This window comes from Coffea arabica, chromosome 2c (assembly GCF_036785885.1).
Source record: "Coffea arabica cultivar ET-39 chromosome 2c, Coffea Arabica ET-39 HiFi, whole genome shotgun sequence".
NCBI lineage: Eukaryota > Viridiplantae > Streptophyta > Magnoliopsida > Gentianales > Rubiaceae > Coffea > Coffea arabica.
In genome coordinates this window covers 20,499,834-20,639,474 of record NC_092312.1, presented here as the reverse complement: position 1 = coordinate 20,639,474, position 139,641 = coordinate 20,499,834, and the positions used below count along the sequence as shown (strand labels likewise).

General features: G+C 36.8%; 15 protein-coding genes across 29 annotated transcripts in view; 5 read left to right on the top strand and 10 right to left on the bottom strand.

The window, feature by feature from the left end:
• Positions 1-1,467, bottom strand: part of LOC113731883 (thiamine biosynthetic bifunctional enzyme TH1, chloroplastic) — a 5,948-nt gene extending 4,481 nt beyond the window's left edge. Inside the window, exons 1-5 of the mRNA XM_027257379.2 lie at positions 1,326-1,467; positions 984-1,235; positions 773-847; positions 504-579; positions 280-355 (exon numbers count right to left, since the gene is read on the bottom strand). Of these exons, the coding sequence (XP_027113180.2) occupies positions 280-355; positions 504-579; positions 773-847; positions 984-1,235; positions 1,326-1,370 (524 nt within the window). The 5' untranslated portion in view covers positions 1,371-1,467. The remainder of the gene's footprint in view (positions 1-279; positions 356-503; positions 580-772; positions 848-983; positions 1,236-1,325) is intronic.
• A 1,160-nt stretch (positions 1,468-2,627) lies between these two features.
• On the top strand, positions 2,628-13,277 carry LOC113731882 (ATP-dependent DNA helicase Q-like 4A). The gene is made up of 26 exons (XM_027257378.2): positions 2,628-2,839; positions 3,668-3,758; positions 3,861-4,034; positions 4,647-4,701; positions 5,187-5,600; positions 5,783-5,956; positions 6,046-6,176; positions 6,418-6,796; positions 6,879-7,010; positions 7,543-7,629; positions 7,730-7,857; positions 9,218-9,338; positions 9,422-9,573; positions 9,641-9,776; positions 10,183-10,306; positions 10,386-10,456; positions 10,577-10,645; positions 10,833-10,961; positions 11,041-11,199; positions 11,305-11,385; positions 11,463-11,624; positions 11,773-11,828; positions 12,004-12,133; positions 12,229-12,323; positions 12,615-12,692; positions 12,770-13,277. Exons 2-26 carry the CDS (start codon positions 3,736-3,738, stop codon positions 13,179-13,181), a joined length of 3,672 nt encoding a protein of 1,223 aa, XP_027113179.2. The 5' UTR covers positions 2,628-2,839; positions 3,668-3,735; the 3' UTR covers positions 13,182-13,277.
• A 13,614-nt stretch (positions 13,278-26,891) lies between these two features.
• Positions 26,892-30,356, top strand: LOC113731881 (uncharacterized). The gene is made up of 5 exons (XM_027257376.2): positions 26,892-27,478; positions 27,953-28,149; positions 29,027-29,125; positions 29,469-29,520; positions 29,997-30,356. Exons 1-5 carry the CDS (start codon positions 27,127-27,129, stop codon positions 30,137-30,139), a joined length of 843 nt encoding a protein of 280 aa, XP_027113177.2. The 5' UTR covers positions 26,892-27,126; the 3' UTR covers positions 30,140-30,356.
• A 2,212-nt stretch (positions 30,357-32,568) lies between these two features.
• LOC140035190 (uncharacterized) lies at positions 32,569-35,930 on the top strand. 2 transcript variants are annotated; one of them, XM_072075139.1, is made up of 5 exons: positions 32,569-33,252; positions 33,951-34,147; positions 34,798-34,896; positions 35,244-35,295; positions 35,394-35,930. In XM_072075139.1, exons 1-5 carry the CDS (start codon positions 32,706-32,708, stop codon positions 35,522-35,524), a joined length of 1,026 nt encoding a protein of 341 aa, XP_071931240.1. In that variant the 5' UTR covers positions 32,569-32,705; the 3' UTR covers positions 35,525-35,930. The 2 variants fall into 2 exon arrangements, with proteins under 2 accessions (XP_071931240.1, XP_071931241.1); XM_072075140.1 differs by lacking the exon at positions 35,244-35,295.
• A 528-nt stretch (positions 35,931-36,458) lies between these two features.
• LOC113731879 (uncharacterized) lies at positions 36,459-44,134 on the bottom strand. Its single transcript, XM_027257374.2, has 11 exons — positions 43,525-44,134; positions 42,845-42,969; positions 41,465-41,909; positions 41,209-41,324; positions 40,019-40,799; positions 39,333-39,773; positions 38,866-39,054; positions 38,534-38,761; positions 37,820-38,165; positions 37,512-37,686; positions 36,459-37,417 (listed from the first exon to the last, which is right to left on the bottom strand). Exons 1-11 carry the CDS (start codon positions 43,729-43,731, stop codon positions 36,937-36,939), a joined length of 3,534 nt encoding a protein of 1,177 aa, XP_027113175.2. The 5' UTR covers positions 43,732-44,134; the 3' UTR covers positions 36,459-36,936.
• Positions 44,135-52,809: 8,675 nt separating this feature from the next.
• LOC140003670 (serine hydroxymethyltransferase 7-like) lies at positions 52,810-58,022 on the top strand. 2 transcript variants are annotated; one of them, XM_072075138.1, is made up of 4 exons: positions 52,813-54,442; positions 55,066-55,471; positions 57,044-57,145; positions 57,241-58,022. In XM_072075138.1, the coding sequence occupies exons 1-4, from the start codon at positions 53,387-53,389 to the stop codon at positions 57,462-57,464; spliced, it is 1,788 nt and encodes a 595-aa protein (XP_071931239.1). In that variant the 5' UTR covers positions 52,813-53,386; the 3' UTR covers positions 57,465-58,022. The 2 variants fall into 2 exon arrangements, with proteins under 2 accessions (XP_027113174.2, XP_071931239.1); XM_027257373.2 differs by lacking the exon at positions 57,241-58,022 and having other exon boundaries at positions 52,810-54,442; positions 55,810-57,113.
• Positions 58,023-64,337: 6,315 nt separating this feature from the next.
• Positions 64,338-65,823, bottom strand: LOC113731876 (uncharacterized). The gene is made up of 2 exons (XM_027257371.2): positions 65,329-65,823; positions 64,338-65,192 (listed from the first exon to the last, which is right to left on the bottom strand). Exons 1-2 carry the CDS (start codon positions 65,689-65,691, stop codon positions 64,599-64,601), a joined length of 957 nt encoding a protein of 318 aa, XP_027113172.2. The 5' UTR covers positions 65,692-65,823; the 3' UTR covers positions 64,338-64,598.
• A 3,908-nt stretch (positions 65,824-69,731) lies between these two features.
• Positions 69,732-76,921, bottom strand: LOC113731873 (potassium channel AKT2/3). The gene is made up of 11 exons (XM_027257367.2): positions 76,515-76,921; positions 75,796-76,014; positions 74,715-74,873; positions 74,481-74,538; positions 73,073-73,390; positions 72,701-72,940; positions 72,202-72,519; positions 71,498-71,686; positions 71,106-71,181; positions 70,432-71,007; positions 69,732-70,043 (listed from the first exon to the last, which is right to left on the bottom strand). Exons 1-11 carry the CDS (start codon positions 76,769-76,771, stop codon positions 69,907-69,909), a joined length of 2,547 nt encoding a protein of 848 aa, XP_027113168.2. The 5' UTR covers positions 76,772-76,921; the 3' UTR covers positions 69,732-69,906.
• A 2,460-nt stretch (positions 76,922-79,381) lies between these two features.
• LOC140035188 (UDP-glucose:glycoprotein glucosyltransferase-like) lies at positions 79,382-108,785 on the bottom strand. Of its 2 annotated transcripts, XR_011839182.1 has the most exons (38): positions 108,379-108,724; positions 107,103-107,549; positions 106,835-106,988; positions 106,171-106,342; positions 104,617-104,690; positions 102,887-102,983; positions 102,687-102,799; positions 102,449-102,564; positions 99,843-99,900; positions 98,669-98,821; positions 98,471-98,569; positions 98,236-98,397; positions 96,916-96,984; positions 96,008-96,090; positions 95,687-95,849; positions 89,854-89,988; positions 89,642-89,747; positions 89,432-89,526; positions 89,248-89,360; positions 88,887-89,097; positions 88,357-88,425; positions 87,509-87,651; positions 87,003-87,104; positions 85,820-85,967; positions 85,117-85,173; positions 84,906-85,036; positions 84,682-84,770; positions 84,202-84,557; positions 83,983-84,078; positions 83,740-83,804; positions 83,353-83,455; positions 83,076-83,234; positions 82,779-82,919; positions 82,582-82,625; positions 82,381-82,495; positions 80,423-81,182; positions 80,163-80,315; positions 79,636-80,062 (listed from the first exon to the last, which is right to left on the bottom strand). XR_011839182.1 is itself a non-coding variant. In XM_072075134.1 (37 exons), the coding sequence occupies exons 1-37, from the start codon at positions 108,537-108,539 to the stop codon at positions 79,886-79,888; spliced, it is 4,929 nt and encodes a 1,642-aa protein (XP_071931235.1). In that variant the 5' UTR covers positions 108,540-108,785; the 3' UTR covers positions 79,382-79,885. The 2 variants fall into 2 exon arrangements, 1 of the variants encoding a protein (XP_071931235.1); XM_072075134.1 differs by lacking the exon at positions 80,423-81,182 and having other exon boundaries at positions 79,382-80,062; positions 108,379-108,785.
• Positions 108,786-108,910: 125 nt separating this feature from the next.
• On the top strand, positions 108,911-114,556 carry LOC140035189 (tRNA-specific adenosine deaminase TAD3-like). Of its 3 annotated transcripts, XM_072075136.1 has the most exons (10): positions 108,911-109,256; positions 109,383-109,434; positions 109,583-109,656; positions 110,198-110,319; positions 111,027-111,109; positions 111,200-111,299; positions 112,063-112,512; positions 112,988-113,100; positions 113,534-113,746; positions 114,273-114,369. In XM_072075136.1, coding segments are annotated over exons 1-10 (1,539 nt in total). In that variant the 5' UTR covers positions 108,911-108,925; the 3' UTR covers positions 114,274-114,369. The 3 variants fall into 3 exon arrangements, with proteins under 3 accessions (XP_071931237.1, XP_071931238.1, XP_071931236.1); XM_072075137.1 differs by lacking the exon at positions 113,534-113,746 and having other exon boundaries at positions 114,273-114,556; XM_072075135.1 differs by lacking the exon at positions 114,273-114,369 and having other exon boundaries at positions 113,534-113,870.
• A 767-nt stretch (positions 114,557-115,323) lies between these two features.
• Positions 115,324-117,010, bottom strand: LOC113726747 (probable receptor-like protein kinase At1g11050). The gene has a single exon (XM_027250619.2). It carries the CDS (start codon positions 116,872-116,874, stop codon positions 115,774-115,776), a length of 1,101 nt encoding a protein of 366 aa, XP_027106420.2. The 5' UTR covers positions 116,875-117,010; the 3' UTR covers positions 115,324-115,773.
• Positions 117,011-117,173: 163 nt separating this feature from the next.
• Positions 117,174-118,749, bottom strand: LOC140035187 (uncharacterized). Of its 3 annotated transcripts, none has more exons than XM_072075131.1 (4): positions 118,393-118,749; positions 118,225-118,301; positions 117,660-118,151; positions 117,174-117,550 (listed from the first exon to the last, which is right to left on the bottom strand). In XM_072075131.1, exons 1-4 carry the CDS (start codon positions 118,670-118,672, stop codon positions 117,287-117,289), a joined length of 1,113 nt encoding a protein of 370 aa, XP_071931232.1. In that variant the 5' UTR covers positions 118,673-118,749; the 3' UTR covers positions 117,174-117,286. The 3 variants fall into 3 exon arrangements, with proteins under 3 accessions (XP_071931232.1, XP_071931233.1, XP_071931234.1); XM_072075132.1 differs by having other exon boundaries at positions 117,174-117,547; XM_072075133.1 differs by having other exon boundaries at positions 118,225-118,295.
• A 3,328-nt stretch (positions 118,750-122,077) lies between these two features.
• Positions 122,078-127,485, bottom strand: LOC140035548 (uncharacterized). The gene is made up of 6 exons (XM_072076814.1): positions 126,951-127,485; positions 126,662-126,778; positions 125,863-126,551; positions 125,637-125,796; positions 122,902-125,527; positions 122,078-122,789 (listed from the first exon to the last, which is right to left on the bottom strand). The coding sequence occupies exons 1-6, from the start codon at positions 127,483-127,485 to the stop codon at positions 122,078-122,080; spliced, it is 4,839 nt and encodes a 1,612-aa protein (XP_071932915.1).
• Positions 127,486-129,311: 1,826 nt separating this feature from the next.
• On the bottom strand, positions 129,312-133,479 carry LOC140035186 (replication protein A 70 kDa DNA-binding subunit B-like). Of its 8 annotated transcripts, none has more exons than XM_072075127.1 (14): positions 133,165-133,479; positions 132,858-133,002; positions 132,549-132,689; positions 132,220-132,380; positions 131,686-131,769; positions 131,441-131,601; positions 131,083-131,353; positions 130,896-130,992; positions 130,678-130,802; positions 130,481-130,559; positions 130,255-130,390; positions 130,007-130,167; positions 129,801-129,924; positions 129,312-129,699 (listed from the first exon to the last, which is right to left on the bottom strand). In XM_072075127.1, exons 1-14 carry the CDS (start codon positions 133,262-133,264, stop codon positions 129,652-129,654), a joined length of 1,833 nt encoding a protein of 610 aa, XP_071931228.1. In that variant the 5' UTR covers positions 133,265-133,479; the 3' UTR covers positions 129,312-129,651. The 8 variants fall into 8 exon arrangements, with proteins under 8 accessions (XP_071931228.1, XP_071931223.1, XP_071931224.1 ...); XM_072075122.1 differs by having other exon boundaries at positions 129,312-129,689; positions 133,165-133,474; XM_072075123.1 differs by having other exon boundaries at positions 129,312-129,689; positions 131,710-131,769; positions 133,165-133,473.
• Positions 133,480-134,679: 1,200 nt separating this feature from the next.
• On the bottom strand, positions 134,680-137,061 carry LOC140035864 (bax inhibitor 1-like). Its single transcript, XM_072077249.1, has 4 exons — positions 136,792-137,061; positions 136,127-136,274; positions 135,661-135,816; positions 134,680-135,566 (listed from the first exon to the last, which is right to left on the bottom strand). Exons 1-4 carry the CDS (start codon positions 137,001-137,003, stop codon positions 135,498-135,500), a joined length of 585 nt encoding a protein of 194 aa, XP_071933350.1. The 5' UTR covers positions 137,004-137,061; the 3' UTR covers positions 134,680-135,497.
• Positions 137,062-139,641: the final 2,580 nt, after the last annotated feature.

Genomic DNA, 139,641 nt, shown 5'->3' with positions numbered 1-139,641 from the left:
CGAACAGGTTGGCAGATGTTTTCTTAACCAAAAAGTCATAAAGGGGGTTCAGAGGTAACCCATGGTAGAGAGGTAAATAGAAGTATCTCTACTGGTTATAGAGCCCGGCATAGCTACTCAGACAGAGAAAGTTAAAAAGCATGAAGAGCCTAGGTACCTTTTTAGAAATGAGGCCACTGAGCACAACCAGGCACCACTTATTTGGGGCATACAAAAGGAAGAAGGGGAGAAGAAAATAAACTAACTTCTGTATCGATGGAGATTTAATGCTTAACATACCTAAAGCTAGAAAGAATAGAGGGACCAGCCAGTGTGTCACCACTTGTAGATACCATAACAGGATCAACCACTAAAGCTGCCTTCAGAATAATGATGACAGTCCATTAAAGTCCAATTAATAGTACTTGAATGTATATTAGAAGATAAGCATATAGTTATCTGAGCAGTACCTTTTATTGGATTGAAATTCATAGAAATAATTAAATCATCTAATTCTGCATTACCTCGAACTGGAAATTCCTGAAGATATCTACAGAGGACTTTGACTATACCAGTTGAAGGAAGCATTCCTGTTTTCACCTAAAATTAGGTCAGCACTCTTACATGTCAACTCAAATGAATCAAAATGCATTCCACTTCAAATAGAAGAAATAATACAAAGTTTTAAACAAAAGCCAAGAACTTGTTCAAAAACATGTTTACGGAAAAAAAAATAAAGAGGCTAAACTAACGGCAATTAAACTGGCGTATACATGATTAAGCATTCACTTACAACATCAGGACGCATGTCCGATAGCACGGAGTGCAGCTGCTCCAGGACAAAATCCTCCGGCAGAACATTCACACCCTAAGATCACACAAGCCAACAATTAACTATTACTCATAAATGCAACAACTAAACAGCGATTAAGCCGGTGGCAGAAACCAATTAATATACTAACTCGGCTCAGATAAAAGCAATAATACAGGTTATAAGAACTGACCTGAACTCCAACGGTATTCTGCGCAGTGACAGCCGTGATAACAGTGGAACAGTAGACTCCTCTAGCAGCACATGCCTTGAGGTCCGCTTGAATTCCAGCGCCGGCGCCGGAATCGGAACCGGCAACGGTGAGAACATGCGGAATTCTTACCTGATCCTCTGGTGGCATTGCTGCCTTAACTTCGAAACCCCTCACTTTGTTAAGTTGATGAACTTTTGTAGAAATTAAATCCGGTTTTAACAGGGAAAGGCTCTGAAAGTTGAGAAAATAAAAGAGAAATTTAAGTTGAGTGGGCAATTAGTAAATTAGCCAAAATTGGTACTGGTTCTATTGAAAAATTACCGGGGCCTTAGGAGTTGAGACGACGCGAGTGCAATGGAATCCCATGCGACTGAGCCAAAAGTTATCTTCCTATTTTTAGCGCTTGCATTGCATTTGGTGGGATGACTTTTCTTCTTGTATTTACGGCGTGATGATCGATGACTGACATATATATGTGACATATATATTTCCTTTTTCTTTTTTTTTTTACCTCGTTATCTTTTCTGTGGCATTTTTTCCCTCTTTATACAATTCTCTTTAGGCAGGAGTATGAATAATAAATTTTGGACTGATATTAGCATTTCTTTTCGTGCCCTCTTTTTTTTTTTTTTTTTCTAAAGACTATTTTCGATATTCTTTTTTCCCTTTTATTTTCTTAAATTCAGAATTTATATTATAGCTTTTTAACCAAAGTTAGCACTACTCAATCTTCATTCATGCCTAACTTTTGATCTCAAAGAAAAGTAGTTGTACATGTATTTTAATAATGGTAGTACATAATTTTAAATCCTACTGAAGGTACATTCAGATTGAGATTATTTGGAAAAATGTAAATAATACTGTAATATTTTTAAAATAAAAAAATAATTAAAAAACATATTTATAATACAATAATAATATATACACGAGTGTGTTTTTTTTTTCTCTTTCAGTAAAAGAGTGGCTATTCGAATAGCCATATATGTCAAATAATGCAATGATGCACTATAAGTGCTTTTATTTAACAACATGAATAACAAAAATCTACACAAGGTTTAAAGTGATTTTTTGCCACTAAAAAATTTTAGCCAACAAAAGGTCAAGAAGGTGTATTTTTAAAACATTGATTGTGTTTTACTTTAGCTTTTGTGATTTTAGTACTACAAGAAAAGTATATTAACAATATCAAGTATATTTTATTTGCGTAACTAAGGATTTGATGAGGAAGCTTGATTAATTATGGAAAAAGATAAAAAGAGTTAGTAGGAGCATAATGCATTCACTTTTTTGCACTTTTCCTCCATTCCAATATTTATTTAAAAAATGAAATTGGTTTTCTGAGCTATCGTTTTCTTGTCAGAATAACCAGCAACCAAAATTAAATAAAAAAAATTAAAACTTGAAAGTAAGTTAAGAATTTATCCATTAAAGTTTAAGAATTTATAAATTTAAAGCTTTAACAATTCAAAGTTTAACTCAAAATCAGAAAAAAAATGTTTAACTCAAAATATGTATACATTACGTTCAGAATATGAAAATGGATTAAAGAAGGAAATACATGGAGTAGAGAAAGAGCACCTGGAAGCGAGTAATGGGCCGGGTCGCGGCCCACATATTCAGCCCTAAAATTACCTTGAAATTATCCCGCCAGGCGCCAACGCTCAATAATTTAAAGCTTCCCAAACATTTCACACAGTCACACAGTCGGTCTGCATTTCTACACCTCTCCGATACCCACCGCACGAATTCAACGGAGCAGACGAAGATAATAGACGCACCGGCGAGCTTCCTATTTAACAAAACTTCCAACCGGAGACCAACCTGAGTTGTCAACGGTACATTTTTATGCTTGACGTCTACTTTTTATCTCCTCCCGTTTCATGTCTAAAATTGAAAAATTACTCACGGTTTACATAAAAAAAATCTGAAAATGTCATTGTGAAGGGTTATTTGAGGTTTAGAATTGGTTAACAAAACACGAACATTTGGATTATGCGGTCGGTTACGAGATAATTACTGTTCTTAGGTTTATAATCTGACCATAGAATAAGCATTTGTGGGGTTTATCAAAAAAATTAGAGAAATTTGTTTATCCCTAATATTCTTAACAGTTTGACTTTTTAGAAAATTTGGAATTATAATTAATTGAAATTATTATAATTGTCATTAGTTTTATATTGTTCTAATTTCAGTGTTCACTTTTAGTATTATAATGACACGGTGTTATATTATATTGTTCACTTTTAGATAAGTCAATGCACGTTTTTGCTCGAATTGTTAGCTTTTCGAGCCAAGAGTGTCTAATTTCTTGTGGCAATGATGGTAATTTAGTTGATTTGTATTTAGTCTGCATTATTCATTTAAACTTCTGTGGACCAGAAGCAATGGTTGTTTGCAATTAGCCTCTTAATGTTCCAACTTTTGGGACTTGTACCATATGGAAAGAACACGTCTGTTTTGCAATTTCAAGAAAAGAAGCATGACTAACTCTTGTTAACTTATCAACATGCAGTAAAATCAGCCTTTTCCAACTTTTTCTGCTCGTTCTATATATTCATTGCAGCATAATTTTTTGCCCTTTGTTCTAGAAACCACATATTCCTTTTGTCTGTAGCTTATCTTCAACTATTACTTTGCTGAAATGGGTATATTACATCTTGTAGCTTATTCTACGTGGTCCTGGCATTCAAGCAAGAGCATCACCTATAAATGTAGGTTAATATGTTAACCAATGTCCGAAGTTAAGAAAAGGAGGCAAGTACAGCGAACTGTGCTTTCTGTTTTTTTTTTCTCTTGAATTTAGTGATTGTGTTAATTTAACTTTCTGATATTTGTCTTCTCATTTGTGACATGTAGTCAAAAGTATCCAAGTGAAGGTTCCGAGGCTGATAATGGGCTACCAAGGAATAATTGGTCTCATCATGCCAATGCATTTAACAACTCTTCAAGCCAAGATAAGCTATTGACTTCAAATTTCCTTTTCTCCCTGCCAATACAAAAGCCTCGTGTTGAAGAAGCAATGGTTGCAAGGTACTGTATTGTGAAAACTTTCATGGCTCACTAACTTACTAAGTTTCTGCTTTCTTTTGCTCTAATGAAGCATCTGAGGTTTCAATCTTTAGCTGTGGAAAATTGTACCGGTCTTCAGCAGTTGTTGATGCATGGCATATTTACGAGAACTCAGCAATTAATTGTCTTGGTTCATATTTACACTTTTGCCTGTCTTCTAGAGTATATTATGTGCCGTAAATTGGTATTAAAAATTTTGGCAATAAGAATTCTTTCTTATTCCATAAAGCAAGTCTAGCTTTAATTTAGTCGAGTGTTTTGAAAAGAATAAAAGAATCACTTGTATCCTCATTGGAAATTTGGCATGCTAAATTTTATTTATTGGTTATCAAGTTTTTTTCTACCCCGTGAACTTTCTCACTTTGCGCATTTCCTTAAATTTTGACAATAATAATTCTTTCTTATTCCATAAAGCAAGCCTAGCTTTAATTTAGTTGAGTGTTTTGAAAAGAATAAAAGAATCACTTGTATCCTAATTGGAATTTGGCATGCTTAGTTTTATTTATTGGTTATTAAGTTTTTTTCTAACCTGTGAACTTTCTCACTTTGTGCATTTCCTTTTCATTTTTCTAGGTCCATGGTTTTTAACATCCAGAATGTAAGAATGTACAGTCAGGAAGTTGAAAAGGTGAATTGCTCTTTGACATTGCTAACAAGGATTTATGGCATAATAATGAGTTTCCTCTACTTCACAGGGTCATTTGCTGTAGCACATTGCTGTAATATTTTTGCTAAAGATTACATAGGTTTTTTTACAGCTACTTTCTCTACTACCTTGCATCCTCTGCCCTAAAGAGGACTCTTGATTTTTGCATATTATGTATTCTTTTCCATTTCTACTTCTGCACTCGTACTTGGCTGTCATCTATCAAGAAAGATGGAAGGTGTTGCTAGCCATTTTTAGTAATTGAGAAGCAAGTTAAAATTTTGGCACATTTTGATAAAACAACTACTTGTCCTGTAAAACTAAAGGCTTGCTGACCTTTATTTTGTGCATCTGTATGACTGTGTTCAATGCTTATCAGTTGATTAGATAGCAATTTTGGTCAGGTAAGGAAATTTTATATGGATCCTTCATACATATTTTTTCCTTGAATATTGACATTTTGGCAGGTTTGGCAAGCTCTTTCAACTCTCGAGCTTTCTTCCAGGAATTATGTAAAACCTGGAAAAATTGTGCCACTAAATAAAGGTTTTAGCACTTCCGTATCTCGAGCTTCTAGGCAACCTATCCACCAGTCCGTATCTGATATAAAAAGCACATTTCAAGCAAATGTGGAATCACATCAAGCAGTCAGACAAAGTAGCATCAGAGGTGGTGAATCAGGAAGTTACAAAGCAACTTCAGTTACAACATCTGGCTATGGCGTAGCTGAAGTAAGGAGGACTGGTACACACATATCACTCAGTAGCAGCTTTCATCCGCAAGCTGTAAATCCACCTAGCAATCATTCAATTCATATCAGTGACATGGCAAGATCTGGAAATACTTATCCTGAGGGCGTTGATGATGATAATATACTTGAGGTACCAGATTTTCATTGCTTACTGTGATGATATCCAAATCACTACCACACTTTCCCGTACCTTATGAATTAAATCATGAGAAATTCATCGTTTTCTATTTGCTTGTTGGGTCATGTAATTATCAGAAATTAATGCTTTCTGTGCATTAAATCTTGGTTTTATTTCTCAACACTCTGTTTCAGAATATTGACGTGGACCAAATAGTCATGGAACACTACCAGTCAACTTGCACACCTCAACCATCAATATCCAAATTTCCTCCAATTAATCCAGTTGTAAATAAAGATAACTTAGTAGAACCCGAGGCAACAAGTTTGCCACCAGAGTTGTGCATGAAATGCAGTCATGGGTTCCAGGTACCCGCTTGTAGTACCTTCCACTTATATTTTACCCATTTGGAATCACTATGGAAGTACTTATGGATGACCAGCTGATATTGGTACAGTTAGGATTTTGTCCAGAAGCTTCAGTTCATTTACAAGAGCTGAAGGATATGCTTATTGGGATATCTAATGAACTTATTGACAATATTACTGATTTGGAGTCAGATCAGATAGAGAAGCTTCGACAAGAAAGGTTCGGGCAATTGCATTCTTTCTTTCATACAATCTACAAAATTTAAGATTAAATACCTTAAAGAACATGGTGCTTACAGAAAACAAGAAAGAACAATTTACTGGATCAGTTTCCTAACACCAAGAAAATGCAATGGAGAACACTATGGTTTCTCTATGCCTCCTATACTGCGTCTCTGTTCTTCTTTTGGTAGGTTGTGGACAGCATCTAAAATTATGCTTGTTTGCCTGTCTGATGGCAGGATGCAGCTGAACATGCAAATTCAACAACTAGATAAATACCTTCGTGCTAACTTAGTTAATGATGAGCGAAGAACGTCGCATTTCTCTGCATCCACAGCAACTCCTTCGGCTTCCCAATATGAAACTCCTCCAGCAGTTCCATTTAAGATGGATCCCACTAGGCTGGATCCTCAATTTTATGCACATAGTGAGCCAAATGGTTTTGATAGATGGGATTCATCGTCAGTCTCATTCACTTCCACAGACTGGTATGGAGCTTCAGCAGCTCCTTTGGAGAGAGAACCATATGTTCCTAAGTATGTTGAAGTCAATTATATTGAAGGTTCCAATGACAAAAAATGGAGTAGCCGTGATTTTCCATGGACAAAGAAGCTAGAGGTGTGCAAACCAGTGTATTCTGGCTTCTAAAGTTTTAGATATGCGTGTAATTGTATCTGCTTTGTCAATGTTCTTCTATCAGGCAAATAACAAGAGAGTATTTGGCAATCATTCCTTTCGCCCCAACCAAAGAGAAGTGATCAATGCAACTATGTGTGGACATGATGTTTTCGTGTTAATGCCAACTGGAGGAGGAAAAAGTCTCACATATCAGGTGAAAGAGAGTTTATTATTTTCTTAATCAATCCTCTCTTTTCTTATCTTGTAATAACATGAAGCTAGAAGCTGGGAAGGATTGTGTCTGTCTAAAATCTTAGTTCACGCCAGAATAAGTTCATCCATTCAATTTCTGCACTATTTGTGCTTTCAGTGGGATGGCGTGTAAAACTTAACCATTCTCATTCTTGTGCATAATACATCCTATATTTATGTGAAACTATTCATGTTACTGCTAATTCTATATCCTGAATTTTGGCATACAAAGGTGACAAACTACCTTCAAATGTTTTCCTAGGAATGTTTAAAGCTTTTTGGAGTTGTATTGTTAGGCATGGGATTCTTAAGGAAGGAAATCTAATTGTGGTCCTCTTTTTTGACATCTGTAGCTCATCTTATGTTTCCTTCTATCAAACTTGTGATCACATTGCATGTACAGTATAATCAGATGCTATTGTCTTTGGACTAGGAGAGAGGGGTTTTGCTGTCTTCTTTGTATCCTGAGTGGAGTGTTATTGTTTTTCTCTCAGCTTCCTGCTCTTATATGCCCTGGGATAACTTTGGTTGTTTCCCCGCTTGTTTCACTTATCCAAGATCAGATAATGCATCTACTACAGGTACTGCTACAAGGTTTATTAACTTTTTTTTTATTCCATTTTCACTTTATATGTTACAGCCCCTTCATGATCTCTTATATTATATCTCTTATTACCATAGGCAAACATTCCTGCTGCTTATCTAAGTGCCAGCATAGAGTGGAGTGAGCAACAGGAGATTTTGAGGGAGCTGAATTCAGATTATTGTAAATACAAGCTGCTATATGTCACCCCTGAGAAAGTAGCTAAGTGCGTGGTTGTATTTCTTTTTAACTTCACATGCTTCACTTCCGTTCACTCTGAAGGGGTGAAAATGCTGGAAGCTGGATTCATACTTATCTTGTATTCTGTTGGATATCTAGAGTTTCTATTTCATTTGGATAGGTTATTTAAAATCTACATATGCTGATGGACAAGTAACTTGTTGGTTTGTGAATAGAATGAATAAAAGTTTCTATTGACTGGTAGATCTACTCATTGTTGGAGAAAACAGGAAGTTGGCTTATTATCTAAAGTATCAGCCTTTGCTGAATTAAATTAACTTGCTACTAGGTAAGCAAGTTACCAATCTGAGCACTGAGCTTCTTCATAGGATATGCTGTAATGTTTGCCGAAAGAAAAGACCTAGAACACCTGTGAAATATGCAAATGATGGAGTCTTTTATGTTGTGTCTTGCAAATCCAATTCCTTGTCAAAAAGTATCTTGCCCAAGAATTATGAAAATCTTTCTTTTTATCTTCTGTTTGTTTTTAGTGTTTATGTAAAGCTTTTGTTGTCTTAGTCTTCCTGTTTGGATAGAAAATTTATCCCAAATATTATTCTGCTTACATCACAAACACAATTTCCAATCAACTTTATATCTTCCCAACCACCTTTTTATTTCACATACATTACATCACAAAATGTGCTACAGTGATTGTTTCAAATAGTCTCCTATCACAAAATGTGTGTTTGTGGTTCTTTCCCCCCTCTTTTTTGCTGTAGTCTTCCTCTTTAAAGCTCTTTTCCCCCTTTGCAGCAGTTGTATTCTTCCTATTCCATTTACTTGTGCCCAAAAGTTGAGGAATGTTTCTGGATAAACACACCTAGAGTCTTGGTATGTACAAGTTTCTGTAGATAATATCCCTCTCCACTGTTCAAAAATATGTGATTTAAACATTTTACGTATTTGTTTTAATGCCAGCACAATGAAGACGTTTTCCTTTTTCCCATTACCCGTGAATAACGATGCTGTTTTTGAAAAGAAGATAAAGTTAGTGCATGCTATAGTGCAACCTTAAGGTTTGCTTGTGGGCCAAACATTTTAAGACCAAAGGTCCCTTGAGTATGACCTGTTGTTTTGATTATTTGTCTTGTAATGTATTGGAAGTCCTATGATGTAATAATCTGGTTTGTGTACTGATGTCGTGCAAGTTAATATGATGCATTGAATAAATATGTCAAACTCAGTTCATTTTTCAATTCCTATTGCCACTGTTCAAACTTGTTAAAGTTGACTTCAACAAAATTTGGCATTTTAATCTTACTTGGAGTGGAATTGGAATGTCCTGTGATGCAACTTCTAGCTAGGGTGTGAAATTTTGTAATGCAAGTCATCTTTAAGTGCAGAAGTGACGTGCTGCTGCGACAACTGGATGGTCTGAATGGTCGTGGATTGCTTGCTAGGATTGTAATTGATGAAGCTCATTGTGTAAGCCAGTGGGGACATGATTTTCGACCAGATTATCAGGTTGCCTACCACAATGTTTTCAATTCTGTTACATAGTTTAACTGTTTTTTAGTTGACTCTTAACTCTTCTGAAACCCATCCAGGGTCTTGGTGTCTTGAAACAGAAGTTTCCAAGTGTACCTGTTCTAGCCTTGACTGCTACTGCCACAATCAGTGTCAAAGAAGATGTTGTTCAGGCTCTGGGCCTTGTAAACTGCATTGTGTTTAAACAAAGTTTTAACCGCCCAAACTTACGGTAAATGTTCAATTAAGTACACTGTTTACTGAAATTTTATAGAGTCTTAATTATGCCTGTATTGCAGATACTCAGTTATCCCAAAGACAAAGAAATGCGTGGATGATATTGACAACTTCATAAGGCAAAATCATTTTGATGAATGTGGAATTGTTTATTGTCTTTCAAGAATGGATTGTGAAAAAGTTGCAGAAAAGTTACAGGTTAATCTCTGGCTAATTTTATTCAATTTTCTATATTTATTTATCTACATTTAAATGAACATGGTTCAATTTTTTAAAGTAATCCAGTCATTTGTGGATCCACAAACTGATAGAAAGAGGAATTCTTAAGAAGCATCCAGAAATTTGGTGTAACCTGTTCAATTCAGTAGATGAATCTGTAATGTCATCTCTATTTAACCTTGGAACTCAATGAGATTGCAGTTATATCATTTTATGCAGCTTAAGCAATTATTTCACAACCTAGAAGAAAGCCTTTGGTTGTCAATCATGAAATTCAATAAGGATCAACTTGGTTGAAGAATTACCTCATGATGTATGAAATACATATACGCTTCCAGGAAAATTGTTCTTTTCTGATGGTTTGATGGAGTGATTGTGTGTTCAGGAATGTGGGCATAAAGCAGCTTTTTACCATGGAAGTATGGATGCTGCACAGCGTGCTTTTATACAGAAACAATGGAGCAAGGATGAGATAAATATAATATGTGCAACTGTCGCATTTGGAATGGGTATGATTGCCTACTGATGGAACCTTCTCTAAGACTTTTAATTTCATACTTAAACTCGTGCTAACAGGAGGTCATTCAGGTATTAACAAGCCAGATGTTCGCTTTGTCATTCATCACTCACTTCCAAAATCTATTGAAGGTTACCATCAGGTCATATATGCAGCCCTGCTCTTTAAACTGTTCTTTCTTACCAAAATAACTTCTGACAACTATTGAATGAGGTGTTGCACATATCTAATTCGTAGGACATTGACTTTTTTCATGTTTTAGGAGTGTGGTCGTGCTGGTAGAGATGGCCAGCCTTCATCTTGTGTGTTGTACTACAGTTATAGTGACTATGTAAGTTGCCGATGCTATTTTTGTATTTTTGGTCTATTATTCTTTGTTTTTCTGTCTTGTATATGTATCTCTGTGGCATGCCAATTATAATTCTGCAGTCTGGTCTCTTCCTTGTTTATTTGATCCGTTTGTTCTTTTTGTTCATTTGGTCGTTACACATGTATGTTACTCCACTTTTTCTGTGTAGATTCGACTAAAGCATATGATTAGTCAAGCAACTGTAGAGCAGAGTTTTGGGGTATCTGGATACAATCGTGCTAGTGCTAAACCTTCAGGAAGAATATTGGAAACGAATACTGAAAATCTTCTCAGAATGGTACTCTCCTAGGCCTAGTCTCACTGTTGATGTCATTGGAATGACAGAGTCACTTAATTCCCAATTAAACTGTTTTCAGGTCAGTTACTGTGAAAATAATGTTGATTGCCGGCGTCTCCTACAGCTTATTCATTTTGGGGAGAAATTTGATTCTCTCAATTGTCAAAAAACATGTGACAACTGTACCAAGACTCAAAGCTGTATCGAGAAGGATGTCACAAATATAGCAAAACAATTGGTCAGAGAGTAATTTTATCTGTCCTTAATTAGACTATCTCACTGTGAGTAGTTTGACTATCTCACTGTTTTGTCTAAGATTTATGTTATTCTATGTGTGAATCAGGTGGAATTGGTAAAGATGACTGGACAACAGTTTGCATCAGCTCATATCTTGGAAGTCTACAGGGGATCCTTAAACCAATTTGTATGTCCTAAAGATTGACTTGTCCATTAATCCTTTTCTTAGTGTTTCTGACGTTATTTTCTCGTGTAAAATTCTAGGTGAAGAAACACAGGCATGAGACCTTGAGCCTGCACGGAGCTGGAAAACATCTTCTCAAGGGTGAAGCATCCCGTGTGCTGCGTCATCTTGTTATTGAGGATATTCTTGTGGAGGATGTAAAAAAGAGCGATGTTTTTGGATCAACATCTTCTGTGTTGAAGGTATAACGAGGGTTGCCTAGGGTTTAACTGTTGTTCAACAATCATGTTTGGGTCCAATGAACTGAGTGAAAATTTTATTTTCTTATTTTCTATTTCCATTTCGCCGGCATGGACTCTGGATTTACAATTGTTTCTGTTTTTTTTTCAGGTGAATGAGTCTAAGGTTCAACATCTTTTGTACAGAGGCCAGCCTATTAAACTAAGGTTTGGTTGCTCTGACTCGCATAGACTTGAACCTTAGATCTGTTTGGCTGACTGACAAGTGTAACAGTAGCCATTGCTTATTTTAATTGCCTTGAGATGGAGGAATATTTAAGGGATATTTGAAAAATATTTTGGGTTTTGCTTTTTTTTATATTTAAGTTGCTGTTCGATGCAGATTTCCCTCCACCCAGCCATCTAAAGGGGGTACGTCTGCAGCAACTCCAGCCAAAGGCTCACTGACCTTTGGAAAGCAGGGTTCTCCAGAAATGATCTCTCCTGGCCAACCTCAAGCGGAAGTTGACTTGGTCTGCTGTATATGCATATACATGGCTTTTTTCCTTCGTATACCTGAAGCACAAAAATATTATTTTGACTTTGTATATGGGGATTGCATTTGCAGAACCTTTCAGCCAAACTTTATACTGCATTGCGGATGCTTAGAACTATTCTCGTTAAGGAAGCTGGAGACGGCGTCATGGCTTATCATATATTCAGGTATGCTTCCGTAGACTTCTTAATTTGAAAAAAACCAGTAACTTGGTTCCCTAATACCCTAAGGTTACATTCTTTGAGACCTCATCTAAGTTGGAGACAGAAGATGAGCAAATTATACATGAATAGAACGATTCATACTCATTCTTCTGGATTGTGATCTAGAGTTCAGAATCATTTTCAGCTTCCATTTCCTCACCTCCTTGCCCACCCATGTTCTTTTTAGTTTCTTGAGTGAGGGTGCTGGAAGTTTTGACGATGGAAGTCTTACTGTGGTTTGTGTTCTGTGGCTAGAAATGACACATTGCAGCAGATCAGCAAGAAAATACCTAGAACAAAGGATGAGCTTCTGGAGATAAACGGAATCGGCAAGTAAGTTTCACACGCACTTTGGTTGGAATTCTTGATTATCTAGTAGTTGTTTTATGTAATGTTATGTATATATACAGGGCCAAAGTAAGCAAGTATGGGGATAGGGTATTGGAAACAATTGAGGCTACCATCAAGGAACACAAGATAGACAAAACCAGTGGCAGCAGTAGTAACGATAGTGCTGATTCCATGAAAAGGAGAAGAGACACTGCCAAAGAACGTGCTGGGAAGTCAGGAGATGATGAAGACTTCAACGAGAGCACAGGTCGGTCTAGGAAAAGGACTTTGAAAAAGCAAAATTCTAGTGTTGAAGCTACTGATAGTGGAGATCTGGTTGCCTACAACGACTGCATATTTGATGATGATATGGATTTCGATGAATTGAACTGTGATGTTCAATCTAACAGCACAAACTCAAAGGCTGATGTGAATAATGGGGGGAGAGTCCTGCCTTCATGGTCATCCCCAGCGACCAAGGTTTCTGCTTAGGTCCTATAAAATACGGGTCCGTTTTCAAAGAATAACTAAATTATGATTACATTCCCGTTTCCAAATTTTGAAGGAGAAATTTATGCATTGGAAGGATGGGAAATGTTGTGGTTAAAGAACCGTGAAGAAAATGTACAAGTTCCTAGACTTCCACAAGTTGTAAAAATCAACTTAAAAAATAATAAATAAGGCCAAAAGTAATAGACAACTCCAAATAATAAAGTCTAGTATTTTACTAAAATATTAGGGTAAAATACCAAAAAACTCCTTGTGGTTGACTAAATGTTTAATTTACCTCCCTCTAGTTTAAAAATCTACACTATAACTCCCTGTGGTTTCAACTAATTTGAAAATTGGACGGAAAGCATCCAATCTAACTGTTATACATGAAATATCAATATTGCCCTTATATAAATGAACCCTTGTCAAATGTTCAATTTAACTCTCTCTAGTTTAAAAAATTACACTATAGCTCTCTGTGATTTTTACTAAATTAAAAATTGAATGGAAAGCATCTTACATATAGTATGGGCAATATTGACATTTCACACACAACCATTAGATTGGATGCTTTTTGTCCAATTTTCAATTTAGTCAACACCATGGGGAGTTATAGTGTAGGTTTCTAAACTAGAGGGAGTTAAATTGAACATTTACAAAATCACTGGGAGTTTTTTGATATTTTACCCAAAATATTACTAAATAATTCATATTCACACAACATTTTTAAAATCATTTCTATTACGAATTTTCTCTATTATTAGTTAACAATAATTTAAGACTAATTAAATAGTAGAGAAAACTAATTAAATTGAGGAGACAAATTAGAGAAAGCTATAATACATAAAGGAAGAATTTCCTGGATAGTAAATTATTTGTCAAATTTTATTTATTTACTATGTCACATTAAAAAAATTAAAATTTTTTCAAATAATTAGCCCAAATAATCTATTATTCAAACACAATCGAATTCGTCTTACAGGATATTTGTACTAGGTGTGCTATCGAGCTAAGTCGAGCTCGAGTAGTACCATACTCGAGCTCAAATTCAATCACAATCAGTGTTACTCGAGTTCGAGCTCGAACGAGTATATAAATTTGGACTCGAGCTCGACTCGATAAAATAAAATTAAACTCAAGCTCGACTCGTTTGAAATATCAAACCTGATCTACTCGAGCTCGAGTTCGAGTTTTGAACTAAACCTATAATATTTTTTCAAAATATATAATATAAATATAATATGAAAACTCAATTAAGCTCGTCGAGTGCTCGAATATTTATTTTTAGAGTTCGACCTCGACTCGTTGAATGTAATGAGTAGCTCAAGCTCGAGCCAAGCTTTTGTAGCTTGCGAGCACTTGATTGCACCCCTAATTTGTACAATAAGAATAGAGCGGAGTGACAGAAAACTTTTCTTCAATCGCCAATATCCATTTGCCAAAAATCCTTGCTTTCAAATTTGGACCGGACTGATCGGTTGAATCGATAAAATCGAGAAGGGTTTGGCATCCTGTCCGAGCTGTCTTTAAAACGTGATTGGCCAAAATCCGGTCAAAACCGGAGTTCAACCGGCAAACCAAGAGCTAAAGTCGGGTTTATTCCATTTTTCCTTTTCTGCTAACCATTTTTTCCCCTCGCCTGTGAGTTCACTTCTCTGCAACATAAACTTGTTCCCGCTTTCTTCTTGTTCTTCTCACATGTTGATCTTGATCCCTATCTTTTGATGTTTACAAAACAAATGGATGATACTAATATTTCTTCAAGATATATTTTCAGTTATGAAATTATTTGATTCCATGAACAAGTGCAATTGGAAGAAGACAAAGTATGCTGAAGCTGTCGGACGCTCAAAAAGACTGCATCGGACGTCCGACAACCATTGAGTATCTTCGGACGCAGAAAACCAGCCTATCGGACGTCCGAAAGAATTGAAGAAAATTTCTCAAACTCACTGCCTGCTGTCGGACGCATAAAACAGTGCTATCGGACGTCCGACACTACCAACGGCTAGTTGACTGTTCAGCTACTTTCTATCCGTTGGAAGCTTTAATGAGGCTCTTTCTTGGTCCTATATAAATAGTGGTTGGTCAGATACTTCAAACAACTTTGGCACACTGAAGATACAAAAGATCTAGAGAGATTTTAGTGAGAAAATACTCCAAAAAGAATATTTGTAGTTTTAGTGGTGTGAGGTTCATTGTAAGCTTTTCATTTGTGAGTGAATCTTTCATGAGTGTAGCTCTGTGAGGGTTGTCCTGAGGGATAGTAAAACGTCCTGGCTTGACCGAGTGCTGCTTGGGGCAAGGAGGAGGTGAACCTTCCTTTGTACACAAGAGTGATTGTAATTCATCAACTTGAAGTAGCTTGTTTCAATTAATCTACAAGCTCAAGAGGAGTTGGGTAGTTAATTGGTTTGCAATCTTTTCCTTTTTATTTACTTATTGTTTCGTTTATGATCTTTGCATTGGTTGTTTTTGGGCCTTACAATTGGTATCAGAGCTTGGTCTCCTAGAGATTAAGCTCAATTGGCTTTGGAGTAAAGATGACAACCAATAATGCTATGTTTTTTGAAGGACATTCTGTTATTAGACCACCTGTGTTTAATGGGTCAAATTATATGAGTTGGAAAGAAAGAATGATTATCTTTTTGCAATCTATTGATATCGAATTGTGGTTTATTATTAGTGAAGGTCCATATGATGCCTCTCTTATAGATGAAAATACTCATGCATCTAGACCGAAAACAAGAAGTGAACTGACTGCTGTGGATAGAGTTCATCTCACCTTAAATGCAAAAGCCATGAATGTGTTATATTGTGCATTAGACTCAAATGAATCTATTAGAGTCAAGGGTTGCAAGTCAGCTAAAGAAATTTGGGACAAACTGAAAGAAATTCATGAAGGTAGTGAGAATGTTAGAGAACAAAAGAAGTCCATTCTAGTTACAAAGTATGAATCTTTCAAGATGGAACCTCATGAAAATGTTGATCAAATGTATTGTAGATTCAATGATCTCATTAAAGATTTAGAGGCGCTGGAAAAAGAATATTCTCTTGGTGAGAAAAATAGAAAAATCCTGAATGCCTTGTCCAATGATTGGGAAAATAAAGTGACTGCTATTGAGGAGGCTAGAGATTTGAATACTATACCTATTGAATCTCTTATTAATTCTCTTATCTCTTATGAGCTGAAACTTAAGACTAAGGTGCAAGAGGAAGAGGATGCAAAAGTACGAAAGAATATTGCTCTAAAAGTCTCACAAGATGAAGATGATTATGCCTCCCTAGATGAAGAAGATGTGGAAGGTGATGACAATGATATCGCTCTCATCACAAAAAGTTTCAAACGAATACTCAACAAGAGGAGATTCAGAAATGGTGGACCAAGCAATTCATTCCCAAATCAGTTCAACAACTCGAGAAACAAAGGGAAGCTAGAGTTCAACAAAAAGCAAACTGATCAGTGCTTTGAATGCGGCCAACCTGGACACTATGCAAGTGACTGTCCAGTGATGAAGAAGAAAGAAGGAAGAAAACCAAGAATAAACAAATTTCAATTCACATGGAATGAATGCAATTCCGATGGTGAAATTGAAGAGGAAGATCAATCTGCTCAATTGGCTTTCATGGCCATTGGAGATGATGAGGTAACATCTTCTAGCTCTCAATTTGAAAGTGATGATGAAAATGATGATGATCTTGAATCTTTCATTATAAAATTGCATGATAGTTTGAAAGAATCTTATATTAGAAACAATGAGTTAAAACAGAAAATTAGTTTTTTGCTTCGAGATAATGCAAATCTTTTTCAACAAAACAAAAAGTTGAAAATTGAAAATGATTACTTCAGAAAAAATGAGACTGCTTTACACTTGGATCTTGATAGAAAAACAAGTGTTTGTGAAATGTTCAAAAGGGAACAAGATGATTTGAAAAGAAGAATGGATGATTTAAATGAGTTGCTTCAACATAAAAAACAGGACTGTTTTCAAAGTAATAAATCTAAACTTCATTTTAAGATAAATTCTACTGCAAATGAGTTTGTTATCCATAGAAGAAGACAAGTAAGATTTATTAAACCTGTTCATATAAATAATTCCCTGATTATGTGTAATTTCTGTTGTCAAAAAGGTCACATGAAAAGTGATTGCTATGTGAGAAAGAATATAAAAAAAGGCATGAAATACATGTGGATAGTTAGACATGATGCTAACTTTAACAAGTAGGAGATTTTGTTAATCACTGCAGTGATTCTTGTTCACAATATTCTTCTTTTGATATTTCTGATATTTTGATTTGAGTTTTCGCTGATATTTTTGAATACTACTGAATCTATATGATGTCAAAAAGGGAGAGAAAAGAACTATTCTGATCTAACGATGATTTGCTAATTTCTCTGTAATAAGTTGGTATGTTGGTATTGCTGAATTCTGCTATCATTTCTCTGTTTTTGTTTGAAATATTGGATTTTCTGTTATTGTTGTTGGATTATGGTTGCTGGTTATTACTCTCATCTTATGATGACAAAAAGGGGGAGAGATGGATGCAATGTGTAAGGGGGAGTTATTATGAGATTATGAGTTTGGCTCTTAAAAGTTTTGATTGCAATGATTGAGGGGGAGCTTATACTTATTTTTGTTTCTTTCCATCCATTGTTTTGTCATCATCAAAAAGGGGGAGATTGTTGATCTTGATCCCTATCTTTTGATGTTTACAAAACAAATGGATGATACTAATATTTCTTCAAGATATATTTTCAGTTATGAAATTATTTGATTCCATGAACAAGTGCAATTGGAAGAAGACAAAGTATGCTGAAGCTGTCGGACGCTCAAAAAGACTGCATCGGACGTCCGACAACCATTGAGTATCTTCGGACGCAGAAAACCAGCCTATCGGACGTCCGAAAGAATTGAAGAAAATTTCTCAAACTCACTGCCTGCTGTCGGACGCATAAAACAGTGCTATCGGACGTCCGACACTACCAACGGCTAGTTGACTGTTCAGCTACTTTCTATCCGTTGGAAGCTTTAATGAGGCTCTTTCTTGGTCCTATATAAATAGTGGTTGGTCAGATACTTCAAACAACTTTGGCACACTGAAGATACAAAAGATCTAGAGAGATTTTAGTGAGAAAATACTCCAAAAAGAATATTTGTAGTCTTAGTGGTGTGAGGTTCATTGTAAGCTTTTCATTTGTGAGTGAATCTTTCATGAGTGTAGCTCTGTGAGGGTTGTCCTGAGGGATAGTAAAACGTCCTGGCTTGACCGAGTGCTGCTTGGGGCAAGGAGGAGGTGAACCTTCCTTTGTACACAAGAGTGATTGTAATTCATCAACTTGAAGTAGCTTGTTTCAATTAATCTACAAGCTCAAGAGGAGTTGGGTAGTTAATTGGTTTGCAATCTTTTCCTTTTTATTTACTTATTGTTTCGTTTATGATCTTTGCATTGGTTGTTTTTGGGCCTTACAATTGGTATCAGAGCTTGGTCTCCTAGAGATTAAGCTCAATTGGCTTTGGAGTAAAGATGACAACCAATAATGCTATGTTTTTTGAAGGACATTCTGTTATTAGACCACCTGTGTTTAATGGGTCAAATTATATGAGTTGGAAAGAAAGAATGATTATCTTTTTGCAATCTATTGATATCGAATTGTGGTTTATTATTAGTGAAGGTCCATATGATGCCTCTCTTATAGATGAAAATACTCATGCATCTAGACCGAAAACAAGAAGTGAACTGACTGCTGTGGATAGAGTTCATCTCACCTTAAATGCAAAAGCCATGAATGTGTTATATTGTGCATTAGACTCAAATGAATCTATTAGAGTCAAGGGTTGCAAGTCAGCTAAAGAAATTTGGGACAAACTGAAAGAAATTCATGAAGGTAGTGAGAATGTTAGAGAACAAAAGAAGTCCATTCTAGTTACAAAGTATGAATCTTTCAAGATGGAACCTCATGAAAATGTTGATCAAATGTATTGTAGATTCAATGATCTCATTAAAGATTTAGAGGCGCTGGAAAAAGAATATTCTCTTGGTGAGAAAAATAGAAAAATCCTGAATGCCTTGTCCAATGATTGGGAAAATAAAGTGACTGCTATTGAGGAGGCTAGAGATTTGAATACTATACCTATTGAATCTCTTATTAATTCTCTTATCTCTTATGAGCTGAAACTTAAGACTAAGGTGCAAGAGGAAGAGGATGCAAAAGTACGAAAGAATATTGCTCTAAAAGCCTCACAAGATGAAGATGATTATGCCTCCCTAGATGAAGAAGATGTGGAAGGTGATGACAATGATATCGCTCTCATCACAAAAAGTTTCAAACGAATACTCAACAAGAGGAGATTCAGAAATGGTGGACCAAGCAATTCATTCCCAAATCAGTTCAACAACTCGAGAAACAAAGGGAAGCTAGAGTTCAACAAAAAGCAAACTGATCAGTGCTTTGAATGCGGCCAACCTGGACACTATGCAAGTGACTGTCCAGTGATGAAGAAGAAAGAAGGAAGAAAACCAAGAATAAACAAATTTCAATTCACATGGAATGAATGCAATTCCGATGGTGAAATTGAAGAGGAAGATCAATCTGCTCAATTGGCTTTCATGGCCATTGGAGATGATGAGGTAACATCTTCTAGCTCTCAATTTGAAAGTGATGATGAAAATGATGATGATCTTGAATCTTTCATTATAAAATTGCATGATAGTTTGAAAGAATCTTATATTAGAAACAATGAGTTAAAACAGAAAATTAGTTTTTTGCTTCGAGATAATGCAAATCTTTTTCAACAAAACAAAAAGTTGAAAATTGAAAATGATTACTTCAGAAAAAATGAGACTGCTTTACACTTGGATCTTGATAGAAAAACAAGTGTTTGTGAAATGTTCAAAAGGGAACAAGATGATTTGAAAAGAAGAATGGATGATTTAAATGAGTTGCTTCAACATAAAAAACAGGACTGTTTTCAAAGTAATAAATCTAAACTTCATTTTAAGATAAATTCTACTGCAAATGAGTTTGTTATCCATAGAAGAAGACAAGTAAGATTTATTAAACCTGTTCATATAAATAATTCCCTGATTATGTGTAATTTCTGTTGTCAAAAAGGTCACATGAAAAGTGATTGCTATGTGAGAAAGAATATAAAAAAAGGCATGAAATACATGTGGATAGTTAGACATGATGCTAACTTTAACAAGTAGGAGATTTTGTTAATCACTGCAGTGATTCTTGTTCACAATATTCTTCTTTTGATATTTCTGATATTTTGATTTGAGTTTTCGCTGATATTTTTGAATACTACTGAATCTATATGATGTCAAAAAGGGAGAGAAAAGAACTATTCTGATCTAACGATGATTTGCTAATTTCTCTGTAATAAGTTGGTATGTTGGTATTGCTGAATTCTGCTATCATTTCTCTGTTTTTGTTTGAAATATTGGATTTTCTGTTATTGTTGTTGGATTATGGTTGCTGGTTATTACTCTCATCTTATGATGACAAAAAGGGGGAGAGATGGATGCAATGTGTAAGGGGGAGTTATTATGAGATTATGAGTTTGGCTCTTAAAAGTTTTGATTGCAATGATTGAGGGGGAGCTTATACTTATTTTTGTTTCTTTCCATCCATTGTTTTGTCATCATCAAAAAGGGGGAGATTGTTGATCTTGATCCCTATCTTTTGATGTTTACAAAACAAATGGATGATACTAATATTTCTTCAAGATATATTTTCAGTTATGAAATTATTTGATTCCATGAACAAGTGCAATTGGAAGAAGACAAAGTATGCTGAAGCTGTCGGACGCTCAAAAAGACTGCATCGGACGTCCGACAACCATTGAGTATCTTCGGACGCAGAAAACCAGCCTATCGGACGTCCGAAAGAATTGAAGAAAATTTCTCAAACTCACTGCCTGCTGTCGGACGCATAAAACAGTGCTATCGGACGTCCGACACTACCAACGGCTAGTTGACTGTTCAGCTACTTTCTATCCGTTGGAAGCTTTAATGAGGCTCTTTCTTGGTCCTATATAAATAGTGGTTGGTCAGATACTTCAAACAACTTTGGCACACTGAAGATACAAAAGATCTAGAGAGATTTTAGTGAGAAAATACTCCAAAAAGAATATTTGTAGTCTTAGTGGTGTGAGGTTCATTGTAAGCTTTTCATTTGTGAGTGAATCTTTCATGAGTGTAGCTCTGTGAGGGTTGTCCTGAGGGATAGTAAAACGTCCTGGCTTGACCGAGTGCTGCTTGGGGCAAGGAGGAGGTGAACCTTCCTTTGTACACAAGAGTGATTGTAATTCATCAACTTGAAGTAGCTTGTTTCAATTAATCTACAAGCTCAAGAGGAGTTGGGTAGTTAATTGGTTTGCAATCTTTTCCTTTTTATTTACTTATTGTTTCGTTTATGATCTTTGCATTGGTTGTTTTTGGGCCTTACAATTGGTATCAGAGCTTGGTCTCCTAGAGATTAAGCTCAATTGGCTTTGGAGTAAAGATGACAACCAATAATGCTATGTTTTTTGAAGGACATTCTGTTATTAGACCACCTGTGTTTAATGGGTCAAATTATATGAGTTGGAAAGAAAGAATGATTATCTTTTTGCAATCTATTGATATCGAATTGTGGTTTATTATTAGTGAAGGTCCATATGATGCCTCTCTTATAGATGAAAATACTCATGCATCTAGACCGAAAACAAGAAGTGAACTGACTGCTGTGGATAGAGTTCATCTCACCTTAAATGCAAAAGCCATGAATGTGTTATATTGTGCATTAGACTCAAATGAATCTATTAGAGTCAAGGGTTGCAAGTCAGCTAAAGAAATTTGGGACAAACTGAAAGAAATTCATGAAGGTAGTGAGAATGTTAGAGAACAAAAGAAGTCCATTCTAGTTACAAAGTATGAATCTTTCAAGATGGAACCTCATGAAAATGTTGATCAAATGTATTGTAGATTCAATGATCTCATTAAAGATTTAGAGGCGCTGGAAAAAGAATATTCTCTTGGTGAGAAAAATAGAAAATTCCTGAATGCCTTGTCCAATGATTGGGAAAATAAAGTGACTGCTATTGAGGAGGCTAGAGATTTGAATACTATACCTATTGAATCTCTTATTAATTCTCTTATCTCTTATGAGCTGAAACTTAAGACTAAGGTGCAAGAGGAAGAGGATGCAAAAGTACGAAAGAATATTGCTCTAAAAGCCTCACAAGATGAAGATGATTATGCCTCCCTAGATGAAGAAGATGTGGAAGGTGATGACAATGATATCGCTCTCATCACAAAAAGTTTCAAACGAATACTCAACAAGAGGAGATTCAGAAATGGTGGACCAAGCAATTCATTCCCAAATCAGTTCAACAACTCGAGAAACAAAGGGAAGCTAGAGTTCAACAAAAAGCAAACTGATCAGTGCTTTGAATGCGGCCAACCTGGACACTATGCAAGTGACTGTCCAGTGATGAAGAAGAAAGAAGGAAGAAAACCAAGAATAAACAAATTTCAATTCACATGGAATGAATGCAATTCCGATGGTGAAATTGAAGAGGAAGATCAATCTGCTCAATTGGCTTTCATGGCCATTGGAGATGATGAGGTAACATCTTCTAGCTCTCAATTTGAAAGTGATGATGAAAATGATGATGATCTTGAATCTTTCATTATAAAATTGCATGATAGTTTGAAAGAATCTTATATTAGAAACAATGAGTTAAAACAGAAAATTAGTTTTTTGCTTCGAGATAATGCAAATCTTTTTCAACAAAACAAAAAGTTGAAAATTGAAAATGATTACTTCAGAAAAAATGAGACTGCTTTACACTTGGATCTTGATAGAAAAACAAGTGTTTGTGAAATGTTCAAAAGGGAACAAGATGATTTGAAAAGAAGAATGGATGATTTAAATGAGTTGCTTCAACATAAAAAACAGGACTGTTTTCAAAGTAATAAATCTAAACTTCATTTTAAGATAAATTCTACTGCAAATGAGTTTGTTATCCATAGAAGAAGACAAGTAAGATTTATTAAACCTGTTCATATAAATAATTCCCTGATTATGTGTAATTTCTGTTGTCAAAAAGGTCACATGAAAAGTGATTGCTATGTGAGAAAGAATATAAAAAAAGGCATGAAATACATGTGGATAGTTAGACATGATGCTAACTTTAACAAGTAGGAGATTTTGTTAATCACTGCAGTGATTCTTGTTCACAATATTCTTCTTTTGATATTTCTGATATTTTGATTTGAGTTTTCGCTGATATTTTTGAATACTACTGAATCTATATGATGTCAAAAAGGGAGAGAAAAGAACTATTCTGATCTAACGATGATTTGCTAATTTCTCTGTAATAAGTTGGTATGTTGGTATTGCTGAATTCTGCTATCATTTCTCTGTTTTTGTTTGAAATATTGGATTTTCTGTTATTGTTGTTGGATTATGGTTGCTGGTTATTACTCTCATCTTATGATGACAAAAAGGGGGAGAGATGGATGCAATGTGTAAGGGGGAGTTATTATGAGATTATGAGTTTGGCTCTTAAAAGTTTTGATTGCAATGATTGAGGGGGAGCTTATACTTATTTTTGTTTCTTTCCATCCATTGTTTTGTCATCATCAAAAAGGGGGAGATTGTTGATCTTGATCCCTATCTTTTGATGTTTACAAAACAAATGGATGATACTAATATTTCTTCAAGATATATTTTCAGTTATGAAATTATTTGATTCCATGAACAAGTGCAATTGGAAGAAGACAAAGTATGCTGAAGCTGTCGGACGCTCAAAAAGACTGCATCGGACGTCCGACAACCATTGAGTATCTTCGGACGCAGAAAACCAGCCTATCGGACGTCCGAAAGAATTGAAGAAAATTTCTCAAACTCACTGCCTGCTGTCGGACGCATAAAACAGTGCTATCGGACGTCCGACACTACCAACGGCTAGTTGACTGTTCAGCTACTTTCTATCCGTTGGAAGCTTTAATGAGGCTCTTTCTTGGTCCTATATAAATAGTGGTTGGTCAGATACTTCAAACAACTTTGGCACACTGAAGATACAAAAGATCTAGAGAGATTTTAGTGAGAAAATACTCCAAAAAGAATATTTGTAGTCTTAGTGGTGTGAGGTTCATTGTAAGCTTTTCATTTGTGAGTGAATCTTTCATGAGTGTAGCTCTGTGAGGGTTGTCCTGAGGGATAGTAAAACGTCCTGGCTTGACCGAGTGCTGCTTGGGGCAAGGAGGAGGTGAACCTTCCTTTGTACACAAGAGTGATTGTAATTCATCAACTTGAAGTAGCTTGTTTCAATTAATCTACAAGCTCAAGAGGAGTTGGGTAGTTAATTGGTTTGCAATCCTTTCCTTTTTATTTACTTATTGTTTCGTTTATGATCTTTGCATTGGTTGTTTTTGGGCCTTACATCACATAACATCAGCCGGCATCAACTCAAACAAAACCACCTCTTCCAATTAATTTTTAAACAAGACCTCATGGATCTCATGTCAATTAATGAAAAAAAGACAAAGAAAATTGTAGAAAGGAGAAAATTTTAAAAAAAAAAGATTAAAAAAAGAAAAGATGAAAAGTTTGATATTTTTTGAGTTTGAAAAGAAAAAACTAACAAAATTAAAATTGCAAAGGCAAGCAAAAAAAAATCAAGAAAACAAAAAAGAAGATAAGACGGTAAGACTGGGCAATTGCCAAGGAAAGGAAGATAAGATGAATGAAGAGGCGGCTGCGTGGCGATGCGAGGAAAACACAAAGAAATAGGAAGAAAATTACTGTGGAGTTCAAAGCTTTTCCAATTTTATGTTTCGACCCCAAGAGTTTTATAAAACTATTAATACACCTAAAAATACTTTATAATCTGCAAGGATAGTGCTAAATTCTGATAATATTTTTCAAATGAACCCCTAAATTTTATTTGAAACTTGTAGACTATGCCTTAAGTTATAGAGATGGAAATTTTTCTATTTTTTTCATAGATGGAAACTTAATCATTTTATTTTATTCATACTGCCTTATTACATAATTTTGAAACATCAAACATATATATATATATATATATATATATTGTTTTCTGACATGAGGGATATCCGAACCTTCAATTTGATTAATCCCCCTGCAGTCTGAAAGAGGGCGTCCCAACCCACCTCGAGCACGTTAAGTACGAGATTCGAACACCAATCAATGCCTGAAAGAAGAACTACATGATCGGCCGAACTATCCTGCGGGGACGAAACATCATACATATATGAATGTGACTTTTTTATATTAACATGCTATTAGCATTTTACATAATATTCTTATTTTTAATTATATTATAGAGAAAATTGCAAAAACCTCCCTTGAGGTTTCTGACATTTGCACTCACCTTCCCTATGGTTTGAGAAATAGCACTGACCTCCCTTGAACTTACTGGTTCTTTGCATATTCAGTCTAGGCGATTAAAAATATTGTTGTAGGGAGTCAAATAAGATATTTGTGTCAAATTTGCCCTTTATGCTATACGCTAAGTAGTATTAGCAAATGAATGACAAAATATTACAAATCAATTAACAATTAATAAATTTTAAGGGGAGTAGTTTATGGACAAATAGACATTACCTATTCAAAATACCAGCTCTTTATGGGCATTTTACTCTTAAATATTTAATTTATGATAAATGCATCAATGTTTATAAGTAAAATTCAAAAAATGTTACAGTAATATTCTTACAAAATGAAACCAGTAGGTTATATATTTTATATAAATTAAATATTTTAAAAAAAAGAAATGACCCATAAAGTATTAATTTTTTATGGCTTTCCTCTATTACATGAACAAAGAATTGACTCTTTATGGGTATTTTATTCTGAATCATTTAATTTATGTTCAATACATGAATGTTTGCAACTAAAATTGAAAAAGTGTTATACTAATATTATCACGAAAGGAAAACTAGTAGGTTTTGTATTTAACAAATATTAAATATATGAAAGTAAATACAAATTTAAATTTGATACTTCTACAAGCAATTTAAATTAAAAAAAAAAAGATTTGTATTTTATCTCAGAATAAAATACTCATAAAGAACCAATACTTTGTCATGTAATAGAGGAAAGTCATAAAGAATTAATACTTTATGGACCATTTCTTTTTTTTAAATATATAATTTATATTAAATAGATAATCTATTGTTTCTTTTTTATAAGAATATTACTGTAATATTTTTTGAATTTTACTTACAAACATTGATGTATTTATTATAAATTAAATGTTTAAGAGTAAAATATCCATAAAGAGTTGGTACTTTGAATAGGTAACGCTTATTTGCCTATAAACTACACTCCTTAAAATTTAATAATTATTAATTGATTTATAGTATTTTGTCATTCTTTTTCTAATACTACTTGGCATGTAGTACAAAGGGCAAATCTGGCATAAATTTCTCATTTCACTTTCTAAAACAATATTTTAATCGCTTATATGAATATGCAAAGAATCAGTAAATTCAAGGGAGGTCAGTGCTATTTCTCAAACCATAGGGGAGGTGAGTGCAAGTGTTAGATACCTCAGGGAGGTTTCTACAATTTTCCCTATATTATATTAATATGCTGATGTAATCGCCACGTGTCCTCTCGGTCTTAATCCACAGCGTACTCAACAGTATAGAAAAGACCAGTACGGCTAGCTTTGTCTCTCTCTCTCACTCACACAGACACACACTGTGGAAGAGAGAGAGAGAGAGGGGGAGGGGTGGTTAGTGATTTCTTTTATTTTTGGCGGCTGCCTGATGCAGCAGCACCTCATTCATTTTTTGAAGATCATCAATCCGCTATCCTCTCTCTTCTTTCTCCTACCTTCTTTCCTACTCTGCATTACTGCGCCGAAAGGAGCGTGTGTGTGACTGTGTGTTTCCCTCATCTTAAGCTTGGCACTTTGAAACTATGGAACGTCAACCAGGCCAGGAGGACGTGGAGATGAAAGACGTTGACGGAGTCAGAGATTTGACGGGAATTTACCCTAGGGTTCATGACGGCGTTCAGAAACTAGTGGAAATCACGGAAATGAGGACGGCAGTAGTGGAAGCTCGAGAAGGAGAAGAGGTGAAGAAGCATGATCGTTCTGAAAATGATCATGATAATAGCAGAGAGGGTCCCGGAGCTGCCATTGTTTTATCTTCATCTCAAGTGGCGACGGCCAAAAAGAACGAACGGCCGCCGGTGGACGATTGCTGCGCTATTTGTTTCGGTGATTTCGTTCTGCCTTGCAAGACTAACTGCGGCCACTGGTTTTGTGGTATTGCATTATCTTGGCTCCCTTTTGTTTCTTGAATTTTATGCGTGCGTGTGTGCGTGTTTTTTTTTTTTTTTTTTTTCTGTTTTTGAATAGTTCTCCACAACTCAAAGTTGCTTTTAGAGTGGTTGTTGTTTGTCGTTTACTGCTACATCTTCTGCCCTATTTTCAATGTCTAAAGTGTGAAAGTATGTTCCTTTGAAGTTGAATTTTAAGTAAACTTGTATGAATGTTGTCCTTTAAGGAAATGCAGATATAAAAACAGTTGCTTGTTGTCAAGGAAAATTTTCCTCAAGTTTTGCTCTGTCGACGTATACTATTTGTGTGTCAACTGTCCAGTATACTAGAATCATGTGGGATGATTTTGTAGTGAATTAGACTGGAAGAGAACTAAAATTTGAGAAGTTAATAATTTAAAAAAAAAAGCTATAACTTTTTTTAACCTCAATTGTATTCTTCTTTCCCTTGTCCCTTCAGCCAGGTGCATTTTGCAGTTATGGCACTATAAACCAGCACTTCAACTATGCAATTGCCCCATTTGCTGTTGCGTTATCACTAAGTTGTCACCGGAGGCATCATCACTGGCTAGTCGGGATGGGGATGTTGCTCAGGTGTTGAAAGATATTCAGCGATATAATCACCTTAGTGTGCATGGTTGGGAGGGCGTTTTCTTGGTATGCTGGGACTGATATGCTGCTGATTGTCTGAAAATCTTTGATTTTTTATTATTCTTGTGGATTTTGCAATACTTAACTTTACTCTTCCAACCGTTTCTAAACCAACAAAAGAGAGATCAGGAAAAAGCTTTTGTCTGTCTATTGCTTGCATTTACTGGTAATTGCCTGTAAATGTGATAGTATTCGAGTTAATAACAGAAGCTTTTGGTTGCTAATATGATTTTCAGCACCAAATGCAGATGAATCATGCTCTGTCTCATGATTTTCATGTGATGTATTGAAGTTAGAAAGTTCCAGCCTAAGATTGCTTATCTTGACATCTCAATCATGTGGTTTTCTCAAGCATTGAAGGAATATTCCACTACTTAGACACTTGGAAGTTTGATTAACTGAACATTTTGAAGGACTCGTTTAAATCTACACGCACTAATAACAACTACATGCTACATTATAGGAATAACAACTATATGCTACATCTCAATCAAGTGGTTTCCTCAAGCATTGAAGGAATATTTCACTGCTTATACACTTGGAAGTTTGATTAACTGAACATTTTGAAGGACTCGTTTGAATCTACACGTACCAATAACAACTACATGCTACATTATAGGGACACATCGAGTATTTACCATGCATTTAGATATCTTCCTTCATTAAAAGGATTTAGAATCAGTGGAGTATCTGATTTGATCCTGCATAAGAAAATGTACAATGTAAGCCAGTATGTAAATGCTGCTTTTCTGGAAATTTCAACTGCTACTTGCTGACCCAAATTCTGTCAAGTTTCACTATTTTGTACATCAAGTTAGCTGCCTGTGACCTTGGTGTGATCAATTGTCTGTTTCATTTCCTTCCTTTGCCTTTCTACTTGCAGAAAATTCGTGCTTTGCCTCTCCTCATCCAGCGAATGTTCCGTGATTTAATACAACCTGGGATGCTTGGTCTTATCATTGACATACTGCGTGGTGTTGGAGTAAGTATATTATAGCAGGGTGTTGCAGGTCAACTTCTTTACACATCATTTCTTTTGCCTAAGAGCTGATTTTCGTTTTCAAATTGAACTAACAATGTCCTCAAATTAACATCTACTCTGAACAGTCATTAGTACATTAGATCAAAAGCTCATATGCATGATACACCCAGTCAAATACTGGATAGAAGCATTTAGCCAAGGATCCTTGCAGTACATGTAGAGAAGGTTTATTGCCTCTGCAAATAGTCAGCATTCATGGCATGCTACTGACTGTAACATAATTTTTTCTGGTCTTTTTTGCATGATTTGCTTTTTTCTGAGCGGGTTTTCTTTCTTTTTGCAGTCGTTGCTGGGATTACTTTGCTGGATCTGCAACTTAGGGCCTGATCCAATGGGTAAGTTTGTTTTTATGTTATTTAAAGAAAATGGTTGCATTAGTGAATTATGCCTTTCCAGGATGTAGAATCTTATATGCACCACAATCACTAAAAAGTTTTTGTTGTTCCTCAAATAGATTATTTAAACTTATAGTCGGTTGAACCAATCACATGCAAAAGTTTTTGAGTAGCTGAATGAATGGTTTCTGTAGACAGTAAATGAGAGAGCAAGCTCATTGTTAATTCTTGTTAGAACATCACTGTCTCACAAAATTGTTCTGTTATGACTGTTAGATGTATTGGGTGTATGGAGAAATATTCTGCAGTTAAAAAATTCTCAATTTAATTGCTGTTGAGGTTGAAGTTTTTATTCCACCAGAAATGGGATAATTTCTGCATTTGTGCCTATCTGGTGCTTGACTTGTGAAACCGAGGTACAACTTTCTTGTCATTGTTTCTGTTGAGATGTATAAGCCAAGTAATATGATCTGCAGATTGGCTGATATATTTTCCACGAATGGCTGGTCGCTGGGCTACTGCTATAGTCATCATCTTCTTTTTGGTTTACATCTGCCAAATATTGATGCGCAGGATTCAGGCAAGACGCTTGGTTGGTGTACAGTTAGAGCAGATGTAAACAAACTCTGCCTAATTTGGAAATATAACCTTGCTCCCTCTAAGAATATTAGCTGATAGGATTTTGTCTAAAGTGGTATCTTTATTCATCCCCTTCCAAATATCTGATGACTGCGAACCGAAATTGTAGTTCAGTGCACTTAGATGCTTGCGAAAAGTTTGATGGGCTTGTAAGTATATTGAAGCTCCAAATTCACCAGCTGCTGAAGCAGCGCATACACCTCCTTGTTCTTGTTTTCATCTAGAATAGTTTCGTACTCTTCCTTTGGATGCATGGCGTTAGAAACTTGGAAGCGGCAGATATACAGTATAGACTTCAAAAGCAGAAAGATTATGCATGTCTATTGGCGTCGGATCAGGTGTCACACAGCATATGTGATTAATGATTTTACTCTTATTGCACCGGTAATCTTTTCATATTAGTTTATCTCTTCTATTTTGAACTTCTTTTCACTCCTATGTGTTCAATATGCCGAAGTACAAGCTGTGCCAAGAAAATATTGATCTTACCTTCGTATACGTTGATTCATGGTCATACGCATGGCTATTTGGGATAAAATAGAGCGACCCCAGAGTATATGATGATGCGTGCTCTTAAATTTGGGGTTAAGGTAAAAATTGGTAGGAATTAGTTTTAATTCTCCACTCTTAACGAAAGGACTAATTTCACTTTGTACTCTCAAATTCCACTCTATTCACACTTTACACCCTAGATAAATTTCATTTGCGACATTTTTCACCTTAACCATTTAGATTTCCCTAACTGAAGTTCGATCGACAAAATCATCATCAAAAATGGCGAAACGGAGGAGACTGCAAAATAAATAACACCCATGTCGTTCTAAGGGAAGTAATACTGGCACTCCTCAAAATACCTCAGGTATTCCCTTACCTTCTCTGATACTCCGTATTAGATGAACTTTAGGAAGTACCCAAGTTTTTTTTTTTTGAGCAAGTGCTAATATTCATTTTGGTGTTTTAATTGTAACTCCTTTACTCTTTTTTGACCATTTTCAAGTATATTGTCATTTATTTGTATAATTTTTTATTTAATTAATTTTGCTAATACCACCGTGAGTTAAATTTGAGGGGGACAAACCTAAGAAATTAGAGTGCAAAGTGTCTAAAATTAAACTTAACTACGTAAAGTAAAACGGTGATGGAAAATCAAGCTACGCTGCAAAGTAAAGCTAGCCAAATATATACAGTTCCAAACTAGGAACTGGGATTAACAAAGCAAAGAGAATTAGACAGTTCATTTGATTGAAGGTTGAAGGACCGAAATCATACTCAGCTCAAACGTCCAAAATTAGCGTAACGCCAAATGTACTTTGAAGTTGTGGAGTGGGGGTTTTTCTTGCATTCACGCATATGCTCTGCTGCCTGCAATCACCTTGTTGCCTTCCGCAAACAGAGTAACGGCTCCTGTCCTCATTTGCCAGCTGATGCATCACCTCTGTGCTATGTTTCCTCCTATCGCCACTGCCACTCTCTTTGCATTTGTAGTACTACTACTGCAGAACAGTTGTACCATTAACAAACCCACCGTCCCTTCCCCTTGGAGCTTGCGAGTCAAAAGTGTGTTGGAAAAATTCAGAGAAGAATAATGGAAACAAAATAATCGAAGGAAAAATCTGCAGGTTCCCCGCAGCTGCTGTAGCTGTCATTTTCCAGTGTAATTAACCCAACACGTATTTCTTTTTTTTTTTTTTTTAATTCTCAAGTGTGAAAATTGGAAAACAAAGGAATGTTAATGCGTCGAAAGGAAAAACTGATAGATTTGACCCAATCCAAGAACGATTTAATATGATCTTGAAGGTTAGTCATCGGTCCACTCATCCTTCTAGAGAGTAGAGGTGTAATTGAGCTACTCGAGCTTGATTCAAATTATAAATTTTGAGCTTTAAGTTAAGATTGAGACCCGTCGAACTCAATCTCAATCTTGTTTTGACTCATTCATAGTCAAACTCAAATTTGATCAAATTAAGCCCAATCAAGCTTAATCTATCCCAATCAAATTTATGAAATATAAGTTTATATTTTATATAATTTTAAATGAAAGATAAGACACACGTTTCGCACTAATAAATAAAATATAAATTATAAGTTTCCAAGTTTCACGTATTGAACTCGAGTTTTAATCAAGTAAATTTACGTGATAATCTCAAGAGACATTTGCAACCCCTCAAGAGTCCACGGTTTGGCAAGTAAAAGAAGAAAGCAGATCAAATCTCATCCAAACTAGTGGAGTAATTAGTAATTTAATGCGACCGCTTCCACGGTCCACCGGTTGACCAATAGGGGGGAGAAAAACAGATAGATCTAATCTAAACTCGAAACCGGACAGCGGTAGCAGGTGTACTAGCTAGTACAGCTAGTAGTATAAAATAAATGGACCCCGCCACCCACTAGAAAATCAGGAGGCCTCCCGCGCTCCTTAGATTTCTTCGCCGTCAGTCATCATTTTCTACTACTTCCCATAAAAGGGAAAATCCATTTCTTCTGCCAAAGATTCCAACCGCCTTCCGTCCCACCACTCCCCGCGGTCACGAAATTAAAAGATTCCAATGAAGTTCTTCTCTTTCTCTCGCCTGCGTCTCAGGAATCGTCGTAACCCTAACCCTATCCCCAATTTTCCTGCGCATCCAAATCCAGAGCGGCATCATGCGATCCCTGGCGAAACCGGAACGGAAGAACCAGAAGACGACGACGACGATGAAGTCGTCGCCGGAGGAACAGGTAGCCGTGGAGATGGTGCAAGTCGAGAGGCTGTCCATTTCTTAGATGAGGAGGATGATTATAGAACGGCAGCAACGTCGTCGAGTGGGTGGAGAACTGGAGATGAGGATGATGAAATTTCTAGTAGTGGAGAGAGGTATTTGGCGGCGGATTCTTCTTCTTCGAGGTCTTCTAGGGAGGGTAGGGGAATATTTGTGAATGATGGGAATTCGATGAATGCTACGGCTTCTACGACCTCGTCGGTGGCGCCTACGAGTCTTGCAGTGTCAGAAGGGAAGAGAAATACGGATAGTCCGCCGACTGATGATTGCTGTCCTATTTGCTTTGGTCCCTTCGTCGTTCCATGTAGAGCTTCCTGTGGCCATTGGTATTGTGGTATGATTTGCTACTTGTGAAACAAACTTGCGAGTATATAATGATTTAGTAGCGTGATTTATCAAATGGAAATTGTCAGGTATTGGGTCTCGCATTCTTGTTGAAGATTAGAGTCTGAGCCTCCTTTTGAGTCTCTTATGTTATTCGCTCATTTTGACTTGTGAATTTGAGAAACATGGTAAAAAAAGGGGGTCTATTAAAATTTGGTTGACTGAGGGGGTGTACTAAATAAAATTGTTCTTCTGTGAGGTGGATTTGCTCATTAATATTTTAGGCTTGGAACTGGAGCTGTCTCATATGACAGATGTAGGTTAGAAACCATGAGTAATCAGGAGTTCTGGTTTTATTGGAACTAGAAATTCTTTCCTTTGTTATCTTTGAGAATAAGGTGTATTTCTGGTAATCCTGGAGGGGGCTTATTCTGTTGTACAATTATTAGCAATCTAGTGGATGCAATTTTTGAATCAGAAATTTACTTTCACTAGATGATAATCAAGTGGTGATGACTGGATGTTTATGAGTATATCTCACATTTGTTTTACAGTCTATGTTATTCTTGTGTAGAGTTGTAGTATGCATTTCTCCTGACCCCCTTTATCCAGTCAAACTGGTTGAGGTCATAAGCTAAGAAAATAGATATTTTGTTTTCTTATTTTTGCTGGTTTGATTCCTCATCATGTGGTATTGTAACTTTATAGGAGGCTGCATTTTGCAGTATTGGGACTATGGTGCAGCACTTCAGCCTTGCAACTGCCCAATGTGCTCCCGTAAAATAACGAATTTGACACCTGAGGCATCCTTAGTCCTGCAACAGCAAGTTGAAGTAGCTGAAGTTTTAAAAAATGTTCAAAAGTATAATCGTCTTTTTGTCGGAGGAATATATGGTTTCATTCTGGTGAGTCTGGTAGAAACCATCATCATTATCTACATTTCTTTTAAGTGTTAGGAGTGCCTGCAGATAGGGCTTTATTTAAACCTGATCTAATTGAACCAGCTTGAGTTTCATTTTTGTTGATTTGTTTGTTGTTTTCTCTTCTCACAGTTATATTTGAAGATTTGCTTCTTAGATTTCTGTATTGCTTTTATTGATTATAATATCTTTATTCTGCATAGAAACGTGATTGTATATGTATTTTGGGAGAGGGCACTGCACTATATTTTCTTTGCTCTTACGTATTGGTAATTTCCAAGGAGAAACTAGAATTCAGTGGTCATAACATTTAATATTTGGCACTTAATTCTTGCAACTGCTTAACAGCAGATTGGTGATTGGTGCATATGATAATGTCTTTGAATATAGTATAGTGATCTTTTTATCAATGCATTAGGCGCTTTCTATCTTTTCCTGATTCCCGTATGCCCTTTGAACTTAATCTTTTTCATATGAGACGTGTTTTTTCAACTACCAAATACCTTAGGTAGCAATTAGAATGTTGTTATCATGCTCACTTGCTTTTCATGTTGTAATTGGTGAAACACTTGTTGTTGCATTACTTCCTTTCTACAACTTTAACTGATTTTACTGAATTTTCCTCTCATTTGCAGAAGCTGCTTGAGTTGCCCCTTTATGTCAGGAGAATGTTTCAGGATATGATGAATCCTGATAGACCTGGGGCTCATCTCAACAAATTACGTATTCTTGCAGTTAAGTTTGTTTGACTATTGCAGAGATACAGATATGTGGCAGTGAATCTTCAGATTTTCATTTGCAATGACCATGAACAAAATTGGAAACTGTTTTTTCATGGATTTAGGAGTTAAAAGTGCCAGTGATATACAGATAATTGTGCTCAGACAGCAAGCATTTTTCAAGGACCAAAAAGCATGCTGCATGATTTCTGCATCAGTAGACCTATAAGGCTATAATATTTGGTTCTTCATGTACTTGTAATTCAATCACCTTCAGTGCAAAATTGTTAAATTTAATAGTTTCCCTTGTACCGATGAGTCAAGGTGCTGTTCTGATTTCCTTTTTTTTTTTTTTTTGCCAGATGCTTATGGGTCTTCTTTACACAGTCAGCCCCTTCGATTTCTTGCGTATAGGTAATTAACTAGGATCATTGAAGATATTGCTAACAATATGACAAATTGATGGCATGATGCTGGAAAGGCACTTATTCACATCTCATTGCTTTCTGCAGGTAGACAAAATGTTATTGATGTTTTTGACTACTCAGCAATGGCCCTCTCATTCATCTTGTATCTAGTTGGCCTTTATCTCCGAAGAAGGCGCTTCCAGCGTGTGAGGGAGATGGCTGCTATCCAACTTTGATGTGATTGCAGTGGGATTTCTATTACACAACTGCAGCGCCATGGTTGTACGTGGGTATTTTGTGATTAATACTTGGTTACCCTTTCTCTTTGGGTGTAAGTATAGCCTCTATTTCTTTTTTCCCCATTATCCAGTTTACAGGTTTGGGGTGTTTGTCGTTCAGTGGAAACTATCTGCCATATGGTTCCTCTGTTGTGGTCTGGAAATATGGATGTATATGGAAGTTCCTTCCCCTTATTTTGGTGTATAGTTTACGGTCTCACTTCTGCCAACACAGATTGTTGCCAAGCATTGTAAAAGGTGCTGAGAGTTTTAGAACTCCCTGCTTGTCTAAATGTAAAGATAATATGCTGAAGTGCCTTTGATCTGCGGTCTGTGATACAAAGGTGTTGTAACACTGCCTTAATTTCGGAGTTGGGCCACAAATTTGGAGAATTTGCACAAACTTTAAATTTCCAAGGACATGCGAAAAGCCATAATAAATAGGTCTCGTGGTTAATATTAAATATAAAGAGAATTTCATAAACCAACACATTATTATTCCTTACCACTTGAAATATCTAGCCAACCTATTGCAGTGCTATGCATAATGCAATTATAACACACACATGACACAACAGCCATAGCGCTTCATGGCAGAAGTGTAAATGGACGATAGCTAGCAGCAGCAGGAGGCAAGGAATAACTGTACAATAGCTAATAGAGACTGGAGATAAAGAGGAGTCTGCTGTAGACGGCTGGTGATGAAATAGAGGGTTAGCCGTCCTTAGGGTTAGTTCATTTTGATCAACTCTTTCATGGACAGACATATAGTTCCCGGGACCCAATATAGCAATATACGTGTCCGCAAATACGAAGCACCCTTGTATAGAGATATAAACGGATGAAACACTGAAACGGATTACCAACATATATACATGAACAAGAAGATACATGCTCGTCAAAGGAAGATTGGTGTTATTACATTATTATTTGCTGCCACCGACTAATATAACAGAATTTGATACATCGACACAAACTTTCCTTCAAACATTACTTATACTGTGTTTAGCTTGAATAGACTGGTAGACAGCCACACGCTACTTTCACAGCACAGAAGAGAAATACAATCCCTAACGCTAAGCAGATGAAGGAACAAAGATTGACATGATATGTACCGTCTTTGCCAGCATTTCCAAGCGAAGGTCGAATTCCACCAGCAATCTTCAGCTTTCCACTCATCCCTAGCCTCCTGTCCTTTATTTCACTAATATTTACATTTCCCCTAACCCCTTCTTCACAATAATGTATCTTAAACTTGAATTTCGAATCATACAGCAACTAGAATCCCTAATATATTATATACAAGAGAACCAATAACTGTGTTCCTCTGGATGTTCTTTACCAGAGTACTATCCGACTTATTTCTCTCTTCACACGTTCTCCAACAAACGTGCATACCATGGCCCATGAACATTCATTGACACGGTAGCTGCCACCACCAGTACTGAAGCAGCGCCAACCACCTCATCCAAAAGACTAGCTGCACCAACTTGCCGTAATGCAATCTCAGCTAATTCTCTTCCATGCGTACCACTACCACCAAGTACAACACCTCTACTAGCTACATAGATTGCATGGGATATCCGACTAAAAATAGTATCCCCAGCTTGAAGGCTTTTGGTTAACATCCGAGCCATGATATTTTTTATCGATTGGAGCTTCGTGTTATCAACAGAACCACAATCATCTACAACTCTAGTTAGTAACTCAGTGATCTCCACGATACCAGCATCCTTGGTCATGTCCAGGAGATCAGTCAATTGTCTAACGCTACTCAAGACAATACGCTCAGTGTCCCCATGGCTGATTGCGATTCTCTCACTGAGAAAGGTCTGCTGCAGGACTAGGATGCTGCAATGCAAACAAAAATATATAGGTATCACTACAGGAGAGACACATTAATGTATCTGGAAAGATCTTATACACTAAGCACACTTGTACCAACCTTGTAGCAATTACAATGATCTTCTGAATGCGAGCCTGAACAGTCCTCAACCTCATAAAATTGAGCTTCAGGGTTTCAGGCAAGCTTGCTTCGGTTATACCAGAGATCTCACTAACCAACTTTAGCAACCCAAGCCTCACCATCAAATCCACCTTTTCTCCCTTGCATTCTGCCCCTGGAGAGGTAGCAGCACAAAAAAAGAACATATCAAACATAGACCATCGGAAGCTGAGATATGTATGCCAAACTCGAAGTTTAAAATTTCAGAATGAGGGGGAAAAATCAATAAAAATGGAAAAAACATCAACCTGAAGAGCTAGTAGCAGAGGAAGAAACTAGCGATGCTTGATTTCCACTTCTCACCGAAAAGCTTCCCCCAGTTCGAAGTGTGGTTGAAGGCACCGACCTTTCAGATGAGGATTCATGGCTTCTAATCAATTGCAACAGAATATTAGTGTGTTCGGCCCATTGTTGGTCTTTAATGTCTCTTACAGACAAAAGCCACTGCATTGTCAGTGGTAAGGTGGTCAGGGCATCATCAGGATCCCCATAGTGTTTGATGAAAGCTTTCCTAAGAAAATCCAGACCAGCAGGTCCCTTGAGCAATGGTTCGAGAAGTCGTATACGTGCTTTACTGACCTCTTGCTTGAGTGTCTGTAGTAGGAATCAATTATATGTGAGATGCGGAATTGCACACAGCATGTAAATTAAGAAATGTGAACACATGGATGCACATATTCCGTGACAATAGCAAAGATACTAGCATCCAATCATATTTTAGTCCTACTTTTTCATAATAATTTCCCAAAGATTACACAATCTAACACTGCCCTCCCATTCCCCCCGCCCGTGGAAAAAAATCCATCTCTTCATGCTTTCCACACTCTCTATATCAATATTTTCACATTACTTGCATGGAAAGAATTTACTTATCAGGAAGCTGCAGAGGTCCATTAGTTCTTTTTCAATCCTAATCATATTGGAAAACAAGTTAAAATGCAAAAAAAAAAAGGTATACTAACCTGTATTTGGTCTAATACATAGCGCAAACCCCTAACAAGTGCTATGATATGCGACTTTCTTGATGCATCCCCAGCTCGACACATCTCAGCCAATTCTTCCAAAAACCCACGATGTTTAGCCTTCAATTCTTCGGTATGAGCCGGAGCAGAAAGCTTCTCTACTGTGACCAGTGCAAACTCCAAAATCTTCCCAAGATAGTCCATGTCTAGATTACCCGTACTCAATACCTTTTTCATCAAATTCAACACATTAAAAACACAGTTCACTGCTGTGCTTATTCATTAACTAGATGGATGCACCAAGTTGACTGGTAATAGAAACAACTGAGTACCTGAGAAAGAATGTCCAGATCAATCACTTCAGAAATATCTCCTTTCCAGCTCTCTGGCGCCATCCATCTAATTTCATCTCTGACCTCCCTCATTAGTTCAATAATGCGGCCAAAATTTGGTTCATTCTGTTCCACTGATTCGATGATGCCATCCCAGAAAGCTTTCTTCATTGTCTCTTTCACCTTTTCCTGAAAAGCACACAAATGTTCAAAGTCAATCTCACAAGCAGCTAAACTTTCTACCAGCTACTTTAGCACAAGTTGTTGCTTGTCCTAGAAAACATTCAGCATGCATCAAAGAACAGCTTTATGTTAATAACTAAACATATCTTATGGTGCACGCACAAAAAAAAAAAAACCCCACAACTAAATTCATAAGCTAATCTACAGCCCTGTTGGGGGGGGGGGGAGGGGGCAAATGTATGCAGTGGATAAATTTAAACTTCAATATCAGTCAATCAACTAACCTCCATACTGTTTTGGCTGCCATCTGCAAAACTAATGTTTTCATCATGTACAAGTTGCTCTCCATGAACACTTTCGTTTACAATCAAGTCATTCTCCAAATCCATCTTCACACCAGAAGTGTGGGACTGCCTGTCAGCACCAACTTCACTCAGATTATCTTTATCCCCAAATAATCTCCTCGCCACATTATTTGGCCTTTGAGTATTCCCATTCATAGTGCTACTTTTTTCTGAGGTACCAAGACTAGGATGGGAAGTTGGGATACTAGCAGTAATGGGAGAAGAAACATCAGTGAAAGGTGAACCAACAGGACTCCCATTCTCCCTTGCCTGAAAATATTTTGTTCTTGTTTCAGAAATTGCAGTTTCCATACGTTTAATGCCAGCATCCCCACTCAGATGATGAACCTTCTCCCTCAAAAGTTTCTGATCTTCTGTTACCTACACATCATGAGAGAAGAGAACAAAATTCAGAAAAGAAGTTTTGATAAACCAACAATCAGACTGAATTAAAGGCCCCTACAAGCAGATTGATCTTCCTTACAGCAGTGTACTAGAAAAATTGAAAAAGGCTTTGATATCAAACTAAAAATTCATTAATGCAGTTTCTTTTTTTGGTATCAAATTATTGGAAACATCCTCCATGTTCTAATGTTTATTTGAAAAGATGAATGGTAGCCGCAAACCTGTCTCTGTATAGCCTTCATATCATGAGTAAGAGAACCACTCTCACCCTCAGGAGTCATCTTGCAAGTCTGAATCATTGAAAGCTCGAGATGGCAAGCAGCTCTCACTAAATCCTCCTCGAGAGACTCGGCATCTTTCACTTTCCACAAAACAAAGCTATTCAAATAAGAACACCATGCTGAATCGAAAGCTGCAAGCTGAGACCTAAAGTTCAATCTTCTTGTTGACGCATGATCAGGATTGTTAGAATTCTCTCTAGGCCCATATAACATAATTTCAACCAACAACTCAAATTCCCTCACAAATTTTTCAGCAGACTCTGCCAGAGCAATTTCACGATCTCCATGACCACTAAAAACTGAGGCTGGGTGGCCCAGTATCATGTAAGCACAAAGCACAACTCTCACTTGGTACCTAGATAATTTAGGAGGAGTTTTGGGTGCTTGTTTGCTGGAGCCTTGTTTCCTAGCCTCTCTACTTCCCATAGATTTCCTGGGTGTAGCTCTCCTTTTCGGGGATGCTACTCGCTTGAGAAGGTGATCAATGTCATCCCAACTGGAAGGACTAGGAGTCGAAGCAAACGCCCGTGACAATACATATCGAATCTCAAGCCGGTCAAGCAAAGCTTTTGTCGTCTTAAGTGTAGATCCTGATTCAATCATAAGTGCCAGCTTCTCAAATGGCAATGCTGTCACAGAGCTCTTATTAATGTTCAGTGCATTGTAGGACTTTGCCAGTTGTAGACTGGTTTTCCTCAGCTTATAAAAGCACCTCCAGCACCTGTAGTAAGCAATGTTAAATCAGTTACTGAAAATCACATCTAATTTCTGAAACTGAAAATACATTTTAGACACACATATAGTATATTGAATTTGATCAACACCCTCCTCATGCCCAGTTGAATGTGTGAATAACGTTTGAAGGATTACACACAATGATTTAAGATGTAACCTAGTAACGTCTGTTCGTTCTGCTGCATGTGCAAGGCATAAGATGCTATAGGAGAGTTTCAAGAATACAGGTTGCAAGGATTAGTGATTATGCTCTTTGGAAAGTATACGATCCTCAACCCAATCTGTAACAGTAACATTCAACTTAAAGGCCAACTACCCCGCGACTTCGGAGCAGCGTACTTGAAACTGACTTATTTTCACATGCATATGAAAAAGGGTAGCTTTCATTTATATACCTTGCCAATTTCCTAGAAAGAACATCCGCCTGCTCATGGATTTGTTTCCCATTACCACGAACAGAACCATGGCCCCTTCCTCTCTGCATCAAATATTCCGCTCTCTGTCTCTTAGCCTATTAATCACATAATCCACCAAAAGTTAAAATGATATAAAAAAAAGTGCTGGAAGACAAGCTTTACCAATTGTTGGCAATGTTTCTACATGTATAGATGTATCTCAAAAGTTTTAGTCAGGTTGAAATGATAAAACTACCCGTTGAAGCCTGTCTTCCAACTTGTTTTGTATTTCCCGTCTCTTAGTCTCCCGCTGGTGAGAGATGCGCTTTGCTACCTTTCGCACTTGAAGTATTCTTGCACATGCCCTCTTTTTCTCAGCTTCCAGCAAACCTAATCGCTTCTTCTCAGCAGCTGCACGCTTTTGACAGATAGCAGCACGAATTCGCTCCTTATACTTGCTCTCTCGAGCCATCCTTCGCAATAATGATTGAGATGTCCTCTCCTTCAACATGGCCCTCCTTTGCTTGTAAGCCTTCAGGATAAGCATTCTATTAGTTTCTGCCTGCTGAACCCGCAATTCCATCTTTGTGCCTAATTCAGCTCTTTCCTTCCTAAAACGCATTTCTGCACCAGTTTTAGCTGCTTGCCGCAGCTCATCCAGCTTTGCAAGGCGCATCCGAGCCTCTGCTAGAATGCTCAACCTATTGGTGAAACAGATACTAAATCAGTGGGTAACACACAATCCCGGTTCAATCAATATTTTTGTACATAGGGCTATAATCTTCCAACATTATGATATAATATTTATCATAATAAGTATCTTCTAAGGGTTTCCTGGTATGGTTCTTCGCATGACAGCAATTCTAGGTTATGTTACACTATCAGTTCCTGTAAATTTTCTGGTGCACGTAGATATAAATACCTGGTTGCAACCACATACAACAAACAAAAGTGAGTAAAACAAGCTGAAATAGAGGAAAGGGTTGTAAATGAGCAACCAAAATTTCTTAAAGGCATGAAATGCAGTCTTGCTGTGTCTAAAACAAAGAGTATGTCAAGTCAAACAGATGACAAACTATGCTTTCTTTCTACTTTCTGGTTGTGTTTAGGGGTTGACATACAGAGGCAAGCATGTCATAGATAAAAAAGCATATATAGGATAGAAGAATGTAGTTGACCGCTTTAAAAAAAGACACAAGTGACTATTATAGAAGATGCTACTTAACAGGGTTGGCCAAACAAGTATACTTAAATGGCTTCCATATAATTTTATTCACCGTTTTGGGAGAAGGTAAAAGGCAGGCAACATGATTAAGAAAGTAAAGTCCACTAAGCACCATGATAGCACTAAAAAAGTTACCTATAGCCTTACAGAATCCCCTAACCGGGACACTTTATCATATATCCCATAGGGCCAAGATAATAATAATGACTTCCAAATGAATTACCTATTGAAATTCAAAAACCGTAATAAACAAATCTGAAAAAAGGGAGCTAATTATATGTGTAGTTTCTCGACGGTAACAGTGGAGTCCCCCTAACCAAATGAAGCCAAAAACACAAGAACTCATTATAGCGACATAGGATTCCCGAGCAGGAACAACCCTTTCTGTAAAAGTCAAAGCAGAAATTTTACCTTTTCTGTTCAGCAGCTTGAAGCTTAGCCTCGAGACGCTGTCCACGATCGTCCTCGTCAGATGAGGATTGTGAAGGACTTCTGGGCTTCGGCCTTGCCTTGCTTGATAAATGCTCGTAAAATTTCTGCAATTAAAAGAAAACATCCTTCATGTAAAGCAATATAAATAACAAGAAGAAATTCACAGGCAAAAACAAGGAAACTATAACAAGTATTACTAACATATGCAGTTAAGATAAAACAGCTCTTCTGGCTATTAAAAAGAGCAAAAAAAAAAAAAAAAAGCAATCTTCAAGACTTAATTTTTAGGATGAGAAAAGGATTATTCTTTAAGAAAAGAAAAAGGACGAAATAACTAAATAAAATAAAATGTAATGTAAAAGGAAGTTCAAACAAGTGATTGAGGAAATTTGTAAAGAGAAGAATCACCCACCCCACACCTAACACTGAAAAAAAACATCCTTCAACCCAAAGGCATAAAAATTCACACTTTACAAAGATTAAAGGCGAGAACTCAAAAGATTCTACTAAACAATACAGTAATTCAAGTGATAGTCGTATTAAAAATAAAGTAAGACGAAAGAAAAATCCTAGCTTTGTCAAGAGAACGGAGCATAACAAAGGTTTTTCTTTCTAAGGAAAAGAAAAAAGAAAAGAAAATCGGCAGAAGGACATGTAACCTGGCGACGAAGATGAGCGTGACGAAGCTTGGCTTCAATTTGTTCAACAGTAGGAGGAGTGGAAGTTTTGGGGTCGGACATCCTCCGGAGAAGCCTGGAAGGCATCTTGGGCGGCGAACAAGACATGGCTCCATCGGTCACCGGAAAATCCATGGCTATTCCCACCGGTGACGTCACCATTCCAGTCTCCGGCGTCTCCACTCCCATCTCAATCTCAAATAATAAAAAATAAACACTGAGATACTAACTGATCACTCCAGAATTCTTCTTATTAGTAATTAACTAACAAGAAAAAAAAATGAGAATCCAATTAATCGATCAATAATAATTATCTACCCTCAACAACAATTTCTTTATATATATATATATATATGTATATACACATATACCGGGAGAGAAATAAAGAAGGGGAAAGAGGAGAAAAGGAGAAGAAGTTGGAGTCGGAAAAGCGTTGCGACGATTGAAATCGAAAGAAAATTCTTTCTGTCACCAATCCACAAGTCTTTAAAAAAAATACTCCCCACAGAGTTCCTTCTTATTCTTTCTTTTTCTTCTTTTTGCAATAGGAGAATGAGCCGTGGTAAGAAACGTGCTCGGCTTTTGCTTCTTTTCCTTTTATCGTTTTATTTACCAATTAAAATGCCCTGCACCTGGGGACCGCTTTCTGTACTGGTTGAATTGAAATTGGATGAGCGGAAAGCGTGTTGGGAATGTGGGGACGTGCGAAGTAAAGCGTGTGATTAGCGGATTAGAGTCCACGTCATCCATCGTATGCTACTGCTTTATTTTTATTTATTTATTTTTTTTATCCTTCCCCCAACGGTACTCCTACTCCTGGTTGGTTTCTACCGCCGTACTGTATACCGGTACGTTCCGCTCATTTACTCCAATTTGTTTTTTTTTTCCCCCAGAAACGATAGAGATTTACTCCAATTTGTTTGATGCTGCTTCTTTTTTCCTTTTTTTTTTTGGACCGTTTCTCCTTTTAGACGGTTTTGCCCCCGGCTCCTATCCCAGGCAGCAGCATATCCGCCCCGTTGCCATAATGCTGCTGTGGAATTTTTATGCTGATGAAGAGCTAGAATTTTTATTTATTAGTACCGGTTACTAAAGTTGAAAAGTCTCTATTTATTGCCATTTATATATTTTTAATTCTGTCGAGTACCATAAAGAGGTCCAATAAAAAGTGGCTCCAATTTTTTTTATCCTCCACATAACTCGTTTGAATTATATTTGATATATGTGAGGTAAAAAATATAAAATTTTTCTGCAAAAAACTGTAATCCCAACAGGGATCTTCCAGATTGTGATAGCAACTTTTAAAGATTTAAAAGTGGAAGTATGTATAAGGGCTCGTATTTTATTTTTAAGAATAGTAAATTAATCCCATCCGCACTTCAAGTAGATTTTCTTTCATCTTAATAAAACTTCATGCTTTTTCTATAAAAAAAAAATAATAATAAACTAATCCAGTGAAGAAAGGAAAAATCACAGTCAATTTCACAAACAGCATTTATGAAGATGACGAATGGAGTAAATTCTTTTCTATAAATGCTAATAAGCGATTCAAATAAAAAAAAAAAAAAACTTAGATGCTACAGAGTTTTGTCTCGTGTTGAAATCCATTGGAGAAAAATATTATATTACCCCTCATTTGGTATACGGGATTGCTTGGAATGGAAGGGTCCTTCCACCCAAAATGGCAGTCAAAGAAATTTGTTATTTCAAGGTTTCATGACTAAGTCAGAATTGAATGTTTACTCGGTTTTTAACATTTGGTATAATTATTAATATTTAGATGTAAGAATGAAATGTACTTGTTGGACTTGGATTTTATCCCACAAAACCTTAAAACATTTGTTTTCTAGTAGTGTAAAAGAAAAAGCTGTAGTTTAGATGCAATTACATTCAAATATTATTAGAGGTTACAAATAGTTTAAGAGATCATGATGCAGTATGAGGATAAATTTGACATCCTATTACATAGGCATTTTAGGATAAATGTGATTTGCTAGGTTATTTTGAGAAACGGGATTCAAAAAAAAAAAAATTCGAAATGAGCATTACAGGAGGAGGGGGGGAGTTTCATAATATGCCGACCTTTTTGCCAATAGCGGAATTATTGAATGTTTGACGCTATAAACACATTAGTCCAATCTAGGGATGGCAATGGGGGCGGGTGCCCGCGGGGGGCTCTCGGGGCGGGGGTTGGGGCGGGGGGTGGGGCGGGGGCGGGGGGGAATTTTTTCCCCCCGCTTAGAAACGGGGCGGGGGGCGGGGGAGTATACCCCCGCCCCATCCCCCGCCCCGCCCCCCGCAAAACAAAAAAAAAATAAAAATATATATAATTATATATAACATATAAGTTAATTAGTTATAAACTTATGATAATGATATTATTAGTTAGATATACTATATAATGTATATTAGTTTATGTAATATAATTGATATAATCAATTATATGAATAATTCTACATGTCTACTAATAGAATTTATTAATTAGTTATATTAAATTTACTAATATATTTATACTAAATTTCTAATTACACTTAATAGAATAACACTTTTTGCTAAAAAAAAAAGCACAAACACAATAATGAATTAGTGATTGCATTTGTACTAAAAGTGAAAACTTGACTATTTTAGTTATATTTATTTCATCATATTGGATTGTATTAAAATAACTTTTGTTTGATTGTTTTTATGAGTTTCAATTGTAAAATTACAATAAATAATAATTTGGTGATGTGTTGATATTTTAGTACTTGATTATTTATTAAAATTTAATTATAATAAAATTATATAATAAAATTTTATTAACCCCGCGGGGGCACCCGCGGGGGAAGCGGGGCGGGGCGGGGCGGGGCGGGGGGAGCAGGAGGCGGGGGACGGGGCGGGGGACGGGGGGAACTAATAGGCAACGGGGCGGGGGACGGGGGAGGGGTCCCCCGCCCCAACCCCGCCCCGTTGCCATCCCTAGTCCAATCGCCTGCATGATGCGCACCGCACGCATCATAATTACCCTTTTCTCCTTTTAATTTCTCAATATGTGGACTGACATGTCTAAGAACGAAGACTTTTTACCTAATTTCAAGGAAACAATTGTAGCAAGCAATATATGAATACTTTCAAGAATATGTAAAAAGTTTCAAAAGGAATACGCATTTCCCTTTTTTGTTTTGGTTCAAAAAGAGACTTTTTTTTTGACAAAATTCAAAAGGAGGCTTCAAATCTTATATATATATGAAAAAAAAAAGAAAAAAAAATGAACGAATTTAAAAATCTGACTACAGATTTGACAATCATCTGACTAATGCTGAGTCTAGAGATTAATCACAGGTTTCTTTGATATTACTTCTCAGGATGATTAGGTTTCTGTTAATCCGTCGTGAATCAATTGAAGCCCGGTTGGGCCACATGTCGGGTTGATTAAAGCACAAAAACTCTCTAAAGTCCAACCTCTGTGCTCTCTCTTAAACTAGTGGAGAAAACCTTTTTGCCCACATACATAATTCAATAATTTTTATTTTTTTTGGTAATGATTTAGTAATTTTTATGAATTCCAAATTTGAGGGGCACATTTTTTCGTGCATCAAGCCCTTTTTCAAAATTACAAAATACACTCAACGGTAGTGTGTTTGGATAGGTTTTATTTGCAAAAATATATGTATATATATATTAAATATTTTTAACCCCTTTTTTTTGTTTTGTTACTTTTTTATTTCATATATATCATATATATAAAAAGTGTTATAGTAACTATTTCAAATAATCTCGTATCCAAACACTTATTCACACTCTATATTTTTATGATAGCACCTTCTGCTATATTTTTTATTATATAGTCTAATAAATGAAAATTATACGATACAGGTAAATAGTGAAATGTGTCATTATGAAAAAAGTAGAATGTGATTAATACTTGCCTAAATCTATCTTATCCTTATTACATGCTAACATTGTTGTTCTTGAAGATAGTAGAACTCTTCTTCCATCTTCCTGATATAATTCCTATATATCCCTTCAAAATAATGTCTCTTTTTGGCATTACTTTATTGAATGTCTAATTGAATCGATTCACTTTTGTGTTATTACAAATTTCTCAATCATGTATAATTGGATCAGATAGTTCAATTTCGACTTGACATTACATGGCTTCGTAAATTAGCCTGTATATTTTCTCTCTCTTTTTTTGGGGGGGAGGGGGGGCGGGGGTAAAGCTATGTAATTTTATTGAGAGCAAGAATGGAAATTTTCATTTGAGAAAGATTCAGATACATAATACAATTCTTATCTATTTACTGAAAGCAGCGAAAAGACAACACCACATTCGAATGCTGAATTCCAATTTTCATGATTTTTTGAAAATTTTTCCCATGCTAGTACAACATGCTGGACCTCATTAATGATAGCACCTATAAACTAGGGATAATTTCAAAAACCTCCCTTGAGGTTCTTAATTATTTCACTAGCTTCCCTTCAAAATTAAAAAACTACATTAACCTCCATTGAAATTAATTATTTTATAATATTTAGACCCAATCAATAATAAAAAAGTGATATTATGAGAGATAAAATAATATATGATTTCATCATAACTCCTCATCTACTACATTATTCAATTAATTTAATATTAACCCATGCATTAAAGAAAAACACTAAATTTTGTTGTTTAACATTAGTGATCAAATCATATATAGCATCACAAAAAATAGTATATTATTTTATATTTTTCTACTTAATACAATATTCAATTTACAATTTTCAGTTACATACCCATTGTCAAGCATAATTTACAACAAATAATAAAAAAATTTACAACCAAAATATACAGAGAATAAACTTTAATATCATAAATACTTTTGTCAATGTATTAATATTGGTTACTGAGGTTTTTATGGTATTAAAGTTTGCTATTTGTAATATTTTGGCTACAAAAATTTTTGATTATTTATTGTTGATTATGTTTGATAATAGGTTTGTAACTGAAAAGAGTAGTTTAAATCTTACATTGAGTAAAATATATAGAATGCTATATTGTTTTTAATGCCATAAGTGATTTAATTCTTGATGATAAACAGCAAATTATAATCATTAGGAGTGTAAATGAAGCTAATCAAATCAAACACTTTAGTATGTAACTTATTTGATTATTTTAACAAATTTGAAATTTTTTTAAAATTTTGATTTAATTAGTTGATGAACCAAGTTTAAATGAACTCTCATCATATTGAATTTGATCTAAATATCAAATAGATTGGTTCATTTTTAATCCATAATCATTGTCCCACGTGTCTAGAGCATGTTTGGGCTGCACACGGTGCCAACGCAACGCAAAGGCCGAACCAAACCCTGGATTTTGTCCGGGAAAGGTAACGGTCAATTGACGATGCCGCGAGGCTTAGAAAGTAATTTCAAACTTTATATTTTTTAACTTCACTCCACACCAATTTTAAGCAATCGGTAAGATGTGACGGTTGGCGTTGACGGCCCCTGAACGCCGCTGCGCGGTGGACACCAAATTAGCAAATTTCCCGACTGAAGAATTCATTTACAATCAGCCTGTTTTTGCCCGTTAGGTTTAAGTATCCTGTCAGAACCCTGATGGTCCACTTTATCTAACATGGACTGTTCTACAGACACACATTTCTCCTCCCAGATGGAACTTGAATGTGGCTGCTGCCACATGTCCAGTAGAACACATAAATTGACCACGTGTCATAAAAGAGCCAATGGTGGGATGGGAATGGAATAAAATTTCAACCATCTAATATAAAAAAGAGCCGTCTCTGAAAAATCCGTCCAATAGATGTGTGGGCTCGCATTTGGACGGCAAAAGAAAAAAAAAAATAGGCCACCACATTAGGTATGAGGTGTGGGATCAGAATTTAAACCTCGTATTCCATCAATCTATCTCTATACGAGAATTGTTTGAAATTCATACGGATACATGGTGTATTAGCTTGATTTGATAGTGATTCAGTTTTTCCGTCGAGTTTCTTTGATTCAGTTGGATCATTTTCCTAGGGTAGGCTCCTATAGTGTAGGAGTAGAAGTAGGATAGACTTGGTTAGACGTTACAACGAAAAAAAAAATATATATATATATATATGTGTACAGTGATAGCAAAGGTGGATTACATTGGTAGGTTTAAAATTAAAATATATGATGAATTGCAGAAGCTTATTAGTCTGCTCTCGAGTCTCAACCACTTGTACCTCGTGCGCAATTTGTGGTGGTGTTTAGTTGGGGTCATTTTTCCAATGTCCTGTGGACAATCTTTTTAGTGTAGTATTTTTTTTTTCACAACGGTCCTATTTCCTCTTCAATTATTGAATTTAAAACCAAATTTGTGGGCCTATTAAGCATAAACTAGAAAGTCCGATTGTGCAGTATGGTTCACATTTTGTATAGTACCTGGCTTCAAGAAGTTGGCCACGTTGATGCCAAAAAGTTTATGTCCATTCGGGTCTACTAGTTGGATGAGAATCAATTGAAAAGCTACCCGAGTATAAATGAAAACCCCACTTGTTAATTCATATGTTATCTGGTGTCCATTTTGACATGTTAAATGAAATCAAGTGAGATTCTCATATTTGTATATGTTTTTTATTGATTCGGAAACACAGACGACCGCTTTTAACTTTGCTGGCAGGCTGATTGTGTTACATGGATCATTCATGTAGCTTTTGGAGGTAAAGATTGTTTATAATTGTATACATTCCTCTGTCTACTGTCAAATTCAATTTATAGACGTGAACTCTTTTCTCAAAAATGACCCCTTAGTCACTATATTAAGTAATTCGATTTCTCTTCGCTTTTGTTTGTATTGATAAGATCATTTTTATATGGATTTTTTTTTAATTGTAAGCGATACGTTTTGAATTCAAGATCTCTTACTTATATATATATTTTTTCACCTTATCACTCAACACAACTCTTTCCCATTATTACAGAGATTGATAACCTGAATATGACAAGACTTAATTTTAGAACGCTATTTATTTCCTCTCATGATTATCGTTAAGGAGCAAATTTATATAAAAAAAAAAAGGAGAAAGGAAGACGAATGAGAAAAAGACAGGATTCCTCCAAATATGTTTTGGCATGTGAGGCTCAGCGTGCGTTACATAAAACTGAAGTCTGAAAATCGAAATTTGAATATATTAAGTTATTAAATTGTTAAGTATTAAATCTAATACATTTGAATACATATCACATTTAGTGATAAGTGAATAGCATATCGCTTAATTTTGGGAACAAGTTTTGTCTAGAAAATTCAGTGCCGCTTAATTAATTCAAATGTTTAATTTTAATTATCAAACGATTTGAATATATTATGATCCGAATTCATTAAATTTAAGTGTTGAACCGAGTTATCGAACAGGGCGTTCGTAAATTGGTTTTCATGCTTCGAATAAGGAAATATCATTGCACTTTTCTTTTTGTTAATTGCACTTTTATAAGTTATTTTATCACATAATATAATAAAAATGATAGTGAAAGTGCGCTTAACAAAAACATAGGAGTACCGATAACATTTTCCTTCAAATATAAGGAATCTACGTAGATCACAAAGATTCGTATAAATTTTATGACGGTATTAGTTTCCTTTGTGTATAATTGAGTGATTAATAAATTTACTTAGTTGACCAATTAACACACATCAAGTGTTATTTCTTTCGGAACAAGTAAAGGGCGTTTCAATTTGGGCATCGCTTCTCCGCTGCAAACGGGGGATTCTGACAGCAACAAGGTGCACTTCGAGAGATTCTGTGAATTTTCTTTCATAAAGTTACCAAAGTGGATTCAAGCAGAAGTATACCTTCGTGCAAGAAAAGTAGATATGTACGGTGTACCGGCACATCCTAATTAAGTTGGATAGGGACGTAAACAAGCCTAATTAAGTTGAATATTCTAATGTTTAATTTATGTAATTATTTTAATAAACTTAAAATTTTGTTCAATTTTAACTTTTTTATTTGTCGAATTAAGTTTGAACATTTTTTTTTTAAATCGAGTTTGAATGTTTTTTTTTTTGTAATATAAAACGCTATTCAAACTTCGTTTGAGTAATTAATGAATCAAGTTCGAATCAACTCTTATCAAATCGTTGAATTCGATTTGCGTATCGAGCAACTTGATTGATCTTTTTGACCTCAGACAAAAATTTTTTTTTTTTTTTTAAGGGAGGGAGAGGGGGAGGGGGTGCGGTAGGGTTGGGGTTGAGATTGGGAGTAGATGAACTCTGCCTTTATTTGCTTGTCAGAACCTTGAGTTCAACAGGAGCGTAGTTGTTGAAGTTTTGGGTGTTGCCGTTGGATTCGTATAAAATGGCCCCACCCACAAGCCAATTATTGGCCACCAGCAGGCTATCAATTCGCTCAGGTACAGTGCCCAATTGAAAGGTCCAATTCAAGATCCAGTTTTACAGCCGAAGAAGTGAGGCATGAAAATGCTCTTCTTTCCAAGAGGACTGACTAGTCGGGCCCAAGTCTTGCTTCGTTATGTAATCGGTTAGGTTCGTCTAATATTCATCCAAAGGAAGCCCAAACCAATGGCAAGCATTAGACTTGTAAGGATTTTGCCTGATACAAGACTCTTTGGTTACTTGCGTCCACATATAAAGCACGTGTCTGGATTCACAAACAACCGTCGACCCCACATTTTATCGAGAAGAAGAATAACTCAGGTGGACCCTACAGAGGGCACAGTTCATCAGAGATGCACAAAAATGGAACGCCATGCCTCCGGTTCAATTTTAAAAATCAAAGAATTAATTGAACCGATCAAAATCGATCAAAAACTGGTTGAATCAATAAAAATCGAGAGGTTCAATCGGTTTTTATTAAATATATTTTAAGTTTATTCAAAATTTTTAATTTTCGAATAAATAAAAATTTATTAAACTTTTAAATCAAGATCGAATCGATTGAATCGTGAATCAAAAAATTTTTCATTTCACTCTTTGATCTAGATTTAAAAATATTGGTTGAACCCTCACCGGTCACCGGACCAGATTTTGTTAAAATCAATAACAAAAAAGTTGCATTCGAAACTCGGCCGCTTGACCACCTGCCTTTGGGTTGGTTTCGTTAAAATCACTAACAAAAAAGTTACCTTTGAAACTTGGCCTCTTAACCACCAATTTTAGGTTGATGATCATCGTCAATGCATTAAAATTTGATAGAACGGGAGGCAAAGATTGCCCTATTAAAAGTAACTCTATTTAAAATAATTCAACTGAGCGTATAGTACACCCATTTAATCCTTTACGCATCGATCTGATCCAACGGTAGTTTGATCCCCCGAATTGGCTTGGACCTATTCACTTCCTTTCCCTCCTCCCAAGTGTGGGATATCCATCGTATCGACGGGACAAAAAAATGAAAAAAAGGAACCCGGCCTCCTCAGAGGAAAGGAAAACTGGTCCAGGTTCATCCCCCTTGGAATCTAGTCGTCTTCGTCGTTTTAACGCATTTTCTCCTCAACTCTTCTCGCATTCTCGCCCTACCTTATGAAAAAAAAAAGCTCGCCATTTATATTTAACCCTCTCTCTGGAAATTCTGCAGCTCCAAAACAAATTTCAGAAATTATTTTATTGGTTTTTGTTTTCTTTCCCGTCGATTATTTTATAGCCATTTGATGGCTGCATCATCATCATCGTCAATCACCCTTCGGACGACTTACAAATCCTGTTCTTGCCGCTGCTTCCGTTGCTGTTTCTGTCGCTGTTTATGTTGCTGTCATTCTTAATCTCTCTCCCGGAAAACCCAAATTTGTTTGTGAAAAAGTTTACTTAATTTCGAAGGTTGGTTCGTGAAATTTCCGGAATTTTTCTCATTAGGATAGGATTCTCGGGATGGATTTGTCTCACTCGCAGTCGAGTAATCTCTCACTAGGGTTTCTAACTCACGCTTCGTCCTCACCGGCACCCGCGTCGAATCACCGGTCGCAAATCGTCGATGATTCCATTTCCTTCCAGATAGATTCGAACTTTCGGGACCCGTCCCATCCGGTACCGCAGATTCCGCTTCAATTGATGGAGTCGCAAACTGGCAATCAAAAAGAGCAGAACGGGAAAGGTAATAGAGAGAGCGAGGATGAGAAGGAAGAGGAGTTTCGGATTTTAGGCCATTCGATGTGCTTCAAGCGGAAACGCGACTCGGGCGATTCACAATCCTCCTCGTCTTCTTCGTTGAAGAGTTCTAGGGGGAGCTCCAACGACCTTGAGTCTCGTAGGAATGCGGTGAGGGCGTGGGGAAATCAGACTTTACGAGTGGCCGATCCTGATGTCTTTGAGATACTGGAGAAAGAAAAGCAGAGGCAGTATAAAGGGATTGAATTGATAGCTTCGGAGAATTTTGTGTGTAAAGCGGTGATGGAAGCTTTAGGAAGTCATTTGACGAACAAATACTCGGAAGGCTATTCTGGGGCGAGGTATTATGGTGGGAATCAATATATTGATGAAATTGAAACACTCTGTTGTGAGCGAGCATTGGCTGCTTTTGGGCTTGATTCAGAGAATTGGGGTGTAAATGTACAGCCTTATTCCTGTACCTCTGCGAACTTTGCTGTTTATACCGGTTTATTGTTGCCTGGTGATAGGATAATGGGGTTGGATACACCATCCGGTGGAAATTCAAGTCACGGCTATTATTTGCCAAATGGGAGGAAAGTCTCGGGGGCTTCAATTTTCTTTGAAAGTTTGGCATATAAAGTGTACCCACAGACAGGTTATATAGATTTTGATAAGCTTGAAGAGAGGGCGCTTGATTTTCGCCCCAAGATACTCATTTGTGGTGGGAGTTCATATCCTCGGGAATGGGATTATTCAAGGTTCAGACAGATTGCAGATAAATGTGGAGCTGTCTTGTTGTGTGATATGGCTCAGATAAGTGGGCTTGTTGCTGCAAAGGTGAAGCTTTGTCTTGCTTCTTCTCAAGTTTTACGGAGGATTTCTTTCCTATATATTTCATGATTAGCTTATTTTTCTGTGGTTTTTAATGCATGCTTAGTTAGGATATGCTATTATTTTGTCTGAGCTTGTTGCACAAGGGCTACAAATTATTTGGTCCTTTGCTTAATATGATCTGCTGTGTCTATTGAGTTCAGAGTTGTTATTTTTTCACATCTGAAGTCGTGCATGACTTCCATGGAATAGGACAAACTTGATAAGGTTTTTTTTATCATCAATTACCTATGCCTTGAAATTTAGCACTTGAAGAGATATTGGAAGAACTGATAGGAAAAACAAACAATGTCTATTTTACATGTTAGTAAAAGGAAACATGCTATTGACTACCTATTTACAAAAGTGGGAGTGGCCCTGGAAACATGGGAACTGGATCCTGGATTTGTGACTGTGGTTACAGCTGCAGTATTCCAATATGCATAACTCTTTGGCATGCAAATTATCTGTCTATTTGACAACAGCATTTGGCTACTGGACTAGAGGGCTTAAAGATATTAAAAACACTTTAGGGAGTATAAGGCAGTACTTCGACCTCACTGCTGGCATCTATGATTGTTTCCCTGCAGGAGAGTGTGAGCCCTTTTGACTACTGTGACATTGTTACATCGACAACACACAAAAGTCTTCGAGGTCCAAGGGGAGGTATAATATTTTACAGGAAGGGTTCAAAGCCAAGGAAAAGAGGCATGCTTTTGAATCAAGGTGATGGGAGCGATAGATATGATTTTGAGGAGAAGATAAACTTTGCTGTTTTCCCGGCATTGCAAGGTGGACCGCACAATAACCATATTGCTGCCCTTGCCATAGCATTGAAACAAGTGGCTACTCCCGAGTACAAGGCTTATATGCAACAAGTGAAAAAAAATGCTCAAGCATTAGCATCTGCTCTATTGAGAAGAAACTGTAGGCTGGTAACTGGGGGCACTGACAACCATTTGTTACTTTGGGATCTAAGGACTCTTGGATTAACAGGTATGTAAATTTATTTATTTATGGGTTATATTTTGTTATGTTATGTTAATAGGATAGTGTTTCACCTGTCTTAGGGGCAACCGATGTATTTTTATGTGAAATTGTATTTCGGATGTTTTGGTTTGTTATAATACTAAGACCTCCTTGCAACTTTTATATTCTAGTATGAAGGCATGCAATTAATTTTGTAGACGAGCTGGCTATGGATGTATTCTGAAGTAGATCATTAGAATTCATAATTTGCATGGATCATGACATAAATTTACCCACAACAGGGGGGCTCTTTTTGTACCTGGATCTTAGTTTCAGTGATCAACCTTCTGTATTATAATTGCAAGGTAATTTTTGACTACAAACAAGGTAACGGCACCCAATGACATACACAGCTATGATGAATAAGTGCACCAAGACTATAACAACTACTTTTCCAGAACAACAGGGATTAGTTTTTCCCTGTCCGACATTGGTACTATTTGAGAGTTTCGTTTGTGAGGACATGTAATGGAGTGTCTGCATGAGCTTGGCTATACTCTACAGTACAACCTTATAAATCAACATTTGCATGGAATATAATCTATATTTGTGCGCAACAGGAGTGCTTTTATGTACCAGGATCTTATAGTTTCAACTGTGTATCATGTTTACAAGGTAGATTTTGAATTGTTGAAGTATCGTTCTTATGTTGGGACAGAGGGGAAGGAAATCTCCGTTGTTTTTTTCAGCATGATGGTGTATGTCATTGGGTCATAACTGAGTATGCCATCGTGTGTAAAAGAATTGCTTCAATTGATACTGATGAATTCTTTATACCATTTTTGTCTGTTGTGAACAGCATTACCATGAGTTGATAAATTTCCACGTATGCAAGTGTCAAGCTCCAAGTATACAGAAGGGCATTGAGCTATTAAATGCATTTCCACCCTTCCCATTTTAGAGCTACAATTTAGCATCTGTCTTTTTCAGATGTTTATCATTATGAGTCTGTGCAGGGAAATAGTGTTATGTTTCCTAGCATTTTAGAGCTTTTTTTAGACGCAATTGCCAGCCTAGGTTTTATTTTATTAATATTTGATTTCAACAAAATCCTCATACTATTCACTTCTGAACAGAGTAATAGAAAGGATCTCTTCATCCAGATTCAAAGTAAATAAGATTATACGGTATATTCTGGTTCACTGATGTTGCCTCGTCTAAGCGAATGGGTTCTACCTTCGTGATGCTTTTGCTATTCCTTTGTGATCTCTGTTGCCTCTGTTGACTGAGGCCCAGGACTAGAGGACTAGTGCTACAGTTAGAGGGTCTAAATAATATGATAGATCTTCTTTCTGTGTTCCTTATGGATACCACAAGCAACATATGTAAATTTGGATTTTTTTTAATATCCAAATCAACAACGTCCTTGAGTTGTATGCAAGACATAGCCTAGCCCATTCTTTTACATACAATTTGAATATACATATTCCCATTTCACGGTCAATGTATGGAATTTGCTTTATTAAAGATTGTAGATCATTTTATTCTCCATGTACCGAAGGTGTATGTGGCTCTTATGCATTGTCATGTTTTTTGTAGGTAAAAACTTTGAGAAGGTCTGTGAGTTGTGCCACGTGACTCTGAACAAAGTTACTATCTTTGACGATAATGGAACTATCACACCTGGAGGTGTAAGAATTGGTAAGTGAAGCTCATGTTATATCTTCTTTAAGTTTGTAAATTTATTGTGAGCTTAATCCATGGATTGCACACGGCTTTCTTGTTTTCGATTATAGGTACTCCTGCTATGACTTCACGAGGCTGTCTGGAGGCTGATTTTGAAACAATAGCTGACTTCCTTTTCAGAGCTGCACAGATTGCTAGCTCAGTGCAGAGAGAACACGGGAAGGTGCCAAAGGCTTTTCTAAAGGGTCTTGAGAACAACAAAGATATTATTGAGCTTCGCACTTGGGTTGAAAGTTTTGCATCACAGTTTGCGATGCCTGGTTTTGATGTATAAAGTAGTCCGAGTTTGTTTGTTGGTTGGGAAGGCTTTCCCACATCAGAGGTCTTAATCTTGCTGTACATCTTACTGGGGAAAGGACACTTATTTCCTATCCTAGCAATTGATTTGGCTCTTGTATAATGACAGAGCCAGTCTTTGGTGCTCAAACCAACCTTGGCAAAATCACGGTATGCTTACATGGTGAATTCTTGTTATCAACTGGAGATACTAGTGTTCGCTTATGCACCGGTTTGGGTCTTGTGCCACGATGTCAACTATCGTGGATGGAGCCAGGTTGGTGATTACAACTGAAACAATTATGCACTTGCTGAACTTGCCATACATTAAGTTTTTTTTTTTTTTTTTTGGGAACTTGATATCTAAATACATGTTTTGTTACTGAATGAAAACCCTTTGGTTTTCTTCATTGTGTTGCCGGTCTCATGGTTTACTTGAGTCAGCTTTTAGGGTCATTTGTGGTTTACTATGTTTTGTAGATGCTAGGATTAATTAAAGATCCACAGCACAATATCATTCTTTGTGTTACTTTTGCAAGGAACGCATTCTTTTGCACATCCTGCCTTTGCAAATGTTTTGTGTCTCGAGCAGGTTCTGGCAAACTTGGGCTGCAGATGAGGATGTCGATTGCATGTTTTGCAACACATCCCTATCTCCCCACTAAAAAGGTTGAAAACGAAAACCCCGTCTATTGCTTCTGGATGGCCGGCCTCTTTTAATTTGTAGAGTTGCCAATTCTGATCATTCTTTCCCGCAAGCGATTTTGCAATTATGACGGAGTTATATGTTGTGTCGTAATGGTTTTCTATTAGCGTTTCCCAAAGGAATAATGTGGAGACTTTTGGATTTATACCTATGCGTCGTATTTCAACGTCAAATGTGCCTTTTCTCTTCACGCAAATATCGTAAATAAACCAAATTCTTGAATTGGCAAGTGAATGCTGAAACGGGTAGTCTCGCTATAGGAAAAAAGAAAAAAGAAAAAAGGCACCCAATTGCCCATAGGCTAATGGAACTAGCGAGGGTAACAACTGGCTGTTTCTCCTTAACTTCTGAAACCTGTTATGTTCATGAAACCTAAATGATTATGGTCTTACAATTATGGAATTTTGATCTTTATATATGTGCGTGTTTGATGATTTTGCTGGAATCCTCTCTTATCTATTATTATTACTCAAGTGCCTAAATTTAGCATTTTGAGAAACTTTTGGTCAGAAACGCTTGGAGCAATTTGTTCAGAGACTTTATTGGGAACGTTAAACTACCAATTGGGCTAGACGTATTTGTTGGGTTGTGCAGGAATCAAAAGGAAATTCTGCAGAAGCACCGAAAAAAGAAAACCCATCCCATAAAATAAAACAAGGTTTTGATTAGTATTTGATAATCAAGGAGTAGTATAATCATATGCTTGAGAGGTAAAAATGGGGTATCAAAGAAAGGATGGCGTCAAAGACCAAATACAACAACGTAGTTTCCGTGGTCAGCAATTCCATTAGTTGTGCACTTTGTGACTCCCACACCAGCAGATTCCTTCTTTTCTTTCTTAGCTCTATTTCCTTCCTGCTATCTCCGCCGAACAGTTTTTCTGTCCAGGAAAAGGAGGAGGGAAGTTAAAAAAAAAAAAAAGGAGCTTGTCCCTAACAACTATTTCCATTTCCATCTTTTGATAGTGAATGCTCAATTTTGTATTAAGATGGAATCGGTGTCAGAACAAGCAGATCTACTCGTTTATGGGCTTTGTCTGCATAACTGTTGAATTGATAATATGTGACGCATTAAATGGACATGGAAGTTGGAATTCACCATTTCCACATACATTATGGATTTTGGACATACATAATATATTACGGGCGGGGTGGGGGTTCTGTGTACCAACCATCCTTGATGGGCTGTCTTTGGGATGGGTTCGATTTGATTTTCTTACGGTTTATTTACTTCGTTAATCGCACTTCTATACTTCCCTTTTGGTTTCATTTGGCCCCTTTCTTTCCCCCCTGTTTGGAGGAACCTTTCTCATTATGTTTAATCACAATTTAAGTTCCCTTTTACGGTTAAAACTCAGTCTTGAGTGAGTTTAGATCCTGACATCAAATCAAGCCGCACAACCAACCCATATGCTTCATAACTGCTCCAACAATTTGACATTCGCTTCTCCATCCCTTAATTTTTCATTTTGTTTTTTGTTTTTTGAAGGGGAAGAGTGGGAGAGGAGGGGGTGAGTTTCTCTTTGCTATCTAGAATGGAATTAATCGACTCTATACTGATAATATATATATATATATGTATTTTATACTAACAGTTTTGGATGTATGTCACGTCACGTGTGACAAAAAAAAAAAAATTAAATTTGAATAGAGATTATATATCATGCATCCTGCTACTATTATGGCTTACAAGATCGAACAAGTCATGTATTGCAACAACACAAGGAGGTAAAAAACAGTGCCATTGTGTTGGCCTTATATTTGATGCATATAATCTAGATGTGACTGATAGATATGTAAGTAAGAGCAAATTCTCGATTTTTAGCTTGAAAGGCCTTTGGATAGATTGAGCAGGAAATGGGAGAATACAGAAACGAAACGAATTACTTCTTCAAGTTTGGATTATTTTTTATGGGCAGAGAGGAGGAAAGACGACGAGGATATCAAAAGCCATCATCAATTCAATCCTGAGGAATCGCTTCTTCATCAGGGAGGAAATGTACAGCAACAACCCATCAAACCTTACATTTCAGTTTTGTCCAAAATAAATTACACGGATACAAAATGAATACGTCTCTCCCTTTTTCTTTTCAATGGCTCATCCTTAGCTGGAAAAACAGTACACTTATGAATTTACAGTACTTTTGTGTTTCAAAAAGGGAAATTAACTGCTATGAACTGCTGCCGAGCAGTACTAATTAAGTACGTACCCACTGACCGCTATTAGACACAGCTGGTGGTAACAACGAAAAAGCAACGAATAAAATGATTAGTTTCTGGCAATCGGATCATAATTTCAAGGCCCGAAAGCAACAATTCATCTTGCATGCTGCTGGATGGAAGAGAAAAGAGACCATAGCATCATACTACTAAACAGACAGAAAAGAAAGAAAAATTTGGTGAAGAAGAATGGATCACGACATGTCTTTCACAGCTGGAGGAGTTAGTTGTGAAAGACAACAATACAATACAATACAATATATTATTATTATTGTCTTTCAGGTACGTGCGTAAAGGAAAGAAGGAAGAAGAGAGAAGAAGACTTTGAGAAGCTTTTCATCATCATATAACAACAACAGTAGCAACACATACAAAAACCCTTTTACCTTTGTCAAATCCAAGGGGAACTGGAATCAGACAAAAGGGTTTCCTCAGAACTGCTATGCAGCTCCCTCTTTTTTCCAACTTCTGATCCAGACGAATTGATGATCACTAAGAGCAAAGCCAAAGGAATCTCATCTCATAATAATATGTTATACATCCCCTTCCTCTCTCTCTGGTCTTTCTTCTCTCCCTCCCTGGCCTCTTTCCAAAATCATATCGACCTTAGCCCACTTTTCCATTATTGTTTCACAAGTGGAATCATTGGTCATTTACTATAACCGATCAAAAGAGTCTTCTCATCATGTATTATTTCAGTATAGGAAATGATAGCCCTACTCGATTGATTGAGTTTTCAGCACAGATCAGGGGCATCCTTCCTTCAGTTACAACTCTGCAGTTACAACAATTATCATACTTATGCCATGAATTATATCACACTTACTTCCATCCATTGATCACTTCCTTTAGGGTCTATTCTAAATTGATTCTTGTTTCTGCAAAAGTCAAAAGCTGAAGGGAAACAGGAGCTAGATGAGTTAAAATCATCACACAACTGATTTTTCTAAAATCAGAAGTTAAAAGCAGGCAAAATCAGTTGAGAGTAGGCCCTTAATAATTAGAATTAATCACCCGACACTTCCTTATTTGACTTTTGACTTGTTCATAAACGGTAGAGATACTTTTAGGTTGAAAAATCTTGCGGATGGTAAAGGGAGGGACTTCTATTCTATGTCGAGTAATACCCAAAAAAAAAAAAAATAATAATAATAATAACATACCGTAATTTCTCCTTTTTTTTCGCCCCCAAAAAAAAAAAAAATCTAAAATTCCCTGCATAATTAGCTTGGAAAAAAAATAGGTCGCCAGCTTTGTTGCTTTTCCAAGTTAGCAGACAAATTTTAATGGAAAAGACATCGAAAGTATAATGCATGATGCCCTTTTGAACACTAGCGACTATCATTTTGATTCATTTTCTGAACACTTCACCGACTTACTCTGTACTAAAACTCTAAAAGTCAACAACTTGCACGTGCTTAATCCTCTCCTTGTGTCAATTGGTTCCACCCTCCCTCCCTCCCCCTTCTTCCTGAACATTTCATCCACTTTCTTGGTACTAAAATCTTCATTCAATTTTGGTTTGTCAATTAATCTAATTAAATTTGAACAGCATTTTATATTCGATAAAAAAAAAAATTCGTTCAAAATTTGATTAGACTCGTTTACATCCTTATGCTGATTAATTCTCTCCATGACGAATTGGCTAGATTAGGTTAATCCTAGTTCCCGCTTGCAAATGCTTTCCCATCTAATTAATGAGTGTTTGGTTCTTTAATAAAATAATGATAAAGCTAAACAGCATTTGATGCCAAATCAGTCCAGGAAAAGAAGTTTTCTTTCCGCTTTTATTTGAAGACGAGGTGTATTTATCGATGTCTAAATCAAAATTGGTTTTCACTGCTTTATTAGCTTTACTAGATTATGATTTGCCGGTAAATTTGCGAACAATAACAATTCTGCAAGCTCTAAAGCAATGTGAATTAGACAAATTACTATGGATGTCCGGGCAAAAAAAAAAGCGTGGCGAAAATAGAGGTTGACCAAGAAAAAAGGTTTCACTTGCCATCGTAGTCGTCCTTTTGTTGTACTGTTGTGTACATTTATGTGCCTTTGGTAATTAAATTGTAGTGCAGTAAGGAAGCATCATTCTTGCTTACTGTACCTGCTATAATTACATTCTTGGGCTAAGTTTGCAACTAAACATACATTTAAAATGGTTATTATTGGAAATCATAATTTTGTATTTTTGGGCATCGCTCCGCTCTTCTCCGCTGGACCGATGCACCTTAAAGCAACTGCTGGCTTGGTGCACTCAGTCAAGCATAGTATCAGTCTAAAATTACGATAAGAGCCTTTTGTCATGTTGAACATTTGCTATACACACGTCTGATTACAGATAAACTATCTCTAGGACCAGGGCAGGAACGGTTGCACCTGAAGGTTATGTGTATTTGCACACGACGTAACACTGTTTACGCATGGTATAATTTACTTTCAACAACGTGTAATTTTAGAACAAAATTTTGTAGATCCTATACATATTGTAAAAAATGAGATACAAAATGAAATCGAGACCTTATAATTTGTTTTGGCCAAATCTTGTCCGTGAACTGTCAGGAACTTCATGTAACCATTCCTACCCCTCTTCCCTCTAACACACACACACACACACACACACACTTTCTCTCTCTTCTCTTTTTTTTTTTTTTTTTTTGAAAATAACCTCTAACCCTCATTAAAAGTGATTCAAAGAGCCAATTAGCAAAAATCAGGTTTGGCAAATGCATGTTAGGTTTCACTTCATTTTGGTTTTCACTCTAATAATAATCCATTTAATCAGTCGAGGAAATTTTAAGTTTAGTGGTTAAAATTGAGACCCAAAAACTAAGTTTTTGGAATCTAATCCTACTGCCTATTCCCCACTTCTTAAATCCCACTCTTCCCCGTTAGGAAAAAAAAAATTATTTAATCACTTATATTCGAATTATATATCTTTCTACTATGTCGACTCAAGTTAAATTTATTAACTCAGAAATCGGTCTTTACCAACATTCTTCATCACTAACGGGAAATGAATCGTCCAATTTGACTTGTGAAACACTAATCTTCTTCTGAAGTTATCATAAGTGTCTAATACAGTACTATTCCTTTTGCTTGGCCTAAGCTGTCTTCTATAATCAATTCTTTCACTAAAATGATTGCATAAACATTATTCATGTGGGTTTCCAATCAAATTTAATCTCTGTGATTAACAACAAAACAACATTCCTTGTCATACTTAACTTATCTAACTCTCCTCTGTGAAATATAAGGTAAAATGGAAAACCATGCATGGACCAAGATAGTAATCAATTTCCTAACTTGACATGCTGCATTATATCAACATTTCATGGCCTCTGACATACTTGATCCTGGTGGCTGCTTTATAATGTATAATAATCAAATTGTTTGGGGCAAAAAAGCAAATAAAGAAAAGGTAGGGGAACGGGAGGCTGGCGATTGTTATTTGTTGTGCTTGGGGGGGGGGGTGCTTACCTATACATTTATTGTACAGTTTTCCACTTGAATTTGAGCGTTTCAAAGCTATCATAGAATTTGATGCTACATAGGTTTGAAACGCTCAAATTCAAGTTACAGCGTAAGAGAATAAAATATATGACTTTCAAGTTGGTTCTATCATTCTAATCTATCTGATAGTTTATTCCAATTAATCTGTAACTTTTGGTCCTTAGGGTGAATAATATTGGAAGCATTTTTGTTTTGTTGGTAGAAGAATCTTGTGGTTTCTTGGGAAAGATTTTCACATTTACCGATCAGGCTTATCTTTGTCTAACATATTCTTCTTGTTTCTTCCTTTAAGATAGCATTATTGTTCCCTTTCTTTGAAAGAAAAGAATCATATTCTCTTTGCTTGAAGGCAATCCTTCATGTATTTTTATAGTAAAACTTCTCCTCAAAGCTTCAACCATCACATTAGTGCTAGTAGCAAAACAACCATATCTCAGACTAAAAATTACAATTGGTATTAAAATACACAAGAAGGAAAATTTAAGGAAAACAAACCAAAAAAGGGGGGGGGGGAGAAAAAGAAAGGAAGGTGAAGGGGCTAAAAGAAAAAGAAACTACTACTCCACTAACTGATTTTCTTACACTTTGATGATCACCAATCTGTTTCGCTAGTCTCCCTACTAATGCTAAGGATTGCAGCTTGGAATATTGGAACATATGGAAGAATCTCCTCTCCTCTCTCTTCTGAGTCTTAATCTTACCTATGAGTACACATGTCTGAGAGCTTCTTTCTTCCCTCAACAATTTCATCAAAGAAGTCATCAAGTTGGGCAACCATGCTTTCTGCACCAGCTTTGAGCATGTCAAAGCAATTCTTGAAATTTTCAGCCTTATCCTGAACGTCTATTTCTGATTCATACATCATTTTTCTTTCTAAATCCTCTTTCAGCTCATCCATTGCGATCCTCGCCCTCTGGAACTCATGAAGCAGGATTCTTGGCTGTCCTTGGATATGGTTTATCTCTGCAGCAACTCTCTGATGCAATCTTGCCGTTGAGACCATGAAGGCCGATCCAAATACCATGTTCCCTTCATAATCTCCTTGCCAGAGGCTGGTATGGGGCCAATAGTAAACAAGGCCACTGAGCATGATCAACAGAAGCAATGAGCTGACATTCCTCATTGCATACAGGACACCTCGAAATCCGGTGAATCCATTGAACTTTGATTCAATCAGCACGTTTTCATCGAACCTCAATGCTAGATGTTGGGCCCTTGATTCCATCAAGCTCTTGTTTTCCTCTTCCAATGCCACTATTTCCCTTTGGCAACCGGTGAGTGCTCGAAATACCTATCCAACAAACAACTCATTAGAACACTTCAAATTGTATCTTATGTTTTTAACCACGCAGGTATCTAAAATATTTGATCAAACAAAAAGTTTTTTCACTGGTTTAAAGAAATCGCATGATCATCAAGAGACTAACCTGGCGGGAAAGTTGCATGTTTAAAATAGCATGATCATCAAGAGAAGAAGCAATATTGGTTCCAGCAGAGTAGTAGTTCTCCATGTTGCATACCCCTGATTTCAGTATGTGGCAGGCCTCCCAGAGCCTGGAGCTTTCATCCATGTATTCGTCGAGCCATTTCTCGCCAACAGGCAAATGAAGCTTCTGAATCAAAAAGGTCAACTGGGAGTGAAAGGATTGGAGCAAGGAGAGAACCTGTTGAAGAAACTGGAAAGACATGAAATTTTGCGAGAGGAATAAATGGTCCAGGTTGTCAAGGCCCCTGGTGAGGAAGTTGTAGAAGCCATTGACAGAAGTTGTTGATGAAGAATGACTCATCATGGGAAGCAAGTATGTAAAAGGATGGACTTGTTGGTATGTTATGAGAAAAAGGTGATAGAGATTGACAGATATTTAAATTGAAAGTTTATACTAGAAGTTGTAGAAGGAGGAGGAGGAGAAGAAGCAAAAAGTGTTTATAGACTTGAGTGCTCAGATTTCTATACGATGATAAGGATTGGTTATTGGGAGCAATGATGTTTGTTTCCTGCAGAGTGGAGGAGATGATTGAGAATCTGCCAATGTACCATTATTTAATGGCAGAAAAGAAATGCAGCTGGCTAGGGAGAAAAGAAAAAAAAAAGAACCAAAAAGGTTAGATAGAAGAGTCTGCAATGCAAGTTCAACAACAACACAGGAGTCAATATAAACTTAATAGCTTTAATTTCACACTTTTTTCTTCTTCAAAAAGTGAGTGAATAGGAGCAGTGAGAAAAGGAATCCACAAAAGAAGATAGCAATTACTGGGCTATGTTAGATTCTTGTCCGTAAAATTTCAGTTACCATACTTTTATATCTGTCTCTAAAGGGGGGTTTTGCTAAAATATGTGTATTGACAAGTGATAAATAGGGAGAAAATCTGCAATCTTTTGGAGCTCTTTATTCCATGACGCTATAGATTTTGTTTCTTGGGCTGTAAAAGTTTGACTAGTTTGACTGAGGAATGATGCCTTCTCATTCTTCAATTTTGATTTGGTTCCCTTTAGAATTGAGTGCTGGTGTTGGCTGCTCCAGTACCTTTTTCTCTTTCTTTCCATCCAATTTTTGGTTGTCCTATTTTATTGAGCAACTTTTGGCTAAGTAACTCCTTTATGTGGTTTTCCGCCTGGTTTTGCTTTAGTTTTTTTAAGGAAAAGAATGATGAGGTTCCACGAATACAGATTATAAGCAGGAGATGCTTCCCTTTTCTGTCCCCACCATTCTATTTCGGGCACTATTATCAACCCTTTTTGTGTTTTTCATGGAGAGGAATATATTTGGCCCTTCACATTAAACTCGAACTTGACCCGATTTTAATGGGGTCCCCCAACCCCTCCCAGCCTACTCATGATCTCTTAATTTAGCATGAAATAAAAAAGTCCAATAGCATATTTTTATCATTTCTTTAAACTGTCAATTCGAGCAGAAACTAAAAGGAAAAAAAGGAGAAGAAATACAGAGTTTATATAGATCTAATTTTCATTGATAAAGAAAGAGGAAACCTATTTTCTTTGTTATATTCTCTGGCATCAATGTGGCATAATAAAGGGAAACGTTTTTTGCACTTCCACCATTTATTTTATTATATGATATGGTCTAATAAATGAAAACTGTATGATTACGATGATCGTAGCAGTGTGATTAACAAAAAATGAGAGTGAAAGTCTTCACTTTTTGTTTTTTTTTTTCAAACAAAAAAAATGGGAGTGAGTGATAGTAGGAGTGTGATTAACAAGGAGGGGTCACAGCCTCACAGGGAAGGGTAGCAGCCTTCCTCCTGCTGTTGCTGCTGCTTGTATAAATGATATTGGCAGAGTACAAATCCTGACCAACACCCTAGGGACCCTGGTGGCCGCTGGACCAATTGGTTTAAAAAAATGAGAGTGTAAATAACATTTGCTTGTAATAAAATGAGGCGAAAGCAATATCCATCATGACTGTAATAATCCAATTTCAAAATTTGATTTTCAGAGGAAGCATTAAACTGGTGGTGAATATGCTAGCAGGAAGGGTTTGGTGCTTAAACTTTTTTTTATTTGTCAAAACGATAACATTTGTATTGATTTAAAACTTGATAATACAAGTATATACTTTACAAAAGGGGCAAGCTGCCCTCACAATCCTTTCTTGCTAGGTCTTTTATCCAGCCCGGAAAATTTGTTTCCCAATATACATCATTAACTAGCTTCAAAGCAAATTATGCTAGCCTATGACACACTTCATTTCCTTCTCTATATATAAAGGAGAAATTGCATTGATCAAAAAACATCCTCAGCTTTTGTGGTGCTTAAACAGTGGCGTTCAACCTCAAGCACAATAATGCACATTGGAAACAGAACGATTTTAAAGAAGACTAGAAAAGTGACATTATAGTCATACTGCAGGAGGTCACAAGTTTAAGATTCTGACTCTCCTATTACCCATGACCAAAAAAAAAAAAAAAACCAACACCGATCATAAAGTATACAGGAAAAGAACCTAGAAAAGCTTGTACTAACAGTAGTTTAATTGGCAGAGTTTCAATATGTTGGGTACATACCCATATAATTCTTGAGTTCAACTTTCTTTTTTTCTTTTCTGGGGTACGCCTTGGTGGAGGAAAGAAAGTTCTTGAGTTTATTGTCACGCGGCCCTAGCTAAGAGATTCTCTTACGTCCTTTCTGATCTTGCAAACTTTCTACAACAGTTTCTGTCCATCAATGATGTGCAATGAGCAAACTTCTAACAGTATGCTGAAGAAAACTCAGTAAGTTTGTAAAGGAAATGACATCCAACATATGTACGTGACTTCTTCACACCAGGTTATGAGTGGGGCATGAACTTTGGTGACAGGCAATCAATACGCCTTATAAAAGTTTATGGAAATTCCGTTACAAAATCAGTCAAGTCTCTCAAAAGTTACACATCAAGGTAACCACTAAAATTTGCATTCACCATAGAGTTTACACAAGTTTTCTGAACGAATGCGCGTTTGAAATTGCTATTTTTAAGAGTTTTTATATAAAAATGCTCCGTAGCGATTTGATATATGTGATGTGAAAAAGTGATTAAAAAATATGTTTCTTTCTGTAAAAAAACTACAATCAAGACAAGGTATTTTTTTCAATAGTAGAGAAAGCCAATGAAATGTGAAGATTGATTAGTTTCTAAAAGAATATAAATATTTCGTAATAGTGATGTAAATTGATATTTGACAATTTATGCCAAATTTAGCCACTACTATAGTAAGACCCTTATGCATGAATTTGTTATCATGTTATTTAAGACTTGCGAAAATTATCTTTAAACAAACTGTTTCGTTAAGACCCTTATAAGTGTAGGACAATAGTACTATATGTACATTGTCCGCATCAAAATCATGCCAATGTGGGGATCATAACAAGGATGGGACACCATTACAGACGTTTCTGATGGTGCAATTGGGAAGAGAGAGGGAGAGAGGGTTGTCAATCAAATCCAAGCATAGGCGATTTGCATGGAAACCAAAAGGGCAATCGAAATTTGCCAACCAAAGTGGCACTAGTGCTTTGATATCCAACACCAGAGTTAGCATTCCTACGCGGACATATTGGTGGACTGCACTACTAGGCTTCTAGCACAAATCCGGGATCTAATGCATGCATAAGATCAAGAGGATTAGGATTCTGAAATAATGAGTGATGCACTTATATATATAGTCCCTTGCCATGAGAACTCATCATCGCATCCCTTGGTTAGGACTTTTTTGTTGACTTGAGAAAGATTTATCACTCACATCCGGGATATCAATCAGGCAGTCTTGGAAAGAAGAAGAGATTTGAGGTTGATAGCTAATATTGACTGAAGATATGTTTGATTTGAGCGTCAATTTAAAGTATAATGGGCATTTGTGACTTCAATCTGGCAAATGCTCCCTTCTTTGTGTGTCTTTTTGTTAGCACTTTTCAAGGCATGGGTTGAGATGAAGACAAATTGCAGCAGTTCAGTAGCATGCACTTGAAGTAAATAGTTTGTTAGGACACTAAGCTGCACAATCCTGGATAGATGGTTCATAGGTGGTCGAGAGGGAGCCACGTTCAATAGTATGGACAATTGCAGAGGATCTATCAAGGCTTCGTGAAGCTAAAATGTAAATCAGAATCTAATGTTGTCTATACAAATCAAGAAAAAAAACTAGTACTGATTTTAAGGCAAGCTGCAGGTTTGTGAACACAAAGTTGAGAAAACGGAAGATCTAGGCGCTCGAGCATTATCGGAAGGGCAACCTTAGACTGAATATCAATCGTTTATGTCCCGAATTCTTTAAATCTGGAATTTCTTTAATCTGATACTTTCTTTTAAAGGACAATTAAGAAGAAAGACGGTGACTAATAAGGAGCTTGGCTTGCATTCTGATCAGAACTATCACAGATTTAGGTTTTTCATACAATTGAAGTGAAATGATCATTCCGGTGGCCGAACTGCTGGTAGACTACAAGAAGGATGTACTAGTTTTGATACATCCCTCCCTAGCATTCAAGTATTATTATAAGAGATTATCTAACACTTCATCACGGAACTGTGATCTTCAATGAAGAAAATTTTGTCATTGTCTCTTATCACTTCAATGGAATCAATTTCAGCTCCTCCTTCACTTACCACCGCTGCATTTGTTGCATCAAATCCGAACTTTTTACCTGTTGGAGAGATTACAAAGAAGTTTAACTCCGACTATTGAAACCATGTATTAGTTTCTGCAAATTTATTGATACTTATGAAATCATGTCTCATAATCAGGAATTTTGAACTTAAAGTGACCTTCACTATACATAATAGCACCAAGATAGATTCTTCCAAAGAGCATAACTCAGATTTGAGAGGAAGTATTTCAAGTTGGTCACCTATAATTTAAGATGAAAGGATTTCATTTTTTAGCTTTATTTTGGAAGCAAAAGAAGAGTTAATAGTACGACAAGGATGAAAGCCTACTGAATGGGAAAGGAAAATAAAATGGTTCAGAGAACATCTAGTTAAAAGTGAAGCAAAATAGGATAATAACAAGTACCACAAATTTGACGAAATTACCTGCAATGTTCTTGAGCTCCGTAAGTGATTTTGGCAAGCTGATTAATCTTCCAGGCTCACTGCAACGTATATCTTTCCTGATGACAGGATGGCCTCGATATATACTCACCCTTACGCTCACCCTCGTAGAACATGTGCCTTCAGAACATTCCTTGTCACATTCATGCTTTATCTCATTCCACTTAAAGGCATCTTGACCCAGTGTATCAGGTACTGTTATCCGATGTCCTACCTCTCGTTTTTGCAGCATTTCATTTACATTAATAGATGAAAGTTTGTGCTTAATTATATCATCAACCTCAGCTCCATTCATCAAGAGAAGTTTGATCATGTCTGTTTGGTTTTCTGTTACGGCAACTTGAACAGCTGTCATGCCGTGGGGATCTTTGGAGTCAATATGAAGTCCCTGTTTCAAGAGCTCTTTCATAACTGCAGCATCATTTTTTCTTGCTGCAGTGCATAAGAGGTCACCAGCAAGGTAGGGATCAGAAATGGACGCCCAGTGGTAGAGAATTCGGAATACTGGTTGGTGCTTTGCTGCTACAGCTTCCCAAATTGCAGTATTCCCATCTATATCTGCCATCCGGGAAGATTCTCGCATGTTAGACTTGTTTCCCAGGGAAATATCATTTAGTTCAATATCTATATTAAGAGAGATTAGGATGTTCTTTTACCCTGCAGGTATATGTTACATCCGTGCTTAAGGAGAACCACTACACATTCTTCATGCCCTTTCGTTGCTGCTATATGCTGATAAATTAGAAAAGAAACATAATATGGACGTTGTTTATAAAAGTAAACAAAATTAAGCATATTTTATGACTACTGGAGCTATCAGAATTAACAACTAGTGAACAAAATTTACTTCTTGTGAAATGGAAATCAGTCTTTTGGGGCTTTACATAGATATGCCTATCGGAATATCAATCTCTAAAAGAAATAGAGAAGCCCTACAATTGTTCAAATTGTTAAACAGAAATTGGTTAAAGTCTATAATGGTCATAAAAATTTCAAATTGTGAACATAGTTTTTCACAGGTATAACGCACCAGTACTGAAGAACTTACCAGTGGGGTTCTACCTTTGGAGTCTCCAACATCAGGATCCAAACCTGCCTTTAGAAGCTCATCTAGAAAAGCAGCATTACCCGTGCTGGCTACTGTCAGCAAGTTGATAGACAAATTTGGATCACCCTCTTCTTCCACACCTTCAAGAAATAAATCCCCAAGACACAAGTCTTTAAGGTTTTTGTGATGCTGCAGCAGCCAGAAAAAGCCTTAGCTGTACGTGTAACCTTTGAAGATCAAGGCAGTTAAAAAAATCATGTCCCTGAACTAGCATTGCTTAGAGTCTTTTGTCATAGCTCGGACAAAAACTCTCAGGCACATAAGTAAACCAAGTAACTATTATCTAAGAGATCCTTATTCTGAATTCTTTTTATTTTTAACATTAAATAGTTGGTGTTACTTGTCTGATTTTGGTGAAAGCTTATCACATTTGTAGTTAGCATTTTTCTAGCCAAAATCCAGCTGGAGCAGTTCAAAAATCAAAGATCAACGGTAGGATATTTTTATATGGAAATTAACGTAAGGATTGTTCTATGAAAAGATTGGAGTATTTAATAATCATGCCAAAGTAAGAAGTTTGAGATAAAAAGCTGAAAATTCCTGAAGAACTAGTTTTCCTGAGAAGTGAGTTTAGTGTCTTGCACTTAAGACAGGAAAGAAGCATATATAGCAGCTTAAACTGACTAAATAGGTACTACATATACCTTTAAAAAGTTCCTAATCATTGCAATGTTATCCTCTCGATCGATCTTCATGGCTTCAATCAGGGCACTGGTTTTCAGCCTCAACAGTTGTGAAAGCATCTTGGTTCGATATGTAAAGCATTGAGGCCTGCAGCAAAATGCTCCGACTTCTCCAAACATGTCTCCAGGTTTTAAAGTCCAAACAACTCTCTCTTTTTCCATGTCGGAGGCGATTATTTCCACTTCTCCTGATACGATGATGTAAACATCGTCTGGTGCTTCGTTATGCAATATGACATCTTCTCTAGGGGGAAGATATTCGGCCGTCACATCTGCAACCTGATCAATTCAATCAAAGGGCAAGGACATCTTAAAAAATGGTGTCATCAGAACTTTTAATTCTTTATATAAAACAAAATGTTCAAAGAAGCAATCAAATGACTGGTCTTTTTGAGCCTTTTAGCATATAGATTCAAGAAAATGGACAATATCTTCAAATTTCACTTGTGATGCAACTTACCAAAAGTAAAATATTTTCTCTGGAAACACCCTTGAAAAGGTAAACCTTCTCGACTGTAGGCAAAAATAAATGTTGACGGATACTCTTGCAAATACTTCTGGGCAGCTGTTCCATCAGCTCTTGGTGATTCAATCTTTCAGCCTTAAATCTTAGACACATATAAGCTATGATCTGCTCCTTCAACCTGGTAGGCAAGTGATTTCGGTTCACAAAATTGGATGCAGCTTCAATGCTATTTCGCTGCAACATCAGCCGAAATATCAAAACAATTGGCAACCAAGTTCGACTGGCCATATGACACCAGTACTACGGTATCTAGTACAAACTAGGGAATAATGAGGAAGAATGATTTGAAATAAATGCAATGCGTACAAATTCCATGGTTCGACGAGTCCCTTCAACAACCAAGTTTGTCATGTTGCCAATGATGTAAGCAGTTAGTCCAAGATTGAAAAGCATATAGAAAATTATGAATATCATCTCCAGAGTGTTCACTGCATGCATATCACCATAACCAACCGTAGTCATGGTGGTGATAGACCAGTACATAGCAGAAACGTATCTGAATCCTAGGCTTGTCTCTCTGAAATTTGGAATTGCAACTCCAAGCCAGGTTTTCCCTTCATGTGGATAGCGATCAGCCAGCAAATAATACAAGCATCCAGCACAATGCACAAGAAACAGTGTCACCTACAAGCAAGATAGTAGCAAACTAACTTCAAAGACTAATGATTCTTGTCTCATTCCCATGTCAGTTTGCTCTCTCTGATAAACACAAAAAAAAAAAAAAAAAAAAGGGAAGAAGATTACTAAAAGATGTTTCCAACGGACACATTTTTTGCTTACATTTTACGAAAGGAAGATCATCACCGAGTTCACAATCATCAGAAAATACCTGGATAAACTTAGTCTTGTATATTGACTCTTTAAATATTTATTATTGTATCGTTGGTCTACACAAGATCGTATGTCCAGTACAATTAAACTCTATTTACAATTAACCGAGCCCATCAATATTCTAGGCCTCCAGCAACAATTTGAGCAAAGCACAATTGTGCACCTGACTAGAGCCCATGAATGGACATATGGGCCTCCAGCAATAATTTGAGTTACTACACACGCGTCTATTAAATATACAATTGACTGCAAGTAGACTTGAACCCGAGCCCATGAATGGATATCCTCGGCCTCCAGCCAAAATTTGAGCCGCTACACTCACTCCTGATTGGCCCAATTGGCAGACAACTGAGTTTACCCGCTAATATACTCCAGCTAACTAATAACCATGGCCGGTTTGGATTGAAGTTTTTTAAAGAAAAGTTTTTACTTTTAAGATATTTTTTAATTTATCTCATGTACTCCCTCCGTCCACTTTGACAGTCCTATTTTCTTTTTTCGTCTGTCCCACATTGTAGTCCACTTTTCAATTAAAAAATGTAGTTGTATTTTAATTTTCCTAAATACCTTTATTCAATATAAATTATTGTTACTATAAACCTACCCCATTTAATGAGAGTTGATTCTTTTTTTACCATCAATTCAAGTTCCCATAAAGTTGTACTCTAATTAATGTGAGGGCATTTTAGGAAAATAGCTACCTAAATTGATTGTTCCAACAAAGTTAACTACTTTTTCTTAAACTGTGTGAAAAAAAAATCAGGACTATCAAAGTGAGACGGAGGGAGTATATTGAATCTTTAAAAAATATATATATATATATTTATAGAAAATTTAGAAAAAAAAGCAATCCAAACGGGAAAATTATGGGCATTTCACTTACAGATAATAGCCAAGCACATCTGACCCAAAAATAGTTGAATCTAATGTCCTTTTCTAGCCTGCAGGAAAAGAAAGGAGAGATATAAAGTGCATTAAAATTTTTACCACATTTTTTTTTTGAAGAACAAATTTTTACTACTTGGTTTGCCAAAATTTTACTACTAGTATCTAAGGTAGGAATGGATAGATACGTGCATGAACTAGCTAGAGCTTGACATGGTGTATAGTAATTAACCTTTTGAAGAACTTCTTAACCCGCCTAATCCGCCAGAATCTGAGCATCCCCAAAACTGAATAAGAGAGACCACTTTGATGTTTGCCCGTAAACAAGAAACCTATCATCTCGAAGGGGATTGTTGAGGCCACATCCATTAGAAACCACGTTGACAGATACCTGCATGCATGTATTAATATTGTATGTGCATGGGGGTTTAATTTTGTAATTAATTAGCCTGTATTTGTTTGTTTGTTTCAGCTGGAGCATTAATTTAACGCATTAATACATACATATATATATATATATATCGGAGAGCTAATAACAATCTTTGCTTGCTAATTATAACCCTGCAGTAAACTAATCTTGTGTGTGAAAGGAAAGGAAAGGGAGATGTTGTAAATTGTAATTGTCAAAGAGCTAGGCGAAAGAAGTTGCCAGGTATTGATTGGCCAATTTCTTTCATAGCGACGGATGAGGCTAAAAATTGTTATGGCAAGCAAAGATGGGTTTGGTGTCTAATCGGGTGCTGGTAGGCTGAAGTTGGCCGGTTAGATACACTCTGCCTTCATCACTCATCCACCAAAAAAGAGACAAATCCATCATTTGTATGTAGGGGCAGGAGATTACTAAATTCGGTTCAATTATTTGAACAAACGTATATGGCGATTTACTCGAAACACCACCACTGGAGTGGTCCAATTCCCCACAACCAGAGTGGAGAATACATAATTAATATGATATCCCCCAAAACCTCAAGTACAAAAGTAACAGAGAGAGGAGATTCATTTTATATCATTCTGATCTATCTTAAGTAAAATATTATATTGACCTCGTTTTCTGGCCATAAATTTCAGCTTCGGTGGGTTCTTGAATTTACCAAGTTATGAACGGTTGGTTGATGGCAGGATTATAACTAATGACAGGGTCTAAAATTTTTTCTAACTATTTGACCGTGGACCATGTGTTTATGGATCATTGATCTCAGCCAGAGAATATGGTGTTGAAAATAAAGCACCTGCCGACATAGATCATAGATCGCGAAACATGGAAAATGAACCAAACTTGTGTGAGCATGAGCATGAATTAGTGGTGCACTCACCTTTTAGCAATCTTCTTGGAGTCGAGAACAAGTAGCTGGGTTCTGGGATCGATGTATGCGACGAAAAATGTTAAGACAATATCAACTGCGAAGAAGAAATCAACAATGTTGTCTGCCACGTAGAGCAGTTTCTTTGGATGGGAGCTGAGAAATGCAATCTCAAAGGGGCAAACCCATGCCGAGTATGCCACCAAAAGGACCATTAGCGACTCCCAACACCTGCAAACAAAGCCATCCTCAACCATTCATTCGATCCCTTTTGTCATCACTTCACCATTATTGCTTCCCCCTTCGGGTTTTTGATTTTAATATTTTTTAAATCATCAAAGCTAGCTATAGATTTTGAGTAAATTCATCTAGTATATTTATGCTGTTGTTTTTTCGGTTCAAAGGATACTCCGAGCTTGTGGTATAGGGGGATTGGGAAAAGCAACCACTTGAGAGTTGAGAATCGAACCAGAGTTCTAATATAGTCAATACTGAACATTAGTACTACGTACGTTAACATCCAAAATAGGGTGTACGCTGTACACAGAAACTATAAGTATCTGTGGGCTTTTAAATGAGGGAATTTTGAACACTGCTGGATTTCTGTGGCTCTCATACGTACCTTAAAGAGTGTAAAGGAAAAAGGCAGCATTTATTTATCCACATGCCTCGTTCTATGACTAGTACTATTTGCCCAAAAGACATATAAATAAATGGAACTTGAAAGTCACCTGTATCTTGAATCCATTGGAAAAATGACCCTCCCTTTGAACCGAGTCTGGTTTTGGTCGTAACTTGAAGCACCCAGTGGTGGAAGAATAAGCTTTGACAAGTTTCGCAAACTAAGATCTTTGGAGCCGGTACTCCCATCTTCCTCCCCATAGTCACGGCCGTGTGGTTTTTCAGACTTGTCCTGTTGGCTTTTCTTGCCACTGTTGTTCAAGCTGGAGCAAGAGGATAAAGTATAAGCCCAACATTTCTTTTCCATTATTTCTCAGGAAAAATGTCTCAGCACTTGAAGGAGAGGTGATGTGGGTGTAATCTTGAGCTGATTTTATTCAGAGTTTGCATATGGGTCGAAGGAAGCAGAAAAGACTGAAGAGAAAGAATTGTGGTGTGAGTAAGATGCAATGGTTGGTGGTCCTCTCAAGCACTACCAGACTATGGTACAAGAAATGATCCCTCCATTATGTTTGATTGAGAGATTTGTAGCGAAAAGAAATGAAAGTTACTTGCATTTTTTTGATTGATTGCCATGCGATAAGGGGCATGTAATCCGAATGTTGAAGGTTTCCAATATTTTGGACCCTTGTGATGATGTGAACTCAAGGGCCCTCTCTATTGTTTTCTCATTCTGTTGCAGAAAAATACATGTGCCCCACATAATTGATATTGCAATGAATCCTACACACAATACAACAGCCAAATTCACTTTCTCATGTTGCTTTTGTAATTTGTACGAGCAGGGTCTTGTAGCTAAGTAGTAGTTTTTTTTTTTTGGAAGTATGATAGTACAACAATATTATAATTGGTCCTATATTGAGAAAAAGGGAAGGGAGATAAATCTATTTAATCTATTAAAGGGTTCGAAAGCAATTAAATAATCTTCGACCATACTTTAAAAAATTCCAACATGGTTAGGGGTTTGACCCCCTAACCTATGCCCACGGAGGGATTTAGTCCTCCTCTGGTGGCTAACTGAGCTAGCTCAATTGGTTGTGGTTGAGTAATTCTTTTCCTCAAGTCTTAGTACAATGCCTAATTATTTATCATTTGTTGTGTGGGTACTTATCATTAGAGAATATCAATTTTATCCTTAAAGAGAAAACTAAATTTGTACTTTTGGATACTCCTCTTTTAACGGACAAGGGGCATGGACGGTTGTAGGTGCAACCGTCCCCAACGGTTTTGGCCATTTTCAACAGCGCGTAATTTTGGTTACACACGGCGTAATTTTATTTGCACAACGTGTAATTTTAGTACAAAATTTTGCGGGCCCCACACACGGTGTGAAAATTGATGCACAACTTGTTATCTGGACCGCACAAAATTTTTTGGCCAAATCATGGCCATTAACTGCTCATTCTGATGACCGTCCCTGCCCCATTTCCTCTTTTAACCTTCGATGCTAGTCTCTTTAGATTTCAACGGTATCAGTGCTACTTTGCAATGCCAAAAAATTACTCCTTTTGACGCTTAAGAATTAGCCCTTTTCATTTTGCAAGCGTTATTCCACTTTTAAAACTTTTTTTGATATGAATATATCGGAGTTTGACCTAAGTGTTCTATTTAAAGGATCAATGGATCTTGTCTCTAGTATGTCATATCGAATGAGTTAGGTGAAGTAGCACAGTACTTAATTTGTGACAGACGATGGTACTATGTGTTCATCGCTTGTTGATCGTACCATATATTCGCTTCTCGATCCATCAGAATTATCATTGGCTGATGATGGCTCCATGCAGCGGAATCTGTTGAAAAGCAAGAAAGATGTTTTAAATTTTTTTCGTTTTTCATGCTCGTCAACATTTTAGCATCATTCTCTTGACTTGCCGAAGGCTGTAATAATCGAGTCTTGCAACCATCAATTTGGTCCCTGTTTTTGGCTGTTGCCAAGGGGACATGTTGGATAAGTTTTGCAGGTACAGCAACTTAGATCATGATTGATGATATTAGACAAACATAGGAGGCTTGGTAAGAAAATATATATATATATATAGTAAATTTTATATACATTAACAGTGTATATATTATCATCGTTTGATTCATGACACGTGTGCAAAAGTTAAATTTTAAATTCAAATTTTGCATAATTGTCATTCATTCAATGCTGACAGTGTATACACTGTTAGTACAGAAAAGATTAATTCATATATATACATGCACACACGCGCGCGATCCTAGGATTCTCAACCCAGAAAAAACTCACAGAGAATGGGCCACGCAGAAAGAGCAGAGCCAAGCTTCCTCGTAAGAAATAATGTTCGTTCAGTTTTGGGCATCAAAAGTGTCTTGTCAACGATGGGTTCTCGTTTCTGGTTGCTAACAAGATAAAGAGGAAAACAAAAAATCAGAATGAGTCATCAGTTGGAATCAAATTAAAGGCTTTTAATGCATTTTACTTAACTTATGTCTTCTGTGTAGGAAACTATTATATATCAATGAAGTAACCATTCGAGTAAAAGTCTTAAAAAGTTTTTTGAGTGAATCGAATTTACAGTAATACGTGCATGGAGACTAATAACTATGGATCCATGTTTTTTTGCTTATTCTTTTTTGAAGAATATCAAGAAACCATTGAGTCATTACTCCTACCATAGACAGATTGAGAACTTCTAAATTGGCATAGAATCAACAGGGCATATTTGCTTCTTTCGGCCGTATAAAAAGGGCAGTCGCCCATCTATTTTTTCACCTTTTAAAACAGGATATTTTTAGTTAATTGGACTTCATCTTTGTACAATTCATCCAATGTCCCTCGTAAAGAATTCAGCCGTGACCATGCTGCTTCAAGGCAATATTCCAAAAACCAAGAGGCGATCGAACCTACCTGTAACCAGACAGCAGGGAAAAAAGGCAGAGAAGCCTTCTTTCCGTATGAATCATAATCCTCAACTTGATTTGTTTTTTAAGACATACATCTCACTGTTTCTGGATAATTTACCAGAAGTATCCAATAGGGAACAAAATTATATGGATCTACAGTATCTAGCATCGTATTGTTTTAACACTAGTTAAAGAGACTCCTATGGATTTTTGAACTCCCAAGTGACCCATTAGAAGATGATGCTTAACCCAAAAAAAAAGAAAAAAAGGTAGTAAACGTAGCATCTCCAGCATCTGTAAATGGGCTTCCAACAAAATCAACTCAATCCCGTAGATAAATGAATGCAGTTCCAGGGCTTGATTAAGAAAGAAACCCATAACCACATAACAGATGCAAGCTCATAATGTAGCTCTCCATTAGCATGCTGTTCCCCAAGCAGGCAAACTACGACTACAAAATCTGCCAATGTGCTGTCAAAAGACTCATAAAAGGGCAAAATACAGCATCTGCTACGTTTGATCTTCAAACTCCGGGAGTCCATTCTGATGCTGTTACTTACAACTCTGACTTTGATTCCCAATCTTCTGATGAATCATGAATGGTTGAACTTTGTGATTCAAGAGGTAGTGCTACTTGCTCTTTGAGATCAATAGGTTCCCCTGAAATTTTTGCTGTAAATTGTCTTGCTTCTAAGTCAAGATCTGGCCACTCTGCAACAATTCTTTTTGCACCCTGTAGTTCAGTTAGACACCAGAACGGATTAAAAGAGGAGGAGAAACAGCGAGAAAAAAAGGGTTTATTATTAGGCAATTCTCAATAAAATAAGAATCACCTGAAGCTTAGGTTCCTTGGTCATAGGATTGTTGCAGAGATCTATTGTTTTTGCCTTTGATTTAGTTGCGTTGCCACACCATGACTCACACCACAGCCATTCTTGTGGGAGCGAAAAGATGGGTACTAAATGCTGGGCATAGTTTGGAAGGTCCTAAGAGAGGAATGGCATTCTTAGTACCAAAAAGAAATGGACAAGAACAATAAATATTGCTATAAACTTCAGAAATACTTGAGAAAATCTTGTTACACAAACTTCACCTAACATCAAGAGAGACACTTGTAGCTCTTTTAAGAGCATAAATATTAGGCGCCGCTTGGTACGAGGGTTCAGGAATCAAGAATTGGAATCACCACCATATTTGTTGCTTGTTAAAGAGGTATGGACATTGAAAAATTGGAATGAAATCTAAAAATCCGGTGACTCTTATGTTGGGAGGTTTTGGTTGATTACCAAATTTGACTCCTAAATGAAACATAAAAAATCCAAAAATAAATAGGAATCTTCCTTCCTCGAAATCTCGTCTGTTCCTGTACTTCTACCTTGACCACTTTGCATCTTCACCCGACATTCTCCTCTCTCTCCCTCACCATCCCCGTGTAAAAATTCACCTTCTTACTCCACCTTCTTGTTCGTCACCGACGTCGGACCTCTTTCCTCACTCATATTCTCCTCCCAAAACCAAATTCTGCTACTTTTTATGGTTTAATAAACCTACAGCGTAGTTCTTTAAAAACCTGACTATCAGCAAAATTTCCACCTAGAAACAGCAGTCGGCAATGATAAGGTATGTGGGTGGTTTTGGCTGCAAAAGATACCCAGAACCAAAGAAGATGATGAAAGTTTGTAGTTTGAATTTAGATCTATCTTAGATTGGAAAAGTTTGGAAATCTTGAGGCTAAAAACAGTAATTGTAGGAGCTCCAAAGTAGCAGTTAATTGTGATTCTGTTTGAGTTTGCCAGCAGTGGTGGTTCAAGGAAGAGCTGCTGCCAATTGGCGGCCAAAGCTGGCGGTATGTCCTGCAACGAAGAGGGAAAAGGAAAACAATATTTTATCCTGATACCTAAACCTAAAAAGTTTTACCAAGCAATATAAATTGGAATGATCACACAGGGCCATACCCATACTACTTATTTATATATAATACCAATTCCAATTACAATCCCGGTTCACGAACCAATTGGACCCTTCATAACAGTTTCAAAAACTGTCCACAGTCAGACATTCAAAGACTGTCTTAACTCACTCCAGGTAACGTTCAATTCCAGATGTACGCCCATGTCATGGCGTACACCTCATACACAGACATAATTCAAACTATATCCAGTACCTTCCCTTAACATAGCACCTTTCCGCTCCTCAAATAAAACATCAGACACACACAGGCACAAATACTCAAAAGTGCCATGAATACAGACACAAAAGTCAACCAAAAAAGACCCTGTTTTTGCTGAAAATTCCTTTTAAGTAGATAACAAGATCCAAACCATATTTAACAGTTTCAACCAAGACAAAAAAATCAAATTTCAGAAACTAAAGTTGAAAGCAGATGTTAAAAATGTTAATATATTCGGATAGCAGAGTATACATGTTGAAGTTCAAATTCAGCTCTGATAATTGCAAACATCTGCAACTCCAAACCCCTCTGGAATTTTTGGGAAATCAAAATGTTGGGAGTTAATCTCTTATATGCTTGTGTTTGAGCATGTGCCCTTTGGGATTTGAATGTGGAACACCCCACCTAGCATGACGTGGCTACTAAATGAAGTTCTGTTCAGGGATATTTTTGCTGTTTCTTATCCTCTCCCTTTGAGTTTGGAAGGTGGGATAAGAGTTGGGGAAATATTTAAGTGGCACAATGTGTGAAAGGGGAGCAGGTTCCATGGAATTGTTTAACATTGCTAAAGGTACATCATCAAGACCCCATCTGCATACAGCTAGACAAACCTAGGGTTCCAAAAGTATTCACCACATCTGTGTACTTAAGAATAGTACACACAGAGATCTACACTCAATAAACAAGTTATGCTCAAATATATTTTTGACAAGATTCACAATTTCTCAGCATTGTTAACAACCCGTAGATTTACATGAATTTCTATTTTTAAGGTGATATTTTAAGCAAGAAAACAACACACAACCAGAATAATGAGCTATTTAGGGTAAAGATAAACCTAAGTGAGAAAAAAATATTAATAAATCAAAATACTGACTAACCTGGTCCAAATTAGAAAGACTGTTTGGATCTTTGCTGAGAGTTTCATAGAACACTCTTAACTGATCCCCAGCTGCAGTTTCTCGAAACTTGACGAGATCAACAACGTACAAAGCACTACAATGGAGTACATGCATGACAGATCTAGCTACATCAAGAATTTCTAACACTAATACTGGATAAGTTCAAAGTTCTATACCTACCTAATATGATATGGTCTTCCTCGCAAATGTTCCTTCCAAAAACCCTGTCAAAGAAGTTGGAATATTCAGGCAGCAAAAGTGATGATACCATCAGGTGTTCGACTAATATCTACTAATGTGCTCTTTGAAACACACAGAGAGAGAATGGGGGATGCAGGAGGAAGGACTTTTGAATACATAAAGTAGGTTGTGTGCACCTGTTTCCAGAAACGATAACCATCCATCTCTTTGTTGTTATCACAGAAAGGGGTGTATGCGAGGGGTCGTCCTTTTAAATTCATGTCATAAAGTTCTCCCATATCAGCCCTGACAATCTGATCTGCATCAACAAATATAACCTGCAGGTTTGAACAATCAAGGATTTCAGTGTAAGCCCCTTCAAATAATGCATGCAAACACATGTCAAATAAAGGAGGGGTGGGGATGGGGGGCAGCAGATGCTAACTCAATCAAGAAGCATATCCCAGTAATGCATAAGCAAGAAACTAAACCACCTTCTCCAGAGCAAGAGGGAAAATGACATCAAGAAACAAGATTTTGTATGCCCATATAATTCGCTGCTTCTCTCTCTGTTTGTGTAACCATGTAGGCCATTTGTAGGTAACTAACTCGTACTCAAAACCATATTCTTGTGCCATATGTGGAATTACATCCTGCACAACAAACGACAAGTAAATCCTCAGACATTTCAGACAACTGAAAAATACCAATCTGCTCCAAAAAATGACAATTTTCAAAGATCAGGAGGAATAAAATGAGAAACCACAAAACCTTGAATTGAGGAGAAAGGTAGTTCTTTATAAACCAGAACTTCACAGGTCTGCGCGTGTTCTTCAGGACACTCAGCATCATTATTTTCAGGAAGCGTTCATATCTGTGGAAACAGAATCTAATCAGGCAACCAGAAGGCGGAATAATAAGTAAATTTAAGTCCAAGAAGAAAGACCAGACAAATATTCCAAAACAAATGAGAATAGGTCCTTTCATGTAACACTAGCTAGATATTTTTGGGCATATACCTAATTTTATGAGTACATTGTTACATATAAATACTATCTCAGGATGCTCCACGGCACAAACAACGCTTCAGAGTCACTGGACATCATTGTAATGCAGAGTGGATAAAGGAGAAAGGAAGATGCAGAAGATGATACTCACAGGTGCCCAGAAGCAACAGAAAATATATTTATTGTTTTCCCACGTCGACCAGTATTCCCATGCTCCTAAACAAAGGTGTGTAAGCTTATCAATCATTGGCAAATACTGTTTTTAGGTTCCTTGGAGCACCAAGCTTAGTAGAAAGCAAAGGAAACATATGTACTATTAAGCCAACTTCATACATGATGCTAACACCTTGGGCCAAAACTTTACATTTTTGAGATAAATACAAAATATAATTACCACTGAAGTGCTTTCAATCTTCTTAGAACGGTCACTGCCACCAATAAATCCTGAAGCCCATTTAAGTAAATTAGAGTTCCAACTCTTCTGATCTCCCTGAACCATTAACAGACAAATGGTATTAACAGCTTACAAGCCATCCAATAAATGCCATGTACCTCATACTTTATGACAAGTCAAAATAAATAGTAGATACTGTTGACAGAATAAATTGCTCACATTTCTGTTTTGTCTTGAATGACTTTCGTCACTATCAGAAGCAAGTAATAATTTCTCATTTTCCTTGCCCTTTTTCTTCAACACTTCCAAGTGAACTAGTTTGCCTCGCAAATCATTTATTGTGATCTGCTTTGACAAAGTTGTGTACGGACTTCCATCACCATCCTCTTTCATGACATACAGCTCGGAGCTTCTACCCGGTGCAAGCTGCAGGTACCAAACCCCAGGAAAGACTTTCATTTGCCAATACCCCAAATTGGCCATGACTAGAGTATCAACCAAGTGTGGTGTACTCTTGGTACCGAGGATCAGCTGAAGGCCTCGGGGAGGTTCATGATCCTTCTCTGAGCAATGTCCTGTAAACATAGTTATCACTTGGCGTGAGAAAATGATGCACGGATGACTTTATGCCTGTAAAATACTAGTCAAACCAAACAACATTCAAAATATTAATCTTGTTAAGTGTTTGACACCCTATACCTGTAAGAACAAGAGCTTCAAGTTCAAACACTGCTTGCAATGTTCTGGCATCACCTAGGTTTTCAAGCAGTATATTGTCCAAGTCATGGCTAAAAACACCAAGGCAAAGAATTAGAAATATTTCGTTTGGAGGAGAGTTGCATAACACAAAGGGACAAATAAAATTAATTTAGCATGTAGAGATGTGAGTAAATTCAATAGAGAAAACAACAAGAAAAACATACATAGCAATTACAGGCTCAACAAGCCATGGCTCTGGAACATCAAGATTCATTGTAAGAGTTTTAGACAGTGGCATATTTGCAAAGAAGGCTTTGGGGCCATAAACTGTGTCATCAATACTACTGAAGTCATCCTGCCAAAATCATTTACTAATAAGATCACCAGTCAAAAAATTCTAAAAAGGGTCAAGAGGATGTGATGGCTTGATGATACCAGTGTGGGAACTACATATCTGTAGTAAGTCTTCAACGGAAGATCAACAAGGGAACTCTGCAAGGAAAATATCACAATATTGTTATCTTCATATACAGCTTCCCAATGATTTCAAATTTTCAACACGAGTTATAGACTTATAGCAAGAACTTCATCACAAAACATACAGAAATGCAAAAACAAGTTAAAAGTAGGATAAACATAATTTGTTGAAGGCAGGGCAATTGACTCCAATATGTTGTAGGATAATCAAACTACAGACACCCCCCAACCCCCCCCCCCCCCCCCCCCAAAAAAAATAAGGGTCTTTTTTTTTTTGAGAATCCAAATAGTTAAGATGACAGAAGTCACACTTGGTTTTGTTGGAAAGGTTTAATTTTCAAACAATAAAATTCTAAGAGACAGAATTTGAAGAGAAAGGGCACATTGGCAGAAAAACCAAAGGAGACATGAAACAAGAAACTAGTTCGTCAAGACACACACTATGTAAAGCACAGACTAAAATGAAAAGTAAAGTTCATCTTTTCATTTTTCTTTAGGTATAAGCGACTTATTTTGGGGAAAATAAACCAATATGGAAATTAATACCAATCATCCAGGTTCTTTTAGGCATCAAAAGAACCAATTATACAAAAAAAAAAAGCAATTAAACAGAAGTATTATCAACAAAAAGCACATTCATTATGGTTCTGAAATAACATACCACTGGATTAAGTAGCAGCCTCATGCTTGGCTGAATGTACTTCGACAAAAAGCGAAGAAGAGACGATAATTTTTGACCAGAAGAACTCAAAGGATCAATAACAGCATCAATGTGAATGCTTGAATCTTCATTGTCAAGTACAACAGCACTGGGCATTACCAAAAAGGGATCCAATGAATTTAGTACACAAGCTTTTTCAAATGAAAGGGCATTAATCATGTTCCAGGAATTCAGGAGTGCAGCCAAAGAAGATGTCCATGTTCGAAAAATTCAATAAGAATCTTCAAGATGTGTTTCAGCATGTAATTATTAAAAATCACCAAAAAAAAAAAGAGTGAAATCAACTAGGTAGTCTGCAGCAACAAGCTTATTTAAAAAAAAGGACTCATGAAAGCTTGTGCACAAGCACACCTGTATTGAAGACTGCACCACCTTTTTGGCACAACACAGAGAAATATGACAAAGAAAGTACAAGTCAGAAAAGACAAAGAAATAAGATCTTGTGATTTGTTCAGATGAATGTGCCAACGTTAAAATCACAGCAATTCACAAAGATCAGAGCAGTTATAAAAAATCCTAAACTCTCTTCATGCACTAGGTCTTCATCCATAGCCTTTGCTAATTCATGGCAAACAAAAACGTTGAAGAAAAAATTTATGCTGCAAGAATCCTGAAGTAAAAGATAAAACTTGCAAGAGAAACCTCATTCTCTGGCACAGGTGATAATAAGAGAATAAGTAATTAAACTCTGAGCAGTCATTGTGAAGGACTTCATGTAACTTAACCCAAATTATTTTCTGATAACTTTTAGCACCATGAATGTGGAAAAGCATAAATGGTGAATGCTTGAGAATGTTACACAGTATGTTTAAGCACACAAACTTGGGCAAAACAGATTTTTCAGGAAACATATGTCCCTAATGGAAGGGCCTATAACATTTTTCAGATTGAGCATTTTCCCTGATACTTCTTCCCTCTGCAGAAACATTCAAGGAAGCAGGTAATTTTCAAACCCGGTTAGCAGCTGAACATTGATATGTGCAAATCATGTAGTTACAAAGATTAATAAACTATGGAAAACTTGGTAATGAAGTTAATTAGCCTCAACCATGATTCCAAGAAAGAAAAATATTTTCACAAGGACAATTGACCATGTTCAGGCAATATTCAAGATTGAGCTAACCTGCAGGTGGAGCTCAAAATTTCAAAGCGAGCACTTTCAGAATTCCGTTCTCTCATAGCCATTGAAGACGAGATGGACAAGATGATGTCACTGATGAATTTGCTACAAGGACAAAGCATCATCCAGACATTTAAACCAAAGTTTTTTAAGTATTGCGAAACATAAACTGCTGAAAAAGGAAAAGTATGACATCTATTATGAGCAACATCACAGCATCTATAACAATAAGCTATATTGATAACCCTAGTTCTTTTTCAAAGACTTCTAAGTGGGAGGTGAATAAGGTTTTTTATATACAGGATAATGTAGAAAAAAAGAGGTCAGAGATGCAGACGATAAATCAGAGGTAACCATTGTGACGTTGACAGAATCTGCTAGCTTCCACATTACTTTTCATTATCACTAAGCAAAATTCTATTGGATACTACAATGATGAATATTAAAGAAACAAATTCTCTTTTGGGACTATTAATATCATTTAAAACAAACCAACAACAGGAACATACCTTGTCAACAAGTCAGGATCCATGTCCTCCCATTTTAATTCTTCAATGATGTCAGCAATCTGCTTTATGCGTTGTTTAAACTCTATTGACTCTAAAAGAGACAAATCATGGCTCAAGAAAACACCACCACCAACAGGAACCACCTAGAACCGCAAAATGAGATTGTAGAAAAATGACTGGTATATATGTATGAAACTACTGATCAATTGGAAAAAAAAAAAGAACAAATTACTGATCGAACACAAACTAACACAGCAAAAACTGCAGTTTTTGAATATCAATATCCCAAAAAAGTTCTTTTGTAATGTGATTTAGGGTAAGATTAGATAGACGGATTGCAAAACTTCAGATCCATGGCATCAAATCCAATTATACACGTTTGTATGATTGAGAACATAATGTATCACATCCTAGGTCAATTCGATCAAGTTTAAATGCATGAAACTCCATGGAATATTGAAATCATTGTCTCAATTTTTATTCTAAGATAACTTTCAATAATGTACTTAAAACCTTCAAAAATACTCTCTGTGCAAGTTACATAATGTATCACATCCTAGGTCAATTTGATCAAGTTTAAATGCATGAAACTCCATGGAATATTGAAATCATTTTCTCATTTTTATTCTAAGATAACTTTCAATAATGGACTTAAAACCTTCAAAAATATTCTCTGTGCAAGTTACATAAGACAAAGCTAAGAATGGACCAAAAATAAGGAGACTTAGATGTCAATACTATTGCATTTCAAATCACTCCCAAAATTCAATCTACCAATCAAAATCCAAAAATTCTCCAAACCAGATTCTAACTTCAATGAAGCATAAGGCACCTCAAAGCAAACTCACCCTCCCATTTGTGATAACTGCGTTGACACCAGAATGAAAACCAAGTTGCCTGTACAAAAACTGTGCTACCTGCACATTTGAAGGGTTAATGTCAGCTAGTATTCGACCACGTTACAAGTATTCATGAGTAACTGAAAGTCTGATGAAACCTGTAAAGATGTTGGAATGGCTAAAACTTACAACTCCGAATTGTCAATGTTTATTCAAATACCACAATGACCCTCCCAAAAAAACAAAAATTGCTTTATAAACCTTTTTCTTGTTGACTGATGTTCTATGTGGTATCAAAATGAGAGAGTATAGTTAAAAGTGAGCCTCGAAATTAAATACTTGACCTAAAAGGCTAAAACCTTTTAAATGCCATGATAAAGTAAAAACATGAGAGACTATGCCCTTTTAATCTTTGCCGAGAGTACTAAAGCTAAAAAAGAAATGAAGGCTACATTGAACGGTAAAAGAATAAGAATGTTATATCTTATTCATCTGTGTAGAAGTCAAGATTCAAAAGGAGAAAAAAACATGATGCAAACCTTAATCAAGTGATTTTTCAGTTTACCAACTGAAAAAGTGGAAAGAGGGGATTCATAGCCCTTGGATGGCAATCCACTTGCAACAGCTAAGTCAACAACTTTATCAATAAACTCTTGGCTTTTTTCATTATCTGGAGAAGTTGATGTCATGTACTCCCGTTCATACAACGAGCATACTTGATCCAAAAATTCTAAAACGCCTTTCTTATGACTGCATAGGCCCACCAAGCATTATTGGGGAATTAGGAGATGTCAAATTAAAAAGGTAAACAAAACATAAGCACTCAATATACACATAAAATAGGACCAATTCAAGAATCAACAAGCTGAAACTGTAAAAAGTAGGAAATTTTTGACAAACCTATGAGAAGATGCAGCTATTTCAAAGACTTTCACGAATATGTAACTCAGTGAATTAGCTTCCTCATTAGAATTAAACAACACACCTAAACGTGCAATTTTTGAACCTCCCATCTGCAAACAGAACAAAGGTCCTAAATTCCCACAGATAACTGCAAGGTATAAATGATAAAGGATGCAATTACCAGATAACTTAGTCCTTCGCGAAGCATTTTAATCCCTTTTTTTGAAGTAAAATCGACAGCGAGAAGATGAGACACGGGCTTTATATCATCCACAGCTAGTAAAATAGATGAAGAAGAGATTATATTCGAAAGATACATTTAAAAACCCAATAACTACTACAATTGTATTTAACTTTGAAAATGGATAGTTCAAGCTAGGCTGCAACTTACTATCAGAAGAATGCAGGTAGCTAATCTCATTTATCCAAGACCCATTTCTGAGAATCGACGCAGATAAGGAGACAAACTTTGGTTTAACTTTTCCACCAGCTATAATCTACAGCATTAGAACAGAACAGAGACAACTTATATATGCAAGTTAACAGGTCCCATAAGCATTCACAGCAGATGAAGTCTATAGATTGGAGTCAAATTTTCAGTACCTGAGGATTATAGCGCTGGATGCCACTTTCTGCAAGAAACTTGTCCAGAACATCTGTATTTGAATTTATGAGGCCATAATAAACTTGTTCCTGTATCCTAGGAAGCTCATCATTCATGGCATTAAAAAGCGCCTCCTGGATAATCAGAACGATATCACCATATTAGTGTTTCAATCTATTCCAACTTTATTGATTAAATTTCACCACACTGCAATTCAGACACTGAGGTTTCAGAGTGATGTAACAATCCATGCAAGCAAAAGAAGTTGGATCACTTACGAACATGTGATGTAACAATCCATTCAGACACAGGGTATTAGAACACATATAAAAAATTTAGCTCAAACTACTAAAAGAAGTTGGATCACTTATGAAAAAGAGGAATTATGGCACAAACAGAAACATGACGAATTTGACCTAAATTTATCTAGCAATCCGTAGGGAAGAGGGAAAATCGTCCAAAAAGCACTTTGAACCCAAAAAAAAAAGGATAGGCATTATGAGGTAAGCACCACAAAAAATTTCAGCTGTACAACAGTAGATAGTGAATCATATCTGTCGAAGATATTATCTCCTATGATTATGGGAGATATTATCTTCCATAATTACCTCCCATAATTATGGGATTTTATTGCTTATGATCAATCAAGTTTGAATAGATAGGATATGAGTTGATTATGTAATCCCTAAAATCATGGTTCTATTACCTTAAGTGGTGGCAGAACTATGATAGGGTTGTCCTATATATGCCTACCTTGTAAGCATATTTAGTTAGTGGGAAAATAAAGAAAAGGAGAGTTTTTTGTTCATTTTTTCCTTTTCTGTTAAAGTTTACATGGTATCAGAGCTCCGGCTCTGTACCAATTCCTGCCATGAACTACCGAGCAGCCATGACTGGATCGACTGCTCACACAAGAGAAGACTCATCCTCGTCTTCAGTAGTTATCCAAACTACAGATTACTCCGCTTCAAATTCTTCTTCCCTACAAATAACCGTTCATAAATTAAATGGTTCCAATTATCTGGAATGGGCTCAATCTGTAAAGCTGGCTATCGATGGCAGAGGTAAACTCGGCCACCTTACTGGAGAAATTCAACAACCAGCTGCTGAAGATCCCAATTTGAAGAGATGGCATTCAGAGAACTCTCTAGTTATCGCTTGGTTGATAAACTCTATGGAACCAGCAATAGGAAAGCCACACTTATTTCTGCCCACAGCCAAGGATGTGTGGGACGCTGTCCGGGATATGTATTCCGATATAGAGAATTCGTCTCAAATTTTCAATCTCAAGACGAAATTGTGGAAATCAAGACAAGAAGATAGAGATGTTACAACCTATTACAATCAGATGGTAACTTTATGGCAGGAATTGGATCTTTGTTATGAGGATGAATGGGACTGCCGTGCAGACAGTGTTCGATACAAGAAACGGGAGGAGAACGACAGAGTCTATGTCTTCTTGGCTGGACTAAATCAAGAACTCGATGAGGTGCGAGGTCGTATTTTGGGCAGGAAGCCTCTCCCCTCCATTCGTGAAGTATTTTCTGAAGTCAGAAGAGAAGAATCAAGGCGTAAGGTGATGCTGAAGTCATCACCAAAGTCCAAGGCAGAGGATGAAGTTGAGACTTCAGCATTGGTTTCTAAGGGGACAGATTTGGACGGGGATAAAAGAAGGAAGCCTTGGTGTGAACACTGTAAAAAGTCGTGGCACACAAAGGACACATGCTGGAAATTACATGGGAAACCATCGAATTTCAAGAAGAAAAATGGAGGTGATAGCAAGGTGTTGCAGACTGTGAATGAGGATTCTCAAAAGCAACAAACTGACTTTGAGACACCAGCCTTCACAAAGGAACAATTAAGCCAACTGTACAAACTCTTTAAGTCTCCACAATTTTCAGTCACTGAGCCAAAAAGCTTCACTCCTTTCTGTTCTTTTGCTAAAAATGGTAAACCTTTTACTATTGCTCTTTCATGTAAAACATCAAATGCATCTTGTCCACGGGTTATATGGGGTTATTGATTCTGGGGCCACTGACCATATGACTAGTGTGTCACAATTATTTTCTACCTACAGTCCATGTGCAGGCAATAAAAGGGTCAAGGTTGCTGACGGATCATTATCCGTCATAGCTGGCATAGGTTTCGTTGTCATCTCTCCTACTCTAACACTTCATAGAGTTCTTCATGTTCCAAAGTTATCATGCAATTTGCTGTCCATAAGTAAATTAACTAGGGATCTCATGTGTCGGATTAATTTTTTCCCCTCTTTTTGTGAGTTTCAGGAACTGACCACGGGGAGGATGATTGGATGTGCTAGAGAAAATGGGGGACTTTACTTCCTTGAAGATGGATCAGATATGACAACACCAATCAAAAACACATGTTACGGGTATGTCTCTATTACTAGTAATAAAGAGATTATGTTATGGCACTTTAGACTAGGACATCCTAGTTTCTATTACATGAAATACTTATTTCCAGATTTGTTTAAGAATAAAGATTCATCTTCTTTTCAATGTGAAATCTGCGAATTGGCTAAACATCATCGGTCTACATTTTCTATGCATCCTTATCAGCCCTCAAAACCGTTTTTTCTATTACATACTGATGTTTGGGGTCCCTCTAGAATTTCAACTTCATCTGGAAAAAAATGGTTTGTTACATTCATCGATGATCACACAAGAGTTTGTTGGGTGTATTTGTTAAGAGAGAAATCAGAGGTTGCAAGTGTGTTTCAAAAATTCTACAGCATGGTTTTGACACAATTTCAAGAAAAAGTCAAAATTGTTCGGAGTGACAATGGAAAAGAATATTTCAATAAAATTTTGGGAAGTTTTTTTCTTGAAAAAGGGATTGTGCATCAAAGCTCCTGCAATGATACCCCACAACAGAATGGGGTAGCTGAAAGAAAAAATAAACATCTTTTAGAAGTGGCGAGGGCATTACTTTTTTCAAGAAATGTTCCTAAATATCTATGGGGCGAAGCAATTTTAACTGCTACATATCTCATAAACAGAATGCCCTCAAGAACCTTGAATTTCCAAACTCCTCTGAATTTTTTCAAAACCATTTATCCCATGCCTCGATTAACATATGAAGTCTCATTAAAGGTGTTTGGGTGCATATCCTTTGTTCACAATCATGAACAAGGTCGAAGTAAGTTAGACCCTCGAGCAAGAAAATGCATTTTTGTTGGATATGCACCCACGCAAAAGGGGTATAAATGCTTTGACCCCATTTCGAAAAAAATGTTTGTAACCATGGATGTAACATTTTTTGAAGATAAACCTTTCTTTGGAGATCCTCTTCAGGGGGGGACTCGGCATGTAGAAGAACTTGTAGAAGATGATGATGTTTTTCGTATTGAAAATCAAATTCCTGATCAAAATTTTGTTGATAGGAGAATTGATTTTTCTGATTTTTTAGAAGAATCTGCAGCACAATTTCCTCAACAAGAATCTTTTCAAGATAATAATCCTGAAAAAACAAATGACACTCTTCAATTTGCCCGTCAAAAGGATTTTGAAAAACGTGAAAAAATTGATCAGGGATTAGAAGAGGATCTCTTGTCTTTAGTGCCAATAATAGAGTCGAATTCTCTTAGTGAAAGAGATGGGAATGTAACTGAAAAAACCTTGAAAACCTATGTCCGGAAAAATCATCGAGGAAAAGATAAAGCTCCCCCTTCTCTTCACGACAAGGAATCCGAACCTAGGACAGAATTTAATGTTTTTGAGTCATTAGATAAAGTTTCCTCTGATTCAAAGATTGCTGATTTGGATCTTCCTATTGCACTTCGAAAGGGAGTGCGTTCTTGTACCAAACACCCTATGACTAACTATGTCTCTTATGAAAAGTTATCCCCTACCTTCTTGACATTTACTTCACAACTTTCTTCTGTGGAAATTCCAAAGAATGTACAGGAAGCATTACAAGTTCCAGAGTGGAGAAAGGCTATTGAAGAAGAGATGTATGCTCTTGAGAAGAATCAAACATGGGAAGTAACAAACCTGCCACAAGGGAAAAGGACAGTAGGATGTAAATGGGTCTTTACCATCAAGTATAATTCCGATGGGACATTGGAACGGTACAAAGCTCGATTGGTGGCTAAAGGGTTCACTCAAACCTACGGGATCGATTATCTTGAAACTTTTGCTCCAATGGCAAAATTAAACACTGTTAGGGTGCTTCTCTCAATAGCAGTAAACCTTGATTGGCCGCTCCAACAACTTGATGTCAAGAATGCATTTTTAAATGGTGATCTGGAGGAAGAGGTGTACATGGAGTCTCCCCCTGGATTTGAAGGGAAGTTTCAGTCTAGAGTTTGCAAGCTAAGAAAATCGTTATATGGTCTCAAACAATCTCCTAGGGCCTGGTTTGAAAAATTTACTAGGTCGGTAAAGAATCAAGGCTATACCCAAGCTCAGAGTGATCACACCATGTTTGTTAAACACTCCAAGGACGGGAAGATAGCAGTACTCATTGTGTACGTGGATGATATCATCCTCACAGGAGATGACTTAATTGAGATGGAACGGCTGAAGAAAAGTCTTGCTTCTAGCTTTGAAATCAAAGATTTGGGAACACTACGATATTTCTTAGGGATGGAGGTAGCTCGGTCCAAGAAGGGCATTGTTGTGTCCCAACGCAAGTATGTTTTGGATCTTTTAAAGGAAACAGGGATGAGTGGATGTCGACCTGCAGACACTCCTATGGATCCGAATCACAAGTTAGCAGATATAAAAGATGGAACACCAGTTGATACTGCTCGATACCAAAAGTTAGTAGGCAAGCTAATTTACTTGGCTCACACTTGTCCTGATATAGCTTTTTCAGTGAGTGTTGTGAGCCAGTTTATGCATTCTCCATATGAAGAGCACCTTGATGCAGTATATCGAATTCTGAGGTACTTAAAAAGTACTCCAGGAAAGGGATTGTTCTTTAAAAGAGGAGATCGAAAGACCATTGAAGCTTATACAGATGCTGATTGGGCAGGATCAGTCATTGATAGAAGATCAACCTCGGGGTATTGTACCTTTGTATGGGGCAATTTGGTTACTTGGAGAAGTAAGAAACAAAGTGTTGTAGCTCGTAGTAGTGCAGAGGCAGAGTACCGAGCTATGGCTCATGGTGTGTGTGAGATGTTATGGCTGAAGAGAGTTTTAGAGGAGCTGAAAAGACCTATTGAACTTCCAATGAGGCTCTATTGTGATAACCAGGCGGCAATTAGCATAGCTCATAATCCTGTGCAACATGATAGAACCAAACATATTGAGATTGACCGCCACTTCATAAAAGAGAAACTTGAAGGAGGAATTATCTGCATGCCATTCGTTCCATCAGCTCAGCAAATAGCTGACATTCTCACCAAAGGACTCCTCAGACCAAATTTTGAACTTCTTACAAGCAAGTTGGACATGATAAATATATACGCACCAACTTGAGGGGGGGTGTCGAAGATATTATCTTCTATGATTATGGGAGATATTATCTTCCATAATTACCTCCCATAATTATGGAATTTTATTGCTTATGATCAATCAAGTTTGAATAGATAGGATATGAGTTGATTATGTAATCCCTAAAATCATGGTTCTATTACCTTAAGTGGTGGCAGAACTATGATAGGGTTGTCCTATATATGCCTACCTTGTAAGCATATTTAGTTAGTGGGAAAATAAAGAAAAGGAGAGTTTTTTGTTCATTTTTTCCTTTTCTGTTAAAGTTTACAATATCAATAGCTGCAAGTAAAAGCAAATAGTTTTCAAGCAAATCCTAAGAATTACAAATAGTGCAAAAAATTTTTTAAAACAGAATTGGTAGCTGTACCTCATTAGAGTCATAGACAAGCCCATTCATCAAGAGGCAGCATTGCAGCTTGGCCAAACCAAGCTTAAAAACAAACATGGAGCTTTCTTGAGATAGCTCATGATACGTTTTCTCCTTTTCGAGTTTCAACAAAATATCTTGAGGTGGAGTTTTTGCGGAAGGTCTGAAGATATAATGTCAAGAAAATAACCATATTAATGCTGTACAAGTAGCAAGAGAAACTGCACAAATGTCTACTTTGATGTGGATACACAAAAAAATATGAATAGCTATCGGTATCTTACATAAGATGTATAATATGTAGTTATTTTGGAAACTTACAATAGGGTTTCCACAAAAGCTCCTTCCACATGATGAATTTCAGGAGCCTCTTCAGGGGCAGATTCAACGCGCAGCTTATTTACCTGCATTTTCCATGGAAGGCAATCTACTTAGTTATGTTAAATGAACTAAGAGACTGGTGCCCCTTGATGCACTCAGAGCTGAAGAATCATATGCACAAGAGTGATCTACAAATCCATGCATTTTGTTGCTGTAGTCCCAAGTCCCCCCCCCCCCAAAAAAAAAAAACCCCCCCAACAAAAAAAAAGAAAAAAGAAAAATGTGCACTGCCAGATGAAAAGAACAGAGGTTCCCAATCGTGTGTTACTAATCCTCTGGTGAACTCATCATTCTATAACAAATGACAAATTGATTTGCCATATTCAATTTCCAAGAAAAAGATATTGAAAGAAGGAACCAGATTAATACAGTAAAAATGATGCAATATTGAAATGTAGACCTTAATACATGAACCACACCTAAACTAGACATGTTTCAGAAGGCCAGCATCATCAAACAATGCTTAGCCTAACCACACTCCTGGTCCTGGGATATAAGACAGTTAATTATTTACACATGCAATAGCCCACATGCTAATTCCTATGTTTTATCTGGATTAGTATAAAAGACGCAGATTGCAGGCAACACAGTTAACAGACATTTCTTAAGCAAATCCACATGGATTATTCAGTACAAAGTTTTTGATCAATTTAAACATGACAATCTTTTTTTTTTTTTTTTTAAATTTCTGTTGGCGATAAAACAGGTAGCTCAGTGGCACACACATTAATTGATGATTAGCAACAGACATATTGCATATTCTTTTTTTGGGCTAAAATATGAAGAAAGAAATTACGTGACAAGAATACTGCAGACCAACAATAATAGTAAAGAAACTAAGGACATACATTGCTCAAAAACTGGAAAGCCATTAGATTCCCATGGTTTTCCTTTATATGGAGGAAAAGACGAATGACCTGCAAATAGGATTACCAACAGTATCAGTTAGTACTATACATTCAATTTGTCATTACTAACGTGAAACAAAAAGAAAAAAATATTCAAACTGTTCAACATAAGACATTTCATTCACTCATAAAATTTAAGCTCTTTCCTGACAGAATATCGTCCACAACATAAGTACAAATTAGTCTTCATTTGCTTATCTGAATTTACAACATGAATCTTGATCTACTTACAGATACACTTTCCACCAACAACTAGAGAATTTATTATCCATTCAAGATACTATTGTAGGTCAATCATGTCTTGAATAATCCTATCAGCTCACTTTCGTTTCTGTGTGAGCAGTTTTTGGGTGCGGTGCTTACAGAGATAAACTACCTGCTCAATCTATGAACTCTTGCGTCATATTTAGAAAAACAACACAACAGCTTGGAGTTCATTTCCATTAGCCTGGAGGGTAGTTTATTGGTATCACTGTACTGAGAAAAGAATCGATTAGGCAGCCTCTTTCCTTATAACAGGTGAAGGGCTCATGCCACCAAAGTATCTGGAACCAAAGACCTTGACTCCAAGCCTTTAATTTGACATTTCCCAAATTTGCAATGAGCCAGCTTAGGAAGTTATTGAGTTAAATATTATATGTTTTGAATGTGTGTTTTTCATCTATAAAACTTCAAAGGACTTTGGTAATTTAACTAGTGGGTTGGCCATTGATTCACTGGATGATTGCATGATCACACCAGGTTAGGCGTGCATTTGTACTCCAAACTAGAGTCCAGAAAGGTGTAAAGGTCAAATTCTTGGAACCAAACCCAAGTTTACTTGGTCAAGGTAACAACTTGGTCTCCAAAACTACTCTGTTTGCAATTCAGGCCCAAGATTTACCAGAAGGAACAATACCAATGAGTTTCAAAGAATTGCAGGCAAAGTAATTGTGAACTCTGTTACAGAAATTACCACCCCAGTAATCCATGGTATCAAGTGCTGAAGGTAGAGGCTCTTATGAACAAAGTCTAAAAGACAAAACGAAATCATATCACTGAATGAGAACTAGATAAAACAAATTAATGCTCATTTTTGTAATTCCTAGAAGAAGCACTTCAATTGAATCATAACAGATAAGTTTTTCCAGGATTACCAAGGAAGAACAGGCCATGATTAAATTTTTTCTTTTAATTTTTTCCAATAAGAGGATAAATAGCAATTACTGTACTGACTATAGATGAGGGTTCTAACAATTAGAATAAGATGGATGCCATTACCAAACTGGAAACGTCTTCTTCAGATTTAAGGTCATCCTCCAGACTACGTTGGAGCTCATCACCATTAGCTTCAATCTTCTGGATTATGTTCGCAGAGTACAATATCACACCAAATCTCATAGGCAGGTTATTCTCAAATAAAGAAATAACCATCTCGATGGTCTGCATGATTTTGAAGGTTACATGAGCAATTAAAACATTAAAAAGTAGAACATCTAACAGACTAGTAACTTGCCTCAAGCCCACAAATGGAAGCTGGATCCAAAACATAAACTGCATGATATATGTTTTTACGAATATATCGTAATTGTCCAGGGAAAACTGGCATAAGAATCTACATCAAAAAGAGAGAAAAGCTTGTTTATGGACAATATACAATCTAAGCAGTCTAAAGCTACAAGAAAACACAACACAATTCAACTTAAAAATTCACCTCATTTATATTGCTGCTCCAACGCTTATATATGATGTCATGCTCCAAATCATTGAGATAGTGAACATGTGTAGAACGAAAATCTACTCGAATCATGTTGGATTCCGAAGGCGGTAGAATTGAAAGAAGTTTCCTCACATTGGTTGAAGGAATCTGCGGGTATTGATAAGCTATATTAGTAATGTACCTCAAAAATGATCCAAAAAGTATACACAAAATCTTAGTACAGCTCTATCATTCAGCTGCTTCTATTGAGAACCAAAAAATGAAAATTAATAAGTGTGTAGGCAAGCTGGTGGGAAAGAGGAAAAGAAAATCTGACTCTAGCCAAGATAACATTGATTGTACTTGCAGAAACAAACAAATACATAGAAAACATTGGCCAAAATTCCACAAACATAATAAATCCATAACTATACACATCACAAGTCTACATTCTTGGTACTATGAAATGGCAACTAAAGCAGAGAAATTTTTTCAATTGACATGCTTAAGTAGCATATGAGTATAGTAGATAGTAAACAGAAACAGAAAATAAGCTAACAGAGACAATCTTTAGTTTAAACATTCTGGCGTATCAGATTCAAGCCTCTCACATCCATTAATAAAAGGCACAGCATAAGGATGTAGTTTTCATACTGCCTGGTGTCAATAAGAATGTTGATAATGCCATTGACCTTTTCTCCAAATGTGCTTGAAGGATTAGTGGTCTAATACTCGCACAAATGAAATACCACTCCAAAATTTATTGAAAAATATTACAGTATAAATTTACACATCTGGGAGAAAGGATGCAATATTCATGCAAATAGCATTGTCAAAAGTTAAATAATGACTGAAGGAAATTATACATAATTAAATTAAGGTTGAGTTCCTTTAATCTGTGAAGTAGAATAAAGATTACACAAAGCATCATAGTACAAGGAGTATGATATTATTCTATCAAATGACTGACTATGGCAGTCTTCCCAGCAAACAGGTATATTGTATTTTCGAAACTCTAGAGAGGCCAGCAACAAAAAATAAATACGCTTTATAAGATTATCTTGTTTACTAGGCCAGGCGAAAAAAACATAAAAGAACACCCAGACACAATAGCTAAGACCGCATAGCCTCTACTTTGCCCCTAAATCAAATTCTGTCACCAAATTTGAGAAAGATTTTGCTTTCTTACCTTCATTTTTGAAAATTGATCAGCCAATGATAACTCCTGCTGGACCATGTCAACCAACCTGACAATAAAGGAATAAAAAAAAAAGAAACATACTTTCAGGAGTTAAATCCAAATGGAAGTGCTGATAGTAAAAGCGAATGATTTACCTAAAAAGATTTAACTTTGTCCAACCAGACTGGAAAAACAAATTCGAAAAATAAAGTCAAAACTCAATTAGGTCACTCTTCAGTTGGTCTTCAGAAGCAACTTCTCTTCCTAACCTTTCAAACTCAGAGTCGAAAGGCCATGGGTGTTCCATTGTTCACCATCATTCTGTAGTAAGAGGTCACCAAGTGTGTGTGTGTGTATTGTCTCAGTTACTTAGAAATGGGTTATAGTAGCAGAGTCAAACAACAGATGGACCAAAAGGTTAACCTCCAACACTTCTTAACATCCTGGTCTACTTTCCAGTGCTAGCAGTCCAGTAGAATTGCAGGCAAACTATGAACCCCCTTAAGCAACTCTCTAGAGCAGCACCAAACACTATTAGATAAAGGATTCTAATAGTTATAAGGTGAACGAAGAATTTTTGCAAATCGACATGATGAAGATCCAAAAAAAAAAAAAAAAGTTTAAGTAAAGGATGAGGTTCAAACTCAAAGAAATCATTTGTTATTACAGGACACCAACATAGGTTCGTAGGCCTCACGCTTTGCTTATGTAAAACAGATGAGAGAACACCAGCCAATAAAGCATCAGTTAACACTTGGTCTCAGTTAATCTGACTGAAGCAGCTTGAAACTCAGCTTGAAAGGGTTTTCAGGCTTTTTATTTCTCATGAGGTATACTATTTTTCTTTTTTTCTTTCCTTTTGTGAGGCCTACTGTTTACCCCTAAGCATTTGAATATTTTCTTAAGATGAAACCAGACTTGTATCAATTTTCAACAGAACTGCAAATTAACTGCAAAGGTATTCCAAAAGTTTGGAATCTTATAATGTAGGAAGCACTGAAAAGGTGCATATAGCATTATGAAAGAAGTCATTCAGACCTTGTTGAACAAAAAAAATATCTTATCATCAAGGAAGCCTTACTAAATTATTGTCTGCAGGCATAAAGTGTCATAACTGTGGCTAAAGGAAGATAGCACTTCATGCTAATGTTTAGCCAATAAGAAGAGAGAGAAATTAAAGAGCCTCAACTGTTTGTTTGCTTCTCTATGTTTGGACTTGGAACAGATAATCTGTTCCCAAGTTGTATAGTTCTTTAGCAAGGATTAATGCTCTTGTGGTGGTGGCCTATATAATAAATTCAGGTTCTACAGCTATAAATTTGATGCTCTTATAGTGTTCATATCTGACTCCATAATTTGTGCACATGTTTTGTAAGATGGAATTATTTCACTCATCAAAAGAAAGTATCAACACGAACCATTCTTCCTTCCCAAAATTAGATTAAGATACAACTCTTTATATAGGTTTTAAGACCCATGCACAATGTACTAGCTGGATAAAGATGTTCAGCTTTCCCAAATTCGTATGGATTGTGCATTAAAGATTTTTTGTATTCTAGAAAAAGATTCATTCTCCAAACATAAAGGAGTTGCAAGGAAAACTGGAAATTAAGAAACTTTTTCTCTTTTCCAATGAAATTTCATATTGTGTTTCTTTAACCCAAATGCTGGTAAAAAACTTTAATGAAGTAAATTAGAATCTAAATAAAACAAAATCAGCACAAACTAAAACAAGATGCAGCTTTGGACAGGTATGGCAAATAATATGCCATCAAAAACATTCTTCTCTTTTGGGCGATTAAAGAGTGAAGTATTGGAATAAAGAAAGTCATATGCTCAGTTCAACATCTCCCCTTAAAGGGACCATTTGTGTTTGCTTGAGCCCAAATGCTAGTGAAAAAACTTTTAATGGAATAAATTAGAATCTAAATAAAACAAAATCAACAAAAAATAAACAATAATGAAGCTTTAGGCAGGTTCAGTAAATGGTACGCTGTCAAAAAGACTCTCTTGGGAGATTAAAAAGAGAGATTGGGGTGGAGAAATTCATATGCTCCAGTCAATATCTTCCCTTAAAGGACATCTAAATGGACACTTTAGTGCACAAAAAAAAATCTAATTCAAGCTGGTCCCAGACAAACCCATCACAAAGGCTCCCACTACAGTGGGATCTCAGTGGAAACAAGCCCTTGCAATCACAAGATGTAGCTGTGGTGCCTTTAACCTGTTCAAAGCAATCTTGAAGGAGCAACCCAGCCTACCAATTATATGTTCTTCTGAACTCAGGGATATAACACGGAGATATGCATAATTCATTGGTTATACAAATAAATTGTCCTTGAGATATTGGCAGTAATCGTTTCCTTATGAAAGAGATAAACAAAATTCAGCTTATGGCAATCAATATCGTCCCTGTTAAATCATCGCTGACTTTTCACTCGATTTAGTTCCATGAGTCCTTGGTTTAAGAGTCATTATGCCACCTTTCCTGTAAGCCCTTGCCTAGACATAGTCTTAAGTCTCCTTCAGATAACAAATTTTAAAGGAAAATATGCCATGGACAGAATATAAGACTGGTAGAGAAAAAACAACTCAGCTGGGGATAAAAGCATTACAGATAAAGGTCAACATCTTCAATATTGATTAAGGCACCATTCAGAGCCAACAAAGACTTGCCAGGCGGGATCATTCTCTGATTTGCAATAATTTCATCTTTGATGGAATCATTGAGCTGAAAAGTATTGAATTACAAAAGGAATTTGTCAGCCTACATGTAATCTACATACAACTGAGAGCTAGTATTACATGAATAGCTTTCTATTGCGCAAAAAAACTGCTATGCAAGATACCAACCTTCATACGAGACAAAGAAGAGACAATGCTAGGAAAGTTCTGATTGATTTCTTGCATTGACTGCAAAGGATCAGATGCATGAACTATCCTTTGTGCAGTTTGATGACCAAGATCTGGATTATGTTGAAAAATAAAATGTACTTCAGCAACCAACATAGTTTGGAAGCAATCATGACTAAGAGAGAAATCAGGATGATTACCTTTCAATTCCCAAACATCCAATGTGTCAGATATTGTGGATGACAACAGATAATCTCTGAAAGCCATAACCTCAGATGTTAATTCTGGCTTGCGTTCCTACTCAAGGAGACATAAACAAAGAACATAAGGTCTAGATAGCTGGGAAGGATAGCCAGTCTTCTAATATCATTATCATTAAATCAAATTCTAGGCTTGTTACAGCTAAGGAGCATTTAGCCAAATGCTTCCTATAAGTCTCACCAGACAATTCATGCACTAGAACTTCCAACTTACAGATCTATCCGCAGGAATTCAACCTTGCCTACATCAATAAAAATACATCCCTTATCTTTTTGCAATGTTACATCAGTCAATGGGTTGCCTGATTTGTCATCAGGTTTATTCTCAATAATATCACCGTTAACCTAAAAAAGAGCAACACAGAAAAAATATTTTGAAGTAGAAAAATAGTCAATTGCAGCAGAAGCACAAATCACATGACAACAAGGGATGCCCTCCTAAAATGAGACCTTAACCTAGTCCACATAACAGAGGTAGTAAAAAGTTTTAACAGCCCGCTTATTAACAAACTTCAAATAGCTGATCAAATATTTCACCCTCCATCTCCCATTGCTGTCTCTGTTCCACCTCAATACTGACAATGTTTGATAAAGGAACTGGAGGGACATTCATGGCAGATAAGACATGTAAACCTACTGGCAAAAGGCCTGTAAAATTGGTTTTCTTAAGTAAATCAAGAAAACCTACTGACAATTGGTTTTCTTACGTAAATCAAGACATGGCAGATAAGACATGTAAACCTACTGGCAAAAGGCCTGTAAAATTTGTCCTGTGGTAATGGCAGACAAATATATTGTATCTAACTAATCATAAACTAGAACAGCTACTTAGACAACTTATTTCCCCAAACAAAGGCAAGACACAATAGAAAAGGATTATCTTCCCAAAACTTAATGATAAGAAGCAATAAGAGATGCTTAACAATACTCGAGGGTCCTATAACAACACTCTCAATATAACTGGTTTGTATTATTATCAAATGCGAAATTAAATTCCAATTAACTGCCACCAGTCACAGCAGCTTTACATTTCTTAATATTTATACACTAATTTTAAAAAAAAAAGAAGCAACATACACTTCTCAGATCATCACAACTGCCTGTTTTTACAGGATCCAGTCCACAACATAAGAACCTTGCACGATTACACCAAGGTTTTTCCTTACTAGTTAAAGGAAAGAATTTGCTAAAGAACCTCCAAACTTGATGAATAGATAGATTCTAAAAGCTCTCCCATCATGAGAAATCAATTTTTGGCTTGCAGAATAGGACCAATCAGTTAACCAAAAAATTATAGAATCACACTTAGCTGCAACTTCAATAAGAAGATACCTGTTCTTTTCCTACAGCTGCTCAATAAGAAATATTTTTAGATTTAAAAATTAAAAGAGAATACTATTTCACTGGCAGTTACCAGGATAAAAGTGGCCATAAAGATATAATGGGTTATAGGCCCTCCCCAGTACCCAAAATAAATAATAATGAAATGGCCACAGAGAAATTCAGAGTCCACCTTCACTCAATTAAGGTAATATTTGTGTGTGTTGCACACAAACTAACTAGTATGTAGAAAAGTTTACACAATAATTTGTTTTAGTTTAATTGCAAGCCATAAAAGTTGATGGCACTGAACCAACACCCTAAATGAAATTACGATGGAGATAACTAACCAAAATCCTCGAGAAGATAAATCCTCTGACATCTTGGCTGAGATCTTCTGTATGAGGGTCTTCAAGAGTGACACCTGCAATGAAAATTAAAAATTTGATAACTTACATTGCATATAAAGACATTTGTGCTGGAAATATAACAGAGAGATAAAAAAGGGTACTTTTCATTTGGAACCCCTGAAGTTTGGTAGTGGCGAGTAGTGACAAAACTTTCAAGAATGGCAAAAAAACCCCACTCCTAGGTTCCATCCAAATTTCTGATAATTTGTGGCAAAAGGGCAGCACTATACTGTCAATTCAACCAACCAACAACTGGGAAATACAGTATTTATCTCCCAATCCCCTTTACACAATCTGTCCTGCCTCTCTCACTGCCCTTTCTTTCCTATGTCCACTACTGAAGGGCTTTGCATTGATTACTTGGAGTGTAATATCAGTGTTTGATGAGATATAGAGTCAAAAAAAATGAGAAGCAAGGATGGATGGGCCAATACATAGCATAACTAGGAGGGCAGGAACTCAACTCCATTGACATATGCATGGAGATCCAAGGTTTTCAAGGGAACTGTGAGGACCTTTGATGTCAAGATCAATACCAAAGCTACAGCTCACGACAAGTAATAAGACACTTGTCTGATTAAATTACACCTTCTAAACAGCTGCTCACTGGTGGAGAAAGCTACAAAATAATTCCTGATTTGAACAGTTCCATGGTTTCGTAAAAAATAATTACCAACCATCATTCTGTTGCCAATTATGGAAATCTCTCTCTTCATTTAGTTAAATCAAGTGCATGGTTCAACAAAACTCTCACACAACTTGTGGGAGGTGTAGAAATCCATCTGATTTAACAGCAATAATTAACTACAGGTTCACCTGAACTCTAGGATGTTTCAGAAGACGTTGCATTCAAGAAGTATTCCACAACACTCTTTATGGAACCAGCTTTTCAAATGAACCTATCCATACATCATAGATACTGTAGGTCTCATCTAATTTAACAGCAAAAGCTAATTGCATATATATTCACCCAGGACCTACAATTTTGGCAAGATGTTGCATTCAAGAAGTGTTACCATCACAGGCTCAACTGACCACCAAGCTTTTTACAAAAACACCATTCATGGATCCTAGATGTTGGAATGGATTTCTTGCAGCAAAATGGGACAAGTAAAGATTTACATCTTCCAATAACTTCCCTCGGACAGAATTTCTCAGGGATAGTGCTTCAATTTGCATGGTTAGTAGTTTCTTTTTCTTTTTTAATTTAAACTATTTATTTCTGCAGAGCTAAATGGTTGTACGGGCCGTGAGAACTAAAATCACCTTATAGCAGTTCAGTGAATCTGGGAACACAAAATCAATACTTCTCGGGGCATAAACTCTAGAGATTATAACTCGAATTACAGTACCTCATTAATGCAGAAGGCAACAAAAAGGATGAAAGAGAGATGAAAAACTATAGGAAATTGGTTAAATAGCAATTCATTCCTAGATAACATCAAATCCAGACACAGAATGCTACAGTGGAGTAACCTGAATAAAAAAACAGACCTTTCTTAACAGCACTATCATCCATAGCTTTGTACTCCATGTTCTTCAAAGCAAGTTCCACACCATAGCCACCCAAGTTCACAGCATCTCTGGTACCAATGGCTCCACAATGACCAACTTTGGATTCACAGCCAGAAGGTAATATGGGTCTAACAACATAGGTGATCTTACCCTGCATTCAATCATGGAATGAATCAGAAAGCAATAGATAGCATTAACAAATTAAGAAACTAATGCTTCTTTCACAGGTTCATCAGATAAAAAACCATCATCCTTGGATGTGTGCTGTTAGAAGTACATTCACTGCTCAGTTAAGAGGCAATCTGTACATATTTGAAGAACAGAAAGAAAAACAAACAAAAACTGTACATGTGCATTATACACATACATACATATACGTATGTATATATTTGTTGCAACACATTTCAGATTAGAAAGGTAATCATTTTCTTTAGACATGGTAAACCCTTTAATCCAAATGTCAGAGCTCACAAGCATTTGTCTTATTACTTAAACTTTACTTGACAACAAACAATTGTATTGCTATTCTAATGGTAGATTTTCTTAAACCAGTAACTTATTAACAAAAGGTGGTGCCAAAGAAACAGCAAAATCAACTAAAATAACATGCAACAGAAACATTACCTAACTACTTAAGCCCTACCTGTCTGGCTGTGCCAACTAAGACATTGTGAAATTCCTTAAAGCAGTCCGTCCCAAGAGCTCCATACAGAATGGCAATAGGACTTCCAATACTTGAATCTGGATGGACATGATCAAATTCAAAAAGCTCGGGCTGCTGAAATTTATCAGTGGTTCTGGCAGTAAAAACAATATTGTTAAACACTGTACTAACAACCTTCAGTGAGATAATTGAAAACCTTGTAAAATTAAAGAAAGAAATACAACATGAATTACAGAGCAAGACTCACGCTTTATCAGGATTTTCAAGCCAAAGTAGCAACTCATTTGCGTCAAAAAGTAGTGCTGCCCCAGTGTCAACCCAACAACATTTTCCATTAGGAGCTCTTGAGTTCACTCCCAAGAGCAACGGTTCAACTTTTTTGCTTTTGGCATTATCATTTGTTTCAAAACCTCCCTCATTGCTAGAAGCTGAGCTATAATCAACCAGAGGAAACGATGAAAGAGAATCCTCTGCTAACTGCCGATACAGCACTAACCTCGGCGATGCTGATCGAAGGGTGAGAGAAAATTCAAAAACTGATGCCAAAGGTTTGCTTAACAAAGACTTCCCATAGTTTACAATTGTTCTCAAGCAATCTTTTGCAGTATGAGAACCAGAGTCTTCACTTCCTTTGAGAAGCCAAAATTCAGTAAAATCCCAATAAAAATCTTTCCATTGACTAGACAGTAACTCCCTGTCAAAAGAACAGCAACATCTCATGAGACATGGAGAGTGTTTTTCCCAAACATGATTAGTAAAGAAACCTGTGAAAGCTAAGTTTCTTGACCCTATCAAGGATTCAGCATGAAAATTAACAAACTCAACCAAAGCTACTTATTATTAAAAATCATAAAAATCATCATTAATGTCATTTAAAGCCGAATTCAAGAACTACAACTACAAAATAGCACAAATTCAAGAGAAAGTAGGACATCCTCAGATGGTCAAGCTAATTTCTCATTTTCTCCAAGGACTCCCAGTATTAAGCACCAAAAACCTCAAAAAGCAGCTAAAAAGCTCCTGATTTTACTTGTACAACCACCAACACCAAAGTATTAAATATTAAACTCTGATCGCCAGATTAAAAATTCATTCTCAGAAAATAGCAGTACGGGTGAGTTTGGAGTGTTTTTCACAATTTAACGACACAAAAACAATCAAATGCTGACGCATTGACACTCCAAGAAAGCATAAGGGAGTCAATTATCTCTTTCATCTTTACCCTCCAAACATTTAGAACCCCACTAATAGGAGCATTAGAGAGAGAGAGAGAGAGAGAGAGAGAGAGAGAGAGAGAGGACCAATCACAAAGTTGGATAGAAAAACCAGCTTTACTCCTTCACTAATTAACTTCAGGAATTTTGATCATAACATCAGAGAAGAACTATCCAATAAAGAATACATTAGTAAAAACAGATTAATTACGGTTAACATAAATTGGAGGGAAAAATCCATAAATGATAAGAGTATCCTTTCCAACAAAAAATAACCATCCAAGCGTTTAATTCGTGGAAACAGCATACCCAGCTTCTAGAAGAAGTGGAGTACCAGACCACTTAGCCCTGAGAGCCACCTGTACATTTTTTGGACTGCGAGTTTGAGCAGAAATCAAATTCCCAGAAAGGCCAACAAAGAGAAGAACAACGAAAAATAACCAAAATCCAGATCTAAAATGGGGCTTCATTTGCTAAATCTTTGATCAAAACTATCCCTTTTCAAGATTAACTGGTTATGGCCATTGATGAAAACCCAATTAAAGATAAAATTTTTCTGGGTTTTTTGATGGCTTCGAGAGGGTTATGAGAGTCCTGAAGTCTCGATTGTTTACAGGCACTGGCAGCGACTTTCGGACTTCACTGACTTCACCTCAGTGCAGTCAGCTGTGCAAGAGCATTTACTGGGCTTACTCCAATTACAGGGCGGTTCACCTGATTCGCATATTCGAGGATTGGATCCAATTACAACGAGACACCTATGAGCCTCTGTAGGTATTTCTGTCTTTTCAATAAAATGTAGGGGCAGATTGGTACATTAAGAGGCATGAGTTTTACTACCACGTCATAATTTGACATGGCAATTTGGTATTGGGTTATAAGAGGCACGACTACCAGCTCACCAAATCGATCCCTCGTTCTCGTAAGCTGGCATTCAGGCCTCAAACCAGCTCCCCCGCCGCCGCCGGAGGCCTCACTCCTCCAGCATTATCCACCGTGCTACGTCTCTTTCTTTCTCCCCTCCCCTTCTCTCTATCTCTGGTGCGAACACACCAGCGCCGAGATGAATAATAGCAGCGAAGGAATTAATAAAGTAGTAGTAGCTTCCGCAGCAGAGGAGGAGCAGCAGTGCAGAATCATATATATACCAGACAAGCCTCCAGTTCCTCCTCACCTTCAACCCACTGGTAAAATTTTACCACAATGTAATAGATGCAAAGATAACTTCGGTTTAAATAGTTCCTTCTGTTTTTGTAAAGTGTTGACCTCTTTTTCTTCTTAAAGTTTTAATGGTCCTTTACATTTTTTAACAGTGTATGTCCACGCTGCTGTTATTGAACCGAAACATGCCAATACTCTAGTGAGGTTTGTCTTTTAAATCTGCAGCCGATTCTTTCCTTGAATTGTTTGTTTGTGTTTTCTGGAGCTTCATTTTTTTCCCCTGGTTGATTTTTAGTACTAGTACTATCTGAGGTATTTATAGCTCTATTTGTGACTTTTTTGTCTGAAATAGGAAGTTGAACCAAATTGCACCGCTGGAGAAACTTCGCCATGTGAAGCGTGTGCGCAAGAAATCTCAGGATGGAGGTAAATGTTCTGAAATTGTATACTGTGAATGTCTGTACAGTTTATTGCGCGACGCCCTTTATACAGGATAACTAGTTCAATTATCATACTTGTATACGGTAAATTATTGATGAACTTTCTCAGATACGGTAAATTATTCAATATGGTCACACAAACATAGTGGGAGATGTTGACATAATCCCAGTTCTTTTGGGGCACTAGAAAAAATGTAGCATACTTCTTTGAGACACATGCTTTTGTATGCTTTAAGCCGCGTGAACCCCTTTAACTTATGAATAAAAGTTTTTGTTAATGTAGAACTGTGCATAAATGTGAGGAATTGACATAACTGAAAAACAGTTAGCCGTCTTAGTAAATCAAGTTGTTTGACCAAAACTATAGAAAATATGATTAAATGGTAAAATTTGCAGAAGTAAATGCCTTTAATTGTATTTATGCCTTACTTCCTTTCATCTGTCGAATCCCAAATAGGATTTCTATATCTTTATTCCAAAATGTGTCTCAGACTTAAAGTTGTCCACATAGTTGTAATTTTTTACAGGCAAGAACGAGCTGTCTGTGATCTTGTGCTCGGCTTCTGAAAGTGATAGCGAGTTGGATGGAGCTCCAAATGATGTGCTCGAGCTCGTTAAGCAATACCAGTTGAGTACTTTTGTTGCCAAAGTGGGTCATCCTTTTTCCTCCAAGCATTCCTGTTTTGAGTTAATTTTCATTACGAAACAGCTTTTCAACTTTCAAATCTCTTTTTTTTTCCTTTAGAAATAGTGTATGAAATGATTTATATTGGTTTGAAATGGGAAGGACTTTTAAGATACTGCCTAACCTTTGAGCCTAATATAAGAAGCCCAACGGCCATCAAGGAATGCCTGTGTGTTTGTGTAATTTGGCAGGATCTTGCAACTAAATTCTTTTAGTTCTTCTGTCTTAGTAACTCTTGATAATGTATTTTCATGTAAACTTTTCATTTGATTCTTAAATTGAACATTTTAAATTAGGATTTTAATCTTCAATCCTTTGGTTCTTCTTTGGGAGAGGAGGGAAAGAAAATGTTTCAATGGCTTCATAAATTAGCTAATTGTCCTGATTCCTCACCCAAAAGTTGTGAGCAGAGTAGCAGATGCTTGATTAGTCAATTACGTGGTCACTTGTTTCAGTTCTCATCTGAATTAGGGAGGCTTGCAGCTTATCGGCGCCTGTAGAAATTTCAAATTCCTCATCCAGCTCTTCCTTATATAACTAATGGCTACAGTATCATGACATACTTCAGTTTGTTTGCATATTTTGTCACATATTTGCCTTGATGTGGCTAACAGCTACACCGTTATCTATCCTAATGCCGGTATAACAGCGTTGGAGCTCTTTTATTTCAGGTTTGCAGATATGCTGCATCAACGAAGGAAGAGTGGGATGAGCAATGCAAGTTCTGGCCAACATCTTATCATCCACCTACCTAGTGAGTTAGCTCTGAAATATTTCAACAATTGTATATAGCTTTTGATTATTCTTTTTTCTCTATTAATTTCTCCATCTTTTTCAATCACAGTAACATATCTGGCACAACTGGATTCAGCAAAGAAGATACAAAGTCAGTTTTTGGCTTCATGAAATATGCAGTTGACTTGGCAAGGTCATGCTCTAATCTGGTAATTTCTTTATGGGACATAGCCTTTTCCTTATAAAATTGTTGATATACTGCAACGAAAATGTAATGATATATAATTATTGTTGTTACGTGCTTATCCCCGGGGTTTTATCTCTCTGGATTTCCAGCTTACCTTTCTTAGAAAGAATAAATGGAATCATATGAAGTTGAATAAAATGAATTCTTAACTCTTAAATGATCTGTGCTTTTTATAAGGGACAGTAGGACCATTCAAAATTCTCTAGTTTTCTACTCTGTTGGTAATTGAGCTCTAGATTACTGCCAGTAATCAATTGTCCTTGGGTGTTTGTTTTCCATTATATTATGCTCATTGTCTTCTTATTTGTAGTCATATCTAACTTCTGTTTTGTTGTCTTATTCTTCATACAGTGCAATTTTCATTTGATAAGATTATCAAATTTGTTTTCTTATTCCCAGCCACTTTATTGAACTTTGACTGATCTCTAGGTGTCTTTGTACAAGTACTTTGATATTATTTACAGGGCCTGCATTACTTACAGTGCCAGGCCCTTAAGGACTACATTATATGATATCAGGCTTCTCTCCTTTCCATAGCTGTACATGGTGGCCCCTGCAGAACATAGCCCCACCCCTATTTTCCCCCTTTAATGATAGACCCTCACCTCGCTTCCTATTCATTTGTGGGTCTGGACCCAGGGGCTTATGCATGGTGACACTCACTCTGATGCATACCTGCGATTATTTCTGTTTGGTATCATTTTTAAGCTGACTCTTCTCTATAGGTGGTCAATGCTGCTGTTATTGTTGATCCTTCAACTAAACAGGTCATTTCAAGTGCATGCGACCAAGATCTTTCTAGGACTGGTTGCAAATTTAAGACCAACATGGAAACAAATTGCTTCAAACATGAACCCTTTACTCCCACCTGTACATCTGAAAGTGAAAATCATCAGACATTATTTGCAAGCCATGTATCCAACCTAAAAGGGTTGCATATCTGTGTATCTTGTTTGCATCCATGGGGATGGACTGAGCAGCAGTTACCTGAAAGTTCTATTTCCTGGCATCCTTTGCGCCATGCTGCTATGGTGGCAATTGAACATTCTGCTGCTAGAGATAGGCTTCTTTATCCTGATAGTGGACATAGTGGAGCTGAGATGATTGAAGAGGGTTATCTGGTTCCCAGTTCAACAGGCTTGCCTTCAAAGAGACAAAAAATTAATTTTACTCAGGTAGACTATCTTGCTTCCTTGTGATTCTTAGAATTTTTTTTTTTTTGGGTTCTTATATCCCATGTTTTTGTTGACTGTTGTAACCTGAAATATGAGATTTTAACAGGGAGATTAGTGGGATCTAAATTCAACTTTGATATAGTTGAGAAGCATGTCCTATGCAATTAGCATTTTATGCGACTACAGTTCTTATCATATGTGCAAATTTGATCTTACTACAGTTCAGAAGTTCAGAGTTACATGGGTGTAAAACTTGTAATGCAGGAGTACATATGTTGATTACTGTGTTGTATAACATGGTAAAGTATTTACAGTTGATGTAACCTTATTAACTATGAAATTTTGATTTTATGGGAATTCACTTTTACTCTATACTCGTATCTCAGAGCGTATTTTCGTAAAATTTCCTTGGGAGGAAGCAACTTCTTGAGGCTTACTATTGTACGATCTTACAAGAAGTGTTGTGTTCTTTCAGGATGGAAATGATGAGAATCTTGACTGGAAAACTAATGCTTTGCAATCTGATTCTGCAAAGCCTTACTTATGCACTGGTTATGACATCTATCTTGTCTGGGAGCCATGCACTATGTAAGTTAAGTTACTCATGGATCTTTGTTGCCTTTCCTATTTTGCACTGGTCAAATGTTTTTAAATCATTGGGAAAGGATTAAATGCTTTCAAACTTTTCTCGAGTTCTATGATAATGCTTCTATGCATTCTTTGATGCCTCCATTTGCTTAATAAGCAAATCCAAAACTGGATTAATAGTTCTTATGACTTGTTCATACTCCTCATCTGACTTACCGCCTCAAGCTGGGGCAAATTTTGTTGCTCAAAGGGAGGGAGGAAGAGTATGCTTGTTGTAATAGCAGCAACATGAACAAGGGGAAGTTGAATTTATGTTCTATACACTATGGATTTTAGCTTTAGAAGACTGGACTGCAGTAAATCTTTAATTACTCTCTATCTCAGTCTTCTTGATCTTCAATTTGTGAGGTCTTACTTGTGCTCTTTCTCTAAGGTGTGCCATGGCCCTTGTACATCAGCGAGTTAAGCGAATATTTTACGCTCTTCCAAATCCAAATGCTGGTGCGCTGGGAAGTGTTCACAGGTTACAAGGAGAGAGGAGTTTGAATCACCACTATGCTGTTTTCAGGGTTTTGTTACCTGAAGAGATGGTCAAAGATGAAACTTTAGTCTCCATTATTTCTAACAATTATCAAATTAAAACATAGTATGTTAAAGTATTGCTGCTAACTAATTACTAATTGCCCTTCTTTCCAGTTTTAGTTCTTGTATCGTTTAATGTCTTCAATACCAATGTTCACTGTCAAAACTAATTTGCATTTGTTCGAGTCTCATTGTTGTTTTAATGGTACATGATATATGTGCTACATACTAAAAGGGCATTTGCTAGCACACACTTGTTAGTATCTTATAATGTCTCCAATCCAATATTCACTGTTAAAACTAATCTGCATTTGTTCGAGTCTCCTTGTTGTATCTATGGTACATGATATTTGCCCTACGTAGTATATGCTACCACACACTTGTCAGTATTAATTATTGAATAGTTGAAACACCAGACAATGATTTTCTTAACATGTTTGTACTTGGTGCTTTGCGAAATGCATTTAGGATGTTGTAAAAGAAAGCGTATCAAGCTCATGGTTTACCTTAGTACTCCATATTTTGAGCTGAGTGCATTTCTGTTTGTTATGGAATTTCCATGAAGTGTGATTGACTGATTGCCATTGCAGGAAAAAGAATACTCATCGACACCGGGCATTGACTGTAGAATCCACCATATGCAATAAAACTAATAACATATCAGCACTCCTCAACTGACTTTTGAAATTTGTTTTTAAGATCTTTGGTGGACGGAGATTTAACTGGACCTTAGTGAGTATGTATGCCAAAGCAGTTGGAAATCGTGAACCGAATGAGAGGGAAGGTGATTTACTTGTTATGGAGATGATTGGATCCCAAACAAGAAGATTTTGGAACAAATAAGCTTTCTGAAGTCCCCAGAAAATTGAAGCAAGTCTTTAATCAGTAGCAGGAGTTCCTTTCTTTTGGATGCAGGCATTTTGTCTTCTTCAATGTTGTAAAACTAACAATTCTTTTGACAGTGGAAAGAAAGATAAAATACATGAGAGCTATGGTCATGCTGAATTTTTTTAGCCTTTGCAACCTACAAGTTAGACTTTGTCCGGCATATCTTTTTGCTGTTACAGTTAAACGCCTTTTTGCAAATTTGTTGTCTGGAGACACAACAAAGAAGAAAGATATCCATTGTGAAAATTTGGTAATGCCAATCACTGACTTCAGTTTTCATATCATGTGGCTCTATTTTCCTCTAAGCACCAAGCAAACTTCCCCATGAAGTTTTCCACCTTATAATATACCTAGGGCTTGTATTTGTAACTTACAGTAATCCACTCTATAACATCTTCAAAAACACTCCAAGTACATTTCAAATACACCTAACAAAAACACCAAAAATTAACTCTGAAAACAACCCCTCCATCTCTCCTCCTCCTCCCTCCCTCAACCACCACTTCCTCTCCTCCCTCCTCTCCTTCTTCCCCCCCCCCCCCCTCCTCCTCCCCTCTTCCCCAGCAACCGGATCTAATACAATTTCCTTTTCCTTTTTTTTTGGTTATTATTTGTTTTCAATCAGAATGATGAACTTTGTAAATATGTTTGGAGAGGAACAAAATGTGTCCTCCCTTAGTCAAATTTTGTCTTACACAACACCCATAGTTGCCTTTACTTTGTTCTTGGAAACCATTGAACCTAATCCAGAGCTGATTCAGTAAAAGATCATATAAAGTAAGAGACTAAAGATTCCATGAAAATTACAGGGCATGGCCTGAAAGATGATTGCCAAAGTAGAGTAGTTCGTATGTCACCTAATGTCTCCAATTTACAAAGAACAATCTCGTGGAAATCTTCTCTGTGGACTGACTTGTCTGCTATCTTCCGTCTGAAGCTAAATAACAGAACTTGTGATCAAAGATTTAATTTAAAGAATGAGGCTCATCGAACTTGCTGCATACATGAATAGTCTGCATATTTTCGAGAGCATTAGTAAATACCAATCATCCAAAATACTTGTTTCTCTGAAACCAATGGCATTTAAGCTGTATAAACATTCCTTTTGTCTGCAATCTATTCAGCTCAAAGCTCCAGCCTCTTAACTTCAATTTGTTCGTCTTTGGAAGTGGAAGAAGAATATGTACAGTACAAAAGTTTTGTTCATCTAAGCATGTCTCCTGAATTTAACTTCAGCGCACTTAATGCTGGTGATACGGTGAAATTATTAATGTCGCCTCCATGTAAAGAAGGATGCATAAGAAGAGGTGCAGGCCTGTCCGGAATTGCTGGAACCTCAATATCTCCTTCCAGCATTTTCAGTGCATCCATAATGGTTGGCCTCAGAGCTACCATCACATGAGCACATAAGATTCCAACTAGTAAATATCTCTCCATGATGGCCTTTGGATTTACAATTGCAGAATCCTCATTCTTCGTTAAAGCAGAATCCAAAACTTGTTCCATCTTGCCTGATTTCACCAGTGACCAAGCCCAATCGGTGATTAAAATTGCATGATGTGAACCTGAAGAAAAATCAAGAGCTTTTCTCCCGCACATTATCTCCAAAATAACCACCCCAAAGCTATAGACATCACTCTTCTCAGTCAACTGCCCGTAAAGTGCGTACTCGGGTGCCAAATATCCATGTGTCCCAGCCACTCTAGTTGTGAGGTGTGACTGCCCTTCTCTGCTTTGTTTTGCCAGCCCAAAATCTGCAACTCTTGCCCTCATATCTGCATCTAACAGTATATTCGTGGCCTTAATGTCTCTATGATATATTGCTGGCCTCACTCCATAGTGCAAATAAGCCAGGCCTTTTGCCACATCCAAAATTATGGTTTTTCTTTGAGGCCATGTTAACGGTTGCTTCACATTTTCACCCCCATTTGTTGGAAACAAATGGTCATCAAGATTCCCATTAGGCATATAGTCATAAATCAGATATCTACCACTCACTTCATGCCCATCAGTTAGATCTTCATCTGTCACACAACAACCTCTAAGAGGCACAAGGTTTCGGTGCTTCAAGTTACTAATGATCTCAACTTCATTGCAGAACTCATCATTTCCTTGAAAATCAGACTCTATAACCTTTTTGACAGCAACAACAGTCCCATCAGCTAGTGTCCCCTTATAAACAATCCCATATCCCCCTCTACCTATAAAATTCTTGGACGAAAAGTTATCCGTCGCCTTCAGAAGCTCATCAATCTTAAACCATATAGAAACGGTACTAGGCCTCCTTCTTGGTCTAGACTCCATTTCTTCTGAACCCAAATCAAAACTCTGACCTCCTCTCCTCCGTTTCTTAGCCCACCATAAATACAACCCCAAGAAAACAGATATCACCAGGACTGCAACACTTGCTCCAGTGAGTCCAAAAATCAGAGATGAATGATCCTTTACTAGGAGGCATGGGCCGCGCTCTGCGCGGCAACAACTTATGGTGGATGCCCAGAAAAAAATATGAAGTAGATATATCCCTTGGAAAGTAAAAAGTTGAGGGTATTGGTTGTAATAAAGAACGTAATAAGAGACAATAAAAGAACCAACAACCAAAGTAAAAGCTAAACGTTATAACAGGAAGCGAAAATTTAAAATATACCGTTCTGGAGCCACACGTTCCAGCGGAAAAATTGCAAAGGAAGCTTTTACAGTTAAAGCAATAAATAAACTAAATGTGGAACCGATGATGCCACGGATACATGATTTCGAGTCCATTTGTTCCGAAGATCAAAACAGCTAGTGAAGTGCGTGACTGCGGCATGAAGAAAAGGATTTCTCCCTCTCGAAGGTCATGATCAATAACGAAAGTGTTCCAGTTTTGATGAAATCTATTTTGTGTCACTCCAATGTTGTAAATCTTGATTCCACTTGTCAAGACTATAGATGGTGTTCTGGATTCATGTAATCTGGAAGTTACATAGCGGGGAATCTTCTGTCAAAACAAATAAGCTATAAAAATTAATAACTTATAATTGTAACAAGTATGGAACAAATAGAAAGTGTATACTGAGAAACATTTGAGTAAATATGCATATATATACCATGGAGTACTTGAACTCGGAGGAAAAAATTTGATAGAAGGTATCTAACGCCATTAAATTGTGTGCAAAAAAGCGATTGATTGATGATGTGATTAATTTCAAATCTGATTGATTATTAGCAAAACCTGTAATAGAAAAAAGAGCATGTGAGAATGTATATTTTTCTGAAAGGAAAAGACGTATTAGGGGACTGAATAAGTTTCCTTCTGAAGTGGATAATTTAGAAGGGATCATTGGAAGGTGTAATGTCCAGCGGGTGTAAACAAGCCTCTGATCAAACCCAAAAGTAAATATGTCATATGTAAAACTCCCTCTATTTCTTAAAAATATCATATCATTCTCGGCAATATAGTTATCTGAGCAAAAAGTCATCCATTCTCCTTCAAAACAACGGTTTCTGATTTCTAAGTTCCACCGAGCCAAGCCATGCTGAACAACTATAGTCTGTCCATGTTGAAAACGGTTGGATTCAAACATATCATCGGGTATTTCCTGGAGAAAGCAAAAAAACATATTGGATAAACTGAAACATAAAAGAAAAGCAGTGAATAATTAAACAAGCTACCTGTTTTTCAATGTTTGTGCAAAATAGTACATAACACCATTGCTGTCCATTGGAAATTCTACAGCTCTTAGCTGGTTCTAGAAGCAAAATATAAAGATTAAGTATATTAGATTACGTAGGAGCGGATAAAGGGTCTAACAAAAATACCATTTCAAAGGGAAATCGTACCTGTTTTTACAAATGCTGATGAAGAGATGTGGGTGATAGTTTGTAACCACTGTTGAATCGATTCAACCGAATACAAATATGGTTCACCTAGCGCACGAAGAATCATAGGATAAGCTTCAAGGAAGGCATTTTTTGGATAGCATACCATGTTTCCCAAGCCTTTCTGTGCAGCAGTGGCTACATGAATCTTTCTGTGATCAAATGTTAAGAGGTAAAATCGTATTTTCGTCTTCAGCTGAACTGATTCCCATTTTTTGAAAGGATTTTTTGGTCGATTCATTTGTAGTGATGGAAAAAGATGATAGGTTGGAGCAAAGGAAAAAAGAAATGTTTTTCGGCAAGAGTATGAATGAAGAGTTGTTCCAGAGCACGTATAAAAAGACGGTGAAATATTAGGTAACCCAATTAAATGCAAAGGTAAGAGAGCCGCTGGGAACATTAAAGATGAAAGAGGTGAAATACAGGCTTCTTCGAAACACAGATATACATTAAGCAATAGAGTTGCTCTGCCTATAATAAATGGGCTGAAATTATATAGGTAGAGAAATAACTGTTAGCCATCATGGTATCATGCTGAGTTGTTACATATTTGCAACGGGAGACAAGAAAAAATAATAATTGGAAGGCGTGTAAATGTGTAAGAAATCCCCAAAGATTAAAATGTGGCCTCCTTTGCAGCAATTAAGAACGATTGCAGACTTATTAGTAAATATCGCATTCACTGCCTGACTCTGTTTCAAGGCTCACCTTCCTCTTTTTATATGGAAGTCTTCTGCTGAGCCGGAGAGGACTTGGCATTATATACAGAAGACAGTGCATATGGTTTAATAGAAAGAATAGTTAAGGGAAACAAAGCCAAGGGACTATAAATAAGAAAATAAAGGTTCAGAGATTTCTGGCAAGACGATGTTCTGCAATAAACAAAAGTACAGACGCTACTATTTCGCCATCTGAATGCACTGTCCCAAAACAAAAGAGTAGACATAGTTTACTCAGAACAAAAGCATGCATAAAGGCACATGACCAGCTAGGTGCATTGTTTTAGAAGAAAGAGTAAAATAGCATGATCAGACAAGTTTTGCTTTTTTTGCGTCGCGTGGCTTATCATGAGTTTCTTCAACTTGTGGTTCTTCAACCTGAGAGAATTTTGTATCAAGGCGAACTCTGACCTTTGATGTAGAACCAGGCTCATCTGAATGACAAATAACTCTAAACCATCAGTAAATGTATTTAATAAAGATCTCGTATGAGACAAGCCGTAACAATAATGAATAGACCTGGCGTCAAAGCTTGCACTGTTGAATTAGGCAGGGCTCCCACTTCTCCGGATTGTTGGAGGGGCAATGCGTTGCGATCACTTTCGAAACAGTAGACAATTGTATAGCGTTGGTGAGATGACCCATCTCTATTATTTACTGGCTTTAACTGGACAATGAACATCTTTGACTGAAGACTATCATGAACCTTTTCCAGCGGCAACTCTATATTCTATAGGAAAAGAAAACAGAATAATAATAAAGTATCTTGATTTCTTATAGCAGTGCATGAACCATTCAACTGATAAATTGTATGGTTGTTATCATCTCGATGCAAGCTAACGAAAGGTACGTGATAGTTTTTCATATATGTATGACCTTCCTCTGATGCTCCATAGCTTCAATTGCAGTGAATGTGAGCAAACTTTCAGCCAACTCGCCAAAGATCGACGCAGTCAGTGTATCTGTGTCGTCTGTGAGATCGACATCAAAGCGGCATCTACATTAGATAAGAATAAAAGCATCGTTAGTATGGTAATTCATATAGAGATTAAGGAATTTCTGAAAAAATAAATAGCTGAAAGGTAAGATTAGTTTCCTGGGTGAAGCTTTCTGCTTTTCATCACAGTGGTTGCAGGTGTAAGTAGTAGCAAAATTTGCCGATGTCATGCGATGGCATTTGGTACAAGCCATGTAATAGTACTTCTGGAAAATGTGTTGAAAGGATAACTTTGCTTTTACCCACGAGAGCTGAGATATTTTTTTTAAAAAATACATTCAAATTTTTGAAAGAGAATGGTTAATAAATAATCTGTATAATACACCAAACAATCAGAACAAAAGAGAGCTATAAAAAAAGATATAACCTTTTGAGTGGGAACAACATCAATAAGCGAAGTAATTTTTTGCTGCGACTGATAAAACATCTGAGGGCTACGATTCGAAGTCATTTTATCCTGAACAAGATCAGCTAAGTATTTTTCATGCCTAACAGCCCTACAAAAACTCAGAAAAAAGAGCATACGGGTGTTCAATATAGCAGTGATTAGTTATAAGATGTAAGAAAAAGAAGTTTAATAGTGAAGCTACCAGTGTTTGAGTTGGTTGGCATCTCTCACTGGTGGATTAACAAGAATGGCTGTGTCTTTTTTAGTTGACAAAGCGATCCCTATTTTGTTGATATTATCAAGTTAAAGAATAACATAGTTACAAAGTTCGAAAGAAAAGCTAATAAGCATACTTAGCAACAGTGCCACTAACCATCATATGTGACGACCTTAACCCTGCGACATACGACAACAGGAAACTTATCCTTCTGCTGAAGAATTGCCTTTCCTTCGTTTTCGATGAATTCGTTCCAGAGAGATAGTACAACAGGATTCATTCTATGCATAAGGAGAGTAAAAAAGATAACAGTTATTACTGCAGTAAAAGCTGATGCTGCAACAGGAACAGATATATAATTCATGACAAACAGATTCATTGAAGAAGCCAATGCTTAACTCTTCATTGACAAGCACAAATCTCTGCACCGACGAGTCACCAGAATCCTTATGGACTGGAATGATAGAGGATGCATTAACAACAACGCCAATGACATCTACATTAAGGGAAAGAATTTGTTAAACAGCGCCGCCAATGACATCTGCATTGAGGTATTTCGAGTTTTACATAAATATAATATAAAGAAAAATGAGCATTGCACTGACCAACAGTTTCATTCGTAGAGTCTGCATAATGGCCAAGATCTTTATATTCTGTAAAAGTGAATCGAAACGGCAACACACCAGAATCATCTTCATCAATTTCTTCAACAACTGTGTCTGTTCCTATAACCCATTGAAGTTTAAGATCATCAATTCGAAACTTTTCAGCAGTATGCCTAACATCTGCATTAGAGATGCGATATTTTTTGTATAGCCTCAGCTTTGGACCCATCTTTTCTATGGCATAATTAAAAAGTATCCCCTGAACTCTAGCTCCCTGCAAAAGAGAGATCAGTGTGAAGGATTTAACAAGAAAAAAAGAGGAAAGTAAATAAGGAAGAGTTAGGAAAAAAAAGCATAAAGTATATAATATATATTAAACACTGGAAAATTTCTATAGCAGCTGTCGTTAGTATAATAAGGTTACCTTTGAGTCAGCAAGTATGAACTTTTGGTACTTGGTTGGAGTAGAGAACGAAGACCCAATATTCATTTTTTCTTGCACCGTTACTATAGCTGTCCATGATTTCATTCCAGGCTTTATATCATCAATAAACAGAACATCACCCATACTGCATTAAAGATGAAGCAAATCTATATAAAGGTTAAGCCTAAACAAATAACAATAGAAAGTAAATAATAAACGCAGTGAGTGGAATGCAGGCAATATAAAGAATCTTTGTAGGTGAAGCTACAAGTGTGCAAATACCTCAATGCATGTAGTCATCTTTTAGCTAATTCTAGAATTTCCCGGTAAACAACGTTTCGGGTTTTAACCTCAACGACAGTATCATGAAAAGTTGGTGGCATTATCAAAACTTTAACAGCAGTTGCCATCTTAGCGCGAGATAAAGCAACGTATAGTTGGCCATGCGAAAAAACAGGCTCGCGGAGATAGATGCCTACACGATCCAATGTTTGACCTTGCGACTTATTGATGGTCATGGCAAAGCAAAGCTTTATTGGAAACTGAATACGTTTAAAAGGAATTCCAATCTTCTCAGCATCAGATGTTTGCAGTGGAATTCTAGGCAAAACAATTTGTTTGCCTCGATGCTCACCGACTGCAATCTCAGCACAGAGCACATGCTGTTTTAAGCTTCTGCAAATGAGCCTTGTCCCATTACATAATCCTTCTGTAGGATTTAAGTTCCTTAGAAGAATGATAGGACAGTTTTCTTTCAGGACTAATTTATGGGGAGGCAAACCTTTGGGATTTAAAGAATTCAGAAAGTCTTGGTAGTCCCCTTGATCTCTTTCATTTAGAGTTCTATCAGTGCTCATATAAACATAGGCCTGTCCAGGGAATCGATCAATCATCATCTCATTAATATCATCGACACAGGAGTTCTTTGGCGTAAGAACGCATCTGTTGATCATGCTGTATGGATCTAATGAATAAAGGCAGAGATCGGAGAATACAAAATCCACTAACCTGAGTAGGTAAGAATATGATTAGAAGCGTGTGAGTGTGTATATATATATATGTATACACAAAATGCACCTATAAGAGCAGTATGCCTTAAGGATAAATTTTTTTTCCTAACCTGTTCAGTGATTCATTCTTGTTATTGTACCGAATTAATAAATGCTCACATAAAGATATTTTCCCTTCAAGATCTTCAGGTTCACGGCCTTCACCAACTCTAAGAAGGAAATCTGAGTATGGAAGGTCTAAAAGGGCTCGCATATTTTCTGATAAAGAAAGCTTTGTCAGAGTATTCCATAAAAGAGAATTAACAAAGCTAGCTTCGATCTGCTGGTCCCTAGATGCATTTGGTATAACAGGTAGAGTCTGACGAAAATCACCACCAAAAACTACTATTTTACCACCAAAAGGCATATCAGAATCCATCACATCTTTCAGCAATAGATCAAATGCTTCCACAGTATCCTTTTTAGCCATCGAAGCCTCATCCCAGAGAATTAGTTTGGCTAGCGAAATCAGCTTAGCTATAGAGCTCTGCTTGCTGATTTGGCAGGTTCTGCTCGCTGACACATCCAACGGAATCTTGAATCTTGAATGAGCAGTCCTTCCTCCAGGAAGAATAGAAGCAGCAACGCCGGACGATGCAACTGCTATCGCAATATAGCCCTGAGATCTAAGCGTTGCAAGAAGTGAACGATATAAAAACGTTTTGCCAGTCCCCCCAGGACCATCAACAAAAAAGCTCTTACTCCCAGAAGAATAAACCTCAGTTAGAATAACATCGTAAGCATGTTTCTGGGCTTCGTTCAATTTCGAAGATAAGAGCAAGTCTTCTTCCGTGAATGGAATGTTTCTCTCACTCTCTATCTCCTTTGTGAGCCGATCATCACATACAAGAGAAAATCCTTCAGGAACAAGATGGTAGTCACTCACATTCCTTCCCATCTGTTCTAAGATTCTGTTTATCTCTTGGAGAGTACGCATTCTTATTTGATCAGAATCGCAATCAGTCAAATGAGAGTTCCTTTTTAAATCCTGGGAAAGCTCACCCTCGAATCTTTCCCAAAGAAGCCTTGGATTGCTGGGGGAGCAATAGACTAAGAGAACTGCAAACAGAGTTCTGAGCGAGAATGGCATTTGAAATGTTGCTGCATCCGTAAGAGCATCCTCTAAGTACGTATCAGATTGGAGCAAACCCATTTCGAAGGCAGCCTCTCTATATGATAGAGCAAGCTTACCATTGACAGTGAGTAGATCCTCAAATGACGTTGGAGCATGAACATGAGATAGAAGTAATCGAAGATAATAACGTTCTCCCTCAGTTGGGCTAACAGTTACCAATCTGCCAATGACCGACCTCCGCTTCCTGGGAGTCCAGTTTCTTGTTTTGGGAGTCCAGACAAAAAACTCAGGAAAGTCACGGTAAAGGCAATTGAGGTTTTGAGCTATTTTATCGGTCTTATTCATGTGAAAAAATTGTGTAAGCATTGTCTTGCTAAAATCAGCACGGTTCACAACATCAGCAAGGTCAGAATGTTTATGAAATGAAATCATCTGGTGGCCTGGAAGATGTACCTGAAGAGCGTAAACAGAAGGAGTCATTTCATTTAAAGAAAACCTATATATGCGCCAAAAGGCCTCTGCAGCTGCGACCCATCGTCCGGATTGGAAGTCATTGATTTCATCGATGTTTTCAGCAGCAGAACCAGTATTTATATGAAAGCTAATACGGTCGTGCCCCTTGTAGACGTATTTGTATAAATATTTGACTAACCTGACCGTTGAACAAATCTCAACATTCATATGGCAGTCAAATAATGCAAGAAGGTAAGGATTGTACGGAACAACCCAACGGTTGCCAAGTGTTTTATTCCGTACTCTTACAACTCGACCATTTCTCCTCCTTCTATAATGCGGATAGCTATCTTCTGTATGGATAGTGTATTCACTGAAATCCTTGGGATAATGATTTCTGCACGTTCCATTTTTCATGCAAACATTATCTTTGTTCAATTGTCCACAAGGACCATGCATCATGTGTTTGATGACAAGTGAATACAGGTATCTCTGCTTATCAGGATCCGGAATCTCAGCAGAAACAATTTGATCGTAAGCCTCAGGATTCAACGGCTTATATTCATGCTTAAGAATCAGGAGCAAGTGAGCATGAGGTAGACCTCTCTTCTGAAACTCAATAACATAAACAAGAGCCTGGACCTCTCCAAAGATCTTTTTCTTTAGTATCTCAGATTTAAGCATTTCGAATTTTGCTCTAAAAACTCTGGACACCAAATCAGGCCTATCCTGTGCATCTTCTCCATACTTTAGATTTTCCTGAATCTCCTTCCAGTTAGTATTACAAGTCATAGTAATAAAAATATCTGGTCTGCCATACTTTTGAACCAAAGCCATAGCGTCTATGTAACGCCGTCGCATGTCCCTTGGACCTCCAATAAACGAAGCTGGAAGGTACACTCTCCGACCAACCTGGCTTCCTTGCCGCTGACCCACAGATATACTATCTATAACACCCTGTAGAATTTCTGTCCTAACGTCATTCTGTTTTTTCCTATGGAAATCAAGCCTAGATGTTTCAATTTTTACATAGACATCAACAACAAACTGTTGTAAGAGCCTCCTTGCATGCAATAACATGGAACGATCGTTTTCTCTCATCTGGAGTAAGTAACAATAATACTCTCGGGCAGAAACAGTGCGGCGTTCTTTTCTGCCGTTTTCAGAAGCTACACAAAACACGAACATATAACATATATATATATTATCTATAGCTTTATAAAGAATTCACTAAAAGGACAAACCACAGGGCAAGCATATCAGATTAGATAAAACTACCTTCCTGTTCCATGCGAATCAAATCTGAGGCAGTCCGTATTGAAGAAGCATCAATTACATTGGCATCATCAGAAGCATCACGTTTTCGTTTACTTGAGTCACAATTTCTTAGTATCCCATGACGCCAACCACACTCACCGTGAGGAAATAGGAGAGGATACTGCAAAGGATCATAGCAGGAAAAATAGTGATGTATTCGATGGCTGGTGTTTGAGTGTGAATAAACCTGAATTTGTGGACCTTTTTCAAGCGACTCGCCCTCAGATTCTGTCCAGATTGCAGCAACTTGGGATGAGGTTGGTAGATTATAGACCCTTTGATCTAAGCTAGGATTGGAGTTAAGAACAATCTTGTGATTTTCCAGATCTGCCACATCCCGCAAGCTCTTAAAGAATCTAGTGTAAGGATTAGACTCAAGAATACGCATTAAGAGCTTCATAGTACTCTCACGAAGCCTAGGGGAATTACGAAGCCTCGTAGATAGCTCTTCCTCCTCATCAAAAAAATATAACTGTATGCCTGTAGGTTGCTTGCCGGAGGAGATTAAGCTATCTAACAAATGATAAACCTGACCTTGAACGCGAAAGGTATAAACTCCTTTGGTGTTCTTTGTAAGATCATGGTCATACTTTGCACCAAAAGTAGTGAAGGCGACATTATTGTTATAAGTACGGATGTGTTTGCGAAACTCAACACACTCTTCATCTGTACCAGAAAAAAGACGATAAAGACTATAAGGCATGACGGGCACAACAACAGAAACGTCACCACCCGCGCAACAGAATTTTGGAGGTTCCAAGTGAAATCTCTTTGCTCCACAATGTTGACAGTTTGGAGCATTTGGCAAAGCAATAGAATGTTCAGGGATCTTTTCCAAGCGAGAGTACGCGGTGCGCCTAGTTTTTCTTTTTCTCCCTAGCGTGACGGTTAAGCAAAGATTATTTAATAGAGGAGTAAGGAACGAGGTTCGATAGTAAAGACAGTCGCTATAAGCAGACAGAGCAATATTAAGGACGTTCACAAACCTTCTTTAAGAGCATGTGTACTAACAAGGATTTGTGCATTGTTTGCAACACCAGATGATTCCGCTCTACCTAAGTCAATAACACAGGTGCCTTCTTCTATAGGAGGAACAGAAAGAGCTGGCAGAAAAGGATGATGAATGCGATATTGTCACAAGGGTAAGGAAAAAGAGCTGAAAAGAGCAGCAGCCTCCAAAAGTAACGAGGATTGCACCTCGAAAGAGCAACAGAACCAAGCAAAAAGAATAAGCAAACATAGTGAATAAACAGGAACACTGTCAAAGGAATATACCTTGTGACAGTGAAGACACAGCCTGAAGAATCATAGAAGGAGATGGTTCAACAGACGATGATTGCGGGTTAAGCTTAGAAGCCAGTTTGTTTGCGGTAGCATCAAGCATGTCAGCTAACGCATCATCACTGTTGACAAGTACATGGTTATCAGGGGGGAGAGTTCCTGCGGCAGACGGGAAAGCACCTGATTCCTGCAAACCTTTTGAGGCACCGGGCATGCGTTTGCTTTGCCTACTTTTATATACCTTTTTTTGACGAACGGTAGGAGGAGTAGTATGAGAAGGTAGTCGGATATCTTGAGCAAAAGAATCAGAGACGGAAACAAATGAATCCACTTGTTGTGAAGTAGACAAAGGATCTTTTTTATAGTGCACACATTGCTCTAACTGAGATGCACCGAGAGCGTCAGTAGCAGAAGAATGGCCAGTACATTTTTTTTCCGCGTAGGCATCTCGCCTACGCTGCAACAAGGCATCCTTTTTCCCCTTGTCCATCTTAGCATAACGCATACGGCGAACAGAGTTGCGGTCCATGGAGTTAGGAATCAAGATCTAGCTTATAATAATGTAATAACACAGAACAAGTTTTAGATAAACAAATATAGAATTATCAGCATATAAGGGCGGTTTGCGCAATCATAAAGATCATAATAATCACTATACCTGAGATAAAGACACAAACTGAAAGTAAGGACAAGAGCCGGAAGCAGTCAAAAGAAGCTACACTGCAAAAGAGCAAAGAAGTGAGGAAAAAGGATCACCACAACCGCTAGCACTAAGTCAAAACAATGGTAAAAGAACGGGGGAAAAAGGAAAAAGGATGAATACACAGAGCAAAGCATAAGAGCAGTATACCCGAGGAAAGAGAATAGCAGGATTAAGAACAATGGATTCTGAATAGACAAAGGCTCAGCAACAAAGTAAACGGTGATATACCCTAGAGAAACATGTTATCGAAAGAAACAGAGCAGAGCAAGCGAGAGCTTTTGTATAAAGTCAAAAAGAAAGGCCGTGCTGGAAGAAAATTTACCAAATAGTAGATCGAAGAGTTTTTTTTCTCGTAGGCGGCTATCAATATTGCACGAAAACAGAAGCGAACTACAGCTTCTGCATACGTAGGAATGGGAAAAAAACCACAGGGCAAACGAGTCTCATGAACAAACTAAACGGTCATATACGCTGCAGGTACCCGGCAGCAAAAGAAACAGAGCACAGAAAACGAAAGTTTTTTGTATAAAGGTAAAAAAAGAAAGGTGAGCTGAGACAAAGCTAAAAAGGCAGCTGAGTGCTGAGTTTTTTTTTTTTTACCTTACACGGCTATCAATATTGCATGAAAACAGAAAGGAATTGACAGCGGATACAGTGAAAATGGTATAACAAGGCACAAGAGCTCAGCAATGTGGCGGGAAAAAAGGCTGGCCCGGTAGAACAGGAGAGTATACAAAAGCAAAGTCAACACAACAAAGAAATGATATTAACAAAGAAACGAGATCTTATAGGGATAGTCGTGTATCAATTCGGGACAACAGCTTTTTTTTTTTTCGAGGGGAAAAAAAAAATTAGGTCACTGCATGAATCGTCCAAGTAGCAAATTGCATGAATCGTCCAATAAACAACCCAGTTAACAACGGCATTATTGCATTTTGAAGGAAAGCACACTGCCCAAAGAGCAAGAAGGCGCCAGAATCAAGAGTCGCGAACAAAAGCGAAAGTAAGGGAAGCGCACAGGAAAGATCAAAAAAAATGAAGACCTGTTAAATCTTTCTTTCCTTACACACGTACCTACGTTGCATGAAAAGAGCAATGCGGTGCATGGAAAGAGCAATGCACGGACAGTGCATGGAGGGATATCAATCTAATAAGGTCCTAAGAGCTACGTTTGGAGAAAAGACAGCTGGTCAGATACAATTGCAAAGTAGTCCAAAGGGAAATTACCCAAAGCGATAATTTTTTTTGGGAAAAAAGATAAATCGGCGCAGAAAAGTTCTTTTCCTCCAACGCAAATAGGCAATTAGAATTCAAGCTTAATGCGCAAAGGATAATATGGTATTTTGAAGGGCAGGAAAACTTTCTTTAAAGACCAAAGTAAAGACCATTGAATACCGATCTTGGGCCACGAAATTCAAGACTAATGCGCAGAGGATAATATGCTATCTTGAAGGGCAGTACTATTTTTTTTAAAGGCAAAACAAAGACCATTGATTACCAATTAGCTTGATATAAAATGTTGCCTAGCATCCAAGGGGGAAAAATGCATTTACAAATATAACACTTCGTAAGGCCAAGAACAAGAGCAAGGCTTCCCATGTTCATAAAAAATAAAAAGAGGGAATGGTTAATACACGCGGCCCAATCGAATATAAACAAACAGAAACTTTCAATAGCCATACATATAGAGGAAAAGACAGATACAAAAAATAGAACAACATTTCCTGGCTAAGAACAAGATCAGAGGCAATTTCCTGTAGGAAGAACAATTTCCTGTTGGCCACATAGGTAGTTAATTACAAGAGGCAAGCATAACTAATTGAATAGTACATAAAACCTAAGAGCTATTACAAAATATGAGTTTATAGACGCTCGAGAGACAAAAAATAGCTCGACTAAGCTGGGTAGCAGGCAACAACAGTGTATCTAGTTGTGGTCTCTGTTCTGATCACATCAGTAGAACGCTTAATGTAGAGCAAGAGCTTTGAGCGTTTAATTTGCCGAGACACACGGCAGTACAACGCAAAATTCTGTAAGAAACTGAAAACCTCATCAATAACAATGGAAATGAACGACAAGCAACATAAAGGAGCGACCATCAAATTAAAGTATGCATACACAAGAAAAGAGCAGCACACTACCTCATCATCAGTAGACGCATACATGTAAACGGCACTAACACCAATTAGCCTCTCAGCTTCAGCGCCCAGCGCAATAACATTCACATACCCAGTATCATCATGAACAGTAAGCCTAATCCATGCTCTGCTCTTAAAAACAGCACCATGAAAAACCAAAACAAGGAAGACAGAAATCCTGTGATAACTAATGAAAAAACAGAACGCACCTAGGGAAAGCATATATTCCCAGGCCACAAGAAAGACATAGAGTTCCAAGGGTTGTAGCATAATCATAGAGTTCATAACAATGGGGACATGCCATATGCCAAGAGCGAGCACAAGGCCAAGCAACCTCAACATGGCCCTTAATCCACGCATTTCCCCAATCCTGACATCCAACGACTGAAAATGAAGGAAGGGAACAACAGGATAAAGAAAAGACACCAAAGCAACAAGAAACAATAAAAGCACTAACGAAGGGGTCACAGGACAGAACATCGGCAATGGTAGTAACAGTGAGATCACGAACAGGGGGGAGCAAGACAGTAGGGTCCAAGTAAGCGCGCTCGTCAAAAACCAAACGAACCAACTCAGAAATGTTATCAGTACACCTAAATGCAAAAACAAAACAAGAGGGTACACAGCTTAGGAAAAGACCCATCCTATACACCAGAGAAACAAACAAAAGAAGCAACACTTACCAAGCATCAAGCAACTTTGCCTCCAAAACATCAGGACAAACAAGAACAATAGATGAGGGATGAATCGACAAAGACAAACCTAAGGAAAAAAGAGACAAACCAAACCAGCAAACACCCAACAGTAAAGAACAGTAGATCCGCATAAAAGAGACCAAAAAAGATAAAAAGAAAACCAACAAAGAAAGGGAAAAGCATACATTTTTTTGTAGTCACCCTAACCCTGATAGCAATGATAATAGGCATAGCATGCATTAAATTTTCGATAGCTCGCCCCTCAATAGATTCATAGTCACCAAATAGGGTCAAGATGATGGGACGCTTCCTACATCAGCGACACAAATAAAAGAAGAAGATCATAAGAGCAACAAAACAAAGAGCAAGGAAAAAAAAAATGTAGACAGAGTAACATGATTACCCCTGGTCAACTATAATAATATCTCTCTCACGGCGAAGGATTCCTTCCACATAAACGTCCCGTGCAGGCAAAGAATTAACCACCACCCCCATGATATCTAGGTTCATGCAAGACAAAAAACAGAGTGAATGAAGCGAAAACAAACAACGAATAAAAAAAAAGCAAGAAAAGGGAAGAGAGAACCTACTTATGAGGTTATTAGTGTCAGCAACAAAGTGCAAAGAATCGTAAGAGCGCAGGCCAAAATAAAAAGGCAGAACAGGAAGCCCAACATCAGTAGCCTCTCTAATAGAAGTATCAGAATTAATCACCCAGTAAAAGGGATAAAAACAATCTGGGGGGAGCTCGGCAAGCCGGCGGATCTCAGCATTCGATATATAATACTTCCTAAATGGAAGAAGAAGCCCATCCACACAAGGAACGTTGTCATCATAAACAATGGCAGACACTTTAATACCCTAATTGGAAAATTATATTAGACAGCGAAGCAAGCACAAAAATGACAGCATCAAATAAGCATGCATCAAGAAACAAATCAAAGGCACCTGCGAATCGCCAAACCGAAATAAACGGAACGACTTCGAAATCGATCCATGGCTAGCAACCTTGACACGATCAGCCTCAACAACATGAACCAAGGTCATCCAACCACGTGTAGATTCAGAGACATTTGATATGCGAAGAAGCTTAGGCGCAGCAGCAACGGCTGAAGCAATAGCAGCAATAAGATAAATATATAGGACAAGCATACCCAAAGGCAACTAAGACAGAACCTATAAAACATAAAAACCTGAAGATGCGTCAAAAGGCTCACATGGAATGGCACCAAGCTCGGGTACAAAACTAACAGTGGAAGCAGCAGCAGTTGCCATTCCTGCAAAACAAAAAGGCACAGATAAGACCGTACGAAAAGACGATGACCAAAAAAAATAAGCGGGAAAAAACAGTACCTTTACGCAAAAAAATTACAAAATAACAAAATAACGCAAAAAAATTAAAAGACAAGAACAACAATCGTAAAATAGGCAAAGAGGGGAAAAATGGAAAAGGCACAGAAGAAAATTCCGACAAAAGATCAACCTTTGCAGGAACGCAAACAGCTAGAAGAGGAAGCCTAGAAAATAAAATTAAAAAAAAACACCTGTAAAACTTAGCATGCAAGCGAAAATACAACAAAAAAAGGAAAAAAGCACAGAAGAAATTTCCTACAAAAAAGTAAGGTTGAAGAACGCAAAAAGTTGGGAGAGGAACCCTAGAAAAATATCATAATCATTAAAAGGAAGAGCCAAAAAACTGAGATAGGAAGGAGAAAAAGGAATCGTACCTCCAATTGCTGGGTAGAAAAGAAAAAATCTCAGGTAAAGCACGTGGGAAAAACGAGGGTGCATTAATGAGATACCTCCAATTGCTGGGCAGAAGAGAAGAAATCCCAGGTAAAGGACGGAGGCCATAAATCCAAAGGATAAAATCCATCGTGTAATACGCCTTACTCCAATTAATAAGAAAAAGATTCTCAACACACTCATTCATAACCACAGCAGACGGAGAAGGAAAAAATGGAAAAGCATGCGGGTGTATCGATGAGGTGAGATGAAAAGAGGTGAAAGGGAAGAGCCAAAAAACTGAGATAGGAAGGAGAAAAAGGAATCGTACCTCCAATTGCTGGGTAGAAAAGAAAAAATCTCAGGTAAAGCACGTGGGAAAAACGAGGGTGCATTAATGAGATACCTCCAATTGCTGGGCAGAAGAGAAGAAATCCCAGGAAAAGGACATAAAATCCATCGTGTAATACGCCTTACTCCAATTAATAAGAAAAAGATTCTCAACACACTCATTCATAACCACAGCAGACGGAGAAGGAAAAAATGGAAAAGCATGCGGGTGTATCGATGAGGTGAGATGAAAAGAGGTGAAAGGGAAGAGCCAAAAAACTGAGATAGGAAGGAGAAAAAGGAATCGTACCTCCAATTGCTGGGTAGAAAAGAAAAAATCTCAGGTAAAGCACGTGGGAAAAACGAGGGTGCATTAATGAGATACCTCCAATTGCTGGGCAGAAGAGAAGAAATCCCAGGAAAAGGACATAAAATCCATCGTGTAATACGCCTTACTCCAATTAATAAGAAAACGATTCTCAACACACTCATTCATAACCACAGCAGACGGAGAAGGAAAAAATGGAAAAGCATGCGGGTGTATCGATGAGGTGAGATGAAAAGAGGTGAAAGGGAAGATATTAAGAAAGAACCAGAGCAGTGCATTAATGAGATACCTCCAATTGCTGGGTAGAAGAGAAGAAATCTCAGGTAAAAGACGGAGGCCATAAATCCAAAGGATAAAATCCATCGTCTAATAAAAAAATGGAAAAGCATGCGAGTGCATCGATGAGATGAGATGAAAAGAGGTGAAAGGGAAGATATGAAAAGAGGTGAAAGGGAAGATATTAAGAAAAAGAACCAGAGGAGACGGAAAAGCAGGTGGGTGCATTAATGAGATGAGACGAGACGGAAAGGGAAGATAAAGAAAAAAAAAAAGAACCACGTGAGGACCTTCCTTCGGCACGTGAGGACGACGAAAAGCTTATGAACAGTAACCATCCTTCGGCTGTTAGTCTTATATGTTGACCAAATTTTATTACTAATCTAATCTTCTTGACCCCATCCCCTAATAAGGAGTAATGTCCTCCATACTTTCTAAATCAAATTCTTTAAACTCAATCAAATTCTCGTACCACTATTATTAACATAGGAGGTTTCAGACTCACGAGTATCCATCCAAAATAAAAGCATAAAACTCTTTTTCTCAACCCTACAATGCTATTCCCCCATATAACCACATGCACAATGAGTTCCCGTTCAATGCAGTATGACAAAATCAAAACTAAAAGTCCGGAAAGAGTTAATTGAATGAACAAGTGATGGAGAGTTCTGTACAAACTAATAATTCCAATTTTGCTACATTTGTGGTGAGTTTATCCTTTTTTATTTTTAATAAAAAAAGAGAGCATCAGAAAGAGAAAGTTACCGCAATTGGAATGGAGATGAACAATCAAAATTTTAGATTTTACTTTCGTGTTTGGTGATAATTCCAATTTCCTTGGATTTGTAGTGAGTTTTTCTTTTATTTTTTTTTTATTTTTCTTAATAAAAAGGAAAGTATCACAAAGAGAAAATTATTGCAATTCAAACGGAGATGAAAGTCAAATTTTAGATTTTGCTCCCATCTTTGGCAAATATCGTCAGATTGATGTTAAGTGTTCAAGACTTTTTTGGACAGCAGAGTGACAAACAAAGACAGAGTAGAGCATTATAATAAAAAATGAGAAGATAGATTCAGAGTAGAGTATTATAGTTGTGTAGGGGATTTTTGGACTATTCGAATGACTAATGAAGGGTTTTCCCCTTTTTCTCATTTTCATTTGAATTTGATGGGATGGATAACAGAAAAGGTTGTTATGGAAATAAAGTATGAAATTGAATCATTTTAAGAATATTTTTTGTGAAGAGAGGCAAATAACTCCTGTTTTTGGGTTCTGGTTCTAAAAAAAAAAAAAAAAAAAATGGATTGTGGTCAATTGGGTTGTCTGTTATGTAGTTGCATTGCAGATTGATTGAGTTCCAAATGGAAAACCTATAAAGTGCAAATTTATTTTCCTCAAAATATTGCCAAATATAAATACTCCTGTATCTTAACATCTCATCATCTTTACTTTTGAGAATATGGAGTTATCTTAACACATAATGTAAGATTCACTTTATCACGATATTATAATGTTTGAAATACCTATAGCTGTATACGACTAAAAGGATATCTAACTTCCTCTTCTTTTTTTTTTTTTTTTTGGAGGAACTAGGGGCAATTTTTGCCGACTGACTTGATATAGTTCAGGTCTTTATGGTTGTGCCGGCCAAGTTTCCATCACCAACCTTTAAACAGTTTCCCCAGTCATAGACGATCATAGAACTTTGATATCTACTTCCAACATTTTCATTGCATCCAAACTCCCTAGTCACATGAGCACATAAAATCCCAACAATCTGTGTCCTGCAGCCTTTGAATATGCATTTGCTGAATTCCCTTCTCAATTCCTTCAGCAAAGCACAATCAAAACCTGATTCAGTTTCCCTGATTTCACCGTTTTCCGAGCCCAATCAGTCACTAAAACCGCGGTAGAAGATTCCGTAGAAAGCAAAGAAAGAGATGTCTTCCCACACATTGTCTTCAAAACAACCATAGCAGGAGTAAATACTACTGTTGTTGAACCAACATTAGGACCAAATCATATAATTGAGAAGCAATCAGATAATTGAGATATGAAAGAAAGAAAAGAAACCAAAACAAAACAACTGTACCAAAAGCTCGTAGCTGGATTATCAATGATTCTAGCGTTAAAACTATCTTAAAAAAAAAAGTTTCATAAGCATTTTCCTGAAGAATCACAGTCCTCTGACGAATTAATGCATGGTGCAGAGAATATAGACGATTGCAGGCTGAAAGTATCGAGCCAAAAAGTCAATTTTCTTATCATGATCTTTTCCTTGCTATACAGAATGGTTAATTGATCTCTACTAACAGATCGAGCCCTTTTGCAGAATAAGAGAAAATTTAGTCTCCTTGTGCGAGATTTAGCAAGCAGGTATACAGATTTCTCAGCTCCGAAGCTAGTTTTCTCAGCTGCATCCACAAGAAACATCAAGGAAGAAGGCAAAGTGGATTAGAAAGCAAAGTGCTGGTAGACACATAGACACACACACACACACACACTTACTGTAATTCGGCCAAGATGGAAAGTAAATGGAATGATGTCAAGGAAGAAGGCAACACAATGTTGCGTATAGTAGTTATCTCCACGGCGAGCTCGTACAACAATCTCCTGACTGTATGCAACCACATACCCTATGAGCCAGAGGAACTTGTAATTCATCTGCATCCATTATACGCACGCACGTATAAGAAGTCACATCTTTTTTCAGATGAACATTGAATATGTTTAAATACCAACATTGAATATGTTTCCAACGATCATAAAAAAGTTCCGCCAAATTTCCTGCTTATACTACTTCTACTTGTTTTAATTATGTTCGAACAGAGATTTGCTGCACATAATGCCATATGATCAACATACTACGATTAGAAGATAAGTTTACTGTCACGATGCTAAACTGGTCTTTTAGACTGCAAGTAATGCACCTCTAGCAAACAACTGTTGGAAGAATTGTATTGGTTTTATTTACCTGAAAGGTGACTGAACCAGCACACAACATAGCAGCTGAAGGCGTTACACCAAAAACATACATTTCAAGCCTATCCCGTCTGTCTTTAGTTACCACTCCAAAACACAAGAAGATTGCAGCAGCTCCGGATGTAGCAAGGAGAACGTCTCTGCGAATCAATGAAATTCAATTTACATTCTGGATTGTATTGACTAATAAATGAAGTTGCAAATCCTTCTGTTCTATCTTCCGTTGCCGGGCCTAATCATGTGCAGGAAATTTTGTTCCAGAAGGAGCAAAACTACTGTAAAGAACAGATGCATGCATATCTATTGCATTAAGATTTTCGTTTGGACAATAATTTTCGTCCAGTTCAACTTTCTTGCACTGAATAATCAACCGAGATCTGTTTGGTTAAAGAACAGAAGGCAGGAGCTAAGACTGGGATAAGTTCCGTTAATAAGACTGTGGCAAGGGCCATGACAACCGGAAGCTAAGTAATTAACATATTCCATGACGGAGTAAACCTTTAATCCCTGAGGGATAGTTGAGTACCGCACAAGGACTAAGATGACACTAAAATTAGTTACTGTCAATAATCAATATACAGTGTTGGACGAGATACAACAACAGTTCAAGAAAAGATATACTGCCAGCCAAGAGATGAAGCTAATATATATATTTACCGTCTATCAGCTGGGATGAGAGAGTTAATCAGACTGCCATCTGGGGCTCCTTTAAGAAGTCCAGCAGCTGCTTTATCCATTGCAATGAGGGGGCCAATCTGAGGACCAACATTTAAGGCCCCATTGAAGACCGTATTCTTTCCTTCACCAATTGTGCCGAGAAGGTCAACCACTGGAGCCAAAGAAACTCCGATGCAAAATCCAATTACCATCAAGAGAGTGACTCTTTGTCTCTGTGTTAACGAAAAGAGAAACAATGACACAGTTTAATTAGTCTGAGATAATTAACAGCACGCGATTGGAAAGTACTAAAAGGAAGCTTGGTTATGTAAAGGGCTGATTAGAAGCAACAGTAGCGAAATTAAACCTCTTTCCATGGGTTTGTCCGCCAAAACCATGCAGAGCTTCCTATGATTCCAAGAAACGTGACTACGCCCCCAAGATTGGCATGGATATCCAGCGCATATCCAAGAGACATGCATGTTAGAGCAGCAAAAAGTGTGAGGTAAACCTGCATTGATTAGTCGATCAATTAAAGAATCAAATCAGTCTTTTTATAGAGTTTATAAATGGAAAATCAGTCTTTTTCATAAGACATTTAAGACGAGCAGAACACAAATGCGATCAAAACTGGACACTGGTAGATACAACCTCCGTGAAAATGATTACCATATGATCAAGTTCAAAAACCAGTCCATGATCATTAGATGTCAAATGATCAGTAAAGAAAAAAATGAACGAGACTATATAAAAGATTACTCAGCTTAAATTCACTTCCTTAATTCGTTGATAAGAGTAAAAATATCGCGAAGACAATAAACTTAATTTTGATTCACTCACGTCACATCATCAATTTTACTTGGTGGACTTTTCAAATCAACAGGCAATAATAATACTGATCATGGTCAACAAATAAGTAATAATCTTTTCTTCGTTTTCTTTCTGTTGCTGATCATAATCAAGAAAACCAATCATTTCTTTATGTAATTATTCACATTTTGCATGCATGCAATCATCCAATGACAAAACCTACGTACTCCAGGCTCCAGCACTCTCTGTTTTTACCCCTAACAAAACTCATCAAGAATTTCTTTCAGATAACAAAAACCCACAAAATGACTATCACATCCAACTTTACGGTTCTTCTGCTCGAAGAGTCGTGTTCCAGAGATCATGAAACATCCTCAAGAACTAGCTAGTCTCGAGATTATTCTAATTAACTGAAACAGAGAACAAAACTACCCAAGTAATAAAAATTCCACCACTATTTTCCTCCATCAATTCCAACATTTTCCCGGCAAGATAATCCGGCAACTTATTTTTTGTGCAGTAGTGTAAAAATTTTCAAAAAACCCAGAAGAATAAGCATAGCAAGATCAGAAATATACTAACAAAATTAAAAAAGAAAAAAGAAATTGATGATTACTTTGGAGAGGTGAGCATGGATGAAGGGAGAGACTTCTTCAAGGTCCATCAAATTCTCGTACGTGAAGTCCCTGTTCAAGCGATTTGTTGCTGCCGCCAATGCACGGTTTCCCCACGGCATGATTCTTATGGGTAAGTATTGAGTATGAAATGAAACTGAAGTCTGCAGAGAAAGAATGGAGATGGCTGAGGAGGTTGGAAGGTGGTTAATATCGTTGCTTTCAGGAAGCAAAATAAGAGTAGAATACAAGAAGATTTTGATTGCCCTTTTCTTGGCGGTTATTATAGTTTCGCTTATTTATGGGCTGAGATAAAGATATATTTTGGGGTGTGGTGAAATTCGTTGGGGGTATTCTTGGGAAAGTGGGAACGAGTTACTTGTTGCGATTTCGCGGGAATGAGCTGAGCTGGTTGAGTTTTTCAAATTCATGCTATGCAGCAAAAAATTGCGTACTTTCTTATGAACTATTATTAATAACTCACATATTTTGCACAAGAATATAAAACTAGTAATAATTTACGTGCTTTATATGTGAATATATTTTTTAAAAAATATATAACACTTAATATACTAAATTTATATATAAAACCTTTATTATTGGGATAAATATAAACAAAAAAACTATATAACGAATAAAATTAAACAGTTAGTAGTTGTACAAAATGTTTATTGTATACAAAGCAATTAAACATTTGTTATGCATTCTACAATTACAAAAACTTTGAAAATGGAAGATCATCATATTTAAACTAAATTGTCATTATTATATTGACTAAGAAACCATACAATAAACAAAATTAAGCAATTGCTAGTTGTGCAAAATGTTTGTTATATACAAAATAATTAAAAATTTATTGCGCATATTACAATTACAAAAACTCTAAAAATGGAATATTATCATATCTAAACTAAATTGTTGCATATTTTATTTGGATTGTGATAGTAAAAGGAGGAAATTTTCTATGTTGTGTCAAACCGATGCATGCAACAAAACTTGAAAATGTATACTAAAACATTTTGATTTGGATACAATAAATTTTTGTCAATTTTGGTAGTTGTAAACCTTTTCTGTTCTGTTATTTTTTTTATAATTATCGATAAAAAATTTTTGGGAGTTTTCTTGATCAATATGACATAATGTAGTGGATTTAATCATCAATTTAACCTTTTATTTTTCCATTAATTGTTTATAACCTTTTGCCTTCTTATTAATTGTGATTTTCTTCTAAACCAATATGTATATAAAATATACTTAACTTTAATTTTCACACATAGCAATATAATAATTGGAGATAATTTTAACACACACAATAATTGGAGATGAGGGAAATGATTAGGGAATATAGTTGTAAATGGGTAGTTTTTAATTTTGATTACCAACATTTTTGAGATGTAATTTATTGAAACTTTTCATTTTTCTTATC

Bases quoted from the DNA above. Each gene is read 5' to 3' on its own strand.
- LOC113731876 (XM_027257371.2), bottom strand. From the start codon at position 65,691: ATGATGAGTCATTCTTCATCAACAACTTCTGTCAATGGCTTCTACAAC. The intron at 65,193-65,328 runs GTTAGTCTCTTG...TTTGTTGGATAG, and splicing joins ACATGCAACTTTCCCGCCAG to GTATTTCGAGCACTCACCGG.
- LOC113731879 (XM_027257374.2), bottom strand. From the start codon at position 43,731: ATGGGAGTGGAGACGCCGGAGACTGGAATGGTGACGTCACCGGTGGGA. The intron at 41,325-41,464 runs GTAGTTTTATCA...TGTGATTAATAG, and splicing joins TGGAAGACAGGCTTCAACGG to GCTAAGAGACAGAGAGCGGA. The intron at 40,800-41,208 runs GTATATAAATGA...TGCTTACTACAG, and splicing joins CTTTCTAGGAAATTGGCAAG to GTGCTGGAGGTGCTTTTATA.
- LOC140035187 (XM_072075131.1), bottom strand. From the start codon at position 118,672: ATGAATCGACCAAAAAATCCTTTCAAAAAATGGGAATCAGTTCAGCTG. The intron at 118,302-118,392 runs GTACGATTTCCC...TTTTGCTTCTAG, and splicing joins ATCAGCATTTGTAAAAACAG to AACCAGCTAAGAGCTGTAGA. The intron at 117,551-117,659 runs GTATATATATGC...TTGTTTTGACAG, and splicing joins CCGAGTTCAAGTACTCCATG to AAGATTCCCCGCTATGTAAC.
- LOC140035190 (XM_072075139.1), top strand. From the start codon at position 32,706: ATGAAGTTCTTCTCTTTCTCTCGCCTGCGTCTCAGGAATCGTCGTAAC. The intron at 33,253-33,950 runs GTATGATTTGCT...GTAACTTTATAG, and splicing joins CTGTGGCCATTGGTATTGTG to GAGGCTGCATTTTGCAGTAT. The intron at 34,148-34,797 runs GTGAGTCTGGTA...TCTCATTTGCAG, and splicing joins GAATATATGGTTTCATTCTG to AAGCTGCTTGAGTTGCCCCT.
- LOC113731881 (XM_027257376.2), top strand. From the start codon at position 27,127: ATGGAACGTCAACCAGGCCAGGAGGACGTGGAGATGAAAGACGTTGAC. The intron at 27,479-27,952 runs GTATTGCATTAT...TTGTCCCTTCAG, and splicing joins CTGCGGCCACTGGTTTTGTG to CCAGGTGCATTTTGCAGTTA. The intron at 28,150-29,026 runs GTATGCTGGGAC...TTCTACTTGCAG, and splicing joins GTTGGGAGGGCGTTTTCTTG to AAAATTCGTGCTTTGCCTCT.
- LOC140003670 (XM_072075138.1), top strand. From the start codon at position 53,387: ATGGATTTGTCTCACTCGCAGTCGAGTAATCTCTCACTAGGGTTTCTA. The intron at 54,443-55,065 runs GTGAAGCTTTGT...GTTTCCCTGCAG, and splicing joins GTGGGCTTGTTGCTGCAAAG to GAGAGTGTGAGCCCTTTTGA. The intron at 55,472-57,043 runs GTATGTAAATTT...TGTTTTTTGTAG, and splicing joins AAGGACTCTTGGATTAACAG to GTAAAAACTTTGAGAAGGTC.
- LOC113731873 (XM_027257367.2), bottom strand. From the start codon at position 76,771: ATGGAAAAGAAATGTTGGGCTTATACTTTATCCTCTTGCTCCAGCTTG. The intron at 74,874-75,795 runs GTGAGTGCACCA...ACATGCATGCAG, and splicing joins TCCAAGAAGATTGCTAAAAG to GTATCTGTCAACGTGGTTTC. The intron at 72,520-72,700 runs GTAAGTTGCATC...TGAATTGATCAG, and splicing joins GAGAAAATATTTTACTTTTG to GTTGCAGATGTGACGGCCGA.
- LOC113726747 (XM_027250619.2), bottom strand. From the start codon at position 116,874: ATGGAGTCTAGACCAAGAAGGAGGCCTAGTACCGTTTCTATATGGTTT.
- LOC140035864 (XM_072077249.1), bottom strand. From the start codon at position 137,003: ATGGTAATTGGATTTTGCATCGGAGTTTCTTTGGCTCCAGTGGTTGAC. The intron at 136,275-136,791 runs GTAAATATATAT...ATTGATTCGCAG, and splicing joins CTCATCCCAGCTGATAGACG to AGACGTTCTCCTTGCTACAT. The intron at 135,817-136,126 runs GTAAATAAAACC...TAATGGATGCAG, and splicing joins CTGGTTCAGTCACCTTTCAG to ATGAATTACAAGTTCCTCTG.
- LOC113731882 (XM_027257378.2), top strand. From the start codon at position 3,736: ATGTCCGAAGTTAAGAAAAGGAG. The intron at 7,630-7,729 runs GTACTGCTACAA...TTATTACCATAG, and splicing joins AGATAATGCATCTACTACAG to GCAAACATTCCTGCTGCTTA. The intron at 10,307-10,385 runs GTATGATTGCCT...GAGGTCATTCAG, and splicing joins AACTGTCGCATTTGGAATGG to GTATTAACAAGCCAGATGTT.
- LOC140035188 (XM_072075134.1), bottom strand. From the start codon at position 108,539: ATGAAGCCCCATTTTAGATCTGGATTTTGGTTATTTTTCGTTGTTCTT. The intron at 83,235-83,352 runs GTTTTGTGGTTT...TTTGTTGTGCAG, and splicing joins ACCTTTCTCCTCAATTCAAG to GATGTAATTCCACATATGGC. The intron at 80,063-80,162 runs GTGATTCTTATT...ACTGAACTACAG, and splicing joins CCAAGGAACCTAAGCTTCAG to GGTGCAAAAAGAATTGTTGC.
- LOC140035548 (XM_072076814.1), bottom strand. From the start codon at position 127,485: ATGGACCGCAACTCTGTTCGCCGTATGCGTTATGCTAAGATGGACAAG. The intron at 126,552-126,661 runs GTTTGTGAACGT...CCGTCACGCTAG, and splicing joins TACACATGCTCTTAAAGAAG to GGAGAAAAAGAAAAACTAGG. The intron at 125,528-125,636 runs GTAGTTTTATCT...TGTTTTGTGTAG, and splicing joins GATTCGCATGGAACAGGAAG to CTTCTGAAAACGGCAGAAAA.
- LOC140035189 (XM_072075136.1), top strand. From the start codon at position 108,926: ATGGCAATTTGGTATTGGGTTATAAGAGGCACGACTACCAGCTCACCA. The intron at 109,257-109,382 runs GTAAAATTTTAC...ATTTTTTAACAG, and splicing joins TCCTCACCTTCAACCCACTG to TGTATGTCCACGCTGCTGTT. The intron at 110,320-111,026 runs GTGGGTCATCCT...CTTTTATTTCAG, and splicing joins TGAGTACTTTTGTTGCCAAA to GTTTGCAGATATGCTGCATC.
- LOC140035186 (XM_072075122.1), bottom strand. From the start codon at position 133,264: ATGCTTTTCCATTTTTTTATTAGACGATGGATTTTATCCTTTGGATTT. The intron at 130,993-131,082 runs GTAGGTTCTCTC...GCATGAACCTAG, and splicing joins TGACACTAATAACCTCATAA to ATATCATGGGGGTGGTGGTT. The intron at 130,168-130,254 runs GTTAGTGCTTTT...GTTGGATGTCAG, and splicing joins TTCTGTCCTGTGACCCCTTC to GATTGGGGAAATGCGTGGAT.